We start from the raw sequence: 144,179 nt of genomic DNA, 5'->3' as shown, positions 1-144,179 counted from the left end.
TGGGAACATACATGATGTCATGAAAATCTAATCTCCCGAACCTGCTTTCCTCCATTTTATTTTATTTTTGCTGGAGTATAGTTGCTTTACAATGTTGTGTTAGTTTCTGCTGTACAGCAAAGTGAATCAGATACATGAATACATAGAACCCTTCTTCCTTGGATTTCCTTCCCATAGGTCATAACAGAGCACTGAATAGAGTCTCTTCCTTTTAAATTCTGTTACTCAAAGTTCTCATTTGAAAACAACAGAAAACAATTATGACTAGTATAAGCAGAAATTTTTATTAAAGGATTTTAGCTAGCTCACAGCATCATCAGAAAGACTTGAGAAACTTTTAGCCAGAAACACATCCCAAGAGAGGAATAACAGCAAATTCTTCCTAGAGCACTTGTCCACATATGTTCGACTGGGAAACAAAAAGAAAGATGATAAATCATCTTTTAAATAGCAAAATACCAAATCTCCCTCACTAGCAGTTACCTAGAATCTTATTAAATATCACCAATGACAGGTATCACTCTCTGTAGAATCTACAGTATGTAGGTAAGATAATGGATTCTGGAACCGGATTGTCCTGGTTCAAATCCCAGCTATTCTACTCAAACAACCATCTGACTTTGACCAAATTACTTAACATCCTGTGCCTCAGTCCTTTATTTGTAAAATGGAGGTAATACAGCCAATGGACAGCCATGTGGGCTTCCCATGTAGTCCTAGTGGAAAAAATAATCTGCCTACCAAAGCAGGAGACATAAGAGACCTGGGTTCGATCCCTGGGTTGGGAAGATCCCATGGAGGAGGAAATGGCAACCAACTGCAGTGTTCTTGCCTGGAGAATTCCATGGACAGAGGAGCCTGGTGGGCTACAGTCCATAGGATTGCAAAGAGTCGGACTCAACTGAAGCGACTTACCATGCACGCACACAAGGAGAACTGTGTCCACATTTCCAAGTAGCTTCTACGGTTTAAGGCTGGTCACAGATTTGCTGTCCACAGACAAAGGTGTTTTGTTTACCCAGTTGACTTACTCTCCTCACTCATGTCATGTGATTCCAAGGAGGAGCCTCCCCAAGCCTCTTACACAAATCTGTTAGTCACAATACAGTTGCAACTGAAAGACAATTTAGTACCAATGCACTTTTATTGTCAGTTTCCATATTTGACTTAGCAATTTTTACTTTTTACTAAACTGTTCTCATCATGCTAAATATTGAACCTGTGGCAGCAAAGCTGATTACATTCATAGGTACTATGAGACGTACATTGTTCTCCCCTACCATAAAATCATTGTCAAGCACCTTCAGTGGGGAATGGTCCTAGGCAGTTGCTATGCATCAGTGAACAAACAGAAAAACAGTCCTGCTCTCCTAGGGCATATATTCCAACAAGGAAGTAAGAATGATATGAAAAGATTTCAGAAAGTTCTTTAAAATATCATGAATCGATGCTGTGAACTGAGATAGCAGAATCCAACATAACTAGGACATGGAATCCAATATATTCAATAATTCACGTCTGACTCATTCTGAGTTACTGCCAGTACTAAGGAGCTACTGAGATTGCTCACAAATAAATAAGAGTCAATCTTTCCAGTTCATCTAATAACCATTCATTGTTCACTGAAATTCTGCAAAGAAAAAAATCACTCTGGATGCCTATTAATTAACTAATTAATAAAACTCTCCCTCCCTCACAAATTCTGATTAATGTGAAGCCCACATCAAACTCATATTAGTAAGTTCTGCTTATGTTACTCATCTTGATTTTGATTGCTTGTCTAAGGCTAAGCAGTTAAAGTAATAGCAGTTCCTGAATGATAGAAGTTATCATTAAACAAATTGGTTAAAATAGGTCCACATTTTTAGGCGTGTATTAAGTTATATACAACTGCGATCAGAAGCATCACTCAAAAGCAAAGAAAGTTTCTTTTCATATGAAAAGAAATACTTTGTTTAATGTGTGTAGGGATAAAATAGTCTTCTAAAAAGATGGTTAAACTGGTTAACTAAAAGATTCTTGATTCCTGAATACCTTGATTAGATGAGTTTGGCTATCCATATTTGATTAGCAGTGGCTGGAGAGAGATAAATTGTTCTGTATAATAAACAAAGACCAATGTTTATTTGTAGGGGTCTGAAAGATAGGACATGAGAATCAAAGAAGAGAGGTAGAAGAGGGGCAACTAAGATGAACAAATCTCTGGTAATGGGACAGATAGCTTGTGGGGACTTGATTATTTTTTTAAGCCTCTTCTTTTTGTTGTGTCTTTAATACACACAACATATATGAAATATAAATGTAAAATTCAATGAATTATCACAAAATAAATTCCCATATAGCCACCACCTGAACCAAGAAGTAAAATATTATGAAACTAAGAGTTGATTTTTTGAAAAGATCGACAAAATTGACAAACTTGTAGATAGACTAAAAAAAAAAAGACTCAAATAACAAAAATCAGAAAGAAAAAAAGAGTAATTACAAAAATAAAAAGGATTATAGGTATCTACTATGAACAATTATGTGCCAACAAATTGGATAACTTAAAATAAATGGATAATTTATTAGAATCAGAAAGAAATTTTAAAAAAATTTGAACTGACCTATAACCAGTAAGATTTAACCAGTAATCAAAATTCTCCAAAAAACAAAGATCCAGGACCAAAAGGCCTCAACTATAGAATTCTACCAAACATTTAAAGAAGAATTAATACTAATCTTTCTTAAGCTCTTCCAAAGAATTTAAAATGAGGGCACACTTACAAACTTCTATGAGGCCAGCATTACCCTGATACCAAAGCCAAAGATATTACAAGATAAGAAAATTATAAACCAATATCCCTGATGCACATAGATGCAAAAATTCTCAACAAAAAAATACTCAGTAAATCAAATTCACCTTAAAAGGCTTATACACCACAATTAAGTGGGTGTTATTCTTAGGATGCAAATATGGCTCAACCTACAAACAATAATCAATGTACTACATTATATTAACAGAAAAAAGGATAAATCCCATGATCATCTCAACTGACGCAAAAATAGCATTTGACAAAATTAACATGGTTTCATGATAAAAAAAAATTCAACAACTGAGAGTAAAAGATTACCTTAAATAATGATAGTCATATATGATAAGCCCACAACTAACATCATATTCAGTGGTGAAAAACTGAGAGCTTTTGCTCTAAGATCAGGAACTAGGCAAGATGCCTACTATCACCACTTCTACTCAACACAGTGTTGGAAGCCAAAGTAGTTAGGCAATAAAAAGGTATTAAAGGCAAATAAATTAGCCAGGAAAAAGTAAAAGTACTTCCATTCAGAGATGACACAATCTTGTTTGTAGAAAAGCCCAAAGACGCTACACACACACAAAGCTGTTAAACTAATAAACAAATTCAACAAAGCTTTAGGATAAAACATCAACACAAAAATTACTTGCATTTATATACAATCTGAAAAGTAAATTAATAAGACAATCTTGTTTTTAATAGCATTAAAAAAAGCTATTTAAGAATAAATTTAACAAGGTGAAAGTCATGTATACTGAAAACTACAATATATTGCCAAAAGAAATTAAAGAAGCCCACAAATCAATGGAAAGACATTCTATGTTCATGGATCAGAAGACCTAATATTGTTAAAAATGTTTATAGTATTCAAACTGATTTAGACTCAATACAATCCCTACCAAAATGCTAATGATGTTTTTTGCAGAAATATGATGAAAAATCTAAAATTCATATGGAATCTCAAAGAACCCTAAATAAATAAAGTAATCCCCAAAAGGGAGAAGGCAATGGCACCCCACTCCAGTACTGTTGCTCGGAAAATCCCATGGATAGAGGAGCCTGGTAGGCTACAGTCCATGGGGTCACTAAAAGTTGGACACGACTGAGCAACTTCACTTTCACTTTCCACTTTCATGCATTGGAGAAGGAAATGGCAACCCACTCCAGTGTTCTTGCCTGGAGAATCCCATGGACAGAGAAGCCTGGTAGGCTGCAGTCCATGGGGTTGCACAGAGTCGGACACGACTGAAGCGACACAGCAACAACAATAATCCCCCAAAGGAACAAAGTTAGAGCCTTGCATTGTTTGACTTCAAACGTATTACAAAGTTTCAATAATCAAAACTGTGTGGTACTGGCACAAAAACAGACACATAGACCAATGGAACAGAATAGAGAGCTTAGGTATGGTATATTTAAAAGTTGTTAATCCTAAGAGGTCTCATCACGAGGGAAAAGATACATTTTTTCCTTCTTTTAATCTGTTTAAGATGCTGGATGTTAACTAAGTTTATTCTGGTTAATCACTCCATAATATATGTAAGTCAAGTAATTATACTGTACATCTTTAACTTATACACTGTTATGTGTCAATTATATCTCAATAAAACTGGAATAAAAAGTAATAGAGAGCTCAGAAATAAATTTCACATATATACTCAAATGACATTTAACAAGGGTGCCAAAACTACAATGTGAGGGAAGGATAGTCTCTTCAATAAATGTGTTGGCAAACTGGATATCCACATGCAAAAGAATGAAACTGGATCTTTACTGTATATTGTGTACAAAAATCCATTCAAAATGGAATAAAAACTTGAAACTATAGAAACCCTAGGAGAAAACACAGGAGAAAAACCTGATGGTGTTGGTCTTTGCAATGATTTCTTAGCTATGACATGAAAACACAGCCAACAAAAGTAACAGAGACAAATGGAACTACATCAAACTAAAAAGCTTCTGCATGGAAAAGGAAAGTATCAACACAGTGAAAAGGCAACCTACAGAATGGGAAAAAATATTTGAAAACCATTTATCTGATAAGGGATATGGCAACCCACTCCAGTACTCTTGCCTGGCAAATCCCATGGACGGAGGAGCCTGGTGGGCTGCAGTCGATGGGGTCGCTAGGAGTTGGACACGACTGAGCAACTTCACTTTTACTTTTCACTTTCATGCATTGGAGAAGGAAATGGCAACCCACTCCAGTGTTTTTGCCTGGAGAATCCCAGGGATGGGGGAGCCTGGTGGGCTGCTGTCTCTGGAGTCACACAGAGTCGGACACGACTGAAGCGACTTGGCAGCAACAGCAACAAAACCACATAACCTGATTTTGAAATGTGCAAAGGACTTGAATAGACATTTCTCTGAAGAAGATATATAGGTGGGCCAACAAGCATATGAAAAGATGCTCAACATCACTAATCAGCTGCTGCAGCCGCCAAGTTGCCTCAGTCGTGTCCAACTCTGTGCAACCCCATAGACGGCAGCCCACCAGGCTCCGCCATCCCTGGGATTCTCCAGGCAAGAATACTGGAGTGGGTTGCCATTTCCTTCTCCAATGCATGAAGGTGAAAAATGAAAGTGAAATCGCTCAGTCGTGTCTGACTCTTCACGACCCCATGGACTGCAGCCTACCAGGCTCCTCCGTCCATGGGATTTTCCAGGCAAGAGTACTGGAGTGGGATGCCATTGCCTTCTCCCACTAATCAGCAGGGAAATGCAAATGAAAACCACAATGATATCAGCTCATATCCATTAGGATGGCCACTATCAAGAAAATCAGAAAACAACAAGTACTAATTAAGTTGAGGAAAATAATAGAACCCACATGCACTGTTTTGAGAAAAAAATTATGTGGTCACTATAGTCTTGAGTTGGAGAAGGCAATGGCACCCCACTCTAGTACTCTTGCCTGGAAAATCCCATGGATGGAGGAGCCTGGTAGGCTGCGGTCCATGGGGTCGCTAAGAGTCGGACATGACTGAGTGACTTCACTTTCACTTTTCCTTTCATGCATTGGAGAAGGGAATGGCAACCCACTCCAGTGTTTTTGCCTGGAGAATCCCAGGGGCGGGGGAGCCTGGTGGGCTGACGTCTATGGGGTCGCACAGAGTCGGACACGACTGAAGTGACTTAGCTTAGCTATAGTCTTAAGTATACTTATCTTCCATTGTGGCAGATGATGCCAAACTGTTGTCCAAAGTGACCATACCAGTTTACAGTCCCATCTGTTTGGGGACTCTGTAATCATCCTATTGGTCTATTGTCAACTCTTGCACCAAAAAAAAAAAAAAAAAAAAATTTCAATTTTGTCACTTAACAGTAAATCTTTCTATCCAATAAAGCAAATCCTTTCACCTCATTTTTGTTCAATAGTATATACTCTGTGTCTTAGCATTTCCATTTGCATCTTAGATTCACCTTTTACCAAATAAGCTCTGGGAAACAATAATATGACCAATAACAGCAATCCCAACTATGTTTAATTTCATGAATATATAATGATACTCACTGGTTATCTATGGAGGGTATTAGGGCTTCAACAGATAATTTTGAAAGTTATTAAATAAAGGGAAAAAAATCAAGCATTTAACAACCCTTTTCTAAGTGAACTGTATCTCAAAGTAACCCAAGAGTTCATGAAAGTTTTTTATAGAAGCATTGCAGCTAATAAAGGAAGAAGTGTCAAAGAATTACAATATCACCATTTTGTAACCCCTAAAAAATAAATGATGTTCAATGACATTTAATATCACAAAAAGGACACATCTGGGTGTGGTGGATCTTTGAATACCACCACCTATGAAGCGTTCTCATGAAAGGAAACCTGAATCTGATCAAGACTATGTCAGTTTCTGGGAAACACTGGAGAACTGTTAAAAGGCACCACAGAGATTCAACTAACAAATTCCAGGTTGGTACATTCTAGTGGACCAGTTTCTTCAACAAAAAAGTTGTGGGGCTGAAAGGGCTGGAGCAAAATAGATAGGAGAATTTATATATTAAAAGATACTTGAGACTTTGTTTTGGGGAAAAGTTCTCCACAGGTGTTTCTGAAAGTCTTGTGAGCAGAGATATTAACTGTTTTTTGTTGTTGTTGTTGTTGTTCTATACTATATTTCAAGGATGTTTTTATAGTGTACAGATTTGGAAGACTGAAATAGTGTCTTCTTTCAGAGCAGAGAGCAGGTATGATTTGTGTCCACTACAATAATGACAATGTCTCCCTCCATGTTTGTGGCTGGCAGGTTAGCTTACAGCTTATTACAAAATTTTCACATTTCCTAAACTTGAAGTTCTTCATCTGTACACTATGTGCAGTGTGTACACTGTCTATATATGATGTCTGTCTGGCCACTCCAGAGAGGTAAAGAGAAACGGAGGGAGAGAGAGAAGTATCTAATATACAAATCTGTTTGTTTGGAATAGTATGCAATTCCTTTCTCCTCTGGTAGTCTACTATAGCCATTGAATGATGTGGTTTTGTGTAGGGAGGAAAGAAATATAAATTGGCAAAAGGATTAAATATCACATCTGGATCGTTATGGTGCAGAGTGTTTATTAAAAGATATTTACAACCTAAAAGCTGAGAGTTATGTTTTAGTCAGCAGACATATTGAGGACTCAAGCCCAAGAGTCAGCATTGCAAATAACCCTGGGAAAACTGCTCTGAGGAGGTGAGGGGGGAACTAGTATAGGAGTTTTGCAACAAAGAGCAGGAGGTAGAAACAAAAGATTACTGTTAATAAAAGAAAACTAGATGTCTCAAGTGAAGGAATTTAGCGGCTTTTCTATGTGTGGGAAGATGCAAGAGTCTGGGCTGAGTGAAATCATTCCTTTGATATGCACCTCAGCTTTCTGGGCCAATATCCTGTGTTTTCTCATCCTGAGTTTCCTCTGGGCTCACCATGGGGAGTGGCTGCAGTCTGATGATTGCTGGATGGCAGGTATTCTTTGTTTCCTTCCTGAGTGCCCTCAGGGCTTACCAGCTCACTGTTGGCAGTCATTGCAATTGCTGATGACTGTGACATCCTTTGTTTACTGATATGGCAGGCAATATTTTATTTCTCAAGAGTATGAGAACAGGAGCCCAGGAAATGGAAGAGTTCCTGAGAATTCACAGAAATGTTGGCTAGAGCTTTGGATATCCTCACTACATGAACCTCTGGATGGCATTTGGGTTCAAATATAAAGAACCATGCAAGTGACATGCTATTCAGTTCCTCGCCTGTTCTTTACCCATGCATTAAAAAACTTCTTTTGTTTGTGGTAATTTTAAACTGTGCTGCAAACACAATTATAAGAGCAAGTCAAATTTAGAGATAACAGAGGAAACTGAGAGGCTTCTGCTTAGACAGATAAAAAGGTAAGGAGGATGCTTCTAAGTCTGGTTTCTGTTTCTGTCTGTTTTTCTTTAGATTTATTTATTTTTAACTAGACTGAACTGAACTGAACTGAATCGCTTTACAATGTTGTGTCCATTTTGATAAGCCAACTTATTTAGCATTCAATAACAGTTTATCCTTTATAGTTTGGAAAACACTTTAAAAAACACTTTACTAAAGCACTTTAGAAAACACTTTACTAAAATTTCTGTGTGGAAAAACAACTTTATTCTTGCTATTCTTATGTATTCTAGTCCCAAGTCCCTTTTTCTTATTGAAATCTCTGCATTTTTAATTTTTTAAAAATATCTTCAGTCTTCCTAGAAACTTAACTCATATTACAGAACAGACTACAAACTACAGCAGTGCAGACTGTATTGGAGGTAGACAACTAACAGACTGCTTTAGAAATTGTCTGGATCTGGACAGAAGACATCCATAATAGACTTAAAAATGTTTCAACACTTTTACCAGAATAGTTAGGCTATCAGAAATAATATGTGGTCTGACCAGAGAAATAAAAATTTGGCAGACACTTACTTGGAAAAAAAAAGCCTTCATGTAACTGAATAAGCCACACATTAGAACAAAATTTAGAAGATGCCAATACAAATATATTCTTCCTTCTCTAAAGACAAAATAATTCTTTATTAAATGTATCTGTATAACGAAATTGTTCTGCCAACATGATCTCTATCACTGGAGATTTAACTTCATGTTTACCCACTGTGTTCCAGGAAATGCATGCTTTTTAAGATGTTGATAGGATTCTCATAAAAGTATTTTCTATGCTGATCAATTTGGGTAACTGTACATCCACCTCCTAGAAATTCACAATGTACATATTAAAGTCTCTAGGAATCCCTACAGTAAAGAAATGGGCTTAACTCAGCATTTAGCAAAGTTATTTTGGCCACTGAATTATGGAACACTTCTAATATCTTACTGAATTGCTCAGCAGAATGTTTGGAGAGAAACTGTAATCCAATATCCGGAAGCAATTCATTTCCAAGCCCATTTTGGGTGAAGAAGATAAAAGACCCAGAATTATTTTTCTAGGAGTTTTGGATCTGATTAGTTGAGAATGTGCTCACTAGCCCCTCTCTGATGGCATTCTGTCTTCCATGGCTTTTTTTTTTTTTTAATCAGTATTTTTAATTGAAATATAATGGATTTACAATGTTGTGTTAATTTCTGCCATACAGCAAAGTGAATCAGTTAAATATATATTCTTTTTAAAATACTTTTCCCATTATGGTTTATCATAGTATACTGATATTGTGCTATACAGTACAGCCTTGTCCGTTAGCCATTCTATATATAAAAGCTTACAGATTCTGTTTCTGTTTCATAGTCATTTGTCAAATGTTAGATTCTACACGTAAGTGATATCGTGGTATTTGTCTTTTCTGTCTGACTTATTTCACTTAGTATGATAATCTGTATTTGCATCCACATTGCTGCAAATGGAATGATTTCATTCTTTTTTATGGTTGAGTATCTCATTGCATTGTTGTGTTCAGTAAATCAAATGGGGAACAGATCCTGGCATATGGATATCAGAAGTCACAGATGCTGATTCTGCCACCAGTAATTGTGAATCCTTGAGGAATTTAAAACCTCTGAACTTCTGTTACTTTATCAATAGAACAGAATTAATCCCTGTTTTTTTACTCAGTATCAACAAATATTAAAAGCCAGTTCTCAGGAAATTTACATTTTAGAAAGGAGGAGGGGCCAGAGGAGGGAGAAAGAGAGAGAGAGAGGATAAATAGATTTTGTAAATATAAAAATAAGAAAATATCAGCTAGTGATAAGTTCTGTAAGAAGAGTTAATATGGGATGATGTGATAATACCTGGATGACTACTTTTGATTGAACGTTAGGGAAAGACCCTCGGAGGAGATGACATTTAAACTGAAATTTGAATGACAGGCAGGCAGATATTTGAGATGAGACTCTCAGGAGAAAGAGCAGTGAATGGTCTTGGAGAAGGAGGCAGAAACCAGATCAGGGATGGCTTTGCAAGTCATGCTATTTGGATTTTATTTCAAGTACAACAAAAAGCCACTGGAATGTTCCGAAGACAGAAGTGACAGGATGCATCCAACTTATATCATAGCATGTTTATAAAGATTAGATGAAGTATTGTATATGAATCAGTCAGGGTTCCAGGAGGACATATTGAGACCAGGTAAGCTGAGGAAAATTTTTAAAAGAGACCATTTGCCATGAGTAAGTTTTAGGAAACAACCCAGAAATATTTCTAGTTCAGGACCTGTGTGCTATTAACAAGGGAGCCCAAAGTCTAGGAGGACTGGCTAACCAAACCCCAAAGAAGGTAGTTACATGGAGAATGTCAACTGAAAAGAACTTCAAGAAATGGATGCAGACAACTGCAAGATCAAAAAGGAAAGAAGCCACCATCTCATGCTACTCTGCGTCTTACTGGCTCAACCCATTCAGGAGTCAGAAGTAAAGAAGTCCATTGATGAAGATCCACACAGAGAACAATGTGTGAAAATGGAGAAGCAGCAGGAAGTACCTAGCACTCTCCACTCCTCTTGCCTCTCAGCATTCACTCCTGGCCTTTGCCCAGGTGAAAAACTTGTGTCCCCAGTCCGTTACCATCCCTTCGAGGTCAATTCAGTCCTGTCACCACTTGCAACCAAACATGGTAACCACAAACAGTGTTCTTCATAAACTGAGTGGGAGGAAACATGCAGAAAAGAAACAATTATTATATGGCAAAGATGTTACAATCTCTGCTTCTGTAACTGGTCACTAGATCTAAATTGTTAACACAGTGACTTTCTTCCAATCCTTAGTCCATGTTTTCCCTGTCTTCTTAAAGCACATTGGTTGGATGGATTCTTAACCTAATAACTTGAGTCAAATCTGTAGTCCTACAGGACCTGGGTCCTTTAGAAATCCTGTCTTTATCATACTGCCAGTTTTCTATTGCCAAGGGCCATGGTGTAATAGGGTCCTAAGTAGCTAAGAGTCCACTTGGGTTCCAGAAATAGTTCTCATCATCCTGAACTGAATAGCAATTACTCAATCTCCCCTTGATAATCAGGATCATCACCCCAGAGAGTACAATAACCTCTTCTCTATCTATTGCTTTAGTAGTCTAAAATGGCCAGAGGGAAGACTCATTTTAATTCAATGGAATTATTACTGAATTCCTTCATGGATGCATCCCTCCCTCTCCAGTACTATAAATCCACTCAGACCAAGGGTGAACAGACAGGAAGAAAAAATTCCCCAAATTATACATTTGGTATAATAGTTAGAAAGTCCGTTCTCAACTCCAACTCCCAGATACATGGAAGATAGTACCTTATATTGGACCTGGATTAAGGTGTTTACTGAATCTTGTACACAGAATCCTTACTTCTTAGGACTTTACTCCTGATGGTGCCAAAAATGAGCCTTCAGATGCCATCCCACAATTCCAGGAGACTAACATGAACACCATGCACGGTACCATATTGAGAGCAAGCCAATGGCCTTTGGTACAGGTGAACTGGACACACAGTGATGCTGTTGACAAATCAGTCTTGATTTGAGTACACCCCTGTTGGTGAGCCTGCACATAGTCTCCATTCCTGTCATCATATCTACTTAATATATCTCCATTGACCAATCATATAAAAGTTAGAGGAAATAGGCTGACTGACATCCTGAGGAGTTATCATCTTATTCTCTTAATTTTCAAAAGCACTCATTACCAGTATGATACCCTCTAGTGGACCTTTACAGGGAACACAAATATCCCCCCACCTCTGCTATGCTGAAAGGCCTATCCACATATCTCTCCCCAGACCTTGTCACCAACATTCCTATGTTCTACTTCCCAAAACCTTAACTGCTGGCCTATCTAGTTTATATAAATTCATACTGCAGGCTAGCTCTCCTTCCATATTAACTGGACAATCAGATGACTGCTTAAAGTTCTGCCCATTGAAAATACTGTCTTTCATTGCTGTCTTTCAGTGCCACTCCTCAGTGAGGCTATACATGGTGACTATCCATTTCTGTGTGATGCCCACATACTATGCATTCACAAACCTTCCTCTTTTATCCACTTTCAGCTGGCCATAGAGAGTTCCCCATGAGACTGTAGGTGTCATCTGAGGGAATGGCAGGAAAGCAGTAGGAGCAGTGACCATGGGAGTCTAAGCTACTCATTCATGCCATTTATTTATGCTTTCTGACTCTCCTTGGCCCTGTCTCACACACACCATTTTCATTTTATATTGGAACGGTATGTACATGTCTACATTATGGTGCAATGGATTAGGTGCAATGTTCTCTAAACACGCATTTCACAAAGAGCAGTTTGGGTCACATTTTCACTTACATTCAAAGATCAGGTATTCAGTCTTTACCATGCCCAGTAGCAAGTTTAAAGATATTTTTCAAGTGGAGAATAGCTGTCAGAAGAGGTCAAGTTTTCCAACCACATAAGGGTCTGCACTGTGAGCCTGAAGGAAGCCCTGTACACCTCTACCTGAAACAAATGCTTAACACCATCAGGTCTAACAGGTCACAAGTGTGACCAACACAGTCTTGCCAAATAGCCTTTTTTGTTTTTCTTACTTCAAGCTCTGCTCAAAACTGGCAGCATTACACATTTTCCAATAAATGGTAAGACTAGCATCTCCACCAGAGTAGGCAATGGCACCCCACTCCAGAACTCTTGCTTGGAAAATCCCATGGATGGAGGAGCCTGGTAGGCTGCAGTCCATGGGGTCACTAAGAGTCAGACATGACTGATTGACTTCACTTTCACTTTTCATTTTCCTGCATTGGAGAAGGAAATGGCAACCAATTCCAGTGTTCTTGCCTGGAGAATCCCAGGGACAGGGGAGCCTGGTCGGCTGCTGTCTATGGGGTCGCACAGAGTTGGACATGACTAAAGCAACTTAGCAGCAGCAGCAGCAGCAAAAGCATGAAAAGGTCATTTCCTCAAATAAAAATAATACCTGGCCTCTTTTTCATGAATGCTGGGATCTCTTGCCCAGGTAGGTGTTAATATGCTGTGAGTTCAGGCCTACAGTAGTAAGAAAGTAAATTGCCCTATTAGTGGTTGGTGGAGATCTTGGACTTTGAGGTCAAAGGGAGGTCTGATCTTACTCCAGGAGACAGTTGGTTTCCTTGAGTTTAAAAGGATGGTTAAGTGGTGGTTTCCATAAGAAGTAGAATTCTGTATTTTATCCAGGGTAGCACCCTTGGGAATTGCCAGACCTCTGAATGGAGTGGCAGCATGGATCTGGAATTAAGCCACTCGGCACCCGCACATCATGCAGTGAGGATGTGGACAGCCAAGCCAGTGGAATTTCCCATCTGGGAATGAGGGTAAAAGCTCAGGCACAGAGCACATCCATGGTGACTAGAACGGACTCAAACCAGAGGCCAGGTCTTGTGTAATCCCAAGAGACAAGGAAAAAAGGTCCATAAAAAATTCTTAGATTTGGATATCACATTACTCTGGCAACCTGCAGCTGAGACAGACTGCACATATTCAGTAGGATTCTTACAGGTATTTTGTCTGAGTGTATAAAGCATGTTGACACCTTGATATAAAAATACACAGAAAGCAGACTCCTAACCATACTCTGACAATGTGTCTAAACCCATGGATGATAACGCAGAAGTAATGACAATGGGACGACCCTTTGTTTTCCTTCTCTTTGTCTGTCACTCTTGCTTTCATGCTGCTTCTTCTCAAGTCTTTTCATAATAGTCATAACAGTCATGTCAACACACCAATTTTAAATATAGTTGAAAGAAGCACTACTATTGGAACACTGTATTCAAAGGAGAGGTTGATCCCCTGCTGCTCACATCCCTTGGATCAAAAAATCTTATTTTAAAAAGAACTAAAACTAAAATATTTTGTATAATATTTTCACAAGGAATATTTTTTAAATCACCCTTGCTAGAAAAACAATGTAGCTCACTCCATCAGGACAGAGTTAATTAAAGGCAGACCTCTCTACACACTTTGAGAAGTAATTTGCCCAAGGTCTGTGGCTTTCTGCATTATTCTAGCTCCAGCACAAAGAAAGCATTCTCTGCTTGCCTCTTGCCAGTTGCATAATGGCTAAAAAACTAGCAAGAGAATTTTCAGCCCAAAGTTGGAAGCTATGTTTTATTGGATTTTAAAAACACCCTTAAAAACACCCAAGAATTACATATTTTTTACAAAGTCAATGGTTCCTCTCTAGTTGGCAAAACTAATGGCATCTTATTTAACTCAACAGATGTTATACTTGCAATCTAGCTGTCTGTTCACATTCTCCTCTTAGGGTTTGAAATGATGCAAATCCCTAGAGACTTTTTTTTTGTTCTAGATCAATGAATACTTAAGCATATAAAAAACTGCAGAATCATCCTCAAAATAACTCTATAAAAAATATTTTTTAAATCCTACTGCAAGATACTCATGGAAACCAAGAACATTTAAATCATGGCCATTATCGATTCAAGAGTCATGACATTCCACAAAGGAAAAAAGAAGAAAAATTGGCATCTAGGTCATTATATGGTACAAGCTGGGATGCTCAGGGGGTTAAAGAGAAAAGACTCAAAATGCCCCCCAGAAGCTTCTGTATACATATTTTTATAATTTATTCCCATTCGTTCTCACTTTTCTACTTGTGGCCCAATAATGATATAATAGGATCTGGAAACATCATTCATTGAAATAACAGGTAAAGGTTTTTTCCATCAACATGAACTCATACATGGTACATGGTATGGCAGGAGGTCACTGCTTTTTGGGTCTATGAGCATCAAAATGTTGTTTTAATTTAACTAAAATATTATACTCTGGTGTCTCTCTAGATCATGAATGTTCAAAACACTTGGAAATAGTCTTCTCTAGGATGTTGTGCAGAGAAGTTGGAGGTCCAGTTCTGGAAACCTCTAAGAGGTGTTTGTTTCTAATATGCACCTTTACAGCTTTTGCAAAGAGTAGTGCGTGTTTGCCTCCTGGGACACCACAGCCTTAGAGCTGTAATAAGCAAGTATAAGAGTGATTTCTCTCAGGATTCACAGTCAATGTTTTAAAGCTTCCTTTCCTTCCTTCAGCCAAAATTTGAGAGAATTTATATGCCCTTAAAAGTTGCAAACGAAAGAGCACCACTAAAAACAGCACAGTGGGAGGCACTGGTAGAGGAGCTTTCAAATCTACTATCAGTAAGGGAACTGAGTAAATAGAGATAAAATATGACCCGTGAGAGCCCTTCTATGATTGCTTTAATTAAGTAGTGGCCTAATGAACCTAAAATTAGTGAAATGTATTAGAATCAGCACCAGATGCCTCACTCTTAGCTTGCTGACCAAGAAATGAGATCCTCAAAGTTCACACTGGTGCTAACAATATAAAATGTATCTTCAATAGATGGACAAAGGATACTTCCTTCTTTTCAGAATTTATCTTCTCTGTAGTACTTTTGTTGGCAAGAACAGTGTGTTGCAGGTTTGGGACAGTTCCTTTGCAGAGAAAGAAGACTTCAGTGGTAATAGTCATTGTTGATTAGTTTTTAGCAGGGGGTGGGGGGGGGGGCGGTTCTGCTTTCTCCCCATGAATAGCAATGTGAATTCAAGCTTGATGTAAGACCTACAGTAACCCCATGTTAGCAAATATTTTATGATTAAAATGAAAACACAGAGATTTTACTTCTGAATTGATGATGGAATCCTCTGAGATTAAAAAACAATACGGAGCAAAGTTTCCATTTCTAGTTTCAGGGTGACCATATCTTCCTTTGTCACTGACAATTGCCTGCAATTCATCATCTCCCCAAAAAGGACTGCATAGGCCCACAGTTACTGCACCAAGAAATGCTAACTTGTTTGCTCCCATTCTCCATCTCCAGCCACACTACTCTCATAATTTCTGATTCCTGCTGCTGCTGAGTCACTTCAGTCGTGTCCAACTCTGTGCGACCCCATAGATAGCAGCCCACCAGGATGCCCCGTCCCTGAGATTCTCCAGGCAAGAACACTGGAGTGGGTTGCCATTTCCTTCTCCAATGCATGAAAGTGAAAAGTGAAAGTGAAGCCGCTCAGTCGTGTCCAACCCTCAGCAACCCCATGGACTGCAGCCTTCCAGGCTCCTCCATCCATGGGACCCTCCTGTTGTTACATAAATTAAAAATGTAATCAAACTCATGGGTCTGTGTGGTAGGGGAAGGGACAGTAAATGAGTTAGGAGTCCTTCTTCCTACCCATCTGTCATCAACCTTAAAAGACTTGATTGATTAGTTGGATTGTTTGTTTTACTAGAAAAGACTTACTAAAAGGAAGTCAAGTAATGTTATGGGTTAGGTAAGGCTGGTCAAGGCAATGTACTTGACCAGAACAGCATTCCTTTAAGAAAGAGCTCGCTACTTTCTTCAGGATCATGTCTATGTTCTTCTAAGAACAGACATGTATGATCCATCCTAGTTGCACACTGGCAAGGCAAGTCTGAATTAAAGCAAAAGATGTTCACTTGTAGGTACCTCCCATCTAATATAACCAATTTAATCAAGTCGAGCAGAAGGATGTACAAGTGAAACCAAACCCGGTACTTGAACAACTTCACAGAACAGTATCAGAAGATCTAGTAAAATATATCAGATTAAAGACATCTTCTCTTCCCAAACTCACTACAATGACCATAAAAATACCAAAACTTGTAAATTCAGAGAGAGAAAATAGAAGATGAAATAAGGCTGGACCAAAGATGCTGACCCATTAGAAGACGGGAAATAGAAGGAGTGGTAATAACTGAAATGGCTGATACAGGAGCGGCATCCGAAGGAGGAAGTGTGACAGTCCTGCCAGGATAAGAAAGGCCCAGGGCACTGGTTACTGACCATGGGATAAGGTTTGAGGCTGATGGCAGGAGACTAGTTGAAAGCCAGATAATTTCCTCCACTTGCTTGATCAGGGCAACTATTCCTCCTTATCCCCACTACCTACACTGCAACATGTAGACCAAAGGTAAATTTCCTGGAGACATTCAATCAGAAAGGCTTCAGATTGGAAACACTGGCTTCAATGAGGATGCAGAGACTTGGGGCTGAAAGTGAGATTAAGTGAAGTCTGCTTAGGTTTTCACTGCCTTCTCCCATTGAAACTTCTCTCTAGTTTCAAATGCTGGGAGCCAGAAATGTATCTACCATGAAGGTGACTGAAGGACTCCTCTCTGGAGAAATTAACTAGCCACAAAGAAAAGAGCTAGAGTTGTAGACATTAAGGAGTATTCCAATTTTTAAAAAGCACTTCAACTCCCCCATCAAGCTCTAATATGTTAGACAACAAGTCCTGCCCAAAGACAAGAATGTCCAATCAGAAAGGGAGTAGAACACTGGTGAAGGGCTCAGATTCAAGTATCCCATTTCCCTAATGGCCTTGGGCTAATATTTAAACTCCCTGTGCCTCTGTTTCTTCATGTGTGAAATGAGGATAATAATGATTTCTTTGTCGTGATTACTGTTGTTGACATAGCTGTTAGCCACCCACACACTTGGTGATGTACACAACAGAAATGCATTGTCTCATGGATCTGGAGAATAGAAGTCCAAGGTCAAGTTTTTGGCAGAGTTATTGCCTCTGAGGCCTCTCTTCTTAAGTTGTAGTCGACCACCTTCTCTCTGAGTCCTCACGTGGTCTTGCTTCTATCTGTGTCCATGTCCTAATCAGCTCTGTTTATAAAGACTCCAGTCGTATCAGATTAGGGCCTATTCAAACGCCCTCGCTGAACTTAGCTACCTCTTTTAAAAACCTTGTCTTCAAATACAGTCACTTTCTATCATCCATATCACCATATTACTCATACTTTGGTATTGTTTTTTTTTAATTAATTTATTTTTTATTGAAGGATAATTGCTTTACAGAATTTTGTTGTGTTCTGTCAAACGTCAACATGAATCAGCCATAGATATACAAATATCTCCTCCCTTTTGAACCTCCCTCCCATCTCCCTCCCCATCCCACCCCTCTAGGTTGATACAGAGCCCCCTGAGCCATACAGCAAATTCCCTTTGGCTATCTATTTTACATATGGTAATGTAAGTTTCCATGTTACTCTTTCCATACATCTCACCCTCTCCTCTCCCCATGTACGTAAGTCTATTCTCTATGTCTGTTTCTCCATTGTTGCCCTGTAAATAAATTCTTCAATATCATTTTTCTAAATTCCATATATATGCTTAAGAATACAACATTTATTTTTCTCTTTCTGACTTACTTCACTCTGTATAATAAGTTCTAGGTTTATGCACCTCATTAGAACTGACTCAAATGTGTTCCTTTTTATGGCTGAGTAGTATTTCATTGTGTGTATGTACCACAACTTTTTATCCACTCATTTGTCAGTGGACATCTAGGTTGCTTCCATCTTCTAGTTATTGTAAATTGTGCTGCAATGAACAATAGGATACATGTGTCTTTTTCAATTTTGGTTTCCTCAGGGTATGTGCCTAGGAGTGGAATTGCTGGGTCATATGGTGGTTTTATTCCTAGTTTTTTAAGGAATCTCCATACCATCTTCCATAGTGGATGTATCAATTTATATTCCCACCAACAGTGCAAGAGTGTTCCCTTTTCTCCACACCCTCTCCAGCATTATTGTTTCTAGACTTTTTGATGATGGTCATTCTGACTGGTGTGAGGTGATATCTCATTGTAGTTTTGATTTGCATTTCTCTAATAATGAGTGATGTTGAGCATCTTTTCATGTGTTTGTTAGTCACCTGTACATCTTCTTTGGAGAAATGTCTCTTTAGGTCTTTTTCCCACTTTTTGATTGGGTTGTTTGCCTTTCTGATATTGAGTTGTATAAGCTGCTTGTATATTTTGGAAATTAATGCTTTGTCAGTTGTTTCATTTGCTATTATTTTCTCCCCTTCTGAGGGTTGTCTTTTCACCTTGCTTATAGTTTCCTTTGCCGTGCAAAAGATTTTAAGTTTAATCAGGTCCCACTTGTTTACTTTTGTTTTTATTTCTGTTACTCTAGGAGGTGGGTCATAGAAAATCTAGCTTTGATTTATGTCATCAAGTGTTCTGCCTATGTTTTCCTCTAAGAGTTTTATAGTTTCTGGTCTTCCATGTAGGTCTTTAATCCATTTTGAGTTTATCTTTGTGTATGGTGTTAGGAAGTGTCCTAATTTCATTCTTTTATTTGTAGCTGTCCAGTTTTCCCAGCACCATTTATTGAAGAGGCTGTTTTTGCCCCAGTGTATATTTTTGCCTCCTTTGTTAAAAATAAGGTCTCATAGGTGCATGGGTTTAATTCTGGGCTTTCTATCTTGTTCCATTGGCCTACATTTCTGTTTTTATGCCAGTACCATACTGTCTTGATGACTGTAGCTTTGTAGTATAATCTTAAGTCCGGAAGGTTGATTCCTCCAGCTCCACTCTTCTTTCTCAAGACTGCTTTGACTATTCTGGGTCTTTTGTGTTTCCATATGAATTGTTAAAGTTTTTATTCTCAGTTCAGTTCAGTCACTCAGTTGTGTCCGACTCTTTGCGACCCCATGAATTGCAGCACGCCAGGCCTCCCTGTCCATCACCAACTCCCGGAGTTCACTCAAACTCACGTCCATCGAGTCGGTGATGCCATCCAGCCATCTCATCCTCTGTCATCCCCTTTTCCTCCTGCCCCCAATCCCTCCCAGCATCAGAGTCTTTTCCAATGAGTCAACTCTTTGCATGAGGTGGCCAAAGTACTGGAATTTCAGCTTCAGCATCATTCCTTCCAAAGAATTCCAAAGATTTCCAAAGAAATCCCAGGGCTGATCTCCTTCAGAATGGACTGGATGGATCTCCTTGCAGTCCAAGGGACTCTGAAGAATCTTCTCCAACACCCCAGTTCAAAAGCATCAATTCTTCGGTGCTCAGCCTTCTTCACAGTTCAACTCTCACATCCATACATGACCATAGGAAAAACCATAGCCTTGACTAGACGGACCTTTGTTGGCAAAGTAATGTCTCTGCTTTTGAATATGCTATCTAGGTTGGTCATAACTTTCCTTCCAAGGAGTAGCGTCTTTTAATTTCATGGCTGCAATCACCATCTGCAGTGATTTTGGAGCCCCCCAAAATAAAGTCTGACACTGTTTCCACTGTTTCCCTATCTATTTCCCATGAAGTGATGGGACCGGATGCCATATCTTCGTTTTCTGAATGTTGAGCTTTAAGCCAACATTTTCACTCTCCTCTTTCACTTTCATCAAGACGCTTTTTAGTTCCTCTTTACTTTCTACCATAAGGGTGGTGTCATCTGCATATCTGAGGTTATTGAGATTTCTCCTGGCAATCTTGATTCCACCTTGTGCTTCTTCCAGCTCAGCGTTTCTCATGATGTACTCTGCATATAAGTTAAATAAGCAGGGTGACAATATACAGCCTTGACGTACTCCTTTTCCTATTTGGAACCAGTCTGTTGTTCCATGTCCAGTTCTAACTGTTGCTTCCTGACCTGCATACAAATTTCTCAAGAGGCAGGTCAAGTGGTCTGGTATTCCCATCTCTTTCAGAGTTTTCCACAGTTTATTGTGATCCACACAGTCAAAGGCTTTGGCATAGTCAATAAAGCAGAAATAGATGTTTTTCTGGAACTCTCTTGCTTTTTCCATGATCCAGCAGATGTTGGCAATTTGATCTCTGGTTCCTCTGCCTTTTCTAAAACCAGCTTGAATATCTGGAAGTTCACAGTTCATGTATTGCTGAAGCCTGGCTTGGAGAATTTTCAGCATTACTTTACTAGCATGTGAGATAAGTGCAATTGTTTTTGTTCTAGTTCTGTGAAAAATGTCATTGGTAATTTGATAGGGATCACGTTGAATGTGTAGATTGCATTTGGTACTATAGCCATTTTCACAGTATTGACTCTTCCTACCCAGGAACATGGAATATCTTTCCATCTGTTTAAATCTTCTTTGATTGTTTTCATTAGTGTCTTATACTTTTCTGTGTACCATTCTTTTGTCTCCTTAGGTAAGTTTATTCCTAGATATTTAATTTTCTGTTGTTGTAGCAATGGTAAAGGGGATTGATTTCTTAAATTATCTTTCTGATTATTCATTGTTAGTATATATAAATGCAAGTGATTTCTCTGTATTGATTTTGTATCCTGCAACTTTGCTAAATTCATTGATTAGCTCTAGTAATTTTCTGACACTATCTTTAGGGTTGTCTATGTACAGTATCATGCCATCTGCAAACAATGAGAGCTTTACTTCTTCTTTTCCTATCTGGATTCCTTTTATTTCTTTTTCTTCTCTGACTGCTGTAGCTAGGACTTCCAGAACTATGTTGAATAATAGTGGTGAAAGTGGACACCTTTGTCTTGATCCTGATCTTAGGGGGAATGCTTTCAGTTTTTCACCATTGAGAATGTTTGCCATAGGTTTATCATATGTGGCCTTTACCATGTTGAGGTATGTTCCTTATATGAGTTTTAATCATAAATGGGTGCTGAATTTTGTCAAAGACTTTTTCTGCCATCTATTGAGATGATCATATGGTTTTTACCTTTCAGTTTGTTAATATGGTGTATCACATTGATTGATTTGTGTATATTGAAGAATCATTACATCCCTGGGATAAACCCAACTTGATCATGGTGTATGAGCTTTTTGATGTGCTGCAAAATTCTGTTTGCTAAAATTTTGTTGAGGATTTTTGCATCTATGCTCATCAGTGATATTGGCCTGCAGTTTGTGTGTGTGTTATCTTTGTCTGGTTTTGGTAGCAGGGTGATGGTGGCCTCATAGAATGAGTTTGGAAGTGTTCCTTCCTCTGCTCTTTTTTGAAAGAGTTTTAGGATAGGCATTAGTTCTTCTCTAAATGTTTGATAGAATTCTCCTGTGAAGTCATCTGGTCTTGGGCTTTTGTTTTTTGGGAGATCTTTTATCACAGCTTCAATTTTAATGCTTGTGATTGGGTTGTTCATAACTTGTATTTCTTCCTGGTTCAGTCTTGGGAGATTGAACTTTTCTAAGAATCTGTCCATTTCTTCCATGTTATCCATTTTATTGCTGTACAGTTGTTCAAAATAGTCTCTTATAATCCTTAGTATTTCTGTATTGTCTGTTGTAACCTCTCCTTTTTCATTTCTAATTTTGTTGATTTGATTCTTCTCTCTCTTTTTCTTGATGAGTCTGGCTAAAGGCTTGTCAATTTTGTTTATCTTCTCAAAGAACCAGCTTTTAGTTTTATTAATCTTTACTATTGTTTCTTTCATTTCTTTTTCATTTATTTCTGCTCAGATCTTTATGATTTCCTTCCTTCTACTAATTTTGGGGATTTTTTTGTTCTTTTTCCAGTTGTTTTAGGTGTAAAGTTAGGTTGTCCATTCGATGTTTTTCTTGTTTCTTGAGGTAGGATTGTATTGCTATAAACTTCCCTCTTAGAACTGCTTTTGCTGCATCCCATAGGTTTTGAGTTGTCATATTTTCATTGCCATTTGTTTCTAGAAATTGTTTGATTTCCCTTTTGATTTCTTCAGTAACCTGTTGGTTAAGAAACTTGTTGTTTAATCTCCATGTGTGTTTCTTACACTTTTTTTCTTGTACTTGATATCTAGTCTCAAAGCATTGTGGTTGGAGAAGATGCTTGATATGATTTCAATTTTCTTAAATTTACTGAGGTTTGATTTGTGATCCAAGATGTGGTCTATCCTGGAAAATGTCCCATGTGTGCTTGAGAAGAAGGTGTATTCTTCTGCATTTGGATGGAATGTCCTGAAGAAATCAATGAGATCCAGCTCATCTAATGTATCATTTAAGACTTGTGTTTCCATGTCAATTTTCTCTTTTGATGATCTGTCCATTGGTGTGAGTGTTAAAGTCTCCTACTATTATTGTGTTACTGTCAATTTCTCCTTTTATAACTGTTAGTGTTTGTCTTATCTATTGTGGTGCTCCTATGTTGGGTGCATCAGTTCAGTTGAGTTCAGTTCAGTCGCTCAGACCCCATGAATTGTAGCACACCAAGCTTCCCTGTCCATCACCAACTCCTGGAGTTCCCTCAAACTCACGTCCATCGAGTCAGTGATGCCATCCAGCCATCTCATCCTCTGTCGTCCCCTTCTCCTCCTGCCCCCAATCCCCCCCAGCATCAGAGTCTTTTCCAATCAGTCAACTCTTTGCATGAGGTGGCCAAAGTACTGGAGTTTCAGCTTTAGCATCATTCCTTCCAAAGAACACCCAGGACTAATCTCCTTTAGGATGGACTGGTTGGATCTCCTTGCAGTCCAAGGGACTCTCAAGAATCTTCTCCAACATCACAATTCAAAAGCATCAATTCTTTGGTGCTCAGCCTTCTTCACAGTCCAACTCTCACATCCATACATGAACACTGGAAAAACCATAACCTTGACTAGACAGACCTTTTTGGCAAAGTAATGTCTCTGCTTTTCAATATGCTATCTAGGTTGGTTATAACTTTCCTTCCAAGGAGTAGCGTCTTTTAATTTCATGGCTGCAATCACCATCTGCAGTGATTTTTGAGCCCCCCAAAATAAAGTCTGACACTGTTTCCACTGTTTCCCCATCTATTTCCCATGAAGTGATGGGACCGGATGCCACGATCTTCGTTTTCTGAATGTTGAGCTTTAAGCCAACTTTTTCACTCTCCTCTTTCACTTTCCTCAAGAGGCTTTTTAGTTCCTCTTCACTTTCTGCCATAGATATTTACAATTGTTATGTTTTCCTCTTGGATTGATCCCTTGATCATTATGTAGTGTCCTTCCTTATCCCTTGAAATCTTCTTTATTTTAAGGTTTATTTTGTCTGATATAAAGATTGCTACTCCAGCTTTCCTTTGCTTCCCATTTGCATGGAATATAGTTTTCCATCCTCTCACTTTCAGTCTATATGTGTCTTGAGGTCTGAAGGGGGTTTTTTGTAGACAGCATATATGGGTCTTGCTTCTGTATCCATTCAGCCAGTCTGTGTCTTTTGGTTGGAGCATTTAATCCATTTACCTTTAAAATAATTATTGAGATATATGTTCCTATTGCCATTTTCTTAAATAGGGTTCATTTTGTAGATCTTTTTTCTTCTTTTGTATTTCTTGACTATATAAGTCCCTTTAACATTTGTTGTAAAGCTGGTTTGGTACTACTGAATTCTCTTAACTTTTGCTTGTCTGAAAAGCTTTTTATTTCTCCATCAATTTTGAAGGAGATCCTTGCTGGGTACAGTGATCTTGGTTGTAGAGTTTTCCCTTTCAATACTTTAAATATATCCTGCCATATCCTTCTGGCCTACAGAGTTTCTGCTGAAAGATCAGCTGTTAAGCATACGGTGTTTCCTTTGTATGTTACTTGTTGCTTCTCCCTTGCTGCTTTTCTTTCTGTTTAGTCTTTGTTAGTTTGATTAGTATGTGTCTTGGCATGTTTTTCCTTGGGTTTATCCTGTACGGGACTTTTTGTGCCTCTTGGACTTGATCTACTATTTCCTTTTCATATTGGGGAAATTTTCAACTATAATCTCTTCAAAATTTTTCTCATACCCTTTCTTTTTTCTCTTCTTCTTCTGGGACCGCTATAATTCGAATGTTGGTGTGTTTGCTTTTGTCCCAGAGGACTCTGAGGTGATCCTCAGTTCTTTTCATTCTTTTCCCTTTATTCTGCTCTTCAGAAGTTATTTCCACTGTTTTCTCTTCCAGCTCACTGATTTGTTCTTCTGCTTCAGATATTCTGCTCTTGATTCCTCCCAGAGTATTATTAATTTCAGTAATTGTATTGTTTGTCTCTGTATGTTTATTCTTTAACTCTTCTATGCCTTTGTTAATTGCTTCTTGCATTTTCTCCATTTTGTTTTCAAGGTTTTTGATCATCTTTACTATCCTTATGCTGAATTCTTTCTCAGGTTGTTTGCCTATTTCCTCTTCATTTATTTGGACTCCTGTGTTCCTAGTTTGTTCCTTCATTTGTGTAGTATTTCTGTGCCTTTTCATTATTATTTTTTTGACTTATTGTCTTTGAGGTCTTGTTTTCCCAGGCTTCAAGGAAAGTTAAATTCTTTCCTTAAAGAAGTTTGAAATTTTTCTTCCTTTTGGTTTCTGCCCTCCTAAGGTTGGTCTAGTGGTTTGTATAAGCTTTATATAGAGTGAGATTTGTGCTGAGTTTTTGTTTGTTTTTCTTCTGATGGGCAAGGCTGAGTGAGGTGGTAATACTGTCTGCTGATGACTGGGTTTGTATTTTTGTTTTGTTTGTTGTTTAGACAAGGTGTCCTGCCCAGGGTGCTACTGGTGGTTAGGTGATACTGGTCTTGTATTCAAGTGGTTTTGTTTTTGTGAGTTCTCACTACTTGATACTCCCTAGGGTTAATTCTCTGGTAGTTTAGGGTCTTGGAGTCAGTGCTCCCACTTCAAAGTCTCAGGGCTTGATCTCCCAGACAGGGACGTAGATCCTCTGGAAGGTGCAGTGGCTGTGAGCTGGAGTTTAGGGATTGTGGAACAATCACAGGGCGAGGGCTGCTGTTGACTGTGGAGAGACGGATCAAGGGGATGCAAGGGAGGAGATTGTGGTGGGAAATGCCTGTGGAAGAAAGCTGGGCAACCATGAAAGCAAGGCGATCTGTATTGTTTTTCAGTTAGGTTTTCTCCTAGAAGAGGATGATTATTTATATGAAGAGTTTGAAGCCTGTATGCTAATTATTGCTGAATATTTTTTAAATTTTCAAAAATTAATAAATGTTACACTAAAGGAGAATTTAAAATGCAAGTCTGAGCACGTCACCACTCTGCTCAACATCCTTCTTTGGCTTTCCACACAGCTTATCATGTACATTTAGAGGTGGAATCAATCTACACATCCTCATTCCTACAGCTTCACTCTGCAGGGGTATGTTGGAAATGTTCAGAAGAATTCTGCCACGTGTATTAGCAAACATATATAAAAGCAGTTGTTAGCAAACATCTATAAAAACACACTCACTGATTAATGTTTTGAGAAATAAATGAATCATACTTCCTTGTTCTGTTGAAATTTTCTCATGGGGAATTCTGTTAAAGAATCATGCCAATGAAAAGATAGTTGAACTAACATTTCTAGTCCAGTCTACTCTTATCTTTAGGATAATACATAAAAGAAGAACTACTTGCAGGAAAACATTTTGTTCAGAAAGTACCCTCTCCTCTTATCCACACTGTCTGAGGTACAAAGAGCATCATGGGGATTTTAACATATTACCCAGGTCTACTAGTTCTTTAAAAATGTCCGTGTAAGCAATGAATCACTGTTGCACTGGCTATCTAGAATTTCTGAGACAAACCATAACTTGAATGGAACATCCCAGCCCTGTAGAGTGGGAATGTTGTTAAGACAGTGTTATTTTGTAAAAGAAACATTGGAATGAATCCTTGTTCGTGTATTACTTTCAGTTTCTGGGTAATGACAGCAGTATCATGGGTAACATTTATGTGAAAGGACAATCAGAGGTAATATTTATATGGGCACCAAGTTGTGGGATGACACATAGAAGATACGTCATCTCATTAGCAGAGCTCTCCTTCATCCTCCTCCAAGCAGAATTCATTGGATACTCATTTGTTTACATTGTATCATTATTTTATCTCTCAACACACTGCGTGGTAATCAGTTCAGACCCTTGCCATGCCACTTACCCTTTGTGCAACCCTGGGTTGGGAAGATCCCCTACTGAAGGAAATGGCAATCCATTCCAGTATTCTTGCCTGGGAAATCCCACAGAGAAGCCTATCGGGCTACAGTCCATGGGACTGCAAGAGTCTTAATGACTAAACATGGGGCTGTTAGTAGGATTTAAGCACTCAATAATAATTAGCTATTGATTATGTTTATGCCTCTCTTCCCTATCATGATGACTTAGGAAAAAAGGAATTCAGAAGAACCAAATATTAATAATATTCATCAAGAATTTAACTTAGATACCTATAACACAATGATTTTTTATTATAGGTGGATTAGGTCCCAAAGTTCCAGTTCTGGGGACATTTTAACTGGGCCCTAATGACACATACACAGAAATGCATGAAAGGCAATATCAGCACAATCAAAGGTTTTGTTCTCAAACCCCTCTTCAACCTGTGTTTGTTTCCTTTGGACACTAGCCACCGTGTTTCATTCTCTTGTCTCTTTTTTTTTTAAACTTCTATTTTTTTAAAAATCCTGAAATGCATGTATTAGCAACTGACAAGATATTCCCTTTTCTCTGAGTTAATTTTTATGAATTCTTTTTGTAACTTAAGTGAATAAATTCAAGAGAAGATATATGAGTTGGAAGAAGGAAAAACTAAGCATCTCAGCCAACTCCATCCCATCCATTGGGTCTTGAGGGAACTCTGGGACAAGGAGAATAATCATATGTGTTCCTCACATGTACAAAGACTGATGGAGTACTGCCATAGAAATTATTTATATTGGAGGAGAAATTATACTTTTGAAACTTTCACCTGAGCTAAAAAAATATGAAATCTGAAAATAAGACATCATTTTGTTTCAAACATACAGAGAGATTTTTTAATGGAAAACAAAGTTGTTCTGCTTTAGCAAAGGAACTGAAATTTGGGGATTGGAAACTGGCAATAGAACATAAAAGAAAGGACTTGGGAAATAGTAGACTTAATTGTGTCCTCCTCCCTCCAAATTCTTATGTTGAAGGCTTAACCCCTCAGAATGTGACTGCATTCTTATGCTGAAGGCTTAAACCCTCAGAATGTGACTGCATTTGAAGACAGATCTTTACAAAGATGATTCCATTCAAATGAAGCTGTTAGGGTAGGCTACATTCTGACCAGTGTCCACAAAAGAAGATGGGATTAAGACACAGGAGAGTCCCCAGGGACGCATGCACAGAGGAAAGGCCCTGCCAGGACACAGGGAGAAGATGGTCATCTGCAAGCCAAGGAGAGAGACCTCAGGAGAAATAAAATCTGCCAGTACCTTGATCTTGACTTCCAGAGCTCAGAGACAATAAACTTCTGTTCTTAAGCTACCTGATCTGTGATATTTTATTCTGGCAGCCTAAGCAAACTAATATGAGAGACAACAGGGAAAGGTCAGGAGATGGAGGGTGAGGCCTTGACCAGAAGTGAAGGCAGCAAGCCTAAGGAGACAAAGCCAGTAAAAAATGGTGGATGGATGACAAATAGAGGCCATGATAGGACCATGATGACCCCTGTTAAATTTTAATTTTTGGCTTATAGTCAATAATGTATCTCCACTGTAAAACTTTGAAACTTCAGCATGGTCTGCTAAATATAAATGCCTTGTGTTACTGTTATTTTAGTCAATAAAGGAATGGAGCAGAGTTCAGAACGGAGAAAAGTGACTCAGAGAAAGGACTGCAGTTGCAAGAATCAAGAGAGAAGTTAAAAACTAAAAATTCAGCAGATCCAAGTATCAAAGCAAGAGGAGACAACGGAGATTTGATGACATCCAAACAGCCGCTCCTGGAGTCGCTGGTATAACCTGACCGTACTAAACGAATACCCTGTGGGAAGATACATTTCTACTCTAAAGAGCCCAGAGGGATTTTAGAGTTCCTGGAAAGTGAATCTTAGGTAGATATGAAAAAAAAAAAAAGGTTAATACGTAGTTACCACTTGGCATATTACCTTACACTGAATTTCACATTAATGCAAGACCCACTGATGAGCTCAGATTCCTTCTGAAAAGCTCCAGTGAAGTAGATAGTCAGCATTGTGCTACCATAGCAATAGCAGGAAATAGGCACTTCGGTAATATGTGTTGCATCTCTACTTAGGCTTCCCTGATGGCTCAGCAGGTAAAGAAACCACCTGTAATGCAGGAGACACAGGAGATACAGGTTCAATCCCTGGGTTAGGAAGATCCCCTGGAGGAGGAAATGACAACCCACTCCAGTATTCTTACCTGAAAAATCCCATGGACAGAGTAGCCTGAGGGACTATGGTCCAAAGGTTCCCAAAGAGTTAGACACAACAGAGAGACTAAACACAACCTTGATTAGACTAATGTCTCAGCACTCATCTTTGTCTTGATAGATTGCCACATAGTCACTAATAAATAAATATCCTAGTACATAACCAAGAATAAAATCCTAGTACACTGATATAAAAGATAGTGAAAAGAATGAAAATGGACTGAAATGATTCTCACATTCTAAATACTTCAGTACCTCTAAAGCACAATTAGATAATTGTCTTGTCTAACATATAAAATAAAGTACTATTTAACAGACTACTTAATTTTACATTTTACATTATTTTCCCAGTCAGCTAAAGAAGTGTTTCTATATAAAACAAATAGAATTTTCCATCTAGTGACCACTTTTTGAAGAAGAAAATTTTTTTATTATTGAATTTTGCCTCTAGTAATTACTATTATAAACAATGACTTTGGGGTGCTCAAGAACTGATCTTGTTATAATTATAATCTTTGTCAGTTTAGGTTTTCCAGTATAATTCCTAACTTCTAAAATGGGAATGTGGATAGTACAAGTTTTGTCAATTCAGCAAAATGTACATATATGCTGTGGTGAGGGTTTCATCTTCTTAATGCTATGCTTATGGGCAGGAAAAAAACAAAGTTTGCCAACAAATAAACTGTCATTATCGCTTGGTCAATAGTAGACTTTCCTAGACTTCTGTTCAACTACTTAAACAGGAAGTTAAAGAGACAAGAGCTTTCTTCACAAACCTAACTTTATATATTTGAAAAAAATGTTTAAACTAGAAACCAAAAATAACTGCTTATTTAGCTCCAAGTTACTTTCCAAATTTCTATACCTTATAAGGTATTTGACTGCATTTTACAAAGGAGTATGCTTTCCATTATTTTCTAAAAAGACAAAAATTAAGTTTTATAACAACCAAATTTGAATATAAGTACATTGATAATTAACAGTATGAACACAATCCACTACTTTAATACATTTATCATTATACAATGTTATATTGCATATTTATTTGTTAACTTTATTGCAGTTAGCTTTGTCACTAAAATTCAGACTCTGAAGGCAGAGACTTTGTATGGTTCACTGCAGTTTTGTTAACGGAACGAATGAATTTCTGATAGTTATTAGTACGCGCTTGTATATCACATTCCTTTCGTTCTAAAAATAATTAAATTAATTGCACCATAAAATTAAGCTACAAAATTAAATATTTCTGTCACTTCATGACTACAAACCTTAACAAAATTAATCAAAAGATATTTTGTGACCACTTTGGGTACATTGCTCATATATTACTTTTCTATGTTCAAATACATAGGCAGAAAGTAGATGACATAGTAATAAAGATCCTTCTTAAGACCATATATCTCTCAAAATGATGAGATAACAAACAGATGCTTTTTGTAAAAACGTGATTATCTTGCCTTGAACTTTCAGTATATTTTTAAATGGAAATGCATCCAAAAAATTCCATACACATTATGAACAAAACTAAACTTTTTAAGTATAAATTTTAATTGACAATTATCCTTTACTGTTTCAAGCTTTCCAGTAATTAACAAATCATTTCTGCATTATTTTCATTATACAAAGCATGCTAAATAATATGGATAAAACTACTGTGTCTAGTCAAGCACTATAATCCAGAAAAAAATTATGGGGAACACGTGTATATCTGTGGCGGATTCATGTTGATATATGGCAAAACCAATACAATATTGTAAAGTTAAAAAATAAAATAAAATGAAAAGCTAAAAAAAAAAACAAAACATTTGACCAATGAAATTAGATGTGGTAGAGTCAGGCTCTCTTCTTGTATTTTTGGGGAGGTCAGGGGATATGCTGTAGCCAATGGTTTGGCTGGGTGATCAGGGACTTGGAAGAAACATGATTGGGAAACTGGGGGCAAAGAAACTGGGGGAAGAGATATATGGATCAATTACCAGAATAGCGAAAGACTGTGAAGGTATTTGTGTCCTATGTGAATGCTCACCAGCAGAGGCATATGTAATAACCAGTAGCAGAGGATGATGTGTTCTGTCAACACCAGTCAGCCACTTCTCTAGTCATCGCTGTAATCACCCAGTGGCCTCATTAACATGCCTGGAGGTTATGCATGGGCTCAGCAGCACGGATTCCCATTCACCAAGGCCCACCTGCTATGCCCACTGCTGAGCGCCTGATCTGCAGCAGCAGAGACCGATGCTGAGTCCCCGTATGTTGCCACTCCCCAGGGCAATCAGCCAGCTCCCAGGTAGCCAGTTTATTACACTGGAACATTTCCATTATGGAAGTGAAAAGTTGTTGCTGAGCCATGAAAGACGCCAGGATTCTTGGCAACCAGAGGGGAAGAATTCAATTCAGGGCCACTGACGAGGCTTGATCACTCAGAGCTTTTCTGTAATAAAGTTTTATTAAAGTATAAAAGAGAAATCTTCTGACATAGACATCAGAAGGGGGCAGAAAGAATGCCGCCTGCTAGTCTTTAGCCAGATGTTATACAGCTACTAGCAGTCTGCTAACTGGAGAAAGGAAATGTCTCAAAACTCAGAGACTGGCACCAAGCCCCTCAACCACAACATGCATTTTGAGATAACATTGGCACAAGGTGAGTTGTCCCGGGCCATAAAATGACTGACATGAATCTTGAAGAAAGGCAGGTTTCCAAGCAAATGGAGCCTTCCCTAAGGTTCCCTTCTGCTGTGAATGTTTACTGAGTTCCAATCAGATTGGCCTGCAATCAGCTCCTCATACACACCCACGGCCCTTTCTTTCCTTGGGGACTTTGTGCATGCTGTTCTCTCTCTCAAACATTCTTTCCTCTGCTTTTACAGCCAGTTCCTGCCCATTCTTTATATATCCACTCCTCAAAGAGGCCCTTCCTGAACATCCTATCCAAATAACTTATTTGTAATTACCAAATCTGTTTGTTTAGATTCACTCGCTGTATTATTTTTTTTCCCTTTTCTCCCACCCTCATCCAACTGAGAGGGAGAAGAGATGTGAGTTACCATAAAAGGGGGCATTTTTAAGTTCTACAATAACTTAGAGAGAAATATCACTACTTTGAGGATGGCCTAGAAAAACTGCGTAGGAGAGATGCTGCTCCTTGCACACAGTGGGTGAGATGGCATTCCTCCTTGACCAGGTGGCTCATGCAGTGTGTGAACATTCAGGACAAAGGGAAGAGTTGTCCCATGTGAGTCTAACTTCCTGTCTTCTGTTAGCTTTGTAATGCTGCTGCCTAGTTGTCAATCTCACTACTTTCACTATGTTCCTTTTTCTTTGCTCTGTTCATAAACTAGTTATTAAAAAGTTGTGATTCATCACATTTACCTTAGCTGTTCTGAGGCTTCATCCTTCTGAATGTTTGCAAAATGGCACAGTCACATGGGACGCAGGAGTCCAGGAGCAGTGGTGCAGTCACAAATCCACAGAATATGTAAATAAAGCCAGAAGAAAGAGTGAGATGGCTGAGAGAGTAGTATTGAAACAAATACATTAACATATGTAAAGAAGACAGCCAATGGGAACTTGCTGTATGATGCAGGGAACCCAAAGCTGGTGCTCTGTGAAGACCTAGAGGGGTGGGATGGGGAGGGAGGTGGGAGCACAGTTTAGGAGGTAGGGGACCTACGGCTGAATCATGTTGATGTATGGTAGAAACCATCATAATATTGTAGAGTAATTATCCTCCAATTAAAAATAAATTTTAAAAAATGGTACAGAGTGTCATGGGAGGTGGGAGTCCAGGAGCAGTGGGTATGGTAACAGTTCCACAGACTGTGTAAATAAAACCAGGGGAAAGACAGTGAGATGGGTTTTTTGAGCCCCCCCAACTCATCCCCCTCAGGCCCAGGCACATAATGACTGCTCACCCTCATCGCTTTTACTCACAACCATGTACTCTCATTTCTTGTTCTGTAAATTTTGCTCTACACTCATCTTTAATCAATGTTCTCTGCTACCACTGCACATGTGAGAAAGTGAGGGCATTAAACTACTCAAAAAGCCACAGGTATTTCCCAATTCTAAGGAGGAGGTATTGGTGTCAAAATACAGCCTGTGTTCTACCTAAAGTGCCGGAGGTATATCAGTGGGTTCACTGTAAAGAACTGCTCAACACTGAATGAGCTCAAAATCACTTCCCAGATTTTCCTAGATTCATGGGACTATCCCTCTGGCTTGGAAATTTGTTCCAGTCAGATGAGTTGTGAGAGATGGAAACACCAGCTTATTTGAGCCACCAAGTATTAACTTTGTTCTAGCAGGGGAAATTATGACTGTAAGGTCCCTGACAGTATGTACACGGTTATTTACACTTTCCTAAACTTGAGTGTATTTACAAATAGTGCCGTTTAGCTATTTTTAATTAAGTCTTTCATTTCCACAGTTCTCAAACAGGAAATCCTGTATGGACCTGATCCACCATTGAAGTCATTCTAGCAGAACTTGGTCAAAACCTGAAAATTTGTGTTTCAATGATGATAGTGATAGACTGCATGTCCACTCAAAATACAGCTGGCAGCCTTTATTGCTGGGTTGATATTTGTTAATATGAAGACTGAGACTACCACCCATCAGAAGGAAGGAAGGTGGGGGTAGAAAGAGGGAAAGAGAGAGAGGGAAATTTCTATCAATTGTTTTCTATCTAAACAGTCTTTAAAATTTTCATTTTCACTTCTTATGGAAAAGGTGATGTTGCTCAGTTAAGACATGTGCTTATTTTCCTAAATAGCTCAAAATTTTCCATCAGTTAAAAAAAAAAATGTCATTTGACTTAAGTAGGCTAAAAATTCTCAAGAAACAGAGGGAACCTAAGATGAGTATTAATCACAGTCTCAGACCTAATATATGTCCAGCTAAATGTGGTGACTTTATTTTGCTGCAGATTACCCAATCCCAGTTATTCTGCTTTCTTTGCTACTGTAACAGAGAGTCACTTTTTTCTTCAAGATGTACGTGCAGAACGTGCCTGTAGAAAGGATTTTCATTTTTTAGTGTTTTAAATGTTTTTCGGCTACTATCTATTTGTCAAATCTCCCAGCTGTCGATACAGTGTTTTTTTTCTTCTCCTCCTTGGGCTTATAAGCTAGAAATTATAAACCAACATAATTTTTACATCTAATATCATATATAAATGTATGCATTTATCTAAAATATATTTTCTATGCTTTGAACTTAACACAGCTCTAAAATCACAGGTATCACTTCTGAGCTATAATAATGTTTAGCTTTTATTGTTTACTGAATTACAGGTGATGGTCTAAGCTGTATATGTAGGCACACATTTAATCCTCACAACAGAGTTCTGAAGGAGGTGTTATTTCTGCCCCTACTTAACAAAGGAGGCCCAGAGAAGTTAACTTGCTCAAGATGCCTCAGTTTGGAAGTAATCAAAGCAGCGTAACAGCAAAGCTCTGTGGAAAATGGTACACTGGATGGCATGCGGTCCCACCACTTCGTGGGAAATAGATGGGGAAACAGTGGAAACAGTGTCAGACTTTATTTTTCTCGGCTCCAAAATCACTACAGATGGTGACTGCAGCCATGAAATTAAAAGACGCTTACTCCTTGGAAGGAAAGTTATGACCAACTTAGATAGCATATTCAAAAGCAGAGACATTACTTTGCCAACAAAGGTTCATCTAGTCAAGGCTATGGTTTTTCCTGTGGTCATGTATGGATGTGAGAGTTGGACTGTGAAGAAGGCTGAGCGCGGAAGAATTGATGCTTTTGAACTGTGGTGTTGGAAAAGACTCCTGAGAGTCCCTTGAACTGCAAGGAGATCCAACCAGTCCATTCTGAAAGAGATCAGCCCTGGGATTTCTTTGGAAGGAATGATACTAAAGCTGAAGCTCCAGTACTTTGGCCACCTCATGCGAAGAGTTGACTCATTGGAAAAGACTCTGATGCTGGGAGGGATTGGGGGCAGGAGGAGAAGGGGACGACAGAGGATGAGATGGCTGGATGGCATCACTGACTCGATGGACTGGAGTCTCAGTGAACTCCAGGAGTTGGTGATGGACAGGGAGGCCTGGCGTGCTGCGATTCATGGGGTCGCAAAGAGTTGGACACGACTGAGCGACTGATCTGATCTGATCTGATAGCAATAACGCCTTGGGACATTTAAGAAAGGCGTTTATATTTGATGCCAGAAAGCAGTGAGTGGATCTGTGACTTACACAAATTCTAGTTCAGGGTTTGACCTTGCCTAACAGGTCAACTCGGAGAAGGCAATGGCATCCCACTCCAGTACTCTTGCCTGGAAAATCCCATGGATGGAGGAACCTGGTGGGCTGCAGTCCATGGGGTTGCTAAGAGTCAGACACGACTGAGCGACTTCACTTTCACCTTTCATTTTCATGCATTGGAGAAGGAAATGGCAACCCACTCCAGTATTCTTGCCTAGAGAATCCCAGGGATGACGGAGCCTGGCGGGCTGCTGTCTATGGGGTCGCACAGAGTCGGACACGACTGAAGCGACTTAGCAGCAGCACCAGCAGCAGCAACAGGTCAACTAACAAGGCCCTTAGCTCACAAGATGAAAGCTAAATTTCCTGGAGTAAGGCATTTTACACTTATACTAACCAAGGCTATGTGTGTACCACCCCTCCATCAGGTTTGTGCCATTGCTGCCCATTTGTCAAGGGCACTGCTTTCACTATGTAAGATTTTTCCTATCCTTTGAGGGCAAACAAAGAGTTCACTGAGAGGTTGTGATTATTAATATTTACAATGTCTATAACAAATATCATTTCCTATATTGTCTATGGCTTATTTCACTCAAATAACTGAAACATGTTCCTGAACCTACAGGTTATGAGCAACATTTTGAGAAAATAGATTTTTTAATCCCCCTTTAATCAAAGCTATTGCCCTTCTCTCCAAGAGGATAGCTTATTATCTGATTCCATGTCATCTTCCTATTTTTCCCCTTATCTCTGAACTCCTTTTCCCCTTCCATTTCATTCTTTGTTCTCTTCTCCCTTACATATTCAAGAATTATTGATCTAGAAATGATAGCATCTCCCCTCCACTAGAAAGAATAGAATTGTCTGTATTCCTTAAGAAAACAATAGAAGACTTTGTTTGAGGCCAAGTGCAGGTTCATGCTGTACTAGCCAAACATTCTTAGGAATCGTTTTCTCTGGAAGATCCTAATCCAGAGCACTCTTGAAACAGAGAAATCATTAGTGCTATAGGAACAGTTGTTCACTCATTTATTTGAAACTCCCTGAAGATGATGTCAAGGAGAAAAGAACATGGATCTTTGAGTTTCTGATATTCTCTTAAAAATTTCCATGTTCCCTGTATCGAGCTAGGTCTATCCAGAAAACTAGAAACCAGTACATAAAATAGAAAGACTTTAACACAGGGCTACCATGAAGGATCTGAGAGGCCAAACAGGCTCCATGAGGCAAACCCTCAGGGGCCACTGCCCTCCTGAAACCAGAGCAGAGAATGGGAATGGCAAGAGAGCCCAGGACCTGGGGCCACGAGGGGAAGGCTACGGCCAGGAGGAAGGCACGGGTTCTGTCAGAGCTGCTGCCCAATGCAGGGAACGAGGAGAAATCCCAGGCTGCTCCCTTCTTCCAGCCTGCCTATCTCCTGTCAACACCATCCTTTGACTTTTGAAACTAGCCAAAGGCAGGACGATGCAGGGGCTGGAGGGATGTGCTTGGGAATGCAGCCTATGGGGCCATTCTCTCTGATTCAGAGCTGAGCCCAGAGAACGAGAGGACTGGAGCTGACAGCAATCAGGTCCTGGACGGCACACACTCCCGTCCTATCGTCCACTTTTCTGTGGCTACACATAGTCATCTTTTCCCCACCAGAGAGCTATTAGTCAATCTAAAAAAAGTGGAACTTTAAAACTCATGTGGTAATTGGTCAGTCATCCAATCACATTACATCATCAAGATAAATTTCAAGGAATAATGTGTTTAAAACTGCAAAAAAGTCTCCTAAATCAACGTACAAAGGACCTTGACACAAAGCTCCATCTCTGGGACATTTATTGAAATTTAGTTGCAGACTATTTCCTTATTGAGTTTTGTTTTTCTATTTTCCTGGAAAATAGTTATAAAGTCAAATTTGGCAAACTTATACTGACAAATCATATTCTGCAAAATTACATTTCTTTTTTATACTTCCACAGAGAGATTTCAGTGATTATTTCAGAAGGGTAGGAAAGTTGATGAAGATGCAAAGAAAATAATGCAATGTTTGAACTCTAAATTTAAAGTTTTTTAAAATTTCTCAGTTTTCAGAAAAACATTCTAGTCTTAAGCATTCACTGCTGCTAAGTCCCTTTAGTTGTGTCCAACTCTGTGTGACCCCATAGACAGCAGCCCACCAGGCTCCCCCGTCCCTGGGATCCTCCAGGCAAGAACACTGGAGTGGGTTGCCATTTCCTTCTCCAATGCATGAAGTGGAAAGTGAAAGTGAAGTCGTTCAGTCATGTCCGACTCTTAGCAACCCCATGGACTGCAGCCTACCAGGCTCCTCCATCCATGGGACTTTCCAGGCAAGAGTACTGGAGTGGGGTGCCATTGCCTTCTCTGAAGTATTCACTATAGTTGTAAATTAAATTATAATTTAATTATAAATTAAAATTTATCATTTTAAAAACTTCGTTGTTCAGTTACTAAGTTGTGTCTGACTCTTTGCAATCCCATGGACTACAGCATGCCAGGCTTCCCTCTCCATCACTGTTTCCCAGAGTTTGCTCAAACCCATGTCCATTGGGTCAGTGATGCCATCCAACCACCTCACCCTCTGGTGTCCCCTTCTTCTCCTTCCCTCAATGTTTCCCAGCATCAGGGTCTTTTCCAGTAAATCGGCTCTTTGCATCAGGTGGCCAAAGTATTGGGGCTTCAGCTTTAGCATAAGTCCTTCCAATGAATATTCAGGGTTGATTTCCTTTAGGATTAACTGGTTTGATCTCCTTGCTAGTCAAGAGACTCTCAGGAGTCTTCTCTGGCTCCACAATTCGAAAGCACCAATTCTTTAGCACTCAGCTTTCTTTATGGTCCAAGTCTCACAACCATACATGACTACTGGAAAAACCTTAGCTTTGACTATATGGACCTTAGGCGGCAAAGTAATGTCTCTGCTTTTAAATGTGCTTTCTACAATTGTCATAGCTTTTCTTTCAAGGAGCAAGCGTCTTTTAATTTCATGGCTGCAGTCACCATCCACAGTGATGTTGGAGCCCAAGAAAATAAAATCTGTCACTGTTTCCACTTTTTCCCCGTCTATTTGCCATGAAGTTATGGGACTGGATGCCATGATATTAGTTTTTTGAATGTTGAGTGTTAAGCTAGCTTTTCCACTCTCTTCTTTCACCCTCATCAAGAGGCTCTTCAGTTCCTCTTCACTTTGTGCCATTAGAGTGGTATAATATGCATGTCTGAAGTTGTTGATATTTCTCGCAGCAATCTTGATTCCAGCTCATGAGTCATCCAGTCCACCATTTTGCATGATGTACTATGCATATAATTTAAATAAGCAGGGTGACAATATACAGCCTTGATGAACTCCTTTCCCAATTTTGAACCAGTCTGTTGCTCCCTGTCCAGTTCTAACTACTGCTTCTTGACCTGCATACAGGTTTCTCAGGAGGCAGGTAAGGTGGTCTGGTATTCCCATTTCTTTCAGAATTTTTCAGTTTGTTGTGATCCACACAGTCAAAGGCTTTAGCATAGTCAATGAAGCAGAAGTAGATGTTTTTTCTGGAATTCTCTAGCTTTTTCTATGATCTAATGAATACTGGCAATTTGATGTCTGGCTCCCCTGTCTTTTCTAAATCCAGCTTGCACATCTGAAGTTGTCAGTTCATGTACTGTTGAAGCCTAGCTTGAAGGATTCTGAGCATTACCTTGCTAGCATGTGAAATGAGCACCATTGTGTGGTAGTTTGAACATTCTTTGGCATTGCCCTTCTTTGGGACTGGAATGAAAACTGACCTTTTCCAGTCCTGTGGAATCTGCTGAGTTTTCCAATTTGGGTTAAAAAAAGGACAAAACACCCAAAACACTAAATTCAAATTTAACAAGGCTTCTTATATTTTCATTTGCTAAATCTGGCAACACTGTCCTAGGATTAAATATTCTGTTTTATCATGGTTTAAAAATGGCTTAATTATCAAACATACTGAATAGAGACTGCTACCTAAAGAGATTATCCAGGCATCAGAAAACAAACTAGCATCTATCATTCTTATAAATAATTTAAATAAGTTTTATGAATAAAACAATTCAGTTCAAAAGCAAATAATCCAATAAATAAATAGGAAACAAATCTGTGACATTTAGGAAAATTATGTTTGAGTCCTGATCCTATGATTAAGTGAACATATGCCATTGAAATACCATTTATCCTCTATAACTTTATAAAATTGTTCTAATTTCTTTTTCTTGGAAGAAAACAAAGACACAGATTAAACTATTAAATTTCCTTTATACTCATTCCTCTCTCACTCCCTTCCATAGAAGTAATCACTGCTATAGTATGAATACTTTTTGTCTTTTCAAAATTCTATATTGAAGCCTAATCCCTAGCATGTAGACTTTAGGAGGAAGGGTCTTTGGGAGGTTCTTAGGTCGTAAGGGTGGATTGCTTATGAATAGTACTAGAGACCCCAGAGAGCTCCCTAATCAATTCTGCCATATGAAGTCACAGCAAAAAGGTGACCATCTATGAACAAGGAAGTGGGCTCTCAGCAGACATCCAATCTGCCAGTGTCTTGTCTGGGACTTTTCAGCCTCCAGAACTGTGAGAAATAAATCTTTGTGTTTATATGCCACCCAGTATTGTTATAGCACCTTGAACAAAGACAAATCATTGATCTGTACCATTCCCAGCATTTTGTGTGCATTTATGGACATACATGTATTTATGTGCATGTCATTTTTTATTAAAAAAAACAAAAATATTTCACACATTATTCTGAGACTTCATTTTCATTTGTCTTAAATGCCTAAAATTATTTATTTCATTTCAGTAAATAGATAATACACACAGGTGTGACAAGCAGACTCTAAAATGACCTCTCTAGGATCCCCAACTCCTGGTATTCATGCCCTCAAGTAATTCCCTACCCTTGAGTGTGGGATGTTCTAATGACTTGTTTTAGCACAAACAGGCAAAGTCCCACAGAAGTATACGATGTAAAATTTTGACTTCTGTGTTGCTATCAGATTCCTTCTATTGCCTTCTCAGCGTGCATGCTTTGATGAAGAAAGCTGTCATGTTGGACAGGAACAGAGGCCTCCAGCCAACAAACAACTATGAACTGAGGCTCTCAATCCAAAAGTTCTCAAGGAGCTGAATACTGCCAATAATCATGTAAGCCTGGAAGCAGATCCTTTCACAATCAAGTCTTCCAATGAGACTCCAGCCTCAGCCAACACTTCACTTACAGCTTGTGAGGGCCCTGATACAAGGGACCCTGCTAAGCCATGCCTGGCTTCCTGACCTCCAGAAACTCTGAGGTAATAAACGTGTGTTATTTTAACCTCCAAATTTGTGGTTATATTGCTATTCAGTAATAGGTAACTAATACACATACAATACAAAATTTAAAAGCTATACAAGTAAGGTCTGTGAAAATTTAAGTCTCCTTTGCATCCTTGTCTCTAGCCAATCAGATCCCTTTCCCACAAACACCATTGCAAGATCAGTTCACATCATCAATGTGAAAGCACTTTAAATGTTTACAAGACAATAAATAAAGGTATTAAAATTATTCATACTAAAATTCCCAGATTTACAAGAGATACTAAGATTTTGAGTTGCTGGAGAGTAGGAACAACAGGTGTCATTATACAATTATCTCACAAGGGATCATATGGACAAGGCAGAAAAAGTGACAGGTGAGCACAAGGAAGAAGGGCTATTTACACACAACAGAAATTCCAAGGACGTTTACCAGATTGTATCCAGCGAACAACTGCTCATTATCAGAAAGAGTTCCAAGGATCATTAAACGCTTGTCTTTAATACAGTTGGTTCAGTGTCCTGTGCTCACTGTAAAGCACAGCATTATGAGGATGAGGGAAAACAAAATAGAAAGCATTGTACTGCATGATTCAAAGCCAGGTCCCTATATCGGACACCACACATGGAATACTGTTCACAACTCAAAATTGGCTTGAAGTAGCTAGAAATGACAGGGCTGGAACTAGGGTGAGAGACTGACTCACATACTTGAGTTAAAGAACAGATTTTAAAAAGAAAGATCTTTCCTCTGGAACAGGAGTGAGCCCTTAAAGGGACAGATGGTATTAAATATTTTAAGCTTTGCAGGCCAGATGGTCTCTATTCCAACTACTCAACACTACCTTCGTAGCTCTAAAGCAGCCATGAAAAGTGAAAGTGAAGTCTCTCAGTCGTGTCCGACTCCTTGCGACCCTATGGACTGTAGCCTGCCAGGCTCCTCTGTCCATAGAATTCTCTAGGCAAGAACACTGGAATGGGTGGCCATTTCCTTCTCCAAAAGCAGCCATAGACACTACATAAATAAATGGGCATGACCATGTTCCAATAAGACTTTATTTACAAAAATAAGTAGTGGATTTGGCCCAAGAGCTTGCTGAGAGATATCTGGAAAGGTATCAGATCAGATCAGATCAGTCGCTCAGACGTGTCCGACTCTTTGCAACCCCATGAATTGCAGCATGCCAGGCCTCCCTGTCTATCACCAACTCCCAGAGTTCACTGAGACTCACGTCCATCGAGTGAGTGATGCCATCCAGCCATCTCATCCTCTGTCGTCCCCTTCTCCTCCTGCCCCCAATCCCTCCCAGCATCAGTCTTTTCCAATGAGTCAACTCTTAGCATGGGGTGGCCAAAGTACTGGAGTTTCAGCTTTAGCATCATTCCTTCCAAAGAAATCCCAGGGCTGATCTCCTTCAGAATGGTTGGATCTCCTTGCAGTCCAAGGGACTCTCAAGAGTCTTCTCCAACACCACAGTTCAAAACCGTCAATTCTTTGGTGCTCAGCCTTCTTCACAGTCCAACTCTCACATCCATACATGACCACAGGAAAAACCATAGCCTTGACTAGATGAACCTTTGTTGGCAAAGTAATGTCTCTGCTTTTCAATATGCTATCTAGGTTGGTCATAACTTTCCTTCCAAGGAGTAAGTGTCTTTTAATTTCATGGCTGCAGTCACCATCTGCAGTGATTTTGGAGCCCAGAAAAATAAAATCTGACACTGTTTCCACTGTTTCCCCATCTATTTCCCATGAAGTGGTGGGACCAGATGCCATGATCTTCGTTTTCTGAATGTTGAGCTTTAAGCCAACTTTTTCACTCTCCACACAAAAGGTAAATACAGTTGAAGTCTTTCAGTTTGGCACCTGGTTAAAATCAGATACCAAAAAGTCCCCCAGCTCATGCCAATTCCCATGATGCTTTCTGAATACACTGATTTGACTATATTTGAAGATACCTTTCTTTGTTTTATTTTTTATTGAAGTATAGTTGATTTACAATGTTGTGCTAGTTTCTGGTACACAGCAAAGTGACTTAGTTATGTGTATATATTCCTTTTCATATTTTTCCTTTATAGATTATTATAAGATATTGAATATAGTTCCCTGTGCTGCTCAGTAGGTCCTTGTTATCTATTTTGTATATGGTAGTGTGTATCTGTTAATCTGTTAATCTGTTAATCCCAAATTCCTCCCTTTTCCCTTTGGTAACCATAAATTTTTTCTGTGAGTCTGTTTCTGTTTTGTAAATAAGTTCATTTGTATCATTTTTTTAGATTCTACATATAAGTGATACTAAATGATATTTGTCTTTGATTTACTTCACTTAGTCTATGATAATCTCTAGGTTCATCCTTACTGCTGCAAATGGCATTCTTCCACTCTTCTTCATGGCTGAGTAGTAGTCTACTGTGTGTGTGTGTGTGTGTGTGTGTGTGTGTGTGTGTGTGTGTACCACAGGAGATACATTTTTATTTGAACTGAGACTGGTGCTCTGATCTCCATTTTAGTGATTTTCTGCCCATCTAGAATCTAAGCAGTCTTAGAACTAGAAGAGAGCCACAAGTTAAGAACTACCCCTCCTTTTCTCAATGCCCTGCCCTGTTACCATTCCTCTTCCAGGTTCTTGGGAGATTCTAGGACTATAACAATAGTGTTAGATTGGGAAATGCTATCTTTAACAGAGGGCTCCTCTTTATCTTTTGGAATTCCTACTACCTATTTTTTTTTTCAAATAAAATTTTTTATTAGCTGAACAGTATATACAATCCACATTTTAAAATTCTACTGACTAAATTAGTGTTTATAACCATTTAGTCCTAAATTATGTTGCTTCAAGGCAACTAAAATTAATATTTATAAGCCCACATATATAATGACATTTTCTCATTTTCTATTTTTCTGCTAAATTTACTCCAACATTTTAAGTTTTATTAATTTCATAGCATTTTCCCCAGATCTCTCAAATATTTATTATATATTTTTATGTTTCATGGATTTTTGTTTAAAAAAGGAAAAAGACTCCAACCCTTCCTATGAAAGAAGCACACACAGACAGCTTTATGTTCACACATACCTGGTACAGTGGAATAAAATTTAACTGAATTTATTTCCCAATCCTAGTTCTCTTGCTCATGTGGTTAACACTCAGGAGAGAAGATAGGACCACCAGAAATAAATCAGTTGCCCAATGTAATGAAAATACTATGAAAGTAAAATGTATTTTAGGAAAATAGACTTCCTGTGTGTACGATTCTTATCTTTTTCCTTAAAAAGAAGTTAAATGCTTTCATTAATTTACATCCCCAAGCATTCAAAGATTATGAGGTTTAAATGAAAGTGTGTCTCTTTCATCTTTCTAAATTCAGAATACTATCACCTCTAAAATACAAACTAGATCCTTAAGTGACCAAGCTTGATGAAGCAAGATGTAAGTCTGAAATCTTACTAGAGGTTAAGACACCACAATTTTACTTGTGTCTGAACCAACTCCACATAAACAAAAATAAAGTGAAACCCCAGCCTGAGACATTCTGGTACTGTCTAAAAGCGGGAAAGGGCTGCTCTCCTGACCCCAGCCTCCACTTCCTCCCAACCTAGACGAGTGGGTGTACCAGCTCTGCTGAGATGCCATATGCCACCTCTTTCACTGCCTCACTAAGAACTCTGGCTCACCTCCTGGCTAAGCTATGATCCACAGACCAAAAGACCACTACGGTTTGGGGAATATCAGTGAAATATACAGGAAAGTGTCAAAACTCCAGCTCCCAACCATAGACAGTTTCTAACTTAATCTACCGTTTCCTCTAATTATGGTCATCTCTATAGTGGGAACCATGGTAAAATGTTTTAAAACTCTTCAAGTTTCCTCGAATTTACCACTTACACAATATTTAATCTGGTAAAAGGCAACTGAAACTAAAATTAATCTATAAATACATTCCTAGCAGGGAAAAGAAGTCATCCAAAACCTTCAGAGGATATGACTTCAAGTCCTCAAATATAACTAGGTAAATTGATTTTACTTTCATCCCTACTTGCCCACCCACCCCTTGATGAACACAAGGCCCAAAAGCAAAAGGTACCCAAACAACACTAATTAGTCATCTAATTAAGAAGTAAAAGCAAATGATACTGTGCGAATAGTCAGAAGTTCCAATATCAATTTATTATTTATTGGGAGATAACTGTAGCCTCTCTCTTTTCACAGGCAAACTAACTGAATATTTAATAGAGCTTGTGGTATAGTCAACAAAGATCTCAGGTTCCCTGGTTTCCAACATCGGACTCTATTCACTAAAACCTGTACCAAGGTTAATCCTCTTCTGTTAAAAGTGGGAAAAACAAAAATAGACAATCAAGAGAAACCTGTTAATCTAACCACTTAAAATATCTACTGATACTACACATCATCTCCTTTTAGAATTGATGCACTTAATGTATAAAGTAATTAACTCCAATTTTAATAGATGAGAATTTCACAAGGACTAATTCGGTGTTTTAGAAATGGGGAATCAAAAATGAATAGAAATTTAAATAAATAGAAATTATAAAATAGAAATCATATATATATATATATATGTGTGTGTGTGTGTGTGTGTATAATATATACATGTGAATCATGGTACCACAATTTAAATCCAGACTCATGTGTCTAATGATCTGCCACACAGATGCTAACATTCAAAAACTATGGACTGAGAATTATGATGTGTACAGAGTTGCATTAATCTGTTACACCTATTATTGTAACAGATAACAGGGATATATGGTAACAGAAACATGTTTTTCCTTCATAGAGTATCCAATACCAGGGTCTCTAGTCAACAGACAGTTCAAGCTATCTCCTCCTTGGATTTCTGCCCTCCAAAAATGCTTCAGAGTTCTTTCCATTCAGCCAAATGGTGAAGAAGACTATGAAGGAGACATACTTAGTTTTGAGGCACTTCAGCTTGAATGTGAAACATACAACTTTGTTTCACATTTCACTGGCAACAGCTAGTCACTCAGCCACACCCAGCTGCAAGGAAGGCTGGGAAGTATAGTATCAGCTGGGCAGCTGCTTCCCAGCAACTACTTGAAAATTATGAATCTTCAGTGTACAGCCAGCAGTTACTTACCACAACTATTATGGTAGGTATATAAGTGCTTAGTCATTCAGTCATGTTGGACTCTGCAACAGCATAGCCTTTCAGGTTCCTCTGTCCATGAGGATTTTCCAGGCAAGAATAGTGGAGTGGGTTGTCGTGCTCTCCTCAGGTATCAGTTCAATTCGGTCACTCAGTTGTATCTGGCTCTTTGACACCCCATGGACCACAGCACACCAGGCTTCCCTGTCCATCACCAACTCCCAGAGCTTGCTCAAACTTATGTCCATTCAGTCAGTGATGCCGTCCAACCATCTCATCCTCTGTCGTCCCTTTTCTCCTCCTGCCTTCAATCTTTCCCAGCATTAGGGTCTTTTAGAATTAGTCCAGTTCTTTGCATCAGGTGGCCAATTTATTGCAGTTTCAGCTCCAGCATCAGTCCTTCCAATGAATATTCAGGACTGATTTCCTTTAGGATTGACTGGTTTGATCTCCTTGCTGTCCAGGGGACTCTCAAGAGTCTTCTCCAACACCACAGTTCTAGAACATCAATTCCTCGGCACTCAGCTTTCTCTATGGTCCAACTCTCACATCTAACATGACTATTAGAAAAACCATCACTTTGACAATATGGACTTTGTCAGTAATGTCTCTGCTTTTTAATATGCTGTCTAGATTTGTCATAGCCTTTCTTCCGAGAAGCAAGCGTCTTTTAATTTCATGGCTGCAGTCACCATCTGCAGATTTTGGAGCCCAAGAAAATAAAGTCTCTTACTGTTTCCAATGTTTCCCCATCTGTTTGCCATGAAGTGATGGGACTGGATGCCATGATCTTAGTTTTTTGAATGTTGAGTATAAAAGTACTAAATGTAGTAAGACATAAGGCTAACTATGAAATATGCCTTTGTCTAGATTTTTGGTCCCTGTCAAAATATGATGAGTGATTCACTCAAAATTTAGCTAATCAAAACAACTAATATTTAAGGTCATCATATGTATTAAGTATGGGATTCCCAGGTGGCACTGGTGGTAAAGAACCCGCCTGTCAACACAGGAGACGTAAGAGACGTGGGTTTAATCCCTGGGTCAGAAAGATCCCCTGGAGAAGTGGGTTGCATGGCAACCCACTCCATTATTCTTGCCTGGAGAATCCCATGGACAGAGTACAGTCCATAGGGTCAAAAGAGTCAGACACAACTGAAGCAACTTAGCACACACACATGCAATGATATTAACCCACAATCAGTAATCATTGAATTGCTGATTCACAACAGTATGATTAGGAGAGACGTACTAACCTTCTATCACACTGTGTGGCTCATGACTATACCATGACATTAGCTGCATAGCATATGTGGAAAAATAAAGCTTTACATTTTTATTAGATTTGAACCTATTAATGAAAATGTTATTCACCCTCTAAAGGATTTCTCATCAATATCATTGTAACTTACAGCTTTTGCTGTATGCTTGTTTTTTGTTTTTGTCAAGAAAGATTGGTCAAAGTTGAATGCTTCTAATTTTGATTCACAACTTAGAAGTTAGTCTCTCAAAACTACAATTCAAAAAGATACATATATACCTATGTTCACAGCAACACTATTCACAATAGCCAAAGCATGGAAACAGCCTAAATGTCCATCTGTAGATGAGTGGATAAAGATGTAGTACATATATACAACGGAATACTACCCAGCCATAAAAAATGAATAATGCCATTTGAAGCAACATGAATGGACTTAGAGATTAGCACACTAAGTAAATTAGAAAGAGAAAGACGAATACCATATGATATCACTTAAATGTAGAATATAAAATATGACACAAACGAACCTACCTATGAAACAGAAACAGACTCACAGAGAACAGGCTTGTTGTTGCCAAGGGGGAGGGAGGAAGGGGCGATTGGGAGTTTGGGGTTAGCAGATAAAAACCATTATATAGAGAATGGATAAACAAGGTCATACTGTACAGCACAGGGAATAATGTTCAATATTCTGTGAAGAGCCACAATGAAAAAGAATTTTTAAAAAAGAATGCATAAATATATGTATAACTGAATCCCTTTGCAGTACAACAGAAATTAATACAACATTGTAAATCAACCATGGTTTTTTTTAAATAAAAAGATTCCTGATGAACTATGGACAGAGGTTCGTGATACTGTACAGGACACAGGGATCAAGACCATCCCCATGGAAAAGAAATGCAAAAAAAGCAAAATGGCTGTCTGGGGAGGCCTTACAAATAGCTGTGAAAAGAAGAGAAACAAAAAGCAAAGGAGAAAAGAAAGATGTAAGCATCTGAATTCAGAGTTCCAAAGAATAGCAAGGAGAGATAACAAAGCCTTCCTCAGAGATCAATGCAAAGAAACAGAGGAAATCAATAGAATGGGAAAGACTAGAGATCTCTTCAAGAAAATTAGAGATACCAAGGGAACATTTCATGCAAAGATGTGCTCCATAAAGGACAGAAATGGTATGGACCAACAGAAGCAGAAGATATTAAGAGGCAAGAATACACAGAAGAACTGTACAACAAAGATCTTCATGACCCATACAATCATGATGGTGTAATCACTCACTTAGAGCCAGACATCCTGGAATGTGAAGTCAAGTGGGCCTTAGAAAGCATCACTACGAACAAAGCTAGTGGAGGTGATGGAATTCCAGTGGAGCTCTTTCAAATCCTGAAAGATAATGCTGTAAAAGTACTGCACTCAATATGCCAGCAAATTTGGAAAACTCAGCAGTGGCCACAGGACTGGAAAAGGTCAGTTTTCATTCCAATCCCAAAGAAAGGCAATGCCAAAGAGTGCTCAAACTACCGCACAATTGCACTCATCTCACACACTAGTAAAGTAATGCTTAAAATTCTCCAAGCCAGGCTTCAGCAATACTTGAACCGTGAATTTCCAGATGTTCGAGCTGGTTTTAGAAAAGGCAGAGGAACCAGAGATCAAATTGCCAACATCTGCTGGATCATGGAAAAAGCAAGAGAGTTCCAGAAAAACATCTATTTCTGCTTTATTGACTATGCCAAAGCCTTTGTCTGTGTGGATCACAATAAACTATGGAAAATTCTGAAAGAGATGGGAATACCAGACCACCTGACCTGCCTCTTGAGAAACCTATATGCAGGTCAAGAAGCAACAATTAGAACTGGACATGGAACAACAGACTGGTTCCAAATAGGAAAAGGAGTTCATCAAGGCTGTATATTGTCACCCTGCTTATTTAACTTATATGCAGAGTACATCATGAGAAATGCTGGGCTGGATGAAGCACAAGCTGGAATCAAGATTGCTGGGAGAAATCTCAATAACCTCAGATATGCAGATGACACCACCCTTATGGCAGAAAGTGAAGAGGAACTAAAAAGCCTCTTGATGAAAGTGAAAGAGGAGAGTGAAAATGTTTGCTTAAAGCTCAATGTTCAGAAAACGAAGATCATGGCATCTGGTCCCACCACTTCATGGGAAATAGATGGGGAAACAGGGGAAACAGTGTCAGACTTTATTTTGGGGGCTCCAAAATCACTGCAGATGGTGACTGCAGCCATGAAATTAAAAGATGCTTACTCCTTGGAAGGAAAGTTATGACCAACCTAGATAGCATATTCAAAAGCAGAGACATTACTTTACCAACAAAGGTCCGTCTAGTCAAGGCTATGGTTTTTCCAGTGGTCATGTATGGATGTGCGAGTTGGACTGTGAAGAAAGCTGAGCACTGAAGAATTGATGCTTTTGAACTGTGGTGTTGGAGAAAACTCTTGAGAGTCCCTTGGACTGCAAGGAGATCCAACCAGTCCATTCTAAAGGGGATCAGTCCTGGGTGTTCATTGGAAGGACTGATGCTGAAGCTGAAACTCCAATACTTTGGACACCTCATGCAAAGAGTTGACTCATTGGAAAAGACCCTGATGCTGGGAGGGATTGGGGGCAAGAGGAGAAGGGGATGACAGAGGATGAGATGGCTGGATGGCATCACTGACTCGATGGACATGAATTTAGGCAGACTCTGAGAGTTGGTGATAGACAGGGAGGCCTGGCATGCTGCGATTCATGAGGTCGCAAAGTCGGACATGACTGAGTGACTGAACTGACTGAACTGAAACGTCAATTCCTCCTCCGTATTATATTCCAGAGTCCCCTAGGAAGCCTTCCTACCCAGAATGGTAGAACTAACCACTCCCTCCTCTGCGCCTTTACTTACTCTAAACATATTACATTCAAAGTTTTTGTAAAGAGTGAATATAATCATGTATATAGAACTGACCACACAGCAGATGTCTTCTATTATAATTAACTGAAAAATTAAGGTCATAATACTGAATTCATAGATTGTTAAGCATATTAGACATAATATATACTTTCAAATCTAGTACATTATAGGTGTTCCATGAAAACCTATATAATTCCAATTCTTATTATTTTGAATAGGTCTCCTTTTAATGAACAAAGGCAGAAACTCTGGAATTACTCTTTGTTAGTATAGAGAAGATAAATTACAGGGAAGTATTTCTCACAGAAAAAAAACAAGCAGAAATTTGCTAAGCATGAAATGGGTGAAAAGAGGAGAGGAATAGGTCACAAACTTTGATTCTCGAATAATTTCATCATGTACAAAGTGAAATTAGTAGGTTTCTAAACCATTCTTATCCACAGATGCTTTAAAATTAAGAGGATATGAGTGTGGGAAAGGAAAATCTAAAAACATCACTAGATTATGCAGAAGCCTGATGTTCCTGATCTGTTTGGCAATGAAATTGCCTCCTAAAACCACAGAGGGCATCTTCCAGGAAAGAAACAAGACAACCTTTTCAGTTACTTTGTCCTTGATCTCCTATTCTTGGTGTAAAAGAATCTGAAAGAAATTCACATAACCCATATTGAGAAAAATGTCTCTAGAAAACTCATTTGGGGAGAAGTAAGAATATAAAATTCTCAGACCATCAAAGATTGACTTATTAGAGTCATATGTTAGGAGGTATTTCTCTACTCTTTAAAAAAAAGAAAGGTTTTACTTGTATTATTATAAAATTATATATAAATTTTTATCCATGATTTAAAAGATACGAAAAACACATGATAGTTTACTAAAAAACACCCTGAAGACTCTTCAACTTTTCACATTAGGGATTCTTTGTGTTTAAATCTTCCCCTTTTACTGATGGACCTATTTGCAGGGCAGGAATAGAGATGCAGACATAGAGAACACATCTGTGGACATAGCAGAGGAAGGAGAGAGTGGGATGAGTTGAGAGAGTAGCCTTGATATGTACACCCTGCAGTGGGTAAAACAAATAGCTAGTGAGAGGTTTGCTGTGTAACACAGGGAGCTCAGCCCAGTGCTCTGTGACGACCTAGAGGGGTGGGATGAGGGGCAGGGTAGGAGCAAGGCTCAAGAGGGAAGCAATATATATATACTTATGGCTGATTCACACTTTTATATGGCAGAAACCAACACAGCATTGTAAAGCAATTATACTCCAATTAAAAATAAATTCTAAAAAAATCTTCTTTTTCTGGTTTTTAACCTGAACTTCTCTTACAAGCTTGACATCATCTCTGTTTTTAAAACCTGTTTGTTTTTTCTATTGTTTTGGCAATATTTTATTACTTATGGGCCTATAAAAAAACAAAATTGCAAACTTTTAGAGCTTTAAAAAATCATCTCAATTAACTTTATCAAGAAACCTGAGACCCAGACAAGTTAAAGAGCTTGGCCAGAATCTCTTAGAGAATGAAAAAGAAGGCTGGCTCTTCAAAGTCTGCAATAGCATTTTAAAATGTATATATAAGCTGTTCTGAGGACCCAGCAGTTGTGCAGCTCTCTGGAGCTAATAGTAAAATTAAGTGTTAGTTGCAGCCGCCATAGGTGTAAGCACTATTAAAGTAGTGTTCCTTCATTCACTGTTGCCCATTTACTGAGTACTGAGAGACTTCACTTTCACTTTTCTCTTTCACTCATTGGAAAATGGCAACCCACTCCAGCGTTCTTGCCTGGAGAATCCCAGGGACGGGGGAGCCTAGTGGACTGCCATCTCTGGGGTCGCACAGAGTCGCACACGACTGAAGCAACGCAGCAGCAGCAACAGCAGCAGGAAAATACAGATGGAAACATGAATAAGACCCATATGGACTCAAGCATAGCACCCACGCATTGTATTGATAAACAAGAACTATATGCTCAGAATTAGTTGCTGTGGATGGACAGTTGAGTGCTTACTCATTAACAGTTTATTGAATATTTATTTACTCTATAACAATTCTATGGGTCTAAAATGAAACTTTTTTAAGTGACATTAATGTTTACCAGTAGACTATTTTTTAAGGAGCTGAATTTTGTTGCCTAATTTATTGAGCAATAGGATACAAAGTTTGGGCGATTTTTTTTTTGTATTTCTGAAATATTCTAATTTCATGTCTGAACTTTTAAGAAAGCTTCAAACGAGTTCCTTTTTATGGCTGAGTAATATTCCATTGTATGTATGTACCACAACTTCTTTATCCATTCATCTGTTGATGGACATCTAGGTTGCTTCCATGTCTTGGCTGTTGTATACAGTGCTGCAACGAACTTTGGAGGACATGTGTCTTTTTCAATTATAGTTTTCTCAGGGTATATGTCCAGTAATGGGATTGCTGGGTCATAAGGTAGCTTTATTCCTAGTTTTTAAAGTATTATCCATACTGCTCCCCACAGTGGCTGTATCAATTTACATTCCCACCAACAATGCCAGAGAGTTCCCTTTTGAGTCAGGTATAGTGAGGTGGATGAACCTATTGCCTGTTATACAGAGCAAAGTAAATCAGAAAGAGAAAACCAAATATCATATATTAACGTATACATATGGAATCTAGAAAAATAGTACTGATGAACCTATTTGCAGGAGAGGAAAGATCCAGACATAGATAATAGACTTGTGGACACAGTGGTGGAAGAAGAGAGTGGGACAAATTGAGAGGGCAGCATTGAAACACACACATGGCCATATGTAAAGCAGGTAGTTAATGGGAAGTCACTGTATAACACAGGGAGTTCTACTCGGTGCTCTGTGACAACCTGGAGGGGTAGGATGGGGGAGGGGGGAAGGCTCAAGAGGGAGGGGATATATGTATACTCATGGCTCATTCATGTTGTATGGCAGAAGCCAACAAAATATCGTAAAGCAATTATCCTTCAATTAAAAATAAATTGAAAAAAAACCCTTATCATCAACCCTTGCTTCCCTCCAATAAATAATTCCCTTCTTCCCTAGACTACATATGAGTAAATAATTGAATAGTAGGCTTCCAATGAAATATAATTCCCAACTTCTCAATGACAGATAGCAATGGCACAAGATCAGCTTTTTATCTGAACCTTTACTCAAGGGAAAAAATATTTACAGAGCTGAAAAAGTCAAAATTGTTGATTATACTTAGTAAAATATAATTACAAATATCCAAATAAACTAGAAGTCAATATAATAAAGTCCACCAAAACTGGATACAACTGGACACAAATTTTCTTATTATATGAAAATTTTCATGTAATTTGTGGGAAGAAAACATAATGTTCTTTATGCCTCCATACATCCTCTTACAGTGTTTATATTTTATGATCACAACTCACTCTCCATTTCAGTTTAACACTAAATTTATTCCCTTTCTGGATACAAATTTTACAAGGAATTTGATCATGTTGACCTTTTGGTTATATCAACCAAGGATTAAACTAATTCAAGAATGGAAATAGTGTGGAAATGCTACAGATCAAGCCTCTCTGATTCAAGTCATTCAACATGCTAATTCTGACAGCTGGAAAACCTTACTCAGAAAAAAAATAAGTGTCAGCAGCATGTTTGACTATGAAAAGCTGGAAGCAGGAGTCTCTTCAAAAATCAGAATGGGGATTCCTCAGTGTCTTAGCGTCAAGAACCCGCCTGCCAATCTAAGAGACCCGCAGGTGCAACTAATCCTGTGAGCCACAACTATTGAGCCTGTGCTCTAGAGCGGGGGGAACTGCAAATACCGAAGCCTGAGAACTCTAGAGCCCGAGCTCCGCAACAAGAGACACCACTGCAATCTGAAGCGCAGGCATTACAACTAGAGAAAAGCCCAGCAGCAACAAAGACCCACCTCGGCCAAAAATAAGTAAAATTATTCAAAATAATTAGAATGACGCACTATACATCTCATACTTTACAGAACCGTCTCTACCACAAACCATTTTATCCTCTCATCTCTGAACATGCCAGACGTGTTCTTTAACCATGAATTCACAAGCCTTTACTCTGAGTGAGCCTTGCGATCAGTAACCTCTTGAGCGAGTGTGTTAAACAGGGAAGGAGTCCATAGCTTACACCTGGGGTCGCCGAAGACAACACAGCAGAAAAGAATGTTTTTCTTCTCGTGGCCTCTGTGTCCCCTGTTAATGTGTAGCGGGTCATTGTTGGGAAATACATCCTCACCTGACATTCCAAGAAATGGAGGGCCTCACGGTTGTTTTATGGCTCAGTCACAAAATGCATGAACGTTCCATCCTGTCGGAAATCACTGACGCAGCCAGGCTGTGAAGTCCTTCTCAGAAACGCTGCCACCGTGTGGTAATTTGGAGGTATGACCGGAAGAGCCGTATGGGTCATATGGTTCATCTCAAGATGGCTGGGCTCCAGCAGAATCTATTCCTATAACTTTCTAACTTCCTATTAAATCATTCCCGTGGGCACAGAGTAAACCATAGTGAATCCTGTGGAAATCTTGGGGGGTTTTTTTAGGATGTGTGCGCTTCCCTCCACTACATTGACAATGTGACAGTTATGCGGGTAATGTGTTTAAAGGGAAACAACAGTTTTTAAGAGCAGAAATAAGAAATCTGTTTTTGCAACTTTATAACCTATGTGTTTTATATTTTATAGAGATAGCTGCCAATTGAGTTGTTAAAATGTGTGTTTAGAACCCACAAATCAAAAACATCAATTTATTTGAAATGCATCCAATTTAAAAGAGACATATTCCACCTGCTCCCCACCCTCAGCCCACCACCAAATACCTACAAACCTATGGATTTAATCAATTAAATTTTGATTTTTTTAAAAATTATTTTTGATTAAATAATCAAAACATTATTTAATTAATATGTATATTAAAAGCAAAATTGGGGGAACTTCTCTGGTGCCCCGGGGTCTAAGACTCCACACTCCCAATGCAGGGGGCCCGGGTTTGATCCCTGATCAGAGAACTAGATCCCACATGCCACAACTAAGAGATCCCACATGCACCTAGCACCTGGTGCTGCCAAAGAAGTTTTCTAAAAAGCAATTTTGGTAAATAGGAGCTGACATCCTACATAGGGCCATTTATAATAAATAGGCTATTATAATAAATAGGGCCATTTATCTTTACTCTCACCTTTTGCATGATTCTTACAATGGAAGCTTGAGATAAATGAATAGTGCAATCTCCATTTCACAACTGAGAAAGGTAGATGAAGAGGTTAAGTAATCTTGAAACAATATTAAATGTTTAAAATGAACTCAGAGCTCTGCTACCCCTAACTTCTGTTCCAATATTCAACCTTCATCCATAATTTTCTTTCAAACACCTTTTAAATGCCCAGTAAAGTTTTTTTTTTAATATAGAATTTTTATTTTCTTATTCAGTAACCAATTTTATATATCCTGAGAGAAAAATTAGAAAATGACAATTAAGAAATCTAAGCCAGTCCTTCAGAGACATGCAAATTATCCTGTTGACATACAGTATAAAAATCTTATATCCGATCTCATTACAATAAACCATTCCATTTAGAGTTAATACAAATCATGACTACCTTTTTCTCCTAAAAATCTTAATAATTGTTAACATACAATTAAATATGGTTAAAATATGCAGGGTATTTGCAAATATGTGGGAGGTATTTTTAGTTTTACACATTCTAATTCACTTAAATCTCTCAAAAACCCCACGAACTCTGCATTTGACAGATGAAGAAACAAGTATAGATAGGCTAAATGATTTGCCCAAGGTCACACACCTAATTTGTGCAGAGTAGAATTCAAAGCCACGTGCTGGCTCCTGAAACAGCACTTTCAAGCAGTAACCCTGCTCGGTCATAAACTGCTTTACTTCTGCCACACTGAGAATAAATTACCATTCGTTTATTTTATATAGCAGTTATCAGATCCATCAGCTCCAAATAATTCAAACCATGCAACAAAAATCCATGTCCTTGAAAGTCATTGTGAATCCAATTTAATGAACGTGACTGGGGATTTTAATGTTTCTAATACCATTTGTCTACATGACAAGCTGCTGCACACTTGAAACTCAAAATGAAGCTTAAGTAAAAATGGAGGAAGGGTATCTGAACTCTTTGTATGTATCTGAACAATAGCCTGGTGCCTCTTAAATAAGTATAATTCCGTTGCATATATCACATTACTCTGTTATTTAAACCAAAAGAAACAAGACTATTCTATTTAATTTTATCTAGGACTAATTTAGATAATATTTTCTTCTAACTCAGAAATAAACCCTTTTCCCTCCCTCTACGTTTTCATGGGCCCTCTAGATGCCCTTCCAGGATGCTGGAAGTCAGTGCTATGAACGAAAAAAGATAGTTAATGATATTGTACATAAGTAATGTTTTAACTTTAACTAGCAGGGTAGTGGGTGTTTGTGTGCGTGTGCGCGTGTGTGTGTGCCTGTGTTTGTTCTGTGACCACAAAACCAGAGGGGGAAGTGTGGGAGCAAGTGGGCTGGGTAGTGGCAAAATGCCCCATGACACATCTCTCCGCCCCCTGTGTAGGTGGAGAGCATCTGGAGCAGCCTTTAAATTCTGGGAGATCCTGGTTGTCAGCAGCAGGGAGAGCAGGCCAGGAGGGCAGCACTGAGCACTGCATCAGCATCACAGGGGACTGGACTCTTCTCGCCGCCGCAGACCAAGGTAAGCCTGCAGTTTGCTACAGACTCCTGTCCTCTCTGTGCGCTGCCTCATTTCATTGGGAAGGTCAATTTGTAAGGAAAAGAGTATAATGGTAAACACTGTTAATCAGACTTGAGTTGTTCTTGTCTTTTGAATATGCATGCCAGATCCAGGGCTGATGTCCTGCAGGAAAGGTGGCCGGTTATTTTGAAAGACAGTCGAATATAAAACTTGAAAATATTTCCAGGGAGTCCTCAAAAGAATTGAGACTACTTTTTTCAGTCAGAAAATAAAAGAAAAATTCTATGCCCTTTTGGGATGATTGTATATACATCATTTTAAATGAATAGATGACCGTGGGATATTTAAAAGGAAAATGCTTTTTAGTATTCATATAACCTGACGTTAATGCTAATTTTTAGTGATTTGATTTATCCCTTTTTCAAGGAAAAAAAAAAACAACCCTTTCTGAATATTTTCACCTCTGTATTTAGCTATTAAAATTTCACCCAAATATCTATATGATACTGTTTAGACTTACAAATAGAAAAGCTGTTGACTTCAGTGTTTTCTTTTTCATTTCAAACTTTTAGAATACCTTGACTTACTAACCTTAGAGACAGCTACATTACACCTAACTAATACCTTTTAAATAATTTAAAATCACATTTGAAATGCATGTTGGAAAATGGAGACAGCAAGTTTCTCTTTCTTATTTTTATCTTCTCTCTTCATGTTTTTCTTCTCTGAAAAGTAAATATTCTCATTCTTGCTTTATTATTTTAATTCAATTACTGCTGATCTGTTTTTAGGTTTAGATAGCTGGAGATATCAGGTAGTAATGGTGTAATCTCTGAAACTCTAAATGTTAAAGTCGAATAAATATAGATTTGTAAAATTCCTCTCTCCCTTGCCTAATAGTGAGAGATGGAAAATAGAGGTGGCAGTACAAATATTAACTCAAAAGATCATAATATTAAAAAGAAATTAGTGGAGTGTTTCCACACAAAATACATATTTATTTGTGATGATTTTGTAATGTGGTAGCCTAAAAAAAGTATCACTGTTTTGACCTTAGAAAAGATAAAATATTTCTTACAAAATATTTTGCAGGAAAAATCATTACCATGAGAATTGCAGTGATTTGCTTCTGCCTCTTGGGCATTGCCTCCGCCCTTCCAGTGAGTACAACTGAATCTTTTTTTTTTTTTTTAATGTCCTTAAAATAAATGAATTGTGTGTTTCAATGTTGTTAGGAACACATTCACACTGTAATCTTTCTTCACCTTTCTATTTCAAAGGTTAAACCGACCAGTTCTGGCAGCTCTGAGGAAAAGCAGGTAAGCATCTTTTTGGTTTATTATATAGTTATTTATGCAACTTTTGCAAGATGTACTACAAACATATGACAATTTTACTTATTTGCACAAATAAAATAACTGATAAGTATTTATTGCGTGCCTGCTATGCTTCTAGTGCAGTACCAAGCATAGAATTGCTTTTAATTAATACAGTCTCTTAAAACTAAACTAGATTTCTTAATACAATAAAATGATGCTTTAGGTCAATCATTTCTGTAAAATGAGTTCTGTGAAGTTGTGTGACTTTTATTTCCATGAGTCAACTTAGTTCTAGAAGTAAAAAAATCCATCTTTCACTTTACTTAATGGCAAGCTAAGTTTAAAATTCACTTCACGTATTGGAGAGTTGGCATAACCATAATATTCACAGTTATCTCTGAAGATATTTGCTAAGAAACCCATTGTCTTTTAAAAAAAAAAAACCAGCATATTTATGCTGTTTGTATCTATTGTGCTTATCAGATGACTTTAGATTTTTCTAACCAAACATAAGACCAAATCAAACTCTTCATAATTATTCCACCCAGCACCATAGATGTACCTGTCCCTCCACAATAGGTGAAACCATGCCAGCCAAACAACAAACGGGTATTGTCCCAAGGAGCTTGAACAAAAAGGCACACAGGGTTCAATTCCAGATAAACAGAATAAAGGCCAATATAGAGCTGTCTGAGGTCACTGCAGTTAGATTGCTCAATGAAGATGTTAGGAGAAGTACTGCTGTGGGTGTTTGGATATGCAAATAGGCATGTGTAAGTGTGTCTGTTTTCCAACTGATCTAAGAACACAAGTATTGAATCACAATAATAAGCCAGAAAATTAACATTTCCAGAGAAAATAGAGGTCACACTCTTTAAGGCAAGAATTAGTGCCTTTTTAATAGAATAAAATATGGCACATGAAGCTATGGCAGTGTAAGTGGTTAAATGTTAATTAAGAGATAAGTGGAGAGCAGAACCTTCTAGAATCCTAGAAATGTAGAGCTAGTAGGAAGTATGGAAAGTCTATAAAGAGACACCCCTGAAGATGAAAACACTGGTTATCTATGAATGATATGATTACTGAGCAATTTTAGTTTGTTTTTCTTATCTGTATGTTCTTCATATTACTTTTTAAAAATTATAAATTTATCTTATAAATACAGATAAAGAATGATTACATCTATCAGAAAATATATTAATTATATATCAATTATAACATTTCTGTAAATATTATATATATATTTATATAAATATATATTTTAAAGAAAAAAATAGGAACCTTTGAACTCATCTACAGCAATAGTTTTCACATTTTTTAGTTGAAGAAAACCCTTCTTTCAGCAAAAACCTTCATAGAAGTCCAATATGAAACTGCTCTGGTTAGAGCCAGACATGGGAAACCCAACGTGCTACTAACTAGTTTCCTTCCTTTCTTCCCCTCCTTGCCTGTGAAAGAATTCTTGGAACCCCTAGGGTAACTCTTCTCAGTGACAGAGATGTGAAGTGATTGCCTTGGGCCATGCAGCCCACCAGATGACACTTATTCAGAGCAATTTCCACTCGTCTGCACTAGCATCTTATTGCCATTTCCCAGATAAACAATTTGGCTGAGTGAAAGACCATTCCATTCATGTCTTTGGCAGCTTACAACAAGAGAACTTTTATGCAATGGTGTTGATACTATATTTCTGCACTGTCCACAGGTAGCCAGAAACACATGTGACTGTTGGACACTCACAATGTAGCTAGTGCCAGAGAAGATAGTTTTCTTTATTAACTTAAATAGCCATGTGTTTCATGGCTAGAGGATACCATTCACGACAGCACAGCCTGAGAGTTTCTTCTTCCATAGAGGAAGGAAAAAAGGAAGACCAGTGCTAATTAAGGGCACCTCTGCTTTAGTTGTGTTTCATCTGAGGAATTTCAGCTATCAGACATAGAACAGGAAGGCAGTGTATCATCAGTGTGAGGAGCCATTGGATTTAAACCCTGGCTCTGCTACTTACTATCACTTAACTTTATTGTGGGCTTCCCCTCTGGTGGCTCAGATGCTAAAGAATCTGCCTGCAGTGCAGGAGACCCGGGCTTGATCCCTGGATCAGTCAGGAAGATCCCGTGGAGAAAGGAATGGCTATCTACTCCAGTATTCTTACCTGGAGAATTCTGTGGACAGACGCTGAAGGAATAATAATGATGATGATGATACTCATCTCAGGATTAAATGAATTAGTATTTATAAGTCACTTTGAAAGTGTGCCTGACTTACAGTAAGTGCTGTTAAATGAATCTATCAGAAAGAATAAATTATGAAAGGTATCACTAAGGTTCTAATTGACTAAATAATGCATATTATGCTTATTTGTCAAGATTGGGGAAGAACAGTTGTTATTTCAGCTTATCACTTAGAGACCCCTGTTTCTTTAAAAAATAAGAATGACAAATATGCAACTCTCTTTTGTAGCTTAACAACAAATACCCAGATGCTGTAGCCACATGGCTAAAGCCTGACCCATCTCAGAAGCAGACTTTCCTAGCACCACAGGTATTTTTCATTTTAATTAACTCTAAATATTAAAATTCTCACAATTAAAGAACAACCACTCCAAAAAATAGCCACCAAGCAGGCCATTTGGGCTGGTTAAATGGATCTTCCCTGCCTGTTGGGCTTCCCTGGTAGCTCAGTTGGTAAAGCATCTGCCTGCAACTTGGAAGACCCGGGTTCAGTCCCTGGGTCGGGAAGATTCCCTGGAGAAGGAAATGGCAACCCCCTCTAGTACTCTTGCCTGGAAAATTTCCATGGACTGAGGACCCTGGTAGGCTAAGAGTCAGACAGAACTGAGCAACTTCACTTTCCTGCCTGTTTGTAAAAGGGAGCTTAGGACACCAATTGATCTGTCAGGTTGTCTTCCGGCTTAATCCTTCCACAATGAGGCTAGAAAAATAAGACCTGCTTTGGATGGAAACAGCTAACTTTTGAATAAAAAAAGTTACGTTGTATGATGTGCACTGATTTGTGTCTTTTCTTCTTCAGAATTCTGTGTCCTCTGAGGAAACTGATGACAACAAACAAAATGTGAGTCTTTGCTTTGATTCTGATGTCTGTTGTGCCTTAGACTCAGGAAGGCACTCTTTCTCCTAATGACATTGCCCAGGTTCAAATTCCGGCAAAATTCCACTAGCAAACCCTTCAGGAAATACTTTTTATTGGGACTATTAATAGGGATAAGTTAAATTTGCTTTCCTTAAGATTCTATTTGAAGATGCTGAGAATCTATAAGAGAAGTTAGATAAATGACCCAGGATATTTGCAAATCAGAAGTGTAATAGACATTAACTGAGCTATAGTTTCTACACATGGATAAGAGAGTCACCTTTTGATTATCCAGGCTAATAGGGAGGTGATTTTAGTTTTGGGGGTGTGCATTAATACATGGATTCTCTGATCCCCTGAGAATTTTCATTTCAAATAGAAAAGGTAGTCTCACAATTATGTATCTGTATTTATTGGATCATTGAAATTTGGTAAATTAGTGTTTATTATGAACAAGGAAAAACAGTGTCATTGATACAAATATTATAACTCATACGTTTGCCTTGAAAATATCTATGAAAATCGTTTTTATGAGAAACCAAGAAAAATGCCTTAGAATAGGATTCCATTTACCCTTGTGTTAAAGGGGAAATTGGAATAAGCTCATTTTAGCATTTAAAAGCCATTAAGTGCTTTGTTGTGAATACAAAGATTCTAAAACTAAATAAAGATAGTAAAATACTAATGCACTGTAAAGCCTAAGGGACAGTAAAAACCCTGACACCCATTTTTCTGGCCATCTTGATTTCTAGACCCTCCCAAGTAAGTCCAATGAAAGCCCTGAGCAAACAGACGATCTAGATGACGATGATGATAACAGCCAGGACGTCAACTCTAATGACTCCGACGACGCTGAAACCACTGATGACCCTGACCATTCCGACGAGTCTCACCATTCTGATGAATCTGATGAAGTTGATTTTCCCACTGATATTCCAACAATCGCAGTTTTCACTCCATTTATCCCTACGGAAAGCGCAAATGATGGCCGAGGTGATAGTGTGGCTTACGGACTGAAGTCAAGATCTAAGAAGTTCCGCCGATCTAACGTTCAGGTAAATCTTGAATAGACACATCAGATGGTTATGATTAGAGCCCAATTCTAGGAAACTAGAGTCTGCGTGCTCACGTACGTGTTCATTCAGCAACTATTATTACTTTAAGATCACTGAATACAAAACCTTTCCCACTTGGTTTTTGCGCTCAAGTCCATATAATTTCTCCTTAATTTTGTTTCTCAATCACAATGCAATTTTTCCAAATCCTGCTTATAAAGCACTTATTGTATTCACTTTTTTTAATTAAAAAAGACTTTGGAAAAGAGTAATTATTTTCACAATATAGTGGTCATATCTTGAAGTTAAACACATAAGAACTGGAGAGTTGCAAATCACACTGACTTTATAGTCAAAGGATCTGGATATGGCACATAGCCTTGCCATTTACTATTGACTTTACTTTTAACTTTCGATCCATTTTATCTTTATGTAAAACAGATAATGAGACCTACCTCATATATTTCCTCATATACATAATTCATGTACTTATTAAACTAAAGGAGATGACATAATGAAAGAACTTGGTTTTTTAAAAGGTAGCATGCTAGTATTTTCTTTTCTTTTCTATTTTTGCTTCAGCCAAATTTAGACATTTTTATAGAATACTTTGGTGTGGAAGTTAGAAGGCATTAGAGAATTACAGTGCTTCCCTTCCTAGCTGTTCATTGAATTCTTCTCCTGTTTGTGCTGTGATTCAGAGTCCAGATGCCACAGAGGAGGACTTCACATCACACATAGAGAGTGAGGAGATGCATGACGCACCTAAGAAGACGAGTCAGCTGACTGACCACAGCAAGGAAACCAACAGTAGCGAGCTTTCCAAAGAACTCACGCCAAAGGCCAAGGATAAGAACAAGCATTCCAATCTGATTGAGAGTCAGGAAAATTCCAAACTCAGCCAAGAATTCCATAGCCTTGAAGACAAGCTAGACCTAGATCATAAGAGTGAAGAAGACAAACACCTGAAAATTCGTATTTCTCATGAATTAGATAGTGCCTCTTCTGAGGTCAATTGAAAGGAGAAAATACAATTTCTTACTTTGCTTTTAGTAAAAAGAAAAGGATACATTAAAGCAGGGTGGGAGACAATATGAAATGCATATTTCTCAGCTTAGTTGGTGAATGTATATGTGTGTAGATCTGGAAACAGATCATGTTTTTGATCATTAGTTTAATGTGTGGCTTCATGGTAACACCCTTCTAAACTAAAAGCTTCAGAGTTTAGTCTATGTTCTTTCCACATACAAAATGCAAACCATCACAGCATTTTAATGTTTGCTACCCTTTTAGGAATAGAAATTCATGTAGAAGCAAACAAAATACTGTTACACACTTTTAAGAAAGAATATAAAATTTCATGTCACTATGATCTTTTGTTTTTTAAATTAGTATATATTTTGTTGTGATTATTTTTTCTGTTGTGAATAAATCTTTTATCTTGAATGTAATGAGTCCGGTGCTATCAGTTGTGTTTCTTATTTGGTTTCCTACAGTTGCCTAGCAATTATAATCATTTTAATTACATTAATATGCTGGGCATAATAGAGAGCAATCTAAGACCTTCTGGGTCAGTTATACAGACTCTGACTGAGCTAAAGTTCCCGTCGAGGAAAGAAGAGTCAAGCAGGGGTTGATATTCAATCAGGAATGCTCCAACCATGCAGGGCTCCGTGGGTCACTTCCACTCTATGAAAGCAACCTTTTTCTAATTTTCACAACGCTAATAAAAAGTTAATAAGGGCTTCCCTGGTGGCTTAATGGTTAAGAATCCTCCTGCCAATGCAGGGGACATGGGTTCAATTCCTGATCCAGGAAGATCCCACATGCAGCCCGAGCACCACAACTACTGAGCCCGCATGCCTAGAGCCTGTGCTCCACAAGAGAAGCCGCCACAAGAAGCAGCTCCTGCGCTGCAACCAAGAATAGCCCCCACTCCCCACAACTAGAGGTGGCCCGCGTGCAACAACCAAGACCCAGCGGCCAAAAAAAATAAATAAATCTTTTTTAAAAAAAGAAAAGCTAATGAGTGCCTAGATGCAACGACAAATCAATTTCACTGTTTCTTATCATTCTCCATCAATTCTCTCAATATTGGTTTCTTGCCCTTGGATGACAACTTGATAGTTTCCACAGCTATTCTGATCATCTGTAGATATTGAACAAATAGTCCTTTTTTTATTGGAAAAAACCTAATGCAGTTTCAGCTAATACTCAAAATTTTCAACTTCATTCAAAACTAAAAGTTCTGGAAACCTGAAGTGGAGCACGTGCCTTTATTTCATGCTTTGCTCCTCTGCTCTTCCTAAAACTAGAAACCCCATTGGAAAATTTTTAATTCTTTATTAAACAACTCTTGGGATAAAGTGGAAAATTTTAAATTGCAGAATTTCTTTAAAAGTGTTGTAATGAAATGTAAAGTCAATAGAGTACACTTAAACTGGTGATCAAAGAAAATCCATAGCCTTAAATTCTTGCAGCAACAACAAAATAAAAGAATGAAAATAAATATATAAATACATTGAGTTCCCGTCTTAAAAATTAGAAAAAAACAACAAAGGAAAATAAAGCATAAGGAAGGAAATAATAAAGTTAAAAGTAAAAGTAATGAGGTAGAGAACAGAAAAGCAATAGAAACTAATCAATCAAAATGCTGATTCTTTGTTAAAAAAAACAAATCAGCACAACAGATAAACCCCTAGCTGACCCAATAAAGGAAGAAAGGGAGAAAACACAAATAAGAAATAAAAACAAGGAGATAACCAAGGACACGACAAAATTTTAAAAAAATCAAAAGTGACTCACTTTGTACAAGTCAAACAGAAAATCTAGGTGAATTGGATTATTTCCTAGGAAAATACAATTTACCAAAATTGACTTTGCTAATCATAGAAAACACAAATGGAAATTTTCTATAGTGGAAAAAGAAAAAGTTATCAAAGAACTATCTGTAAAAACTAGGCCCAAATGATTTTACAGTGGAATTTTATCACAACTTCAAAAACTAGATAATCTCAATACCATTTAAATTGAGGCAGAAAAGGAAAACTCTCAAATGACCGTTATAAAACAAGTATTACTTTGACACAAACCTGGTAATGATTGCAAACACACACACACACACACACAACTATAAATCAGTCTCACTTGTGACTGGCAATGGGAAAATCCTAAATAAAATGCCAGCAAACAGAATCTGAAATAAGTTTAAAGAATGCATCATAATCAGGGGGATTTATTTCCAGACAATGATGCTTCAGTATTAGTAAATTCATTCCTATAATGGACCATATCATTAAATCTAGACAGAAAGCTGTCATATGATTAGATCTCCATCCGAATACTAGCATCATTATTAATGGAGAAGCATTACAGGTATTTCCATTGAGAACAAGGACCAAGTAAGCTTCTCCTTTCTCTCTGCTATTATATAACATAGCTTTGGAGATAAAGCTAGCAATTATAAGCATTTAGAGGCATAAGAAGTGAGAAGTAATTTATGTTTTTATGTAAACTAATACTACACTTAGAAAACAGGGAATAAGTACTAAAAATAACAACTAACAAGTTCTGTAAGGAAGCATGATATAAAATTTAGCTGAAAGCATATTTACTAAAACACTAAGTGATCATTTAAAATATATAATGTTATTAATATAGAAACAAATAAAGATAAAACACTTAACAGAAAATGTGCTAGAACTATTTTGGAAAACTGTGAAACACTCCTGTAAACCAAAAAAAAAAAAAAAAAGGCCTGAAACAAATGGAAAGGCTCTGTTTATTCTTACACAGGAAAATCCATCATTAACATATCAATACTCCCTTCATAATATATAAATGCAATGTGATTCTAAATAAAATAAAAGTCATTTTTCCCTGAAGCTATGCAAGCTAATTCTAAAATCCATATGGAAAAGTAAACATACAACAATATGAAGGAAAATCCTGAAAAATAAAAGCAATAAGAGAGAACTAGCCCCATAAAGCCTCCCTAATAAATACACTGTGGTATCAGCAAATAAATACATGTGTTGTTGTTCAGTTGCTCAGTTGTGTCCAACTCTTTCTCACCCCATGGACTGCAGCATGCCAGGCTTCCCTGTCCATCACCATCTCCTGGAGCTTGCTCAAACTCATGTCCATTGAGTCAGTGATGCCATCCAACCATCTCATCCTCTGTCACCCCCTTCTCCTCCTATCTTCAATCTTTCCCAGGATCAGGGTCTTTTCTAGTGAGTCAGCTCTTTGTCTCAGGTGGCCAAAGTATTGGAGCTTCAGCTCCTTCCAGTGAATATTCAGGATTGATTTCCTTCAGGATTAACTGGTCTGATATCCTTGCCATCCAAGGGACTCTTAAGAGTCTTCTCCAACACCACAATTCAAAAGCATCAATTCTTCGGCACTCAGCCTTCTTAATGGTCCAACTCTTACATCCATACATGACTACTAGGAAAACCACAGCTTTGACTAGATGGACCTTTGTTGGCAAAGTAATGTCTCTGCTTTTTAACATGCTGTCTAGGTTAGTCATAGCTTTTCTTCCAAGGAGCAGCATCTTTTAATTTCATGGCTGTCGTCACCATCTGCAGTTATGTTGGAGCATAAGAAGATAAAGTCTGTCACTGTTTCCATTGTTACCCCATCTATTTGCCATGAAGTGATGGGACCGGATGCGATGATCTTCATTTTTTGAATGTTGAGTTTTTAGCCAGTTTTTTTCATTCTGCTTTTTCACCTTCATCGAGAGCCTCTTTAGTTCCTCTTTGCTTTCTGCCATAAGGGTGGTGTCATATGCATATCTGAGGTTATTTATATTTCTCCTGGCAATCTTGATTCCATCTTGTGCTTCACATAACGTATTCTGCATAGAAGTTAAATAAGCAGCGTGACAATACACAGCCTTGACATACTCTTCTCCCAATTTGGAACCATTCTGTTGTTCCATGTCTGATTCTAACTGTTGCTTCTTGACTGAAATAAATAGGTAGAAGGAACCAAAAAGCAAGCTACACCATATCTACTGATGCTTTGATCCTGCACTTTCCAGCCTCCATAACTGTTAGTATTTGTAAGGCACCAGTCCATAGTAGCCCAAACAGACCAAGACACCACCATCCTTGTTGTCATCATTAGTCAAGTATATTGGACTCCCAATATACTTGCTTTAATATTCAGTTCATCACAATAAACTGTAGGTAATATCTTTATTAATTGTTATGGTGTACCAAAGAAGACAAGAACCCATTTCCCATTGGTAAGTGGTTTAGCACTATACTCAAATCCAAGGGCATGACCAAGTTAATCCTGAAACTGCAGTTTTGAATGGTGGTACCATTAAAGACCATCCTCTGCATTGTATCGGTTAAGATTCAGCGAGAAGACAAGGAACACATCGGTTATTTAAAAAGGGAAAATTTAATATAAAGACTTATTAACAAGAAGCTGAGGAAGAACCAGAGGACATTAAAAAAAAAAAAATCACCTTAACAATACCATAGGATTACCTGCTTGCTCAGTCATATCTGACTCTTTGCAACTCCATAGACTGTAGCCTGGTAGGCTCCTTAGTAGATGGAATTTTCCAGGAAGAATATACTGGTGCTATAAAAAGGAACACATTTGAGTCAGTTCTAGTGAAGTGTATGAACTGTTATATTATACAGAGTGAAGTAAGTCAGAAAGAGAAAGACAAATATCATATATTAATGCATATATATGGAATCTAGAAAGATAGTACTGACAATCCTACTTGCAGGGCAGCAAAGGAGACACAGACATTTGGGGCACCGTAGGGGAAGGAGAAGGTGGCATGATTTGGGAAAATAGCACTGAAACATATACATTATCGTATACAAAATAAACAGCCAGTGGAACAATGTATGATGCAGTGAACAAAAAGCCAGTGCTCTGTGACAACATAGAGAGGTAGGATGGGGAGGGAGGTGGAAGGGGAGTTCAAGAAGGAGGGTATATATGTATACCTAATGTTGATTCATGTTTATGTATGGCAAAAAAATATTACAATATTGTAAAGTAATTACCTTCTAATTAAAAAATTTTTTAATTAAAATTAAAAAAAAAAGAATACTGGAGTGGGTTGCCATTTCCTCCTTCAGGGGATCTTCCCGACCCAGGGATTGAACTCATGTCTCCTGTGTCTCCTGCATTGGCAAGCAGACTTGTTTACCACTGCACCACCTGGGAAGTCCACCCTAGGACTGAGAGTATTCAGGAACAATTTGGAAAGAGGGGCCCTCTCCCCAAGGCTGAGATTCAGACTTCATTAAAGAGAGTGTAGCTGTAGCCCAGGGGATGACGGAGCAGTTTGTGGTGTTACCCTGGGCCAGACCTGGTCCATAGCTGCTGGGCTGAAGTTGTCAAACAGGGCACTTCCCACTGGACTGCCTAGGTCTGCTCAGGAAACTATGGGCCATGACTGAGCAGGAGACTGAGTAAGAACTGCCTGCCAGCATGACAGGAAAACCAGCTGGAGAGTGAGCTGCACTGAATGCTCTGCAAGCACATTACGGCAACCGTTCTTTAGAAGCAAAAAGAGAGGACCTACACAAGCGCGAGCAGCCCGTTCCTGCGGTGTCCTTCCAGTGCCCTCTGCTGACGAAGCCTGCCATCGTGCCAGCTGGCAAAGGAAACGTGCTCACAAGGTCCAACTCCATTATTACAAAGCACAGCAGAGGCAATGGCCTCTGAGAAGGACAGCAGTCAACTGAGTGCTGTCACAGGCCTTGGGAGGAGGAAAGGTTTATTCCCGTTCTTAAGCAAAATGAGTTAAAAAATAGGCCTGGAAAATCGCTTTGATGATAAAAGCAAGGAATCATTCAAAGACAAAATGAAATCATACACAAGGGAGAAAAAAGCAGACTTCAAGGAGACTTCTATTGGCCAAAACTGGAGTAATTTGAGAATAAAAAGAATAATGGAAGTAATAGATTATAACAAATTGAGTTTCTTAATTCCATTAGTATACAGTGAGACTGTAAGGGAGCATAAAAGAAAGGTCTTCTTTGGAGATGAATGCCAGTTAATAAGAATAAATGTAGAGGAAAGAGAAAATTACAAACTCATTTTGCAACCCACAGTGTAATACTGATTCAGGAAATGATCACTAATGAATGTTAAAAATCATTGCAGAGAAGGTTATTGGGAACAGGAAATTCGACTGGTCTCAGAACATTACTCCACTAATTACTAATTCCAAAGGAAGAAGATGCATTTAACTAGAAAGATTTACTACTCACTCTCTTCATCCAGTAATCAGACAGCTTCACTAATGGAACTGCTAAATATGTGCCTTCTGCTGCTGCTGCTAAGTCACTTCAGTCGTGTCCGACTCTGTGCAACCCCATAGACGGCAGCCCACCAGGCTCCCCCGTTCCCAGGGGAGTGGGTTGCCATTTCCTTCTCCAATGTGTGAAAATGAAAAGTGAAAGTGAAGTCGCTCAGTCATGTCCGACTCTTAGCGACCCCATGGACTGCAGCCCACCAGGCCTTCTAATGTGATCCAATAAGAAAATATACCATCACCTATGAAAAAAAATTTTCAAAAACTGTTTAACTGATTCAAATCAGAAGAAAACAGAACAAATCTAGAAACGGAACTGCTCAGTTATACAACAGGCCTCAACTTTCCAAAAAGTAGAGTTGCCAGATAAAATACAGGACACTCACTTATATTTGAATTTCAGACAAACAACAAATCATGTTTTCGTACAAGCATAGGGCATATGATAATAAAAGATGATTCATTGCTCTTCTGACTTTCAAATTAACTGAGCATCCTGAGCATATTTTTATTTTCTAAAATTGTTCAATCCTATCCCACCCCCCAAAAAAGTCAATGTGTGAGAGAAAAAGGAGGGAGAAGATGAGAGAGGATGCTAGATTAAAAGTTCAAACAGGCATAGCCAAGGGCAAAACAGGAATTTTGATTGACTCTTGGATTAAAAAAGAAATAAAGCTACAAAGCACATTTGAGGAACAATTATGGCAATTTGAATATACATAGTATGTTAGGTGATTTGTGGAATTATTAATAATTTTCTTAGGTGTGATCATTGCATTACGTTTTTGAAAGTGGTTCAGGCTTTATTCTTTAATCAAATATTTAGGGGTAGATTTAGGAAAACCTCTAAAGCAATCTTGAGAAAGAAAAGCAAAGCTGAAGGCATCATTTCCTGATTTCAAACTATTTTATGGTACTGGCATAAAAAGACACACAGACCAATGGAACAGAATTAGGAGCTGAGAAATAAATATATGGTCAACTAATCTTTGACAAGGGCACCAAGAATACTCAATAGGAAAAGGATAATCTCTTCAGAAAACGATGCTAAGAAAGCTGGATGTCCACATGCAAAAGAATGAAATCAGATCCTTATACCAAACACAAAAATTAACTCAAAATACATCAAACAGTGTATTATAGTGCTAGTGGAAATGTAAATTGGCACAGACCTTAAGAAAAAAAAAAACGGAGGTTCCTAAAAAGTTCAAAATAGAATGAACTAACAATAAGCTGTATGAACTAACAATCCCACTTCTGGATACATATCGAAAGGAAATTGGATCAGGATCTCGAAGAGATACCTGCATTTCCATGTTCACAACAGAACTATTCACAATTGCCAAGGTATGGAAACAACATGTCTATTGACAGATGAATGGATAAAGAAAAAAGGGTATGTACATATACAGTGGAACATTATTCAGTCATTAAAAAAAAAAAAAAAACAAGGCAATCCTGCTGTTTGCAATAACATAGATGAACCTAGCTGGAGGAGGGCATGGCAACCCACTCCAGTATTCTTGCCTGGAGAATCCCATGGACAGCGAGCCTGGCAGGCTATAGTCCATATGGTTGCAAAGAGTCAGACATGACTGAAGCGACTTAACACACATGCATGCATGCAGATGAACCTAGAAGATATCATGCTAAGTGAAATAAGACAAGACACAGAAAGACACATACTATATTATCTCACCTATACACGGAATCTAAAAAATCCAGACTCAGAACCAGCCATTGCCAGGGCTGGGGTCTGACAGAAATGAGGAGATGGTCAATGGTACAAACTTTCAGTCACAGGGTGAATAAGTTCTGGAAATTTGATGCACAGCAAGGTGGTTATAATTAATAATACTGTATTTAGTTGAAATTTGCTAAGAGAATAGATCTTTAGTATTTTCACCATGACACACACATCCACCCACAAAATAACTATGTGAGCTAATGGGTTTGCTAATTAACTTGATTATAATAATAATTTCACAATAAATAGGTATATTAAATCACCATATTGTACAACTTTAAAAAATCACATCATACAACCTAATTATATACAACTTTTAATTAAATCAAATCACAATAATGCTGAAAAAAAAGTTAATAGATGAAGCCCCTATGTTCAAAGACAGATCAATATAATGAGAAAAAAGTAATAATCATAAAAAATGCTACATCATTCTCTTTGTTTTATGTGTTTTCCTTATAAACAGATTCATTTTTTAAAATTGATTGCAATATTACTGTCAAATGAGTAGAATTAAAAAGCAAATAGCATGCAATGCAGCTCTAAGTTTATTCTGTATTATTAAAGGTCCAATAAAAATAAAACTATTATGACCCATTACACACCAAATAACAGGAAGACAAAATGTTACATAATAAAAACTATTACAATCACAGTAAATAATTGATGAAAACATAATAATAGGAAAACCTAGATGACCTTGTGGATGATTATGACTTTTTATATAAGATACCAAAGGTGTGATCCATGAAAGAAAGGATTTCTAAGTCGGACTTTATTAAAACTTAGAAGTTCTGCTCTGCAAATGATAAAGTTAAAAGAATAAGAAGACAAGCTACAGACCAGGAGAAAATATTTTTAAAAGACACATTTGACAGAAGACTGTTATCCAAAATATAAAAAGAACTCTTGAAACTCAACAATAAGAAAACAAACAACACGATTAAAATATGGTCCAAAGACCCTAACAGATATCTTACCAAATAAGCATATAAAAAACCTCCATATCATATGTCATGAATTCAGTTCAGTTACTCAGTCATGTCCGACTTTTTGTGACCCCATGGACTACAGCATGCCAGGCTTCCCTGCCCATCACCAACTCCTGGAGCTTGCTCAAACTCATGTCCATTGAGTTGGTGATTTTATCCATTACCTCATCCTCTGTCTTTCCCTTCTCCTCCTGCCTTCAATCTTTCCCAGAATCAGGGTCTTTCCCAAGGAGTCAATTCTTCGCATCAGGGGGCCAAAGTGCTGGAGCTTCAGCTTCAGCATCAGTCCTTCCAATGAATATTCAGGACTGCTTTCCTTTAGGATTGACTGGTTTGATCTCCTTACTATCCAAGAGACTCTCAAGAGTCTTCTCCAACACCATCAGGGAAATGCAAGTTAAAACAATGAGATACCACCACATACCTATTAGAATGGCCAAAATCCAGAACACAGATGACATCAAATGCTGGCAAGGATCACTGTTGATAGGAATGCAAAAAGGTACATCTACCTTGGAAGACAGTTTGGTACTCTCTTACAAAACTAAACATACTCTTACCACCTGCGTTTGTGCTCAGTCATGTCCAACTCTTTGCCACCTCATGGACTGCAGCCCACCAGGATCCTCTGTCCATTGGGATTTTTCAGGGAAGAATATTGGAATGGGTTGCCATTTCATACTTCCGGGTATCTTCCCAACCCAGGGATCAAATCCACATCTCCTGCATCTCCTGCATTGGCAGACGGATTCTTTTACCACTGCGCCACCTGGGAAGCCCCAGTACTTACCCCAGGATACAGCAATAGCACTCTTCGGTATTTACCCAAATGAATTGAAAACATAACCACAAAAACCTGCACATGGATGTTTATAGCAAATTTATTCATAATTGCCAAAACTTGGAAACAACCAAAATATCATTCAGTGTGAATGGCTAAATAAACTGTACTTTTTCAGCACTGAAAAGGAATAAGCTATTAAAGCCATTAAAAGACACAGAGAAAAATTTAATGCATAGTAGTACTAAGTGGGGAGAAGGCAATGGCACCCCACTCCAGTATTCTTGCCTGGAAAATCCCATTGATGGAGGAGCCTGGTGGGCTGCAGTCCATGGGGTCGCTAAGAGTCAGACACGATTGAGTGACTTCACTTTCACTTTTCACTTTCATGCATTGGAAAAGGAAATGGCAACCCACTGTAGTGTTCTTGCCTGGAGAATCCCAGGGATGGGGGAGCCTGGTGGGCTGCCGTCTATGGGGTCGCACAGAGTCGGACACGACTGAAGCAACTTAGCAGCAGCAGCAGCAGCAGCAGTACTAAGTGGAAGAAGCCAATCTGAAAAGTGTATGACTCTTAACTAGATGACATTCTGAAAAAGACCAAACTATGGACACAGTAAAAAGATCATCCCTCATGGAGGGATGAACAGGCACCACTCCAAAGATTTTTACAGCGGAGAAACTATTCCATATATGCTAAAATAAGGGATATAATACATGTCATTATGTGTTGTGCTATGTTGTGCTTAGTCACTAAATCATGTCTGACTCTTTGCAACCCCATGGACTGTAGCCCACCAGGCTCCTCTGTCCATGGGGATTCTCCAGGCAAGAACACTGGAGTGGGTTGCCATGCCCTCTCCAGGGGATCTTCCCAACCCGGGAATTGAACCCAGGTCTCCTTTATTGCAGGCGGATTCTTTACTGTCTGAGCCACCAGGAAGCCCAAGAATACTGGAGTGGGTAGCCTATCCCTTCTCCAGGGGATCTTCCTGACCCAGGAATTGAACCAGGGTCTCCTGAATTGCAGGTGGATTCTTTACCAGCTGAGCTACCAGGGAAGTCCATATGTCATTATACACTTGCCCAAAACCATATAATGTACAATACCAAAAGTGAACCCTAATATAAACTCTAGATTTTGAGTGATAATATTGTGCCAATATAGGTTCATTAATTGAAATTCATGCATCATTCTGATCAGTATGTTTATAATTGGGAAAGCTAGGCAAATGTGAAGGCAAGGGTTAGATGGGAACTCTGTATTTTCTTCTCAACTTTGTGTGAAACTACACTGACTTAAAAAATACAAAGTTGTTCAATACAGGGAAAGAACAAAACAGTAGTAAAAAAAATTTTAATGTATCACTTAGATTCACTTAGAAAACATGACATACTCAACAGACTATTTTGACTAGATGTTCTAGGCTAATGAGTTTGTAGGTTAATGAGTTTGGGCAGGTTCTGGGAGATGGTAAAAGACAGGAAAGACTGGCATGCTGCAGTCCATGGGGCCGCAAAGAGTCGGACAGGACTGAGCGACTGAACGACGATGAGCCCAGCCCCATTACCGAGGCACGACCCTTCTGAGGTTTCTACTCAGTACCCATGTATTACAAAGTTTCTCTACTCTGGACGTTTGAAGAATTTAAAAAATTCCCCATTCCATGAAAGCACTGAGAATTTTTCTACCTGCTGGTAGTTTAGTCGCTAAGTCACGTCCAACTCTTGCGACCCTATGGATAGAGGAGCCTGGCAGGCTACACTCCATGGGATTCTCCAGGCAAGAATATTGGAGCGGGTTGCCATGTCCTTTTCCAGGGGGTCTTCCCAACCCAGGAATTGAACCCAGTTTCCTGCATCATAGGCAGATTCTCTACCAACTGAGCTACAAGGGAAGCCCCAAATGTTTATTCATTTTTTAATTTATGTTTTTGGCCACGTGGCATGTGGGATGTTAGTTCCCTGACCAGGGATCAAACCTGCATCCCCTGCATTGAAAGCATGGAGTCTTGACCACTGGACCACCAGGGAAGTCCTGGTAATTCTTCCTTTGCCTAGGCAGATTTTTCAAATGCTTTGAAGACTTCAAAGGAAACACCTTGGACATCTCTGGAGCTCTTTGTGCAGCTCTCTCCTCTCTGGTACGCTGTGACTTCCATAAACCTTGGCTTCCCCAAATTCTCAACTTACTCTGCCTTTTCAACAAAGGAAGACTGTACTGTAGCCTGGAATCATGCTTAGAGAATTACTGGGGAAACCGTAGGAAATCATGTTGTTTGGTTTTCTTCTTTCAAGGATTACTATTCATCACCATCTATTGTCCAGCGTTTGAAACCATTTTTCATAAGTTTTAATTGGTTATTTATTTATTTAAGGGAAGTGGGTAAATATGCTTCTGTTGCTCCAGAAGGTCCAGGAACATAAATCCTTTAAAAATAATATTAACTTAAAAAATAAAAAAGGAATGAAAAAGATCAAATAAAATATATGGCCAGGCAGAAATGAAAAGTGAGTTGGCATAATTCATGAAGAGACTTAAAGATTTAAAATGAATAGCTAAGTAACATTTAAAACTACAAAAATATGAAAGGTGGAGTAAAATGAGGGACAGGATATGTAAAAATCCTATTGAAAACAAAACCAGAAAATGACAAAAGGAGAAACCATTGGAAAGAGGATAATACGTAAATTAAATAATAGCTTCAACATATGCATAATTGGTATTCCTGGATTAATGGAACAAAACAAATGAAACAGAATATTTCAAAAGTATAAAAGTAGAAAGCCTTTCTAAAATACATGAAAATCTTGATTTACTGATTAAATTGTACAGTATTTTCCAGAAAAACAATTATGCAGAATGATCAACCCATATATATATTCTTGGAGCAGAATTATTTTAAAAACTCACTAAGCAGGTAACTTCTGGACAGAAAAATCAACTCATATGAAAGTTGAGTTGAGAGAAAAATGTGGGTTTAATCGGACCTCCTACTTCTCCATAGCAACATTTAATGACAGAGGAAGGTGGAAGAATGTTTCCAGAATCCTGAAAACAAGAGAAAAAAAAAAAAAAGATTGAGCCAAAAATACTGTGCCCAGCCCATTTGTTTTATGTTTATGGCAACAGAAAAGCAGTCTCAATTTTGTACAGATTCTGGGAACAAAGAAGCATTAATGAGCCCTTCTTTTAAAAACAAAAAGAAAGAAAGAAAAGAAACTACTTAATAAAAAAATCTATCCCTAAAGGACTAAATCAAGAGAAGTAACCCAAAAGGGGGCAACTCATATTTTTAAAGTACTGGCAATGAGTACTGAGCATATCTAAATATAAAAAATAGATATTATATTTATTATTTAAGGAAAAAGTGAAAGTATATAGACTGGCTACATAAAAGTTACTATCCATTTTAAAAAGTGTTTGTGAGAGTATACATTTGTTAATACACTTATCTTTCAGAAAAAGAGTCAAAGATTACTGAAAGATTGATGAATTAAAAAATAGTTGCTTGCTTCATTAAAAAAAAAGGTGATTGACATTAAGAGTTTGTAAATAATTTCAAAATATCATTTAGACAGAAACCCAACATAGATCACTAATGCTCTGAGATAAACTGATGAGCAGCAGCCCTTTATGGATTAGACCAACGTAGGGCCTGAGAGTGTCATTCAGTAAAATTAAAATATTAAAATTTACAACTTCAAAAGATCTTATATAGCCAGTGAAGGAGAACGTGAGGGTAGCTATCATAACCAAACCAGGAGGGAATTAGTAAAGGTTAAACACCTGAGTCAAAGGAACAGGACAGATCACCTAGAAATAAACTCATGCATATGTAGCCCATTTTCAGTAATGGTGCAAAGGTGATTTAATAGAGAAAGGATAGTCTTTTTGCTAACAGTGCTGGAACAATTGCATATCCATATGCAAAAAACAGAAACAAACCCACCCTCCATACCTCACATCATATACAAAAATTACCTCAAAATGGATCATATGCCAAAATGTAAACCGTGAAATTATAAAACTTCTAGAAGAAATATAGGAGAAAATGTTCATGGCCTTAAGTGAAGCAAAGATTTTTAAAATATAATATCAAAGTTTCACAATCCACAGAAAAAAGTTATAAATTGGACTCTAACAAAATTATGAAGTGATGCTACTAAAAATACTATAAGAATTAAAGATATTTTTAAAAGGCCCTTTGGAAATTACAGCAAAGATTTCAAAGATATTAAAAAAGAAAAGTAGGGTTCAGCATCCTTTCAAATCTCTAACCTCTTAACCCTTGCAGAGTGGCCTAGCCTACTAGCCATCCTGTATGCCCTACTTACCGATTTAGCTCAGACTATCAATTGTTCATATAGCATCTTACCCATATCATTACCACAACCCTTACCAGTCTGTATGATCTACTTCTATTCAAATCTATTAACTAGAACCATTTCAAGTGCAAGGGACAGAAACTCTAACCAAAAAATAATCAAAAAAGAAAGTACTGGTTATTAAAGCCCAGGAATAGATCTAATTTCAGTGAGGCTTTCACGGGCTCAAAAGATGTCATGAGAACCTGGTAATTCTCCACCTCCTAGGACCCACCCAACACACAATCAATCAGAATCCCTAGGAGCTAGACTCCAGACCCTTAAATAGCAACCAGAATAAAAACATCAACAACAACAGCAAAAGCCTTTTACATAGCACTCATTGAATAATTGCTTTACCTGTGTATAGCTTGTCCTTGCAAGCTAATTACAAGTGTTGTAGGCAAGGACAATTTCTTTTGCACTCTAATGACATATAAAATTATACTAGATGGATATAAAGCATATATTCTGGCAAGTCTGATAAATCTGGGAAAGCTGTAAACATCATCCGTGTTGGCATCGAAAGGCTCTGGAAAAAAATCTGACATCCTTTTGGAAACCGAACTAGTGAAAACAGAGCTATATTCAAAATTTTTGAACAACTACACCCAAATTGTAATAGTGAAGAAGTTTAAAATGGTAAAGAGAAAAGCTTCACATGATATTCCAAAGAGCTCTATTATTGATCCTATATTATTGAAAATTCTTTTGACTGTGGATAAAGACATATATATATATATATATATGCATCTGACAAAACTGAAATATAGTAAATTATAAAAATGTATTTTACAAAGTTCTTGAATAGCATGGCTACCCAAACATTATCACCAGTTCAATTTTTGTAATCTTCCAGTCTTTACATTATATATTTTTATGTATATATATTGTTGGCTTCTGTTTTTCCCCTGGCATAAACATTTTGGCTGCCAACTTGTCTAGACTTACATCCTTACAACTCCAAATCTAGTGGGAAGAAAAGCTTTTCTTTTCCAAGAGCTCGAAAAAAAATTATGATGTCCTGATTTCCATTGGACAGAACCATCTCCCATGCCTGTTCTTAAATATCATTCACAGGTGTCAAGCGGACGATATACTCTGGTTGGCCAAGCCTGAGACCCACATCCACCACTTAGGAGCTTAGTGATGGTGTCAGCCACATCTGAGGAGCTCATGGACTCAGAATGGGAGAGAGGGTGCCTCCCCAGGAAAATCTGATTACTGCTATAATAAGAAAGGGAACTGGCTGCTAGACTGCTAAACTACAAATGAGCCAGGGTCTCTGCTCCCCAGGGATTACATTCCTAATTGGAAAAACTACTGTGTTAACAGATAGTTTGAATATAAGGTGGTAAATGTTGTAATAAAGGTTTGCAAGATAGAGACACAAGTAAATTCAAACAGCAAGGCCAAGATTGTGGCTAAAGAAGTTTCCAAAAGGAGATGATGCCTGACTAGATTCTTAAGTCTTTACCAGGTTAGAAGAGGGCTTGGGAGTGATGTAAAGATGTTTGTTTTTAGGGGAGGGAGGTGGGAGGGAGGTTCAAGAGGGAGGGGACTTACGTATGCCTATGGCTGATTCATGATGATGTATGGCAGAAACCATTACAATTTTGTAATTATCCTCCAATTAAAAATAAAATAAAAAAATTTTAAATGTTTGTTTTGTCTTTTTATTGAGGTATTATTGGTTTACAATATTATATTATTGTCAGGTATAAGTGGCATCCTTGACTGAGAAGACTTGATCCCCTTGAAGGCAGGAATCATACCTTATCTTTGCCTCCCCAGAATTCCACATGGAGCCTGATGACTAATCTGTGTTTGATGCATTTATTAACATTCCCTCATTACGTCTTCAACAAAAACTCTGCAGTAATCTGTAAGGTTGATATTTAATCTCATTATTCAAAGTCAGAAACAGGGAGAGATTAGATCATCAAAATCACAGTGCCAACCAACAGTGGTGCCATGGTAACCCCCCCCAGAGGCAGGGACACATCCAAACCAAACTACAGACATGAAGAAGAGTACCACAAATCCAAGCCTTGCGTTAACAGAGCAGTAAAGTGAGAAATTAAATAAAGCAAACATTTTAGTATGCTTGGCAGTTCTTATAAAGCCCCAAACACCAAATTTTCTCCTAATGATTTCAGATGTCAAGTGATAAAAACTTATTTTAAAATGTTCTTGAATAAATAAGGACTGAAGAAAAAAATTGAGAGGGAAATATGTTTGTTTGGGTGAGTTGCTAAGCAACCCCACACATGCCAGAGACTCCTTTTGGATTTCCTTCTGAAGGTGGAATCTGTGGGACCAACCGTACTTTGGCTTGGGTCTGTTTCATTGGTTCACACTGGAAAATTAAAACAAAACAGGAAACAAACAAGCAATTCTAATAGTTCTGAAGTCAGAGGTGTGGAGAATACTAAGTATTAATTAAGCTGGACTATTTTGAAAGTTGCCTTTCAGATGGCTTCTGAGTGTCCTCGGTGGCACTAACACTAATAGGTGAGGTTTTATAAGTGTGTCCCCAGAAGAATCAACCACACAGATGAAATAAAACCAAGTTGCATTCAGGCTACATTATCTATTCCACACAGCGTTTTAGGTCCTATAGATGCCTGAAATTTGTAATATGGCAATAGAACGTAGCAACCAGAAGAAGAAAAATATGAGTTGTGCATCTCATTTAATTTAATAAGGGATAACTTCTTAGAAAAACAGAGTTTTACAATGGGTACTAAAGGAAGAAATTCTGTGAGAAAAGAAATTTACAACCTCAAGGCCTGCTTGAGCAAAAGCTAGGGAGCTCTGAAGGGGCAAAACATGGCAAGGTAAAAGCAGAAAGAAAATACTGGTAAGCCGGAAAGAATAAATAAATATTTGAGCAGGAAATGTATTTGACAGCTGGGGAAAGGTTTATAAAGACTAAGATAGAAATTAGTACTGAAATTCCTGGAATGTAAGATTTAAAGATGCTATGGATCAAATACTATCCAAGTTACACTACACAAATATTGCTGTACATTTTAAATAATCACATTTTTTTCAATGATTTGTGTTTCAAATTTCAAGTAAACACACACCTAAGTTTGAATTACGTATGTGTGGACACATTTTCAATCAATCTGCATTCTTTAGAGGACGGGGATATCATCTTAGAATATTTCAGATTATGTTTTAAATAACTGACACTGTAAAAGGGGGTGTATGTTATTATTATTAATTACAGAATAAAGTCTGTACTCCTTATCATGCGTCTAAGGCTTCCCGTGATTCAGCTTGCCTACCTGCCCCTCCCACGCCAGCCTGAGTGTTTCTCCTCTCATTTCTCCCATGTTGAAAATCTTCACTACTGACCTGATACTAAATTATATCCTCTTGTCTATTGTTATTTAGACTCAGTGTGTGTATCTCTCCAATGAGATTATAGCTCCGTGAAGGATCTGCCCAGATGGTATTTTGTTTTGTATATTCTAACGAAAATAATAATGTTATTTACTATGTATAGTTAACGCACAGAATTTGAACCCACAAATATTCTCCTCCTTATGTCTCTGGACTCTAGGCCTGCTAGCTGAAAATATTAATAGGAAGAGCAAACAAAAAATGAATAGGCAGAAACTTACTGTCTTCTAAACCTTGAATTCTGGAAAACCAAAATATCCTTGGGGGTCAAATATCACAAAACTGAAACCAGCATTTTGAGCTGGGAATATGATAGCTTCATGTGGGCATAAGCTATTCCAAGGGCCCTTGGAGCCCAGAGGAGAAATGGTGTTCTGCAAAATTTAAAAAGAGATCTACATGAGGAATTAGGGAGTCAGCAGTCTAGCTATGTGGCTAAAATGATTGTATTTGACTAGATTCATTCATTCCTCCAACCAATCTGCAGGGAATACAAGCTCTGTAAGGGTGGGACTTTTCACTGGTGTCATCGCTTGACTCTCTCCTGGTGTTGTGCCTGGCACCTATCAGATGCTCACTTAGTATTTGTTATGGAACCCTCTGTCCTGGTCATGGAGTGGCCATCGTCAAGAAGTTCACTGACTGGTTAGGACAAAGATTTCCCAACATGCAATTATCACAGATGAAAACATTTATCATGAACAAGCTATAAGAGTGCATAATGCTTACGCTTGAGCATTTACCCTGTGCCAGGCGGTGTTCCACATGCCCTTACATGTATAAATTCACCTAATCTTCGCAACAACCCTATGAGGTGAATACTATTATTATTTCCATATTCACAGACACAATAAGGTTAAGCCACATGCCCAAGGTCACAGCTAGGATGCAGCAGAGCAGGAACTGAAGCAGGGTTCATAATTAGCACACTGTAGGCACAAAGAATTAGTCAGACTTAAGGACCACTGATGTTTCTTCTAGACCTGGATTGCAGATGATGGTACCACTGGTGATAACAAACCACTAGAAATACCAGGGAAATGTTTCATGAAACCCTATCCATTTGGAACATATTGGGACTTCTCAAATGTAGGGTGCTACAGAATTCTTCAAGAAGATACAGAATTTTAGGCCTGAAATTCTGGAGCTTCTGAATCAATAAGGTTACAGTGGGGACGTAGAATCTGTATTTTTAACAAAGCATCACACCAATGTTAATAATCATATTTTAAAAAATACTATACTAGACCTATTTGGACATGATTTAGCAGTTCAACAACAAGACCTATTCTACAGTAGAACCCTTTGGTTGAGATTCTGCCCTCTTTTTTCAGGCCTGGCTCTCCTCTGGCGAGATGTCTGTTGGGATTTCTTTGACTACTTGACCTGATAATGCTCCGCTGGGGGCACTGACATCTTTAGAAGCTCCTCAGATGACAGGCATCACAACCCTTACCCAAGACAATTATTTCTGGTTTATTTATCTATCCTCTCTTGATGTAGCTCAGATGGTAAAGAATCTGCCTGCAATGCAGGAGACCTGGGTTCAATGCCTAGGTCAGGAAAGATCCCCTGGAAAAGGTAATGGCTACCCACTCCAGTATTCTTGCCTGAATAATTCCATGGACAGAGGATCCTGGTGGGCTACAGTCCATGGGGGTCACAAAGAATCAGACATAATTAAGTGACTAACACACTTTTCTTGAGGGCAGGGGCTGTGTTATACTCTGCTCTACATGCTAGCTCCTAATTCAGCAAGAAATGTTTTCTAAAGGAATTGATGGGTGGCATGAGCCAGGCCAGTGATTCACATCCACCAGCCCTACCCTTGAGAACATCATAGTTAAGTGAAGGATATAGATACCTGCAGATAAACTGCAGGAATAGATGATGAAATGGCTGTGATTACCTAAATACAAGTAGCATTTGATGAGGGCACAGGGAACCAGCAAAATGTGCTGCATAGGTGGCTGTATGGGGTGGGAAACCATGCTAGACGAGTAGACTGGGAGCTTTAACGGGCTGAATTGTGTCCCCCTCAGAAATTCCTATGTTGAAGTCAAACACCCTCCCCTCCCCTACCAGAGCACCTCAGAATGTGACTGTATTGGAAATTGGGTCTTTTTGAAAGGTAATTAAGTAAAAAATGAGAGCATTAGAATGGGCCCTCATCCAGGAATTTGACTGGTGTCCTCATCAGTTCAGTTCAGTTCAGTTGCTCAGTCTATCCGACTTTTTGCGACCCCATGAATCGCAGCATGCCAGGCCTCCCTGTCCATCATCAACTCCCGGAGTTCACTCAGACTCATGTCCATCAAGTCAGTGATGTCATCCAACCATCTCATCCTCTGTCATCCTCTTCTCCTCCTGCCCCCAATCCCTCCCAGCATCAGAGTCTTTTCCAATGAGTCAGCTCTTCGCATGAGGTGGCCAAAGTACTGGAGTTTCAGCTTCAGCATCATTCCCTCCAAAGAAATCCCAGGGCTGATCTCCTTCAGAATGGACTGGTTGGATCTCCTTGCAGTCCAGGTAAGAAGAGGAAATTAGGACACAGATGCACACAGAGGTAAGGGCATGTGAAGACGCAGGGAGAAGATAGCCACCTACAAGCCAAGGAGAGAGGCCTCAGAAGAAACCAACCTTGTCAACACCCTGATCTGAGACTTCCAGCCTCTAGAACTGTGAGAAAATAAATGCTGTTTGAGACACCCAGTCTGTGGTACTTTGTTATGACAACCCTAGCAAAAAATATAGGAGCAGATTGTGAAAATTTACTAAGTCAAACTACAGAAATTAAATGCTATCCTTTAAGCTGTCAGAAGCCTCCATAGAGGTCTAAGCATCAATGTGACAGGAATAGGTTTGGTTCCAGAACATAATTTGGAAACAGTGGATATCAGGAAGTGGAGAAGGAAGGTGGAGTTGGCAGATCCATTGTTCCAATGAAGACTAAAACAAGCTCTAAGGGCCCTGGACAAAAATCATTGACAGTAGGAATGAGTATCAGAGGTCCTATCCGAGAGATATTTGTGGGGCAGAAGTAAGACAGTTTGGGGAAAATGAAGTGTAGGACAAGAGTAGGTAGATGAGGATAACATGAAGTGTAGTTTGGGGAGTTGAGGGATGCCTCAGATCTCAACCGGGGATACAGAAGGTGAAGCAGGCTTAGAGAAGAGGTGAAAAGATAATAAATAATAAATGTCGTTTGGGATGAATGAAGTTTGAGACAACTGCAGAGTGTCGAGCTGGATGTGTAGGATTCCACTAGTCACGGGTGGTGGGGTGGTGGGAAGGGATCTGCGGACCTCACGCGGAGCACCAGCCATTCAGAAGCCCCAGGACCATATCCTTGGGGTCCCCACAAAGTGTGGAGAGAGAAGCCAACCAAAGAGACCATCCAAAAAGCAGCATAATCGGGGCGAGGAGGGCCGCCCTCCAAAGGCCAAGGAAGTCAGCGCTAGGAGTTTGTCAGTATTGATAGTTTTCAGATGAAGGAAAGATTTTGCCCCTGGTGCAGACATCAGTTCAGGCTGGATCTCGTTTTTTCTCACTATCCCATAAAGTGGTTTACCTCTCTCCCCGCACTTTGGTCAATCGAGGTAGAAGTGACTGGCCGGTAACGGGGACCCAAGCATTATCTCAAGTCACGCAGGCAGTGACAGCTCCTGAAACCCTTTCCCTGCGGGCAGGCAAGGGGGCGGGTCAGCGACTCGCACCCCGCCCGCGCCCTTCCACCGGAATGGAATGTGGGCGCCCGCGCCCGGGCTCTGGCTGCACTTGGAACTCCGGCCCGGACGCCGCTCCCAGAGCGCGCCGCCTGCGGGGGCGGCTTCCTCGCGCCTCCCCCTGCAGCGCGCCGCGGCCGCTGGGCGAGGCGAGGCTAGCGGGAGGCGGGCCGAGGGGGCGGGAGAGGGACGCGGGACAGCGGGGAGGTCGGGGGCGGGGAGCAGGAGGCGGCGGGCCCAAGGAAGAAAGGAACATGGCTCCTGCGGCAGGCGGCGCCGAGGACGGCGCGCGGCGAGGGCGCCCCGGGCACCAGTGACCGTGATGGTGAACTCGAGCCGCGTGCAGCCGCAGCAGCCCGGGGACGCAAGGCGTTCGCCGGCCCCTCGAGCGCCGGGCCCCGGGCGGCTGATGGCGGGCGGCGCGATTGCCGGCGCCGGCCTCGCTGCCCCGGGCGGCCTCCGCGAGCAGAGGGGCCTGGAGATCGAGATGGAGCGCATCCGGCAGGCGGCCGCGCGGGATCCCCCGGCCGGAGCCTCGGCCTCCCCATCTCCTCCGCTCTCGTCGTGCTCGCGGCAGGCGTGGAGCCGCGACAACCCGGGCTTCGAGGCCGAGGAGGAAGAGGAGGAAGAGGAGGTCGAGGGAGAAGAAGGGGGAATGGTGGTGGAGATGGACGTAGAGTGGCGCCCCGGCAGCAGGAGGTCGGCCTCCTCCTCGGCCGTGAGCTCCGCGGGCGCCCGGGGCCGGGGGCTGGGGGGCTACCACGGTGCGGGCCATCCGAGCGGGAGGCGGCGTCAGCGAGAGGACCAGGGCCCGCCGAGTCCCAGCCCCGCCGGCGGCGGGGACCCGCTGCATCGCCACCTCCCCCTGGACGGGCAGCATCCCCGAGTGGCCTGGGCCGAGAGACTCGTTCGCGGGCTGCGAGGTAAGAGCGCGACCCTCAGCAGCTGATGCACAAACCAGAACTGCGGGTGCTGTCGGAGCCATTCCCGCTGAGGGCAGCTCTCCCGGGCTCCAGCTCGCATCCCCTTTGCGTCCCCGCCTCCCTTGGAAGCGTCTTCCCCACCTCTGCTAATTCTGCTCTATTTCCGGTACCTAGCGCGGAATTCCACGGCGCCCTTGTTGGTGCACATTTATTGGATACCTCCTTCTAAAAGAAGATCTGTCATCTTATGTTTGCCTTTGGAAATAAATGAAAGTCGTATTAGAGTAAAGAGGGTACATCTGAAGATTTTTTATCTTGTAGGGGGAAAAAATATTCTAAGACAGCTAATGGTGGTTGCAACTGCATATTTGCTAATTTCACTAAATAAAAACGAAAATTCTGTGCTAGCACCCATGGCCTTCCACTGGCCTGGATGCCCTGTTGCCCCTTATCCCGTTCTGGAAAGGGTAAGCAACAGTGTCCCGGTTGTGGGAGGAGTGTCATTGGGTAGTCACTGATGTTGTTTTGGTGATATCTGTGGTTGTTTAGGGGAGAGGGAGCTGTTGAGAACACTACGAATAGAATACAATGCTTAGGAAAACAGTTATTTGGCCATTTCTAATTCTAGGCATTTTTTCCCCCTAAACAGTTGCAAAGTAAATGTTAACATTGTTTGAAAAACTTGAAAGTATGTTTTTAAATAACTAAATTAATGTTCTTTGACATTCCAATGAAACAGTGAAGTCATCAGATACCAGCTGTGTGGAAATACGTCAGTTTGGTGCACCCAGCTCTCCAAAAGGCAGGAAAGGAATTTTCAAAACTTGCCAGTGCCTTTTAAGAGGACACAAATTTTCCAGGAGCAGATGGGATCCTGTTTTTGCAAAGTTTTGTCAGAGGCATCCTTGGAAAAGAGTTGCATTTGCTCTTACGATCCGAATGATTTTAATCTCTAGTTTTAAGAGTTTTTCCAGTCTCAGTCTTTTGAAATTCTCCCTTCCCTTCCGTTCCTGTCAGTTTTGAAAATCTTGCACAAAAAACTATCCAGGTATTTTCATAGCAACATGATTAATACCAAGTCAGGCTTGTACCTGAATCCCAGTTCTACCACACATTGACTGAATGACCTCTAGCAAACTGCTTAACCGCTCTGATCTCCAGTTTTTTAATTTTGTTTTAAAAAAGACATAATCATAATACTTAGCTCTTGACATGGGAAAATTAAATGAGATGAGACATAAAATATGTAGCAGGTCTGCCATGTTGTGAGTGCTTCGTAAGTAGAGATTAAGTCATGGATTCTAAAAGTACATTTTGGTGCTCTTACATAGTGATTATGCTAGTTTATTTGATTCAGGGCGTGGTGGGATCCAAAGATCCTTTTTAGTCACCTGTGTGAGAAGATTAGTGAAAAAACTCATTAATACTTTTTTAAGGTTCCAAATTGTATTCAAACAAAATTTATATTATTTTACTTTGTATTAATTGTGGTTTTTAAAATATTCACTGAAATGAGGGGTTTCTTATAAGTTAATAAGTAATGTAAAGTCATGATCCTTTTAACTCAGCTTAAGTATTTAATAACACATTTCATATTGTCTGAAAAAGCTCAATAATGGAATATAACTACGTGAAATATGTGAATGCATATGTAAGTTTATTTCTTTTAAAGAAAAGTTTCAGAAAATTTACAGTGAATAAAGTAATAGTAAAACTTCTGGTCCAACTTTATCAATGGTTGATAAGATCTCTTAATCTTATCAATTAGGAGAGTAGAATCATGAGAATCTTTTTTTATAGAAAATTTTAGAAATAAATTTTATTACTTTGTGAAGAAATATAATTGATATCCTTGTCACTTATTAAATAACCTTTGTTAGATAATTAGTAGTGCCTACTGTGAAAATAGACTGTGCTAGTTGCCACCAAAAAAAAAAAGAACTAAAATAATATATCACCATTTACCTATGGACGGAAACCCAGAAATGTGAAATGAGTAACCATGAATAAATTGTGATATTTTTTTCCCTCATAGGATATTGTTATTGTTGTTTAGTCGCTAAGTCATGTCTGACTCTTGTGATCCCATGGACTAGCCTGCCAGGCTCCTCTGTCCATGGATTTTCCCAGGCAAGAATACTGGAGTGGGTTGTCATTTCCTTCTCCAGGGGATCTTCCCAACCCAGGGATCACACCTGAGTCTCCTGCATTGGCAGGCAGATTCTTTACCACTGAGCTATCAGTGATCGAACCCCCGTCTTGGGATACAATGACAGAAATCTTTAGTGCATTATATAAGTAGTGCCCAGGGTCAGAAGTGGAGAAGGAAATGGCAACCCACTCCAGTGTTCTTGCCTGGAGAATCCCAGGGATGGGGGAGCCTGGTGGGCTGCCGTCTATGGGGTCGCACAGAGTTGGACACGACTGAAGCGACTTAGCAGCGGCAGCAGGGTCAGAAGAGAGAGAGTGACTTGGAATTTCTAAAGATAGGAGCCAAACTTAAGTTTGGCTTTTTCAGGCGCTTCCCTGGAGGTCTCACATCAGACTTCCTAGCCTTTGTTTGTCATTTATAAAATGGAAGAGTTGAACCTAATCTTCAAGTTCCCTTCTAGCTTCAGCATGTTGTTTAATGACACGAATCTGAGTGGGAAAACAAATGATCATTTCTCCTTGGACACTGAATAGATCTATTCTCTTAGCAGGAGTAAGATGGCAAAGAAGAAGTTTGAGGCCTGATTATGGAAAGCATTGTGTCTAACCAAGGAATTAAGAAATTACCTCTAAATACTAAGAAGCAGTTGAAAGTTTTTGAGCAGGAGCAGAACACGCCGAAAGGGAATATGAGTCAGGCCTCGTGCTGTGCAGGAGCGCTTACAGAGGGAGATAGGGAGGCAGGAGGACGAGGTAGGGGGCAGCCAGTGAAGGGGAGGTGATGATCTGGACCAGAGGCAAAAAAAGAAGGCTAAAAGATCGAAAGACTGCTCCAAGCTTAAAAGCATCTCCAACTCAATGATCTTGTTTACTTTTTTCTTAGCAAACACTTTTTAACACAGAGATAAAATTTGAGACTCTATATGAGTTATCAGATTTTCTGAATTTCCAAAGTTGAATGTGTTTTATGGATGTATCAATTTATTAAAGTCACTTTCTGTTTACTGTTTCAGACATACGTCATCACTGTCCATGTCCAGAACTTTTTCATCATCCCAAACAAGTCTGCCCATTAAATACTAACTCCCAGCTCCCCTTTTCTTCCCTGCCCTACAGCCTCTCTGTCTCGATGAATGTTCCTGTTCTGCTGCTGCTGCTGCTAAATCGCTTCAGTCGTGTCCAACTCTGTGCGACCCCATAGACGGCAGCCCACCAGGCTCCCCCGTCCCTGGGATTCTCTAGGCAAGAATTCTGGAGTGGGTTGCCATTTCCTCCTCCAATTTCCTGTTCTAGGTACCTCATATTAGTGGAATCATACAGTTATTGTCCTTTCACATCTGGCTTATTTCGCTTAGTATAATGTTTTTTAACATTTATCAATGTTGTAGCATGTATCTGAACTTCATTTGTTTTGATGACTGAATAGTATCCTCTTGTATGTATACAACACATTTTGTTTATCCATTCATCAGTTGGGAGAAGGCAACAGCACCCCACTCCAGTACTCTTGCCTGGAAAATCCCATGGACGGAGGAGCCTGCAGTCCTGTAGGCTGCAGTCCATGGGGTCACTAAGAGTTGGACACGACTGAGCGACTTCACTTTCACTTTTCACTTTCCTGCATTGGAGAAGGAAATGGCAACCCACTCCAGTGTCTTGCCTGGAGAATCCCAGGGACGGGGGAGCCTGGTGGGCTGCCGTCTATGGGGTCGCACAGAGTCGGACACAACTGAAGCGACTTAGCGGCAGCAGCAGCAACATTCGTCAGTTGATGAACATTTGGGTTGTTTCTACCTTTTGGCTATTATGACTTTCCCGGTATTTTTAATCCAACCCTCACTCCATAATTTCTTCCTTTTCCCCTTTTTATTTGCACTATAATTGTGAACAAATGAGACTTTGTATTTTCATTGTGAGGGGATTTTGTTTGAGGGAGGGCTGTTACTCTGTGAGGTATGATAAGACTCTGCTAGTAACAGAATTTGTGCAGTCAACAAACATTTATGGAGCATCTCCTCTGTGGTAGGTACTAGGGATACAGAGATGAATAATATAAGGTCCCAGTTCCCAAGGAGTTCATAGTAGGGGGACCACAGGTGTAAGTAAATAATTGCAGTGCCAGGTCCCAGATATGGCAGGTACCCAAAGAAGAGAGGACCAGTTAGTTCTATCTGGGGAGGTTAGAAGTAAAACTAGAGTAACATTTTGAAGAATTCAGTGAGGGGAGTTGGGAAGGGAAGAATAGCAGAAGTAAGACCAAGATGGCTGGTACCTCATTGGTATTAATACTTTTTCCTATAGACAGAGACAGTGAGGGCTTCAAGCAGGGGACTGATACAGTCACATGCCAATCTGAAGATGATTCTAGCAAAGATGTAGGGAATGGGGTGAGATGGAGAACAGGTTAGGAAAAGGTGACAAAGGCTGCAGCCAAGGATTGTGAGCTGGGATGGAAGAAAGCTAGATTAAAGAGAGGCAGAACCCATCAGAATTGTGGTCCAGCCCCATGTGAAGGTTATGAAAAGGGCCTATTCTAAAATGAAACCCGTGTTTCTGACTTGGTACCATTAACCCACCTATTTAGCCACAGGGAAAACAGTTTTCTAGATAAAGGAAAAAAGACAGAAATCTCAGTTTGGGGCATGTGAGTGTGAGTTGTCTGTGGAATATGCGTGTAATCTGTGACACATTCCTGTCTTCACCTCAGGAGGAGGCTGCCTAAGAATTGGAGGCTCAAAAGTCAGTATCATTTAAAGTAGCAACTGACTGTTCTATAGAAAATGGACCAATAATAAAAAGTCACTTCCCTTTCTGAAGGTGTCCAAGCAATTCAAATAACTATTAGAAAGGATTGTATTCATCTTTCTACGCAAGATCCACGTGTGTCCAAGCACAAAAAACGGGATTCTTTTATGACATGAATCCAATGAGAATTCAGTCGGGCTATTCACAGTAACTTCAAAGTCTGCATGGATTTGAGTCTTCACACCAACTTAGCATCAGAAGTAGGATGTCTCCCAGATTTGAACCTATTTCTGAAACCATAAATGGGCCTCTTCCAACCACTCTAAATGCTGTACACATATAAAATTTCTTATTCCCAGAGCAACCCCACGGAGAAGTACTCTTATCCCGTTTCCAAATGAGGAAGTGAAGGCTCATGGTTTGAAGTAAGGTCTCATAGCTCCTAAGGGCTGATGCTTCATTTAAACACAGCTCAGACTCCAGACGGAGAAGGCACGGGCAACCCACTCCAGTACTCTTGCCTGGAAAATCCCAGGGACCGAGGAGCCTGATGGGCTGCTGTCTATGGGGTCGCACAGAGTTGGACACGATTGAAGCAACTTAGCAGCAGCAGCAGACTCCAGACCCCCCACCACACCTTGTCATGATCAAGGAGTCCTGAGGAGGTTAATGCATTTCAGATGAGACAGAGTTAATGTGAGGCAAAAGATCCACACTGAATCTTTTTACCATAGAACTGAGAGATATATTAACAAGATGAGATGATACGATCACTGCAATTAGTTTCAAAATAATTGAGGAGGACTTCCTTGGCAGTCCAGTGGTTAAGGCTCAGTGCTTCCAATGAAAGGGGCTTCATCCCTAGTCAGGGAACTAAGAGCCCACATACCCTGTGGCATAACCAAAAAAAAAATACAAAGAAACAACAAAAAAAATTGAGTTGGTGAGGATTTTGAAGAATCAAGGTTGGTGTGGAGTTGATGGTAATTGTTAAAGCTGGGTGAGGGATACTTGAGGGTTCATTATGTCATTCTCGCTGTGATATTTTTTATAAATTGCAAAATAAAAAGGGCTTATAAGCATTTGGGCTTCCCTGATAGCTCAGTTGATAAAGAATATGCCTGCAATGCAGGAGACCCCGGTTCAATTCCTGGGTTAGGAAGATCCTCTGGCGAAGGGACAGGCTACCCTCTCCAGTATTCTTGGGCTTCCCTTATGGCTCAACTCGTAAAGAATCCACGTGTAATGCAGGAGACCTGGGTTTGACTCCTGGGTTGGGAAGATCCCCTGGAAAAGGGAAAGGCTACCCACTCCAGTATTCTGACCTGGAGAATTCCTTGGACTGTACAGTCCATGGGGTCTCAAATAGTCGGATACGACTGAGAGACTTTCACTTAGAAGCATTTGGATAAAAGAGTTGCAAAATGGAATTTTTAAAAAAAATTTTTTGGCTGCACCACACAGCCTTTGGGATCTTAGTTCTCCAACCAGGGATTGAACCCATGACCCTTGCATTGGAAGCCTGCAGGTTTTGTTTTTTTTTTTTTTAAGATTTTTTTTGTAGACCTTTTTTTTTTTTTTTTACATCTTTTATTGAATTTGTTACGATACTGCTTCCGTTTTATGTTTTTTGACTGCAAGGCAGGTGGGATCATAGCTCCCCGACCAGAGATCAAACCCACATCCCCTGCATTAGAAGGCAAAGTCCCAACCACTGGACCACCAGGGAAGCCCCATCAAAGTCAGTTATGTTGGAGACATTTTTGCTGTTTTGGATTATCCATCTCAGGACTCCCCCATATGCATATTAATAAGGAACACTATTTAGGTAATGTGCTCTGACTTTGGGCTCTGGCATTGACTAAGCACCTTCTTACACAGGAAGGAAATTGCATATTGTCCCCTGTCCTCTCAGATCACATCCTCCTAACAGATGGAGACACTTTATCTACAGAACGTGAGTACCTTTAGGTCCTCCCTCCACAGCTGGGACAATGGTGGGAAAAGACAAAAGTTACTTTTGAAGAATGCTGCCATTTTGGACTTGAACTCTACCCTTAACCATTCCTATTGTATCATTCTTGCTAAACATGGGAAACATGTTGGCTATAGGACAGCTATTTTTCCCATTTGTAGTTGCAGCCATTTCTTACCCATTAAGATGTGAGGGGGTCCCTATATCTGAAGACTGACCCTACATATATACACCCAATAGGGAAACTGTATGAAATTTTTATAGCAATACATATTTGAGGAGGTAGGTAGAATAATTTAGAAAAAGTAAATGCATAGAAATACATTTTTATAAAATATAAATAAAAGGGCTTCTTTTTGTTTGAAATGTTTCCTTCAAGGGCTAGAATTAAATTACTATCGACTATTGCAAATTTAGCTTAAAGAAAATTTGATAGGAGTTTGGTTTTTCTATTTATAGGTCAAGCAAAACCATTTGTAAATATTAAGAACTATGACTTTTCCTTAGTGCATAATTGTTTATAAACCATGGGAAAGAGTGAAATCACTGACCAAGTGAAGCAAGGCAGCCGTCTCTCCTGATGGTCAAGGGACTAGCAATTTCCACTTATGTGTATATTTTAGGCCTGGCCTCCAAAAGAAATACACCCAAAGAAATGGTGTGGTCGTGTCCAGGGCTACTGAGCCTAATATTTGGCTGCCTCTGTGTTATTCTGAGTTGTAATTTTCCATGTCATCTAAATTTGTAATAATTCTTTAATATGATAGAGTTTCAGCGAACAAACATTCTCTTGCTGCATTTCTTCTGAGTGAGTAATTCCCTGACAACTACCAGATCTTGGCAGAGCAAACCTGGTCATAAGTTATGCTCCACTTTTGGGGTGGTGAAACCCAGGACGCGTAACACAGTGTCTTTGAAGGCAGATGCTGATTTTTCCAAAAGAAATTTGGGAGAGAAAAAGAAAAGGAAATGAAATACCCCAATTTAGGATTGGAACTAATGTATGATTATAAGACTTAAAAAGTACATAAACACTAGAGATGAAGTCATTTCTTCCGAGTGCAAGACCATATACCATTCCCCCCCATTCTCTGTGGCTTGATTCTGGCGTCAGTGGCCGTGTGAGTTTCCATGAGGAAGGGGTTAAAGTCTGTGGACTCGAGTGTGAGGCAATTTGCCATTAACAGCCGAGTTAATCTAACAAAAAGGATTGAGAGGTTTGTCTTTTTTGGAAAATGCTAAGGCTCTTCCAAGTAACCAGTAATGTGACTTGACCACACTGTTCACTAGCGGGGGTTTGGACGGCCACCATGTCTGTCTGCTGGCTGCGTCCAAAACTGCGGGATCTCTCTCCAGCCAGCTCACCAAGGCTTATGTCATCTTTGCTCAGCTGGCCCAACACTTTTTCCATCTGCTAAAATATGGAGCACGGTTGCTGATTTTACTCTTTCTCCAAAGAGAGAGAGAGAAGGCGGATGAGTTGTTGCTTTTAATTTAAAAATCATATGCTAATTGAAATTTTAAAAATCTGTTTGGCTAAGCATATTTAGTGTAATCACTCAGCGTTGAATTTCTTAAAAGGCAAAAATGGGTACAGAGCAGAGATTTTATACCAGTGTGTTAGAATATTGATAGATGTTTCCACGATGAAGTGATGCTCCAACCAGGACTTCTTTTTATCAGAGGTGACCTAAAAGGTATCATTTACAATGTAGTTACTTAAGAGGATAATTAATTTAGTAGTATGATAATTCCTCCTGCATATAGGCAGAGCTGATATGTATGCACAATTATTTAACCTCCTCTCGTAGGCTGCCCAAATTTCCTCTTCTCTTTCTAATTTTTCACTAAGATATTTTCTAATGAGGTTGGGAGCTTAGACAGTGATCAGATTGTTGCCTTGTGTTTTGCACATCTTGTGGAGGTGAGACAGTGGAGACTGATGTATTCCCAAATTAAAGGTACTTCTACTAAAACCATTTCTCAGTTGTTTTTAGAGCATGCTAAAAAAAAAAGAAAAACAGGAGAGCCTCCCTTAAAGTATACTATTTTTATGTGTTTTTTTCTTTCACCATTCATGAGATTTTTGAAAAATAAAATGACATCTTTTATTATTATTTTAAAGGTCTCTGGGGAACAAGACTCATGGAGGAAAGCAGCACTGACCGAGAGAAATACCTTAAAAGTGTTTTACGGGAACTGGCCACATACCTCCTTTTTCTCATAGTCTTGTGCATCTGTAAGTAGAACATTTCCTTCCAATAGAGGAAAAGTTGAAAAGTTGCATATTTGCCCTGTCAAAATCATGACTAAAAGGACCTATGGATGCACCTAAATAGTTACTTCAGAAATTCTCTTCTCTGTTATTAATTCTAGTTTAGAATTTGGTAAAGTTCTCATCTCTCCTCAGATAAATGTTGATCAAAATTTGGCATTATCTGATCGGCCACTTTATTATCAGCTGTGACCATTTTCACTGTGACATGCACGGAGCAGACACCAAGACGCCCAGACATCAAGGAACCAAGTAAAGGGACTTTTGTGTTAGATGTTTTAGCAATAATTATAATGTCAGTATCACTACATCAGTTAGTGTAAAGTCTGTATAGGAATTAAGTAGAGTATGTAGTTTAACTTTCAGAAAATACATATAGTGTCACTTAATATTGCTTTTATGGCTCTATATATTTAAAAGTCCCCTTTTTCTGGATTTGGATGTGTTGTGTGAATGCCTTCATTCTCATTATTTCTTCAAATCTTCAGTAACTGTGGATTTTCACTCTGTAGGAAACTTACTGCAGACTCATCTCCTTCTTCTTTCAATACATACCCACATCCTCTGAGAACTGGGGAGGGATGCCTTAGCTAAAAAGCATGTCTTTGAAACCATGTGCCTCAAAATCCAGAAAGTCACGGGCAATGGATTACCTCTGAATCAAAGGATGATGATAGAGTGCTGTCCTGTCCCATCTGAAGCCCTTTATGAGAACAGAGAGGAAACAGGTTTATGACCAAAGGCCCTCCTAGTATATTCCTCAGGGAAAGGAGTTTGTTCTTACAGTGTGCACTAAGAAATGCTTAAAAACTGACACCACCCTTGGAAAGTATCCCCTTCTTTGTAAGTGGAGAGAGTTAGGATTTAATCAATGCTTTAATAATGCCATTCTTATTATATTAAAATTGACCACCTTGAATTTAACTGAGTGCTAAAAGCTTCCCTAAAAAATGTTTTTTTTAACTAGATTTATAAAAAGATGTGTAAGTTGAACATAAAAGATTAAGGAAACATTTAAGTTTTGATATTTGTAATTTTAAGAAATTAAATATTGATTTATTTAACATTCCCACACAGGTTTTTATTAATACTAGTAAGCTTTTAATGAGCTTTAACAGAGCATGACTTCTTACACTTTCTGAGACTTTGCCTATCCGCATGGGAACTTAAGGGGGAAAAAAAAGTTAGTTAAGCTAAAAATTGTATATGTATGAGGGGCTTCCCTGGTGGTTCAGTGTTAAAGAATCCCCCTGAAATGCAGGAGACACAGGTTAGATCCCTGGGTCAAGAAGATCCCCTAGAGAAGGAAATGGCTACCCACTCCAGTATTCTCACCTGGGACATCCCATGGACAGAGGAGTCTGGTGGGCTATAGTCCATGGGGTCACAAGAAAGGTGGACACGACTTAGCAACTAAACAACAACATATATGTCTGAACAACATCCATTTTCTTGCTTTTTTCTACCTAATTATCTGAACATTTCTGTTATTTGTTAAGGAAAAAATCTTTCATTACTTCTGAAAACATATGTTGTCTAGGCAGTGCTGAAAATCTACGAATGATCTATTCAGTTCTTTAAAGGTTATAAAGCAAGAGATGGGATATTTTGAACTTTTATGTTCTACGCAGTTAGATCTTAGAATAAATACTAAAGGCAAGTTTGCTTCCACTGTAGAAATGGTGCTTAAATATTAAACTATGTTGTTTTTGTCCAGCCACTCAGTCATGTCCAACTCTTTGCAACCCCATGGATTGCAGCATGCCAGGCTTGTCTGTCCTTCACCATCTCCCAGAGCTTGCTCAAACTCATGTCCATTGAGTCGGTGATGCCATCCAACCATCTTGTCCTCTATTGTCCCTTTCCCCTCCTGCCTTCAATCTTTCCCAGCATCAGGATCTTTTCTAATGTTTTGGTTCTTTGCATAAGGTGGCCAAAGTATTGGAGCTTCAGCTTGAACATCAGTCCTTCCAATGAATATTCAGGACTGATTTCCTTTAGGATTGACTGGTTTGATCTTGCAGTCCAAGGGACTCTCAAGAGTCTTCTCTAATAACACAGTTCAAAAGCATCAATTCTTTGGTACTCCGCTTTCTGTATGGTCCAACTCTCACATCCGTACATCACTACTGGAAAAACCATAGCTTTGGCTAAACAGACCTTTGTGAGCAAAGTAACATCTCTGCTTTTTAATATGCTGTCTAGGTTTGTTATAACTTTTCTTCCAAGGAACAAGTGTCTTTTAATTTCATGGCTGCAGTCACCATCATCAGTAATTTTGGAGCCCAAGAAAATAAAGTCTCTCACTGTTTTCATTGTTTCCCCATTTATTTGCCATGAAGTGATGGGACCAGAAGCCATGATCTTCATTTTTTGAATGTTGAGTTTTAAGCCAGGCTTTTCACTCCTCTTTCACCTTCAAGAGGCTCTTTAGTTCTTCTTCACTTTCTGCCATAAGGGTGGTATCATCTGCATATCTGAGGTTATTGATATTTCTACCAGCAATCTTGATTCCAGTTTGTGCTTCAACCAGCCCAGCATTTCACATGAGGTACTCTGCATATAAGTTAAATAAGCATGGTGACAGTATACAGCCTTGAGGTACTCCTTTCCCAATTTGGAACCAGTCTGTTGTTTCATGTCTGGTCTAACTATTGCTTCTTGACCAGCATACAGGTTTCTCATGAGGCCGGTAAGGTGCTCCGGTATTCCCATCTCTTTCAGAATTTTCCACAGTTTATTGTGATCCACACAGTCAAAGGCTTTGGCATAGTCAATAAAGCAGAATTAGATGTTTTTCTGGAATTCTCTTGTTTTTTCTATGATCCAACAGATATTGGCAGTTTGATCTCTGGTTCCTCTGCCTTTTCAAAATCCAGCTTGAATATCTGGGAATTCTCAGTTCATGTACGTTTGAAGCCTAGCTTGGATAATTTTGAGCATTATTTTACTAGCATGTGAAATGAGTGCAACTGTGAGGTAGTTTGAACATTCTTTGGCATTGCCCTTTTTCGGGATTGAAATGAAAACAGACCTTTTCCAGTCCTGTGGCCACTGCTGAGTTTTCCAAATTTGTTGGCATATTGAGTGCAGCACTTTAGCAGTGTCATCTTTTAGAATTTGAAACAGCTCAGCTGGAATTGCTTCATCTCCACTAGCTTTCGTCATGATGCTTCCTAAGGCCCACTTGACTTTACCTTCCAAGATATCTGGCTCTAGGTAAATGATCACAGTTCATTGTTATCTGGGTAATTAAGATCTTTTTTTGGTATAGCTCTTTTATTTATTCTTGCCACCTCTTCTTAATATCATCTGCTTCTGTTAGGTCCATACTGTTTCTGTCCTTTATTGTGCCCATCTTTGCATGAAATGTTTCCTTGGTATCTCTAATTTTCTTGAAGAGATCTCTAGTCTTTCCCATTCTGTTGTTTTCCTCTGTTTCTTTGCATTGTTCACTGAGGAAGGCTTTTTTATCTCTCCTTGCTGTTCTTTGGAACTCTGCATTCAAATGGATATATCTTTCCTTTTCTCCTTTGCCTTTTGCTTTTCTTCTTTTCTCAGCTGTTTGTAAGGCCTCCTCAGGCAACCATTTCGCTTTTTTGCATTTCTTTTTCTTGGGGATGGTTTTGATCACCGCCTCCTGTACAATGTCATGAACCTCCGTCCATAGTTCTTCAGGCACTCTATCAGATCTAATCCCTTGAATCTATGTGTCACTTCCACTGTATAATTGTAACGGATTTGCGTTATGTCATACCTGAATGGCCTGATGGTTTTCCCTACTCTCTCCAATTTAAGTATGAATTTAAGTAATTTAAGTAGTTCATGTCTGAGCTACAGTCTGCTCCCAGTCTTGTTTTTGCTGACTGTATAGAGCTTCTCCATCTTTGACTGCAAAGAATATAATCAATCTGATTTTGATATTGACAGTTCGGTGATCTCCATGTGTAGAGTCGTCTTTTGTGTTTTTGGAAGAGGATGTTTGCTATGACCAGTATGTTCTCCTGGCAAAACTCTGTTAGCCTTTGCCCTGCTTCATTTTGTACTCCAAGGCCAAACTTGCCTATTACTTTAGGTATCTCTTGACTTCCTACTGTGCATTTCAAATACTAAACTATAGTGGCCTTAAATTTCAACAGGTAGATTAGAATCATTATTATTACTGTTTTTTTCAACATGACACATATTCATACACATCTATTATGCAAAATACAAAAATTTGTATAAGTAAGTCTAAAATTTCAGCGTTCCCCCAAATTGCCTGAACATCAGAATCACTGAGAGAATCTTTTTTATAATTATAGCATGCCTAGATCTGCTAGGTCAAAGCCTTCCAGCTGTGGCTCAGAGAAGTGAGTTTTCAGATACACTGACAAGGTTTGGGAACTAGGCCAGATAAATAAACTAAATAGCTAGCTAGAGTTTTAGGGAACAACCTTGTCGTGTAACTAACTTGTCATTTCTTGTTTATTTTAGAATTTTTATGCTTTTTGTTCTTTTTCATACTCATCACATTTTTTTTGTTTTATCAGCTACCTTTTTTTTACATCAAAGTTTTATTTTCAGAATATTCTAGAATCTCTGGTAAGAGGGAATTTTGGCAGTCATGGATCAAGCCTCCTCTGAATGGTAAAATTCCCTCCTCTGCCTGGCAGCATCTTTCCCAAAAGGTCAGTCATCCTGCCTCTGACTGAGCAAGAGTTCCAGATTAAGGAATTGACTCCTTTGAAATAGTTCATTTCATTTTTCTATGGCTGTGTTGGAAAGTTCTTCCTTATGCGAAGCCAAAGTCCATCCTCATCTAACCTCCACTCTTAGTTCTTCTCTCCAAGCCCAGCTAACACCAAAGACTTTTTCCTTGTCTCTCCTCCAGCCCATCAGAAGTTTGGAGACAGACATTCGATCTCCTCCAAGTCTGCTCTAAGTTAAACCTTTCCAGTTCTGTTAACTATTGATCATGTGATTAGAGACATACTTTTAAACAACCCACGTGATAGAAATTTCCTGCAGTTTATCGTAGTCTTTGAACGTACAGCACGAGCCTCACCATGAAAGAGTGGAGACATGGGGCCATGGGCATTCTCATGCAAATACTACATTGCAGTCTGTGCATCCTGCCATTGCCTGACTCTTCGGATACATCATTCCTTAGTCTCTTCACCACAAACTATAAAGCACTGTGTCCCCTAGCTAGTATTTGAGTATTTTTCCTGGAATGTAGTGAAGGCCTTCCCTTTCAGCCCTGTTCAGTTTCAGCTCATTAGGATCTGTTCATTCCAATCTGTTGAAATTATCTTGGATCTAGATTCATCCATCTCGTGTATCAGTTAGCCCTCTCAGCTTTACAGCATCAACAGAGTTGATATTATCCAAGTCCTTATCCTAGTAAATTAATAAATCAAAAAGATTCGGTCTAAGAACATCAGTCCATTAGTCAAAGCTCTTTGGGTGGAGTTCACTGAATTATATTATCTTCTAGCTCAGACGGCTCATGAAATAAGATAAGAAAGATTTTTTCAAATGCTTACCTGAGTAACTCCACTGTTCTTCTGATCTGTCAGCTAGTCTATCAGCTGTTGACCAAATTAAAAAGCAAGTGAGGATAAGTAGGCATGATTTACTCCAGGCGGAGCCTTACTGGCTCCTAGTGATTGAGTTCTTTCCCTTTTGTTCAAAATCATCTTTTTAATTACCAGTTTTAAAATCTTACCAGCGATATCAATATCAAAAGACTACTAATAATATCCATCTCATTACTCTGTGGGTAAATAAGATAAGTACTTATCCTTGTGCCTTGCATATTAGAAGCCCTTTATATGAGGTAGATAGGATTCAAGAAGGCAGCCTAAATAGTAGGAAATGTGATTCTTTGGCATCACAGAGATCTAGGTTCAAATCCCACCACTTACACGCTAGGTGAACCTGAGCAAGTTATTTAACCTTTCTGAGCCTTCGTTTGCTCATCCGTAGAGTACTTATTTTGAAAGATTCTTATTTTAAAAGTGGCCATTAGGAGTAATACACAAAAAGTTCTAGGATGCTGTCATTTATTATATTAATAATAGTAAATAAGAGCAAAATTTGTCCCAAAGATTGTTGACAATGGCTGACTTCTCTCATCAGTAGGTTCTATAGAACTGTAGTTTCTAATTGATTGAACATTCATTTGGAGCAGTTAAGTGCCCATAAAGAGCTTATTTTCCACCTTGGCAGTGTTGGTTCTAGCCCTTATGGCTTTAAAATCAGTCTGATTAACCAAGAGGATAGGAATACCATGGAAATACCAAGTATTCCCACTTTCCCTGTCATTTAGATTTTATTCTTTCTTGAAACCTAAGACTCCTATGAATTGATCACCAAAGTACTTATATATATGCTGTTGTTCAGTCCCTAAGTTGTGTCTGACTCTTTGTGACCCAATGGATTGCATCCTGCCAGGCTTCCCTGTCTTTCATTATTTCCCAGAGTTTACTCAAGCTTATGTCCACTGAGTCAATAATACAATCTAATCACCTCATCCTCTGCCTCCCCCTTCTCCTTTTGCCTTCAATCTTTCCCAGCATTAGGGTCTTTTCCAATGAGTTGGCTCTTTGCATAAGGTGGCCAAGAATTGGAGCTTCACTTTAGCATCAGTCCTTCCAGTTGTTCAAATCTCCTGTGTTTAAACATAATAATAGAAATCACACGAGAAGTTGAGTCAACATCATAGAAATTAATAATTTCTATACATCAAAGGAACAGACAGAATTAAAAGGCAGAAAACAGTTGTAAAGAATACTTACAATAAATACGACAAAGGATTAACATTTTAACATGTTTACTATCCATCAGTCATTGAGAAAAACACTAAGATTACACTAAATATTTTACAGAATAGAAAATAAAACCTATTTTACAGAGTAGGAAGTATAAACAATTAATGTGGGAAAGTCTTTCATCTTAACTCTCTAGTAGCTAAAGAAGTAATGAAAATGGAGAGAGAAACAACATCATCATCATCCAGTTTGATATGTCCTAGGGCTTCCCAGGTGGTGCTAGTGGCGAAGAAGCTGCCTGCCAATGTAGGAAACATAATAGCCAAGGGTTTGATCCCTTGGTTGGGAAGATCCCCTGGAGGAGGACATGGCAATCCACTCCGGTATTCTTGAAAATTCCCCATGGACAGAGGAGCCTGGCAGGCTATAGTTCATAGCGTCGCAAAGAGTCGGACATAACAAGCCACAGCATGCACACATGCATGTCCTAGGACAGGAAAGGCCCTTTTAAGAAGAAACCTAGGAACCTCCATTCCTTTATCTTTGAAAGAAGGAGACTTTGCCTTATATTCTAAAAAAAGAAATAGTATCAAATCCACACATTGTACACCTTAAACTTACACTATTAGTATTTGTTAATTATATGTCAATTAAAAAGGGAATGAATGTTTTATTTACTTGTAAAAATCTTGTAAGCATGATAGTATACAGATCAGATCAGATCAGTCGCTCAGTTGTGTCCAACTCTTTGCGACCCCATGAATCACAGCACGCCAGGCCTCCCTATCCATTACCAACTCCCGGAGTTCACTCAGACTCACGTCCATTGAGTCAGTGATGCCATCCAGCCATCTCATCCTCTGTCGTCCCCTTCTCCTCCTGCCCCTAATCCCTCCCAGCATCAGAGTCTTTTCCAATGAGTCAACTCTTCGCATGAGGTGGTCAAAGTACTGGAATTTCAGCTTTAGCATCATTCCTTCCAAAGAAATCCCCGGGCTGATCTCCTTCAGAATGGACTGGTTAGATCTCCTTGCAGTTCAAGGGCCTCTCAAGAGTCTTCTCCAACACCACAGTTCAAAAGCATCAATTCTTTGGCGCTCAGCCTTCTTCACAGTCCAACTCTCACATCCATACATGACCACAGGAAAAACCATAGCCTTGACTACCTGGACCTTTGTTGGCAAAGTAATATCTCTGCTTTTCAATATGCTATCTAGGTTGGTCATAACTTTCCTTCCGAGGAGTAAGCGTCTTTTAATTTCATGGCTGCAGTCACCATCTGTAGTAATTTTGGAGCCCAGAAAAATAAAGTCTGACACTGTCTCCACTGTTTCCCCATCTATTTCCCATGAAGTGGTAGGACCGGATGCCATGATCTTCATTTTCTGAATGTTGAGCTTTAAGCCAACTTTTTCACTCTCCATTTTCACTTTCATCAAGAGGCTTTTTAGTTCCTCTTCACTGTCTGCCATAAAGGTGGTGTCATCTGCATATCTGAGGTTATTGAGATTTCTCCCGGCAATCTTGATTCCAGCTTGTGTTTCTTCCAGTCCAGCGTTTCTCATGATGTACTCTGCATATAAGTTAAATAAGCAGGGTGACAATATACAGCCTTGAGGTACTCCTTTTCCTATTTTGAACCAGTTTGTTGTTCCATGTCCAATTCTAACTGTTGCTTCCTGACCTGCATACAAATTTCTCAAGAGGCAGATCTGGTGGTCTGGTAGTCCCATCTCTTTCAGAATTTTCCACAGTTTATTGTGATCCACACAGTCAAAGGCTTTGGCATAGTCAATAAAGCAGAAATAGATGTTTTTCTGGAACTCTCTTGCTTTTTCCATGATCCAGCGGATGTTGGCAATTTGATCTCTGGTTCCTCTGCCTTTTCTAAAACCAGCTTGAACATCAGGAGAGAACCCATGCAGATTAATTGTTGACAACCAGGTCAGTGAAGTGGAAGTCAGTGGGTTAATCATCACACTGGCAGGAGCTAATTCCATTTCTGGTGAGAAGCATTCAGCTCCCCATGGAGGTCCCCATAGCAAACGTGCAGTTTTAAGTTCGCAGGCTCCCGTCTGTGGGAAGTAACTACTGAAGACCCACTGTGGCTGGAAAGCTGTTTGTCCTTTTTGGTAAACTAGACAAAAGCTACAACAGCAAGAAATGTATATCCATATATAAATATTACTTTAAGCATGGCCTTTACATGCATAGCTTTCTGTTTATTTCTTCGTGGTAACTTCTTTGTAAATATTACATATCCTTCTCTCTTGTTTATTTTTTAAAAAGCTATACTACTTAATACATGCATTCATTAAAGCACTTGCATTGATGACCTCTGTCCCTCAGAGATTTCCATCACAACTTGTTACTTACAAGTTCCTTTGAATATTAACCAAAACTGGATTAAAATAGTTGGGAGTTTTACTAACTTTAATTCACTCTTTTTAGTGACTAAATTTCACTAACTTTTTCTACAGCTTCACTCTACCTCCTGAAAGACCCTCACCCAGGTCACCAGGGAGCTCTTAATTGCCAAATTTTATGGGCTGCTTTTAGCCTTTCTCTCACATCTGGTCCCGTGGCATTTGGTACTCTAGAAACTTCCCGCTTTGGCTTCTGTGACTCCGTCTCTTTCTGTATTCCTCCTTGCTCTATTCATTTTCTTAATTTTTTCCTTCCCAGAATGTGTCTAGACAGAGGATTTTCTGTGACTGAGTCTTTGGCTTTCTCTTAAAGGGATCTTTCCACAGCTTCAAGTGGTCCTGTGTGCTGCCGCTCCCAAGTGCCTCTCAACCTTTCGTGTGAACTACAAACCTCATGCCGACTTTCACTGGACCCTCCCCTGCTGTATCTCACAGGCATCTCATCCTTAACATTCCTCAACCTGGACTCATTATCCTGCCCTTCCAAACATGCTTTGCTCACATTCTCTAACTAGATTAAAGTTAATTAGGTTACTTAATATTAATCTAATTGGATTAATAATGCCCAAACATGGGCATCATCCTAGATTCTTTCCCTCACTCTTCTCGTGAGATTGTTCCACATATTTCTTCCTCTATGGTGCTTTTCAAATCTGTCTTCTTTCATACATTGCTGTTATCCTTTTTAACCTTAATCATCTCTTTCCTCACTTATTCATTTATTGATTCAATGGACTGTTCAGTAATTTAATTAAAAACATATTAGCACTAGCTTTAGAGGTGGTAGTAAGTGATAAGAAAGACAATTGGGAAGAGGGTTTCCCTGCAGGGAAGGCCTCTCAGACCTGAAGCAAGAATGGGAGCCAGTCAGTTGAAGAAGGGACAGCAAGAGTGAATAGTATGAGGCAGCATAGGGTTCAGAACATTCTGGAAGCTGAGTGCAATGACTGGAGAGAGTGCCATCAGATGAGGATGGAAAGGTGGTCAAAGGTCAGGCCCTGCAGGTCCAGTGGGCTTTGGTAAGGGGAAACCAGGGTTTTGAGTAGCGGGCTGACAAGATATATTTAAATTTTAAGAAGATGGCCTTGAACATCATTGGACCACAGGCTGGACAGCACCCGATGTCTGGACTTTGAACTCCCAGGTACTGCCTCCAGACTTCCATCTCTGACCCAGATTAAACCAGACCATTCTTCCATCGAACATGCTATAACCACCTCACCTTCCAGATAAAGTCTGAATCTTTATGTAATAGATTTCACTGTATGGTCTTTGCTTACTTTTTCTAACCTTCTATTCCTTTTGAATATCTGGTACTTTCTGCTCAGTTCAGTTCAGTCACTCAGTCGTGTCTAACTCTTTGCGACCCCATGGACTGCAGCACCCATGGCCTCCCTGTTGTCCATCACCAATTCCCAGAGTTCACTCAAACTCATGTCCACTGAGTCAGTGATGACATCCAACCATCTCATCCTCTGTCGTCCCCTTCTCCTCCCGCCCTCAATCTTTCCCAGCATCAGGGAGTCTTTTCCAAAGAGTCAGCTCTTCACATCAGGTGGCCAAAGTATTGGAGTTGCAGCTTCAACATCACTCCTTCCAATGAACACCCAGGACTGATCTCCTTTAGGATGGACTGGTTGGATCTCCTTGCAGTCCAAGGGACTCTCAAGAGTCTTCTCCAGGACCACAGTTCAAAAGCATCAATTCTTCGGTGCTCAGCCTTCTTCACAGTCCAACTCTCACATCCATATATGAATACTGGAAAAACCATGGCCTTGACTAGACGGACTTTTGTTGTCAAGATAATGTCTCTGCTTTTTAATATGCTGTCTAGGTTGATCATAAGTTTTCTTCCAAGGAGTAAGCATCTTTTAATTTCATGGCTGCAATCACCATCTGCAGTGACTTTTGAGCCCAGAAAAATAAAGTCTGTCACTATTTCCACTGTTTCTCCATCTATTTGCCATGAAGTGTTGGGATTGGATGCCATGATCTTTGTTTTCTGAATGTTGAGCTTTAAGCCAACTTTTTCACTCTCCATTTTCACTTTCATCAAGAGGCTCTTTAGTTCCTCTTCACTTTCTGCCATAAGGGTGGTGTCATTGGCATTTCTGAGGTTATTGATATTTTTCCCAGCCATCTTGATTCCAGCTTGTGCTTCATCCAGCCCAGTGTTTCTCATGATGTACTCTGCATATAAGTTAAATAAGCAGGGTGACAATATACAGCCTTGATGTACTCCTTTTCCTATTTTGAACCAGTTTGTTGTTCCATGTCCAGTTCTAACTGTTGCTTCCTGACCTGCTTACAGATATTTGAAGAGGCAGGTCAGGTGGTCTGGTATCCCATCTCTTTCAGAATTTTCCACAGTTTATTGTGATCCACACAGTCAAAGGTTTGGCATAATCAATAAAGCAGAAATAGATGTTTTTCTGGAACTCTCTTGCCTTTTTCATGATCCAGTGGATGTTGACAACTTGATATCTGCTTCATCTGCCTTTTCTAAATCCAGCTTGAATATATGGAAGTTCACAGTTCATGTATTGCTAAAACCTGGCTTGGAGAATTTTCAGCATTACTTTACTAGTGTGTGAGATGAGTGCAACTGTGTGGTAGTTTGAGCATTCTTTGGCATTGCCTTTGTTAGAGATTGGAATGAAAACTGACCTTTTCCAGTCCTGTGGCCACTGCTGAGTTTTCCAAATTTGTTGGCCTATTGAGTGCAGCACTTTTACAGCATCATCTTCCAGGATTTGAAATAGCTCAACTAGAATTCCATCACCTCCACTAGCTTTGTTCTTAGTGATGCTCTATGTGCAGCAATCACGGGTGGAGGTTCATGACATTGTACAGGAGACAGGGATCAAGACCATCCCCATGGAAAAGAAATGCCAAAAAGCAAAATGGCTGTCTGAGAAGGCGTTACAAATAGCTATGAAAAGAAGAGAAGTGAAAAGCAAAGGAGAAAAGGAAAGATATAAGCATCTGAAATGCAGAGCGCCAAAGAATAGCAAGGAGAGATAAGAAAGACTTCCTCAGCGATCAATGCAAAGAAATAGAGGAAAACAACAGAATGGGAGAGACTAGAGATCTCTTCAAGAAAATTAGAGATACCAAGGGAACATTTCATGCAAAGATGTGCTCCATAAAGGACAGAAATGGTATGGACCTAACAGAAGCAGAAGATATTAAGAAGAGTTGGTAAGAATACACAGAATAACTGTACAAAAAAGATCTTTACGACCCAGATAATTATGATGGTGTGATCACTCACCTAGAGCCAGACATCCTGGAATGTGAAGTCAAGTGGGCCTTAGAAAGCATCACTACGAACAAAGCTAGTGGAGGTGATGGAATTCCAGTTGAGCTATTCCAAATCCTGAAAGATGATGCTGTGAAAGTGCCAGCAAATTTGGAAAACTCAGCAGTGGCCATGGAACTGGAAAAGGTCAGTTTTCACTCCAATCCCAAAGAAAGGCAATGCCAAAGAGTGCTCAAACTACCGCACAATTGCACTCATCTCACACACTAGTAAAGTAACGCTCAAAATTCTCCAAGCCAGGCTTCAGCAATACGTGAACCGTGAACTTCCATATGTTCAAGTTGGTCTTAGAAAAGGCAGAAGAACCAGAGATCAAATTGCCAACATCCGCTGGATTATCGAAAAATAAGAGAGTTCCAGAAAATTCCGGGAGTTGGTGATGGACACGAAGGCCTGGCGTGCTGCGATTCATGGGGTCGCAGAGAGTCGGACACGACTGGGCAACTGAACTGAAACTATGGTGGAGGTAATGAAGATAATGATGAACTCCCTCAAAAGACCCCAGGTATGTACTGTTACAATCTGTGCCCCCAACCCTGCAGCAGGCCACCACTGACCCACGCCTTTGCCGGAGACTCCAGGACAGCCACAGGCAAGTCTCCTGTGGGGTCACTATTCCCTTCTCCTGGGTCCTTGGTACACAAGGTTCTGTTGTGCCTTCCAAGAGTCTATTTCCCAGTCCTGTGTAAGTTCTGGCAGCTCTATACTGGGGTTGATGGCGGCCTCCTCCAAGAGGATTTATGCCATACCAACACCCAGAGCCCCTGTCCCTGTGGCAGACCACTGCCGACCTGTACCTCCACAGGAGACACTCAAACCTAGTTCTGTCTCAGTCTCTGTGGGGCCCGTGGGTCCTGGTGCACACAATGTTTGTTTGAGCCCTTTGAGCGGCTCTGGCGGGAACAGGGTTTGATTCTAAACGTGAATTCGCCCCTCCTACCGTCTTGTTGGGGCTTCTCCTTTGCCCTTGGATATGGGGTATCTCCTCACAGCCACTCCAGTGCCTATGGTCTTACTGGGGTTTTTCTGACCTTGGACATGGGGTATCTCCTCATGGCTGAACCAGCAAAGTGCAGCGCCTGCTCCTGACCTTGGATGTGGGGGCGGGGGGTGGGGGGGCTTCTCTGGTACTTTAACCACATCAAACTACTTTACAAGTCTCAAAAGGGTTTGGACTGTGCTGTCCCCTTCCTGTTGGTCCATTTAGTTCCTCTTTATCCTTCAGGATCAGCTTGAGAGCCAGATCTCTGGAGAAGCCTTTATCAACCCTCCCCGAAGCGTGTGCCCCTCAGGGTGGATCTCAGACTAGTTCACACACCTCTCCCTCAGTGCCAGGAAGCAGCAAGGCAGCGGGAAGGTGCATCTCAGAAATGGCCCATCAGTGTTCCCACTCAATGTGCATGACTTTGCCCATTTTCATTTTCTCTCATGTTCATTAGTACTTCTTTTCCTTCACTGCCTGCTAAGTCGCTTCAGTCGTGTCTGACACTTTGCAACCCCAATGGACTGTAGCCCACTAGGCTCCTTTGTCCATGGGATTCTTCAGGCAAGAATACTGGAGCAAGTTACCATGTCCTACTCTAGGGGATCTTCCCAATGCGGAGATCAAACCCACATTTCTTATGTCAGGCAGATTCTTTACCACTGGTGCCACCTGCAAAAGCCCCTTTCCTTCAGTAATACAGAGCTTTTCTTAATATGACAACTGAAACTGTGCAAGCCTAAACTTTCTTTGATTTCTGTGTAGTACTCTGCATATGTAAGCACTTTTTAGTTTGTAGAGACCCTTCAAATATCTGTTGCTATTTAATTTCCTCCACATCCCTGTGAGGATACGGTACAATCAGAGCCAGCAGAGAAGTCACATTTCCTGTTAATCATGATGGCGTTACTCCCTCTGTGGTAGATGATCTGGAATACTGAGAGTAAGGCACATATACATTACATCTGGTATATTTATATTTGTGTGACCGTTTTTTATTTCCTCTTAGGCTGGCCCAAGAATTATTAAGAGAAAACATTTTAATTTCTACATGGTTGGCTTTTATCTCTATCTTTGTTCATCCTTTAAGAACATATTTCCACATTTATGGTTAAAAACTATTGTTTGGTTGGTTTGGGGAGGTCTCTTTGATGGGGGTTGTTTAGAGGTTTTTGTTTGCTTTGGGTTTTTTGGCTTTAAACAACAAAAATACTCTGGAGGATAGAAGCCTGAAATCAAGGTGCCTGCAGAACCAGGCTCCCTGTGAAACCTTCAGGGAGTTTTCCTTGCCCTTTCCTCACTTATGATGGTTTGCCTGCAGACTCTGGTATTCTTGGTGTGTATCTGTATTATGCTAATTCTCCGTCTTCACAGGCCTTCTCCCTGGGTCCTTCTTTGTTCACATGTCCATCTCCTTATAAGGACACCTGCCTGGTTGATCTTTAATTTCAAGGATTTGCAGGTGTTTTCTTTGTGGCCTAGAATATTCTTAAATGTTCCATGGAGATTCAAAAAAGAACGTGAGTGATCTCCTTTGACGCAGTATTAAGTGTGATATATATATATATACGTTAGGAATTCTTCAGGCAAGAATACTGGAGTGGGTAGTCATTCCCTTTTCCAGGGGATCTGCCCAACCCAGGGATCAAACCCAGGTCTCCAACATTGCAGGCGGATTCTTTACTGTCTGAGCTCCAGGGAAGCCCATACATTAGGTTATCTATTCTATTAAAACCCCTACTATCCCTTGATCACTTTTATCTTTTTTTCTCTGTCAAAGTTTGAGAGAGATAAATTTAAGTTTCCAACTACTATTGTGGTTTTGGTAATTCCCTTCTATGTATCTTGATATTGTATCTTATGTATATTGATATTGTTATTCAGTGCATAAAAGTTCACTATAGTTAAATTATTGTCGAAAGTATCAATTATCAACATAAAATAATCTTTCACTTTAACTCAATACTCACCTTATAATCTCCGTATCAGATTATTGTACCATTTCACACCTTTTGTATATTTAATATATATTTTCTCACTCCTTAACTTTTTAATTCATTTTGAATGGGTCTGATAAAAATTCTAAAATATATTTAAAATTTTTAATTCATATTTAAGACTTTGTCATCTAGTAAATTTAACCTCTTCACATTTCATGCTTTTGTCCAATATTTCTCCCATCTTGTTTTTTTCTCTCTTTTTATGCTTTCCTGTTACTTTTCATTTTCTTTTCTTGTTGCTGTTGTTACACTGGAAATTTTCTCTTTGCTTTTTATTCCACTGATTTGGAGTTTATACAGTGCAATCCCCTTTATATAGTTTTTAGTATTTGAGCCAATATTGTTTCAACCATATTAAGAATAAAATGGTATTTATAACCTATTTTGAAATGCAGCCATGTTTTAAGAGAGCTTCAGTTAGTTTAAATGCTGATTATTTGGTGATACTGTGACAGTATTTTTTATTCTGGCTTATTTCTTAGAAAATTGAGAGTTAAGGACTAAATGGCAGAAAAGATGCATGCACACGGGGTATATATGTCTTCTTTACCTTGTATTTTTAAATATTTTCTTTCTTTTCTGAGCTTCATTTATGGTTGTTTCATGCTATAACTTTTTTTCTTTACAATTCAGTTCACTTAAAGAGCATATGTTACCTTCCAAGTGGGCTTTCCCTATCAGAGACTGAAAGGAGAAATGATGTAACAGTCTTACATTTCTGTTATATTTAACAGTATGCAAAATGTGTGTTAACATGCATTATTCCAGGTAGACTACACAAAAAGCCCTAGGTGTTACTATTCCTAATTTCTAGATAATAAAACTCAAGCTCAGTAAAGTTTAATACTTGTCCAAGATCCCAAGATACTGAAACCCACAATTAAGAACATAGAGGCTGACTTAAGGGTGAAGCAAATCTGAAAGTCAAACCCAAATCATTCTAACTCCAAATCCTAAATGTCCTTTAGCCACAGCGTAGGTAGACTAGTGGTCATGTATGGATGTGAGAGTTGGACTATAAAGAAAGCTGAGCGCCGAAAAATTGATGCTTTTGAACTGTGGTGTTGGAGAAGACTCTTGAGAGTCCCTTGGACTGCGAGGAGATCCAACCAGTCCATCCTAAAGGAGATTAGTCCTGGGTGTTCATTGGAAGGACTGATGCTAAAGCTGAAACTCCCAATACTTTGGCCACCTCATGGGAAGAGTTGACTCGTTGGAAAAGACCCTGATGCTGGGAGGGATTGGGGGCAGGAGGAGAAGGGGACGACAGCGGATGAGATGGCTGGATGGCATCACCGACTCCATGGATGTGAGTTTGAGTAAACTCTGGGAGTTGGTGATGGACAGGAAGGCCTGGCGTGCTGCGATTCATGGGGTCGCAAAGAGTCGGACACGACTGAGCGACTGAACTGAACTGAATTGAGGTAGACTTGTGAAGCTGACCCCTGGAGTGTGTGGAGTTGTCACTTGAAGATATCCCTTGGACCAGCCCACTGCCTGGCACAAGGGAGGGGCTGAGTTCCTATTTGCCGATTGAATATGTTAGAATCATCATCCCCTTCAATGCTAGGTGGCCTTGTGCCTCTGGATGTCCAGCAGGTGGCGCTGTGTAGCCAAGCGGCTGTATCACTTCCCTTTAGTGAAGCTATTAGAGTCCATACAGGTCCTGAGAATTTCAAAAGCAGTCTATTAAAAATAGAGGCCAGTAAAGGAGATACATTAAAAAATCAATGGCTAAATATATACATATCCATATACGTGTGTATATATATACACATCATATATATATATATGATATTTATAAATAAAAGCATTTAAATAGTTTGTTATAATTCTTTTTCAACAACCAGAAACCCACAGGTAAAAAATTTAAGCATGATCCACATTAACCAACCAATCCAAAGCAAATTGTGATTTCAAGTTAACTGAAAAAAAGTCAGTTTAATAATTGTTTAGTTGACTTTGGGGAGTCTCCACACCTCCTCTCGAGTGTGGTATCTGCTTTGGATCTGAAGGCCTTTGTAGAGTACGTTGTACTTTGTTCACCCCTGTGTGGGGACTGGTAGGCGGCGCGCCCCTTGGGGACACCATGAGCTGCTCTTCTTGAGGACAGAGATCACATGTTGCTCCTTTTCATGTACAACATCTTGTCCCATCAATGGGAGTGGATTAAAAGTCCAAACCTGTAACTGGTCCAATGTGGTTTTAAGAGGTGGCAAGCCATGTAACACTGAAAGAGGAGTATTCTTGTCCTAATTAGTGGGTCATAGGATGACATGGAGGGAGACTAAGGGGAGGGACTGGAAGATGTCCCTACCCTTCTTGATATAGCACACGAGCAATGTGGTTGCCTGTATTCATTGCTCCACTGACTGCTCGAGTTGGACTTGCAGACTCGTTCGTGTTCGGGTCACTATTGTCCACTCCTCTTTTAATTCTCTAGTATACTTGGGTGGGAAAGGGGACTAGGTGAGGGAAAGATTTTACTAAATACCATTTAAACCCCAAATCACTTACTATGAGGTTTTAAAATGCATTTTATGCTGTCCTGAAGATTATTACAGAATCAACTAAGTATTCACCACTTCCTGAGTGTTGAGAACTGTGGTCAAAAGATATATAAAACCTCTGTGATCAAAAGAAAGATAAGAAGTATTTCCTTCTTGAAGTATATAGGCATGCTTAGGTATTATACCTGTAGTCATTAGAGTTCAGCACAAGACACCACTCATTAAAGTGTTGAGATTTTTAATAGATTTGTTGTAGCGGTTTGGTTAGGGAGGAAGAGTCACCATTACTAGACTCTTAAGTGTCAACCATTATACTGGATAAATTTTAGTAATTTTTTTTTTAAGTACCAAAAACTCCCATGAGATAACTCATTATCTCCATCTTATAGAAGAGGAAACTGAGGCTTAGAAAATTTAAGCCTCTTGTACAGGTTACAAGCAACTTGTACAGGTCACAGACCTGATTTGTATAGGTCAGATTCAAATCCTAATCTCCTGTGACCTACTCAGACTATGATCTCCTCTCCTTTCTCCAAGACCACTCAGAATGGGCTGGTAAGATTGACAAGTCTCCACGGCAGAGCTGTAGCTTGAGTTTAGAGTGTGCCATACAAGATCTTGGAGAAGGAAATAGCAACCCACTCCAGTGTTCTTGCCTGGAGAATCCCAGGGACGGAGGAGCCTGGTAGGCTGCAGTCCATGGGGTCGCACGGAGTTGGACACAACTGAAGCGACTTGGCATACAAGATCTGGTGGGTGGGTGGGAGGTAGATGTGTCTGTGTTAGTCAGCATCCCAGAAGGAATGAGTTGGGAGATGCAAGTGGTAATTAAAGTTTAACAGAGGGGCTGTTTACAGAGGTGTGGCAAGGTTACAAGAATCAGCAAGGGGACATGAGGTGCTGGGAAGGATTCCCACCTCCAGGCCTGAAGGGACAGGAGAGGGAATGGTATGGCATGAGGCCAGTCTGACTGGAAAAGAGATGCCCCCAGCAGCTGTGGCCACAGTTAGAGGGTCCTGCCAAACTGCATCCAGGTAGTGAGGGAGAGGGCAGAGGGGGAAACCCAACTCCTGGGCCCCCAGATCTCCTGTCCTGCCTCCTATTGACTGAATGCAGGGGAGCCCAGTGGTGCAGTCTGTAAGGGTCAGCTGTGAGGTGCAGAGAATGAGAATTGATCTGAGAATAAAGTGAGATTGGCCTGCCCATCCTATTGTGGAGAGAGTGAGCAGCAGCCCACAGCAGGTGGATGAGAAGCCCCAGGTGGCCTCTGCTGGGGGCATCAGACTCACTGGTGTGGATAGTGTTGCGGGAGGTGGTGGGAAGTGAAGTTGAAGGGCACATTGGAAGTCCCAAGCATCAAGATCAGAGACGCCTGATCTTAATCTGATATTCAGTAGTAAGCCAATTCTGTTTCACATAAGCCAATGTTAATTTGTTTATTTTATAAGCCAGAGAACTGGGGAGGAGCCCTGGAAGAATGATAGAGGGAAGGAAGGCAGGATGGCTGTCTGCGTGTCTACTGAGATGGTGTGAGCGAGTGTGCCGGGTCCTTTGCACACTTCATTTGGCTTGTTCTGTCTTCCAGTGACCTATGGGATGATGAGCTCCAGTGTGTACTACTACACCCGGATCATGTCACAACTCTTCCTGGACACCCCAGTGTCCAAAATGGAGAAAACTAACTTTAAAACTCTTTCTTCAATGGAAGACTTCTGGAAGGTATTTGCAAATGACCTCTTTATCATTGAAAATTGTTCATTTGGCTTCATAAATTCAATTCAATAGTGTCTACAGATCTTGCTGTGCACTTAACACTGGGTGAGATGCTGTAAGTTATGGTGAGTTGTTAGCACTCCTGTTGAGAACCTTGCATGTACCTTATCTCATACCTTACCTTATTTAACCCCCATTGTAACTGAATAAGGTAAGTACAAAAATCATGTCCCAGATTGTAAATGAAGAAACTGACATGCAGAGTGCTTACATGTGGCTAAGAAGTAAGAAGAATGGACTTCTCTCTGGTGTGACAGAGACTTCCTCATCCTAGGTTGTCATTCATTCAGTCATTCATGATGCAGTAAATATCTGTTGAGTATCTCCTAGGATATAAGGCCCATGAGGGCAGAATTTGATTGTTTTGTCTGTTTTACTTCTGTTTTTGTCTCTTTTGTTGATGGTGGCTTGTACCCCAGAATAGGGATTCATGTGCTTAGTACAAGGCAGGCGTATTCTTTCAAAGATCTCTAATGTAAAATTCAACCCAGCCCCTCCCCAAATTGTCACAAATTCCAACATTAACATTAGAGGATAAGCAATAAGCGATATCATAGGAAAAATATTAAACTGATATCAAAGTTATATCCAGAATCTAAGAATATGGGAAGGGAATTTGGAGAGAAAATGCTTGTTTCCTCCTGGGGAAATACTTTCTAACATTCTTCTTATACTCTGGCGTCACAGCTGTTGATTTAAAGATAGAGGAAGTGGATCACAAGAACCAGAGTACACTAAATAATGCCTAAAAATTCTTGGAATCAAAAACCACATATATAAATCTTCCCCATTTCAATAAAGCAAAGCATTTCATCTCAGTTGACCCTCTGATAAAGATAAGACACTGGGAAATAACTCAGTGTGACAAAAGTGAGTTTGTCATCCCTAGAGGCAAACTAAGATGTCTCACATATACACAGTTCTGTGATGATGCGTGCAAACTCTAAAAACAGAGAGGAGGAAGAAGGGGTGGGGGCTAGAGGGTTCACAATATGACGGAAAACTCCAGACAACGTAAAGATCCACCAGATAGCAGACTGGTAATCAAAGCAATAGTCTTTTATCTCTGCAATGATAATGAACCATGATTACTATGTGGGATGCTATTTTAATAAGGGAAAGTGAAATTGATCATGGTTATAGATTTATGCAAATGACACCACCCCCCCCCACCCCCAGCCTTTAGAACTAGGGTAAAAAAAATCCAAGTTACTATTTATGAAGTGCCCACTTTGTGCCAGGTATAGCAACCACACAAAAGACAGATATTACAGGGACTTCCCTGGTAGTCCAGTGGTTGGGACTCCACTGCAGGGTGTGCAAGTCCGATCCCTGGTTGAGGAACTAAGATCCCACATGCCACGTGATGTGGCCAAAAAATAAAATTAAAAAAAAGATAGATATTACAGACGCTCAAGTCCTCGCAGCTATATATTAAATGGTGGACCATGAGTGGAGCAAGGTCCAGTTCCTCTGACAGCAAAGCCCACCCTTGTCACTCTGCCCTGTTCACAGAGGTGTCAAACTGTGGGTCACACAAGCATTCCAGGAAGAAACAAGGCCGCCTCTGAGCTTGGAGCTTTTCAAAAATGTTGCCTTTGCTTTCAGTTCACAGAAGGCGCCTTGTTGGATGGGCTCTACTGGAAGACGCAGCCCAGCAACAGAACGGAAGCCGACAACCGAAGCTTCATCTACTATGAGAACCTCCTGTTAGGGGTACCACGTATACGGCAACTCAGAGTCAGAAATGGATCCTGTTCCATCCCCCTGGACTTGAGAGATGAGATTAAAGAGTGCTATGATGTGTACTCCGTCAGCAGTGAAGACCGGGCTCCGTTCGGTCCTAGAAATGGAACGGCGTAAGTGTCTGTGGCTTGTGGACCTGGGCCCTGGCTTCTCATGGACATTCATTCCGTCATTTTCTGACCCCTTCACCAAGGAGAATTTGCCTTTAATGCTTATATTTAAGGCTGCGGCCAAACTTTGGCTTCTCAAGTTTTCTCTACTTTTAACATGCTTCAACTTCCACATATATATTTTTCAAAAGGCTTAATTATTGACCCCATCCCCACAGGCACAAAGCTACCTGGGCCTTCAGAGGTTTCTTTTAAGATGCCTGGATCCTGTGTTTATAGATCCAGTGCCATGGTTCACTAGGTTGTTTCTAGGAAGGGAAAAGATCTCTTCCCCAGGAAGCTAAAAATAGGAATTAGCAAAGAAAGCACCTCTCTGATACAACAAAAGACCCCTGCTGGGGGCAGGGAAGAGTGTGAACTTGGAATCTTCCTCCATTGAGTCTGAGATCTCTCTCCTTATTCAGTGTTTTTCAGATGACTTTAAAATAAAATCTTATTTTGGCAAAGGCAAAAAAAAAAAATTTCTTTTGATACAGAAATTCTTTTTTATTAGCTGTTAGAAATAAATTTGTGTTCCAAGTACAATTATTTTAAGTGTATGATAAGTTTTTGAGGCAGTTTTTCTGTCTGGTTTAAAACCTGTCCTCAAATGTGTGTTTATGATTTTGAGTACATATCTACATTGTGTTTATTTGCAGGGATTTTTTAGTGTTCTTTGATAACCATACTTAAAACATCTTGTGTATCAAGGGAGGGCAGTCATTATTTCTAGAATTATTATAAAAAGTGAGAAGAGCTCTCAGGCTGTCCCAAGGTGGATCTCTTGGGTCATGGGCCCTGGGTAAGTCACTATGGGTAGAATTTTCTTCTAAGCTTTATTAAACTCTTTTTGGGTTTCTCTAGATCCCTTTGTTGGGAACTAAGATCCCAGAATCCATATTAGTTGACACACTTGAGGGCAAACACCTTTTCTGTAACCAGGTTCCTTGTCATTCATCCAGTGCACACCCTCTTTAATGCCTCGGCCTGTAGGAAACAAACTTACTACACATCAGATTTGGAGTAAAGGGACTGAATCCTCAAAACACAATTTTTCCAGGTTGTGAAAAATGATTTTGTTCTCTAATGCTCCGTTTTCTAGTTCTTGCAAAGTATAAGCATGTGTTTAAACTGTGGCTCCTTATCTCATATTTTTATTTATTTATTTTTTCTTATCTCATATTTTATTTCATGTCTTGATAAGAGAGATGTATGCAGCCTCTACTCCGTGCCAGGTGTTATTTAAAAAGTGAATTCATGCATTATCTCCTCTACTTTTCACAGAACAACTTTGAAATAGGTGTCAGTTCCACTTTATAGACGAAAAGATGGAGGCTCACTTATCCAAAGCATTTCCGCTAGTAAATGGAACCATGCTAGGATTTAACCAGCTTGACTCCAAAGCGTTTCTTCTGTGATACCACATTGCTTCTTCCATATTAATTATGTTACTCTGGTGGTTGCTGTTACCCTGAGCTTCCTGTCAGAATTCAAGCTTCTTGATGGCAGGAACTCTGTTTTGTTCAACCAGTATATTTCCAAAGCTTTGAACAGTACCAAGAACATCCAAAATGTTCAGTAAATACATGTTGGATACACAATGAATTAGTGATTTTCCATGCAGGGTTGGCTATGAAGGGGTCCTTCCTGTGTGTATTTCTAAACCATCCCTGATCCTGCCAGAATCTGAGTTATTCCCATTTCGCCTTCCCTTCATCACCATACTTCTTGAAAGAAGAGTCTTCACTGCTTCTTCCTTTTCGTTACCATTGATTCACACCTTAACGCTTAAGCCTTTGCTTTTGCCATCTCTCTCGGAAGCTACTACTGGGCTTGTTCTATTTGCCGATCCACTGATCCATTGCCAGCCTAATCCTCATCAACCCCTCTGCAGGATACGGTCTTGTTGGTTGCTTGTTCTTTTGACTTTGGTGAGTGATAGTGAAATAGAGTTCCTCTTAATTCTACAACTCCCTTCCTCTCTCTTATTTCCAGGTTCTATATTCAGATCTCTATCTTTTCTTTCTTTATACTCTCTCCTTTGGTATTCAGATGGCTCCCATTCTCTTCTCTGTTTGATGATTCACTGTTTCTTCAACAAATATACTGAGTGTTAACATGTGCCAGGCATGTTCCCAGTGAATTCTCCCTTTTCTAGAAATGCCCTTGGTGCTGGCTGGAGTGAAGAAGCAATGTTCTGTCACTGCTAACATTCGAGTGATAGAGGATGAGTCTGCATGCTACCTGTAGCTCCCGTCATTCAAAATGCCCCAAACTGAACTCATCACTTTCTTGTTGGATCTGAACTCCCTCCTGTACACGGCACCACCATCTTTGAATTGCCCAAAAAGAGACTCAAGGCATTTTTCAGAGGTCTCCTCTCACTTGCCCCAACTTCCAAATCAGTGCCAGGTTCTGTTGACAGTCACTGCCATGGCCGTGTCAGTTCTCCCTTTTCCTTCCCATCTCACTGCTCTAGTTCCTCAAGTTGCTCAAGGCCTCGTCGCCTCTTGATTCTTGTAGGGACAGCTGACTCAGCTGTGTTGGGGTCCGCGGGACCACCCCCAGGTTCAACAAGTTGCTCGAAGAGCTCCCTAGATTCAGCATATACTCACAGCTACGGTTTATTGCAATGAAAGGGTATATGCAAAAGCAGAGAAAGGGACAGGCACGTGGGGCAGAGTCTGGAGGAAACCAGGTGCAGTTTGCAAAGGTCCTCTCCCAGCGGAGTTGCAGGGACATGCTTCCTTCCTCCAGTAACACACTGACAACTCATAGGAAATGTTGTCTGTTCAAGATGCTCATCAGACACTTGGTGCCTGCCCTGTTTTACTGGGTGCTGGTCACATACGCAGGCTCTGCCTGGCATATCCTCAAATCCCAGACTCCCAGAAGCAAAGCAGACATGCAGTATAAGCCACCTTGTTTGTATAGAAGCCTAGGTACCTCAAGCCACTGTTTCTGGCCAGAGAAAGTGTTTTATCAGTGTAGGGAGCTATTTACCACCTAAATTCCATATAGCAACTGAGGACCAACCTTGCAAGCAGGGCTTTTTAAGAAACGGTGGTCTAAGACCCGCTATGTTGACTCTTTTCTGCCTGTGAATTCTCTGTTCCTCACCACGTCAGGCTTGTCCACAGCCACCAAAGTAACCCTGTTCTATGCCTCCCAGAAACCTTCACTTCGGTGACCCTGTGAGGCCTGCCCCTCACTGCCTGACCACAGTCTATCTTTCAGCCTTCTCTTCTTCATCATATGGGAGCCAAACCAAACTACTGGCAGATACCTTGTACTTCCTTGGCTCTGCAAGGCTCGGGCTTAAAAATACCATCCCCATCTCCCTGTGTAAGTCTGAATCCTGCTTACCTTCCACAGCCTATGTTCAACATGTTTTCTTCCCAAATCCTTCTCTGATTCACATTTCTCTTCATCACTGAAGCTTCAAAGACTAGCTTCCCTCAGATTGGTCCAAGCAATCTCTCTGTGCTTCTTCTTTGGTTCTTATTATCTGCTACCTTGTATATTCATGGTTTAATTACAGCTTATAAATTTCGGAGAGAAAGGATCTTGGTTCATCGTTCTATCCTCATTAATGCCAAAGGATCATCTGCTTCCCAAGAGCCTCTATAAATGTCTGTGGATTAAATTCCCGATGCTCTGTGGAGTCTCCCTTAGTTCAGTTGCTGCCAGTGGCACTTGATGAATTTGTACCTGTTTTGGCTGGAATTTTTGGGAGGCCTCAAGTCATCTAGTCCCAAAGTTACCCTGGGAAGGCAACCATATCAGCTGAGGACTAATAGAATAGACCTCTGAATACAGACACTTCTGGGGTAGGTTTCTGACTTTACTGTAAAAAGATTTGAGACAGAGCTGACCTCACTAAGCCTCAGGGCCCTTATTCCTAGAAGGGGGATAATAGCTGTTTGAGAATTATGTAAGAAAATGCAAAGCACTGTGGAAAGCACATTACCCAGCTTGATGAGACTTGCATTTATTTTTTATCAGTACCTATTCTATCTTATCAGGAACCAGTTGTCTCTGTAATTGCTCCAAGTGTTCCATTGATTTTACCTGTTTGTTTTGTTTTTTAATTAGTTGGGTCTACACAAGTGAAAAAGACTTGAATGGGAGTAGCCACTGGGGAATGATTGCAACTTATAGTGGAGCTGGTTATTACCTGGATTTGTCAAGAACGAGAGAGGAAACAGCCGCTCAGGTTGCTAACCTCAAGAAAAATGTCTGGCTGGACCGAGGAACCAGGGCAATTTTTATTGACTTTTCAGTGTACAACGCCAACATTAACCTGTTCTGCGTGATCAGGTGTGTATGAAGAGCACTCATTCCTTCCGGTTCTGTGTATTTGTAAAAACATCCTAGTCTGGATTTTAAGCCAGAAAACAATTGCCTGCAGTTGTCTGCATGAGGATGAAAACCAAAAGCTTATTGGGATGGGGACATTTAGGGGAAAGGAGTTAGGTTCCCTGAATATTGCAAGTTAGGAAGAACCTTAAGTCTGGTCCAAGTTTATCCCAAAGCTGGAACTTTCTCAGATAAAGCACTGTGTTTTGCTAGCATTTATCCTTTCCCATTATGAAAATGCTCTGTTACCAAGGAGCCCTGGCATCAAAGCTTGTCTCACTTTCCTGAGTTTCTCAGTCTCATACGATGCCCTGCTACCAGAACACAAGCACAGTAGTCAGGGGCTGTGCCTGGGTTGAGCAGGATACCTAGGTATCTGCTCACACTTAAAAAGATTTACCAAAGACACATAAAGTTCCTTCTACCGATTCTGTAACGTCGCCATCGTGACCACTCTGCTAATAGTGAGGAAACTAACAGAAGATCTCACTGGCTTGTTTGGGCCTCTCATTCATCCATTCATTCAACAAACCTTTATTAGACACTTAGTATACGCCAGGCACTGTTCAAATCTTTTGGCATGCATCAGTGAACAGAATAAATTTCCCTGTCCTTGTAGAGCTCACATTCAATCAGGAGGAGATAATAAATGATAAACAATAAACCAAAGAAACAAATAGCACGTTAGAGGGCAGTGTGCTATAAAAAAGCAGAACTCTGGAGATTCAGCATCCACCCACTTTAATCCTCCTTGTGAACATGGTGCAACATCCAAACACTGCCAGCGTGAATTACTTGCACATATGTTTGTGCTGTCCGTGTTGTGTGCTCGATCGCTCAGTCGTGTCCGACTCTTGTGACCGCACCAGGCTCCTCTGTCCTTGGAATTTTCCAGGCAAGAATACTGGAGCAGGTTGCCATTTCCTACTTCAGGGGATCTTCCCAACCCAGGGATTGACCCACATCTCTTGAGTCTCCTGCCTTGGGAGGCAGATTCTTTACCACTGCGCCATCTGGGAAGCCCTGCACATATGTTTACCCACCAAATAATAAGGATAAATTGTTGTAGTAGCTTTATTTTTGAGACTAAACTCAAACTCTACATTATATAGCCAAGTGGATTTTCCCAGTCTTTGTATCTAACAACTTTTATCACATTAAATCACATTGTGATTTACATTAAATCAAGTAATAGATATTACTAGAAATGAACTAAAATTTGCTACAGTTATTATTGAACATCTAATGATTCTAGTGAGAACAGAAAGAGGATAAACACAAGCAAGCAACTCTGATTGACATTTAAGGAAGTAACATATATATGGAAGGTTTAAATGAATATGTCTCACTTCCTTCCCACACTTCAAGAGTGAATCTTGTCAAGGCAGTTGCTTCATTTTTCTGCCTCATTGTTGCCTCAGTATCTGGAGGGGTTGACCATGCACAACCAGAACGGGCAGAGAGATGACTCAGCACACAGAGGCCACTTCCTGCCCTTGCGAGTTTACACTGAGGCTGTCACAAGGCTCTTCATTTCAGTATTGCTCTCTGGTTTGTGGTTCTCACTCCTACTCTCTAGCACATCAAATAGGAAGGAAATAGGATACTGATACTATGAAGGAAGGAAAATGTTTCACACTGCTTTGACCAATTCTAATTTGCTGTAGTCCCTGCGTGTACTTGAGTGTTGCTCATGCTTGAGCCTTAGATACTCAGGTTCTAGAGGTCCTGTCCTGTCCATTCTGTAGTGGGAGAGAGAGTTATGCCTAATAGCTGACTTTAGGTCTTTTAAAAGGTCTTTTTTTTTTTTTGATATCTTGGTTATTATAGAACATGCTGAAAGGAACAAAGGAACATGGGTGTGCGGATACCTCAAGTTAAGGATCTAGAGAGTCTATTTCTAGTGTAAAGGGAAATTATACCATTAAGTGAATCATTTAACCTTCTCACTGTGACACCTGCAAAGGTGAATTTGGCAAGAAGCATCTTCATTTCAATTATGATAAAGCACTAAAGACCAGTGCTTTCAGTGTGAATGTAAAAACATATGTTACTCTTTCGGACAATCAGACATTTACTAAGCACCAATTCACTATAAGGTTCTGGGAAGTTCCAATAGCAGAAAGGTTTTCCTAAGCAAATATTCAATGCTGATTCACCAAATGCATGAATGAGAAACTCGGTCCCTTTCTTTATCTGTATACAAAACAGACATCCTACTTCTCAGCAGGGCCATAGATGTTTTGAATGATGACACAAACTTCTTATGTTCTTCATGGCCCATTTGAATGACTTACATTTAATAGAAGTCTGAGAAAGGCTTGTTTGATTAATTTCTGCATTTAAAAAACAATTATACAGCATTCTGAGTAGTATGACTACCAGAAAAGTAAATGGGAGACTGAGGAGAAATAATCTCTTTGGGAGGATTTGGGAAGACAAGATTTGTTCTTCTTGTGACATGGAATTCTACAAGGAGGGGGTTAGTGGCTGTGATAAGAACATTTTGTCACTTGTTTGGAGTGACTTGTGGTGGTCATCCCAAACTAGGATGGCTAGGGCTTCCCAGGTGATGCTAGTGATAAAGATCCCACCTGCCTATGCAGGAGATGTAAGAGTTGCAGGTTTGATCCCTGGGTTGGGAAGATCCCTTGGAGTAGGAAATGGCAACCCACACCAGTATTCTTGCCTGGAAAATCCCATGGACAAAGGAGCCTGGCGGGCTACAGTCCATGGGGTTGCAAAGAGACACGATTGAGCGCACACACACAATTGGGGTGACTTGTGGTTGCAGTTTTATTACCTTCTAGTGTAGGAACAGAGTAGATGACTGCATCATACATTCTTCCCTGACTGCATCCATGTGTTGTTTTTGATGTTATTGTTTTAATTGTTCTTATTACAATGCAGGTTACTGATCGAATTCCCAGCAACAGGAGGTGTGATCCCATCTTGGCAATTTCAGCCTGTAAAGCTGATCCGCTATGTTACAACTTTTGATTTCTTCCTGGCAGCCTGTGAGATTATCTTTTGTATCTTTATCCTTTACTATGTGGTGGAAGAGATATTGGAAATTCGCATTCACAAGCTACACTATTTCAGGAGTTTCTGGAATTGTCTGGATGTTGTGATCATTGTGGTAGGTTGGAGAACAACACCAAATCTCCTCTCTGTTATAGAAGCGTGTTAGAGTCTCTGCTGTCCTGACTTTTGTGGGTCTTTATCTTCCTGAAGGAGAATCTAAAATACTCCTCTGTGATAACAGCTTCAATGTTCCTAATTGTCTCATTTAGCATGAGTAACCCTTCTGCCTATGACGTGAAGAGGCATTTACAATAGGCTGTCCTTTGGCCACACTAATAATAAGAATAGCTTATTGATTCATATTTGGCTTTGGCATGCCGTATGAGATGTGGGAGAGATTATAATGTTTTGCTTATTCTGTTTTGGTAGTGGTGTAATAGGTACATTTGCAAAATCCTACACATCATAGAATTTTAAATATTTGGATAAAAATAAATACAAACAGAGTTCTAACACTTTCTTGTCACTTGCGTTGACATCATGGAATTTGAGGCTAGTTTTTTGGCTCAGCAGCCACAGAATTTTGCAAATATTTTCTTGGAAACTGGCTTCCCTATGCTATTGTTGTTATTTTTTTTAACTCAGTACTGACAAGACAACAATTCAGACAGTGTGCTTTTATAAGTACAGGAAACAGTTACTGGAACCCTACTTCTCCTTTGAAACCTTTTCTGACCCTGTAGAAATAGGGCATGCTTTCTGTGAAGCTTATATCAAAAAAAGAAAATTCTTCTGTAGATAGAGATGAGAATCTCAAAACTCAGAGTCACATAATGACCCAAACTCTCATAAATTCTCTTTCTTCTCTTTTCTCTCTCATTCTCTATTTTGAAGGAAGAGTCTCAAGGAAATTCAGTGTCTTTCTATGATATGATGTTGATGGCCTTCCCTGGTGATTCAGCTAATAAAGAATCCGCCTGCATTGCAGGAGACCTGGGTTCAATCCCTGGGTTGGGAAGATCCCCTGGAGAAGGGAACGGCTACCCACTCCAGTATTCTGGCCTGGAGAATTCCATGGACTGTATAGTCCATGGGGTCGCAAAGAGTCGGACATGACTAAGAGACTTTCACTTCACTTTACTTCTGTCTTTTTATAAACATTTGCCCTGGGCAGAGCTAAAACAAAGGGTACCTAGTTAGAGTTGGTAAAACTTATTTTTAGATTCAGTCAGTCAGTCTATGCAGAATACACTTATCAGTGTATTCCAAAAAGCTCAAAGGAAATATTCCTACCACCAGTGCAAAAAATACTAGGTGCAAAAAATACTAGGTTAAGACTGGGACTCCTTTACAGAGAAGAAAAGGAAGGTGGTGAGGTGGTCTTTTTCATCTGTGGTTGGCAGCCAGTCAGGTCTTGACTCTGATAATCACCAAGACAGCCATCCCAGCAAGGGCTGATGAAGTGGTCTGTGACCATGAGAAGAGAGAGAGAATGAACAGCAAAGGTCACAGCACTTGCCGCAGCCCAACTGCCATGGATTCAGGATCTACGTGAGGGCCAAACATTTATGGTTGGCCCTTAGCACTTTCCACACATACACGTCCATCCAGAGGTGATGAATGCAAGTAGGGCCCAGTATTCCCCTCAAACCTGGTTTATAGCCCAGAACCAAAGCGGATATGAAGAGTTGTATGGTCGTGAGTTAAAGGGCAGAAACAGGCAAGGGGGCCCTCTGGGCTACATCCTCCCACTGCAAGCCTTCTCAAGCCCTCTGTGCCCATCAGTCCCACCATCTAAGACCAAGCTCCTTCTTTCTTCTCACGAGCACTCCTTTTAATATGTCTCGATTTACCCTTCACCTGTGTTGTGTGATGTCAGCTTCTTCGAAGGTTTTTGTACTATTTGTCTTTGTGTGTTTATTTGCTCTTGAACCAGAGTATAATTTTCTTGAGGACAAAGTTGGTACTTCTTACTTCCATTTGTTCCTCTTGATCCCTACCACAGTGCTGTAGGTGCAGATATCCATGTATTTGTTGAATAAAGGAAAGGATAGATGGCTAGAGAGTGAGGAAATAGCCCCACAAATGAAAACAGAGAGTGAGATGAGGCCTGAGAAAGCAGAAGAGTAAGTGATTTAAAGGAAGGTGGCAGAAAAAAACAGAAGGCGTTCCTGTGTGATTTGTTTTGTAATAAAGTGACATCTCGGGTGTGTGCACATACACGTGTTCTCACTGAAATTCTGTTTCTAACTAAGGAAGCGCAAGTAGTGTATTGTTTCACTTTTTATGGCAGTGCTTACCGCTTTCTCTCTGGGTGTGTGAGTGACTTTTATGAATGCCATTGGGTGAATAGAGTGGTGAGCCCTAGAACTAATACACTGGTGAAGGAAAATAAACTAGTGATTTTAAGGTGAGCTATAGATTTCTAGAACACTGTAATAAAATCTTTATTTAATCTTTTGTTTTCCAGCTATCAGTGGTCGCTATAGGAATTAACATATACAGAACATCAAATGTGGAAGCTCTGCTACAGTTTCTAGAAGATCAAAATACTTTCCCCAACTTCGAGAATCTGGCATACTGGCAAACACAGTTCAACAACATAGCTGCTGTCATAGTGTTTTTTGTCTGGATTAAGGTAATTTATAAATTTCATGTTCAGATTTTTAATATTTTTTCTTCTTTTTGTTAGTGTGAGTCACAGAAAGTGTTGAAGGACCTGAATTTGCTTCTGTGGCCAAATTGAAGTAGCCAAAGCTGCTCCATGTATTATGACTGAAACAAACGAGCAGGACTCTCATGATCCTTTATCTTCACTGTTGAATGAGGCTCCTGGTTTCTTGCACTCTTGCAAGAACTGTATTTGTAGGTTTTGTTTAATAAATGTATTAAGAGCCCTTTTCAGTGTGTCTGCTGGCCTAGGGCACCTGGCTATACAGAGACAGAGACAGGTTCGAATTTTACCTGATGTGGGGTGACCAGGTGAAGGAAAAGGAACTAAGAAAGGGGAAGGATGGGGAAATGGAGGGGAGAGAGACTGCATTGGAAATGTTCTCTGGAAACAATGCCTCCTTTCCAGGTGGAGGTCTTAGGGAAGCTTTACCTAGAATTGAGGTTGGACAGACACCTCCTCCAAGTAGTGCCTTCAGGACTCATTTCCTTCTTCTCCTAAAGCATCACATGCATTTCCTTGTATGTGAAAGCGTGAGTCATGTCATATACAATAAGCCTCAATTCTGGAGATGCAGGAAATTTTAGTTCTTAGACAGCTGCCAGACTGTCACCAGTTAAGTTTTGTGATTGTGCCATCCAGATAGTAACTGCTATTAGTCACAAGTGACTAGATTTTAATTTAAAATTTAAAGTTGTATTGAAGAGCACCTTTATAGAGGGGACTTTGCAACAGTTACTTATTTTTTGGAATGGTATTCATAGCTAGAAGGCCTGAGATTTATCAGGGGGTTTAGACCTTGTTCTGAGTCTCTCATGCCATTTTTTCATTTACATATTTGTTCAAGAGAAACTATCACTAACATACCAAGCCATTATCACAAACTGTAATAATAATCACAATCTCATAGAAATACTGCTGGGAGCTGTATTAAGTAATGTTACAACAACCATCAAAAATGTCTTGTTATGGCCAGAAACAGTTTATAAGAGGTCTTTAAGTAAAATGCTAGATATTTTCTTTCAGTATGTGCCTCAGGCTAAGTGTTTAATTTAGTGCTTCACCTGTGAATATTTCGCTCCCAAGACCATGGGAACCATTAAGTTCTTTAAGGCAGGGATCAGAACTCTCCTTCTGATGGATGTCTCCATGTCCTTCCACCAGGGCTCCTAGCTAGAACTGTGTGGGATTCGTGCCCTCTGGGCTGGAGCTGCCCACTTTGGGCCGCGTCCTCAATGCCTCGTCTACACAAATGCACAACGTGGCTGTGCAGTCAGAGCCTGGTGCAGATGCTTACTCTGTACCCTGGCCAATGCCTGGCACACAGCTGATGCCCATTAAATAACAGTTACTAATATTCAATAAGTATTTTCTGGAGTTTTTTTAACTAGTGTTTTTTTTTAGGTTAACTCTTTTTGTTTTTGTTGGACTATGGTTAATTTACAGTGTGTTAGTTTCAAATGTGTTGCAAAGTGATTCAGTTATATATATATTCAGATTCTTTTCCACTATTCCTAGAGAAGGGAACACTGCCCACTCCAGTACTCTGGCCTGGAGAATTCCATGGACAGAGGAGCCTTGCAGGCTGCAGGCCATGAGGTTACAAAGAGTTAGACACGACTGAGCAACTTCCACTTTTCCTTCATAGGTCATTGCAAAATATTGAGTGTCACTCCCTGTGCCTTACCTAGCTAGTTTTCATTTGTGCGTTTTTTCCCTTTTATTTTAGTCTTTCTAGGGGAAAAATATCAATGATCATTTTAATTATAATTAAACTTGTTTTCTCTGTGTTTTAACCAACGTGTGAAATATAAGTGACATGAGGGCAGGGGCTTTCTTCTGTTCACTGGTATATTCCCAGCTCCAAGAACAATGCCTGGTATATGGTAGTCCCTCAACAAATGGTTGCTGGATTTGAAAAAAAAACCAAAACACATCTTTTTTGTCTCTCTCTTTTTTTGTTGTAAAATATACGTAAAAAGTCTACCATTTTAACTACTTTTAAGTGTATAATTCAGTGGTATTAAGTATCTTCACAGTGTTGTGAACCATCACCACCCTGCATTTCCAGAACTTTCTCATCATGCACGCTGCAACCTTTTTATCCGTTCAACACTAACTCCCCATTTCCCTCTATCCACTCAACACTAATTGTTTCTCGTTTTCTGCAGCTCCTGGGAACCTCTGTTCTCCTTTCTGTCTCTATGAATTTCCCTACTCTAGGTACCTCATATAAGTAGAATCATGTAATATTTGTCTTTTTGTGTGTGGCTTATTTCACTTAGCACAGTGTTTTCAAAGTTCATTCATGTTGTAGCATGCATCAAAATTTCATTCCTTTTTAGGGCCGAATAATGATCCGTTGCATGTATATACCACATTCATCTGTGGTATATTTTGTGGTAATGGGTAATGTGGTATATTACCCATTCATCTGTGTATATTTCCCCTCTCTTTTGCAGCTCTTCAAATTTATCAACTTTAACAGGACCATGAGTCAGCTCTCTACAACCATGTCTCGGTGTGCCAAAGACCTCTTTGGCTTTGCAATTATGTTCTTCATTATTTTCTTAGCATATGCTCAGTTGGCATACCTTGTCTTTGGCACTCAAGTTGATGACTTCAGTACTTTCCAAGAGTGTATGTAAGTATATATGAAATTAAGAAGACAAATTTAATCAGAGAAAACACTGCCTTCTCAAGGTTAAAGAAACCTTCACGGTGGCTGTGTAACTACCAAATATTTAAAAGTAGTGGTTTAAAATGAGAATTAATTCTCTTTTCAAAAACATTAACCCACCAATGCAATTATGATAATAATTTCTGAAATGCTAATGTTTAAAATAGAGCCTAAAAATACCATAGTAAGATATAGAATAACAGTTATCATAAACCAGCTCTGTCCCAAAGAATGAGGTCTTCTCAACACTAAATGCAAATGGTAGCATTTAAGACACAATTTGGCTCTATTTTTATACCTGTCAAATATTGTTGCCATACATTTAAACTTCAGCTTATTTTCTAAGAAAAAAAAAGCTATTTCTAATATTCAAGGAGAAGCACAAACCAATACAGGAATTTTCAGGTTTTGTCCCCAAATTCATAAACATAATATTAGAAATAGGTAAAGTAGCCAGTATCAGACTTCCATGGCCTGTACAAAGAAGTTAGTTAGGAAAGATGATGGTCATGATAATAGAAGTTAATAGGGCTTTGTGTACAAGAATGCCTAAATAATGGTACTGTTTCATGAAAGTTGGGAATGGAAACAATTTTACTGATTAAGACCCAGCATCTGGCAACACACAGCTGTTCTTGACCCTACTTTAAGTGCATTGAGAATATTGGATCTTCAAACACGTACAATTTTGGCTGTCCTTCAAAAATCTTTTTTTCTTAAGAGATTTTAAATTCATATGCAGGGTGACCATTGTGAAGATTTAGAGTTATCATCTTTTACCTAGATTATATATTAAATTCTTATAGTCAATTGCTTTATAAGTCATCTAATAATAATTATTACGTTTTCTTTTTAACCAAATGAAAATAACATATTTTGCATGAAAGCATATTATTTTTATTCTAGAAGGCTTTTAATTGCTCATATAAGTAGCAAGAGTTTTCCCAAGGGGTTGACAATTTTCTGTTATTTGGCAGCTTTCCACATTGATTTTTAAAAAAGGTTCAAAAGTATGAAATTATCTTTTGAGCAATGTTATGTCAAAAGAATGCTGGACACTCTTTGTTTTTGTATTGTGGTGTTGTGTTTTGTTTTGTTTTTATAGCTTCACTCAATTCCGTATCATTTTGGGTGATATCAACTTCGCAGAGATTGAGGAAGCTAATCGAGTTTTGGGACCAATTTATTTCACTACATTTGTGTTCTTTATGTTCTTCATTCTTTTGGTATGTACACTTTTGTTTATAGTGAGGTGATTTAAACTTCATAAATCACCATCATAAATCATCATCTCTTCTTTTCTTTCACACTTTATTCTCTATCAGTTTTTTAAAGACCTGGGAAGTAGAAAAAAGTAAATATTAGAAAACATGTTTTGTTTTATTTCTCATTCATTCACAGTTTTAAGTCTTTACCAAATATCTTTTCCATGATCTTTCATCTATATATATGTACTCAATTAAAAAAAAAGTAAATCAAGTGCAGATTTATAGTTACCTAAAATAGTGCTTTGCCTAAGAAGTAGAATATGCTTACACACTTCTTTTTTTTAACACAAATGTCAGCACTTTCATGATCACTTGCTTGCATGACTTTTCATTTCTCTCCTTCTTCTTTTCTTTTTTAAAAATAGAAAATGACAGAGCAAGCCAGATGCAGGGTACCAGGAGTGACCTTTGAGTGAATTGTTGCTTGTCGAGGTCAAGATAGGTTGTTTTAACTTATTCATGTTTCATATACCTAGAGACTGCATGCAAAGAATATTTCAAATTTTAATTTAAAACTAAATCTCACAATGAATGGGAGTTGTTTTAAATTTTATTTTCAAAAATATTCCTCTTATTCTCTTGGTTTGGTACAAATTCAGGTTTTTAGCATTTTGGCCTTTAATTAAGTGTTTTTGAACGGCATTTTGTTCTTCACCTTAGCATTTAAACATTTATTTGTCCACTCCACTAAGTATTAAGTTAGCTTAACCTGGGCTGTGGGTATTTTTCATTTTAAACACGATCACTTAAGATTTTCCTTATATTAACTATATCTTAAGAAAAAACAATGTTTCCATTTTTTGATTTTGTAAAGATCCTTTGTATAAAGTTCATTAATTCAGTTGAGGAGCTCCAGAGTTGGTCCAGTTATTTACTGGTCAAGTATATGGTGTTTACTGATTGAAAATTAGATGTACTTTAATTGGACTGAAGGAATCAGGAATAGCACTTACATCTTGCTCTCTGTACGTATCATGATTAGTTTTAAACTTAAGCCCCTTAAAAGTTTGTTTCCTGTAATATATCAAAGAAAAAAATAGAAAAGTAAGCCTTTGTCACTCTCTTACATTAGTAATATTTTGAATTCTGAAGCATCTGAATCCCAGAGTCTCTACTAAGAGAACAGAAGTCAGGAATTAAGAGTTCTGCGGCAGACCCTTTAGTTGACTTCAGGCCACTAAGTTTTCTCTGTACATCAGTCTGCCAGAGAGAGACATGATCATGGCAATTGGAAATGCTCAAATGCGGACATATTTGAATGTTGGCTTCTAACAGGCAGTGCCTCCTAAATTGTTCAGTCATTTTATCAGATCAATGCCTGGAACATGAAAAGCTCTTAGTTTTTGTCTTTATACTGAGATATTTATTTGTACTACTTCACAAAAAGGAATTGTTCTCCCTGTACCCTCCAGAGAGAGGGGAGGCTACTGTCAATACCAGTCTTTTTTTTTAATTCCCTGTAAATGGCAAGCCAAGGGCAGGGCTGATCACCATTCTGAGATGACTGCCAAGTGTTAATCTATTGCCCTCACTTAAGAAACCACAGTGGTGTGAGCTGGAGCAAAAGCCCCTCCATCAACAAGGAAAGACCTCCTATTCAAAGTCCGCCCCTCAATCAAGTGACACAGAATGGAAAGGCCATGAACTTCCTCTCCCACACCTTCAAGAACCATTCTAGCCACTTTCCATTTTTTAAAATCTCTTCAGAAGACGCACACTATAATCCATTTCAACTGACATTTGCAGGCATTAGTTATTGATCATTTGGAAAAGAGACATAAAACATTAGATGCCTGTGTGGGAAGAATGAAGGTGGGTTACAGTCCACTGACTGCAGCTGTCTGCCCTTATTATTGAGCATTAAGCCACAAACTTCTGTGTATTTCATATTCTGTTCTCATTTCTGATACAGAATCCTAAATGATATTCCTCCTTATTTCATAGAGATTTAGTAGCTCATTAAAATAATGGAGCTCTGATTTGTTTCTTCATCAGTCATCAATAAATATTTTTGGAGCCACCACATTTCAGGCAATATACTGGGTACTGGGAATGCAAGTAGTAAGGAAAATAGATACCAACCCCTCTCTTCCGACGATTCTGTGGACTTGTATGGAAAACAGACATAATACACCACTGTATAGTCACAAACCATAGTTACATGCTAAAAAGGAAAACCAAAGGAAGAACACGTTAAAGAAGGACCTTATCAGTTAGGTGTGATGCTTTGAGAAAATCCACTGGAAACAGGCATTGGAAATGCAAGTCATTATAGTGGGGGAGAGAAAAGTCAGGAAAATGGACTAACCACTACTGAATGATAATAATAGCTGTAAATAATGGAGCACCTGCCATCTGTTAATTCTGTCCTAAGTCCTTTACATAGATGAGCTTATTAATCCTTACCACAGGTCTGTAGTGGAGATACTACTATTTCTCCCATTCTATAAATGCAAAGACAAATCAATTTTAGAATGAAGAATGGAAAAATGAATATAGTCTTGGCAGCGTCAAGGTAGAAACCCAGGTTTGCTTGCCTTCAAAGTCTGTGTCTTTTCCACTGAGCTTTTCTTGACTTATCTTTTCTGCTAGGCCTACCATCTTTCTATTTGTGGAGGTCTTTTTAACTGCTTAAAATATGTTCTGCAAACCTCAACTATTATAACAGTATTTGAAATAAGCATAGACTCCACTTGTCTGGCTTGACTACTGAAGTTTGAGAACCTATTTAGAGTTCTACACCTCTAATAATTTATGTCAAGTGAAAAATGTACAGAACATAGATAAGCAAAAGTAATAAAATACCCCACCATTCCTAGGTAAATACATTAATATTTTATTGTATTTCATTCTTGTCTCTTTTTGAAAAATATTGCATTTGTAAGTAAGAATATATATTGCATTTTTATTTGCCATAACAAAGGAAAAACCAATTTTCCCAAAGAATTTGGTAGCAAAACTATTAATTGATGACTTCTTGAAACAGATTGTTTTTAAAAAAAGGTCAAATGTGTCAAATTTTAGATTGATGTTTACAAAATATATATAGGTTTCTTCTTTAATCTCTAAATTTCTTTGATTTACAAACAGAATATGTTTTTGGCCATCATCAATGATACTTACTCTGAAGTTAAATCTGATTTGGCCCAGCAGAAAGCTGAGATGGAACTCTCGGATCTTATCAGAAAGGTATGACAAGCCCTAATTCTCAGAATCATTTTATTTTCTACATGAAATAAACGTTGTTTCAGCCAGATTGCCAGATCAACATGATCCACTGACACCATTTAAAATAAAGAGTAGGTGGTTTGTTCCAGGAATAAGTTACATGTTCTCTATGTTGGAAATAGGGATAGATACACTGCTATCTTAGATTTAAATTCTGGGAATCCTTTAATGCCCTAGAATTGAATTCTCAATAATCTCTTGCCTCTTAACAGCTTAGCTGCTGGGTTCATCCTCTTTATTTATTTTGACACCTTCTCTAGTCAGCTCTCACTTTTAGATCCAGAGTTCAGAATAAACGGGAAGAGAAGATTATATAAAGACATTTCCCCTTCTTCTATCTTAATTTTGATTTTTTAAAAAAGAAAAGTTTTAGAGGCAAATATTTTGTTGTTCACACTTTACCCTTGACCTTCCAGGGAAGTTTTTAAATAGTCAAAGGAAGAAGTCCTTGGATCAAGTACACAGCCTAAGGTCCTGAGAACTTTCACCTATGTACCTTCTCAGGAAGTGTTTAATTGTTAAATGGAAGGGCAGGACAGGAAAGCTGGGCAACTTTGTTCTTCTCCATGTGACTTCTTTACTTGATTTGAAGTATAAAACTTTAGCAACAACAAATAACTACATCTGAAGTACACAGCTTGTTGCCAGTCATCATCCTGCTGGATACAGTGGTTCCTTGACCATAATATTTTTCTGTTTGGTTCAAACCACAGGACAATGTTGTCTGTGAATCATGTTGAAACAGAGAACTTCCGCTTTGTAAAACAAAGACCCCTGGACAAGACCTAACATTTGTGTTATCCTGAATTTTACATAACAGTTGATTATATTCCAGCAAATCCCCAGGGTAATTACAAGCAGTCTTTACTTTGCTCTTTGGGTATGATGTGCACAATTTCAGTGATTTCAGTTAAATAACACCAGCCTTTCAGCACAGTTCAAATTTCAGTTATTGCAATATACTGACTGAGAAGTCGCATACAGTACAGACTTCACTTTCAGTTATCACAGTATATTTCAGTTATCATAGCATGTTAACTGTGAATAATAGCAGGAAGGACAAACTTCACTACCAGCTCTGTAAGTCATTACATAAATAACAAATGTGCCTCATCATCAGTGACTCATAATGTCACTTCTTTCAGAGTCAAAGGTTGGTCCCTGAGCATCTGCTAATCAGTTTATGCACAAAGTTTATAGTCATATTGCCTCCTTATCTCCCAGTGATAAACCCATGTGACATTTTATAAATATGCATAATTAAAGGAGAGAATAGGCCAACAAAGAAGAAAGTACAGCAAAGAAACAAAGAATGATAACACTGGAAGTGAAATTAAAAACATTGGATTTTTAGAAGAAATACATAGCTGGCCATTGCTACGTTGACATTTGTTGACAATTGTTGACATTGCTACCTCTCAAGAGCTTGAGAGCAGCCAGAAGGACTAGTGAAGGCATGTTTATCAACATAAATGAAGAAAGAGATTGTGACAAATAGGATGAAGATGTCTTGATGCTGGCAACTAATTTCACATTAAAGGGACTCTCAGAGATATTTCACGACTTCGGAAGTGCAAGGGATAAGATATTGGAAGCTGATCCAGGTTAAGAAAGGGTTATAACTCATCAAGACGTAGAAAAGATGCTCACTTAATAGTGTATGCTGTATAGTAACAAGAAGAAGGCAATGATTGTTTGGAATACTCTGAATAAGTTTTTTACAAAGAAATAAAACTTCAATGTTTCTATTGTTTAAAATGTCAGTGTACTAACATAATCATTTTACTCTTTTTTAAATTTCCTCATAGATTTGTAGCCTACACCGAGGGAGTTTTTAATGTTTTAACAAAAATTTCAAAGGTCACAAAACAGTTATAATTTTTCCTGTTGATTAGTTAACATTGCTTCACACAGTTGTACTGTCTCGTACAGCCCCGCGCTGTTGTGTATAGCAAGGACTGCGGTGTATAGTGAAAAATCCTCATCTCCTTGTCATTGAAGTGTTTGTACACCCATGAAAGGAAATTATCAACTGTAAGATAATATAGAAAATAATTAATCTATGACTCAGGTTTCTTAGTTTTCTTAAGAAATATTGCACATTCCTACATACTCTGAGGCAGACAGCTGAGGAATGTACTGACTTTCGTCCTGTACACTGAACTTGAATACAAACCAAAAGATCCCTAGTTCTTCTTCATTTACTGAAAGACCTGACTCCTCCCACACGAGCGTCATGGAAAACTCGGGATGCATTTGTCAGTCATCCCACCCGCACCTGTTTTGTGGTCCATTTGTGTGAGATACTGTTCTGGTCACTGAGTTTACAGTAGTTACCACTGTAATTGAAAGGCAGAACAAATGAAAAAGGAGGATAAACTAAAACAGTCTTTCTTTCCGGCAGGGTTACCATAAAGCCTTGATCAAACTAAAACTGAAGAAAAATACTGTGGATGACATTTCAGAGAGTCTGCGGCAAGGGGGAGGCAAGTTAAACTTTGATGAACTTCGGCAAGATCTCAAAGGGTAAGAATCTCAATTTGCCCGTGCTGGGAAAGTCCTTATGTAAAGATAAATCCTTAGTGCTAAGTCTCCTTCTAGCTCGAGTGCTCATAGAGACACGTTTGTTTCAGAGGTGAGTGTCTTTCTGGAATGTATTCTAAGAGGAGGACGGCCCTGACTCAGCAGTTTCTCCTTTCCTCCCACATGTCAGAGTGTCTGTGTTTGGGATGGATCGTGTGCATGGATGAGTTCATCTGTAACCTCTCCCTAATTTCAGGAAAGGCCATACTGATGCAGAGATTGAGGCAATATTCACAAAATATGACCAGGATGGAGACCAGGAACTGACTGAACATGAGCACCAGCAGATGCGAGACGACTTGGAAAAAGAGAGGGTGGGTCTGGTTTAGGAGAACATGATTGGTTCAACACCTGCAATATTTCAAACAGCTTATTAAGTAGTGGGTTATTGGGAGCATATGTGTCTCTCTCTCTTTCCCTCTGTCTTTCCATTGATGTAGTAGTACCCTGCCTACTCCAAAAAGGATATATAACACCATAATATATTGAAATGTATTGTTTGCATAAATGTAGAAAAATAGAGTGAAGCAGAACAAAACTGAGATATAAAGGCAAACCTGAATGAAACTAAAAAACGCACTTCACAAAAAAATATACTTTTTTTATTTTTATTTTTTAATTTATTTTTAATTGGATGATAATTGCTTTATAATGTTGGTTTCTGCTGTACAGAAACATGAATCAGCCATAAGCATGCATATACCCTCTCCTTCCTGAACCTCGCTCCTGCTACCCACATCCCACCCGTCTAGGCTGTCACAGAGCACCAGGTTGAGCTCCCTGTCATGCCTAATAAGATTGAGCAGCAGATTTAGCCCTAAGCTTTCTAGTAACCCATTTGAGGAAGACTTTGAGTAGTTATATACTTCACAGTGTCCATGAGAATGGGGAAAAAAGATTTCTCAGAAGAGATAAATTTAGTTGTTCTTAATTTATCATGTATAATGAAATAAAACTAACTACTGCCTTCCATTTGAATATTTACTATGAAACTGTTAAAAATAAGCTTACATGAGCTTTTATAATCAGAAAAAATAATTTAAAGTTTTAACATTAACTTTAAAAATAGTTAAACAAACCCCAGAAAATCCATGCTAATTGAAATACAGAGAATGCAAATGAATGTTACACAAAAGTTAGTTCCTATGAGGAGACAGTATAGAACAGTGGTTTTGAAATGCTGCTCCACAAGACAATGCCCATAAGTGGAAAAACTTCACCAGTCATAGTGAAATATGAGCAAGAAGACAATGAATAATATTTTCACATGGCTGTATTTAGTCAAAATTCTTACTCTGAGATGGTATCCTTCCTTACTTCGTAGCTATTACACATGTTCACTTTTATGAAAAGGTGAAAACATATTTCTTCATTTACTTTTTTCTCTGCTTTTCTGTATTTTTACTGTTCTTTCTTGTCCAGACAAGGAGTTAGCAACTTCTTGCTGGTCATTAAAATCTATTTCGAACATTTGCCAGTACGTGAAACTGAAAAGTGTGAGGATCACAGTCTGGTGTTAACCTCACAGGAATCCTAGGTGAATGGCACACAACCCTTTCCCATTTGTCCCGGTCCTCCATGAAGCTTCTGTGGGGCCCCGGGGTTCCCACCCGTCACTCAGTGATCCCGTGTTCTTCAGGAGGACCTGGACTTGGATCACAGCTCTTTACCACGACCCATGAGCAGCCGAAGTTTCCCTCGAAGCCTGGATGACTCTGAAGAGGAAGATGACGACGACAGTGGGCATAGCTCCAGAAGGAGGGGCAGCATCTCCAGTGGGGTTTCTTATGAAGAGTTTCAAGTGTAAGTATTGAGGAAATGATAATTCGAGTTGACAAGGGGCTTCCCATGTGGCTTAGCTGGTAAAGAATCTACCTGCAATGTGGGATACCTGGGTTTGATCCCTGGGTTAGGAAGATCCTCTGGAGGAGGGCATGGCTACACACTCCAGTATTCTGGCCTGGAGAATTCCATGGACTATATAGTCTGTGGGGTCACAAAGAGTCAGACACAACTGAGCGACTTTCACTCACTCATTCACTTGAGTTGACAAGAGTCAAAATGACACTAACTAGCTTTTCCCACCTCTCTCATTTTGGTCTTTTCCATAACTAATTGTCAGTTCTTTTTAATAAATATTATTGGTGTTCTTTTCTCCTTATGAAAGTAATTTGTTTATTATAGGAATTTTTTATTTCATTTCTTATTCTTTCCAACTCCAGAATTTCTATTTAGTTCCTTTTAACAATTTCTCTTCTTCCTTGATTGATATTTTCTATTTGATGAGGTGGTGTCATCACACTGCCCTTTATTTTTTATTTTTCTACATGACTTAGTTTAGCTCTTTGGATATATTTATAAGAGCTATGTGGACTGTTTTGTCTACTGAGTCTATCTGGGCCCTCTCAAAGGCAGTTTCTGTTGCCTGCTTTTCTCCCTCCTGTGTTTGGGTCACATTTTCATGTTTCTTTGTGTGTCTCATAATTTTTTTTTGAAAACCGGAGATGTTAAACAATATTAAAAATACTTATAAATTCCCCTTCCCCTCAGAGCTTGTTTTTGTTGTCATTTGTGTATTTGTTTTTTAGTGACGTCTGTTTCCCCATTGTGAACCTCCAGTGTCACTTCTCAGAGGTCACAGCCCGGACCACGCACACAGTTATCCTGGGGAGACAGGACTTGCAGGTCTTCCCCTGGGCTCTCTGTTAAGCCTTCTGCCTCTGTTGATACTGCATCTGCCTCTTCAGTTCTCATAATTGTTGGCTGATTGGTCTGTGATTTTCATCAGTGCCTTGGGATACAAATTGCTCCACACTCTGATCCAGTGAAATTCAGGTGCCTTCTCAGGGGGAGTTTTTGAAGCCAGTCTCTGGCTGACTTCTCTCTCCTGGTTCTCTCTGGTAAACTAGCTGGTAAATGGTTTAACTTGATGATCTCATGAAGTGACCAGCCTCCTCTTAACTGCTTATCACCACAATCTCCATTGTTTTCAAGAACACTCTTAGGCTTGAATTTCTGCAAAGTTTGTTCCAAATAAAGCCAGTTCACTTAGGGAAGCTTTGGAGCTCTGTTCTGTGGCCTGACTGTCCTTCCAGGCAAAACCTTGGTGTCACTGTTCCAGAGCTAGTGGGCCATTTCTCTCACAGTGACACCCCTGTTTCATGAGCCTTCGGTGTTCTCAGCTTGCCTTTCCAGGCATGGAAAAATCTACCCTCCAGCTGGAAGTTGAGTGGAAGAAAAAAATCCCGTCTCTTCAGCCATTCTTGTCTGAATTAGAGTCTCTGCAGTGTAGATTTGGAGGTGGAGGTACAAGGATGAGAAATACTGACAGCCTGACCCTTTCTGGGAAATAAGTATAGCCCTCCAGTAGGAGCTGACAGGAGAGGGCTAAGTGTTCTTTGCTGACCCACCCCTGGAGGTGGTAAAGAATCCCCTTGCTGATTCAGGAGATGCAGAAGACACAAGTTCAATCCCTGAGTCAGGAAAATCCCCTGGAGGAGGGCATGGCAACCCACTCCAGTATTCTTGCCTGGAAAATTCCATGGACAGAGGAGCTTGGTGGAGTACAGTCCATGGGGTCATAAAGAGTTGGACACAACTGAGTGAGCACACATATGCCCCTAGAAGATCTCTGTCACACAGAGCTAGGGAGCAGGAGAGAGAGAGCAGATTGTAGTTCAGATATTACTAAAAAAAAAAAAAAAAAAAAAGCTTCTTATTGTATGCCCTTGAGAAAATTTCCAGAAATTTTTTAAAAATTAATAATTTTCAACAGTTATGGTTGTTTCAATGGGGAGAGGTCCTCCAGGGCCCTCATGTTACCATTCCAAAAGTTTTGTCTCCTTTTTTAAAAGTATTTATATAACATTGTGTTTATTCAAAAAAATGGGATCATAAGTGAGCATAATGTTTTCTAACTGCTTTATTTACATTATAAATAATGTCATTCTATTTCATGATTAGAATGTAAACATCATTCTATTGCATGAAACATTCTGTCACAGTATAATTTCTGGTGTCTTCGAATTTTATTGTGTAAAGAAACAAGAATATATTTAAGCAATTTTCTATTAATTTTTAACAATTTTAATGACCTACTATTACTAAGCAGAACCCCAGAGAATATCCTTGTAGTCAAAAATTACACATATACTTATTTCCTTTAAAACTTCTCAAAGGACAGCCTGGATGGGAAGAGAGTTTCAGGGAGAATAGATACATGTATATGTATGGCTGAATCCCTTTGCTGTTCACCTGAAACTATCACAACATTGTTAATTGCCTATTGTTGTTTAGTCGCTAAGTCGTATTGGACTTTTTTTGTGATCCCATGGACTATAACCCACCAGGCTCCTCCGTCCATGGGATTTCCCAGGCAAGAATACTGAAGTGGGTTGCCATTTCCTTCTCTAGGGGATCTTCCAGACCCAGGGATCGAACCCTTTTCTCCAACATTGGCAGTTCCCCCAATATAAAATAAAAAATTAAAAAAAAAATGGTATGTCTGAAAGATAGATAGGCATACCTTTTATGGTAGACATACTTCTGATAAAATCTTGACTCGCAAAAGAACTGTGCCAGTTGGCATTCCTACCAGCAATGTATGAAAAATCTCTAAAGTTCTAGACTATTTAGAAAGTTTTAGATTATAATATTGTTTAAGGAAAAAATCTTAGCATTTCCATTTGATAAGACAACTGGGCTGAAAAGTCAACAACACAAGATGTTTTTGTCCCTCTCAACTGTGGTTTCCTACAGCCTAGTGAGACGAGTGGACCGAATGGAGCACTCCATCGGCAGCATTGTGTCCAAGATTGATGCTGTGATAGTGAAGCTTGAGATTATGGAGCGGGCCAAACTGAAGAGAAGGGAGGTGCTGGGAAGGCTGCTGGATGGAGTGGCTGAGGTTAGTGGTCATCTGAAACAGAAACACCCTGATTTTATAAAATATCAAGGTCATAGTTTAAGTAACCCTTAATCTAAGAGGATGTTTTTCCCCATACGTGCAAATCAGTGCAGATAAAATGGTAATCCAGAGCTGTTGCTTTCTTAATACTCTTCACACTGATGATACTGCCCTCAAAAAAAAAAAAAATTGCTCCAGTGATTCTGAGAATTGTTGTTAAGACTGGTATTGTTCTAGCCTTACCTAAGTGGAATTATTGGATCCCCAGATTTCCGAAGGCAATTCCTAAATTCATGAATATACATCAGTCCACCTCAACACCTTGTTTTCTTTTTCCTTCATTAGGATGAAAGGCTGGGTCGTGACAATGAAATCCACAGGGAACAGATGGAACGGCTTGTGCGAGAAGAGTTGGAACGCTGGGAGTCTGATGATGCAGCTTCCCAAATAAGTCATGGTTTAGGCACACCCTTAGGACTAAATGGTCAGCCACGCCCCAGGAGCTCTCGCCCTTCTTCCTCCCAATCTACAGAAGGAATGGAAGGTGGAGGTGGAAACGGGAGTGCCAATATTCATGTGTAGGATGTGTTCTTAATAGGTGAGAAGGTGCCTGTTCTGAGTTGCCATAACAAGTACACTATTTATGTGCCCTGACCACCATATGATGCTGGTCTTTGTGACCAATCATTAATTCTTCTGCACTTTAATTTATTTTAAATAAACTTTGCCCATGATCAAAGAAGATGTTTCTTTTTCTCATATAAGAAATTCAGATGTAAATATTGAGTACAGAAAAAAATTCTTTGTAAAGTATATTGAGTGGTGTGCCCACTTGTTACCATGACTGAGTCTCCTCAGTTGACAATGAAGTAGCCTTTTAAAGCTAGAACTGTCAAAAGGCTTCTGAGTTTTATTTCCAATCACAAAAATCAGTATTGTCATTTTTGCTAAGTGTGTGAAGGAAAATAGGGGCATTCCTTTCCACTCAGGCTTAGCTCATAGGCTTAATGCATAGCTTTCTTTTAAGAAAGGAGGCTTCTATTTTAACTACCTTCCTGGGGTACACTTTTCTAAAAGATGAATTGGAAAAGAATCCCAAACCATAGAATGGGTATGTAGTCATTATGCTAGAATTTGTATGAATGGTTATGATAAATGTTGAACACTATGTTTTTTTGTTATTTTATATCTAATGCCTGTGGGACTAACCATTTCACTTACTTTTTACTTTATTTTCACTCTCATTTGAAATGAGCTGCATGAAACCATCAAAGATCAATTGTGAGTTAAATGTCATTTCTCCCAATAACATAGGAGAATTGGAAAGAGCCAAATCACTAAATTTGATGTTTTCCTTAAAATTAGTTTAGTATAAAGATTTATCTGTATAGTCTTTTGCTCATGTGGCTGAACTTATTTGCAACTAATCTAGGAAGATAAACTTACTAAAATTTTTAGGATGTATCAAAAGTTTTGATTCAGCAAATATGTTCATTTTAAACGAAATATTAAGAAATTTGGAAATTCGTATAAAATATTATAAAACTAAGACTTGAGTTTTAGACTGTTTTAAGAATACAGAACTCAAATACTCTTGATCCTGCATTTCAAAATTAGAATTTATAACCTAAGTGGGATTCATTTTAATGAAAAAGAGTTTTGGTTATTGAAAGTTCAACCATCATCAGAAGGTATCAGCCAAAGTTTGAGTTTGCAGGGGTTTTAATCACCTCTTTTTTTCATTAGGAGAGGGGCTCACCAAATTTATGGGGAAGAAATCTATTTCTTAACAAAAACTAAAAATCTTATTTTTCAAAACTGTTATGTATGCTGACCTTTTGAGAGCTAATGAGACAATCAAGAGAGAATGCACTGGTGAATAATTCTCACTTGGAGAATAGCAGAGAGACCTGTTTCTCATACTATAGCTTAAATTCACATAGTTGCTTATTTAACTGGTAGACTTTGTCAGTCAAGTTTTCAAAGAAAACATGAGCAAAAAAACCTTTTTAAGCTGTCTTCTACAGAAGCGATACAGATTGCATTTCTTTAACAGTTATTTCTTATTGCTCGTCTCCATCTTTGCTTTCCTTTGAATATTTTTTTTGAATAAAGTTCTTTATTATTAGGTACTAAAATTTGCATTCCAGGGATATTGGGTGTACGTATTTATGTATGTGTACCATGTTGTTACATGTAAACAAGCTTCAATTTGAAGTGCAGCTATTATGTGGTATCCATGTGTATTGACCATGTGCCATATACCAGTTATGGTCACTAGAAAGTCTTTTTATGATACTTACTATTATTTTGTGTTTTCATTTCACCTGTAAAAATTTGCAGAGTTCTTTCTTTTTACCCATATGTTACATTTTTTTCTTCTTTAGTCATGAAGAATTCCCACCTCGTCCCTCCCCTATCATCTTCCTCTTTATATTGGTACCATTAAGAAACTGTTACATATGTAAGTCTCAATAATTGGGAATTTCATTAATGTGTAATACTGAGCACTTTACTTCTTAATAAAGACTTGATATAATAGCAGATATAAGAGTTGGTCTGTTTCTTAGTAGAAGCAGTTGGGTGATTTGTTTTCTGTTATGAGACTAACAGTAAAAGCTCAAACCTTGAAAAAGGTATCTTTTTATGTTCAAAAACAACAATGGACACATTACTTTTTCTGTAGGATGTACCTCTAGTAAATTATTCTAATGATTACATAGTATTTCCTAGTGTACAGCCACCACATTGTACTTAACCATTCTGATTGGCTCCAATATTTCTGCTGTTTCAAAATCTTTGTTCATAATTCCCTTGCTGACTTTTCATTCTTTCCTCAGTGGGTACATGAAAAGAGTTGGACTGTTGAGTCCCTGGCACATATTTAATTTTACCCAGGACTGTCAGGTTGCTCTCCAGAATAAATGCAGCCGTCTACAATTTCACTGCTGCTGCTGCTGCTGCTAAGTCGCGTCAGTCGTGTCTGACTCTGTGCGACCCCATAGACGGCACCCAGCAGGCTCCTCCATCCCTGGGATTCTCCAGGCAAGAACACTGGAGTGGGTTGCCATTTCCTTCTCCATACAATTTCACTACATGCATCAAAGTACCAGCTCTACCCACACCCTTACCAGCATTGATACCGTCCAGCTTCCCAAAATCTTTGTAATGGAATGGTTTTGAAATAAGGTCTTATTCTATTTGGCATTTCTCTGATTCTTAGTAAGACTGAACACTGCCTTATATAGTTGTTCAACATTTGGATTTCCCTTTTTGTAAATTCCCTGTT

The 144,179-nt window shown here is 39.3% G+C and overlaps 2 protein-coding genes across 2 annotated transcripts; both read left to right on the top strand.

Moving 5' to 3' along the window:
- The first annotated feature begins 56,547 nt into the window (after positions 1 to 56,547).
- On the top strand, positions 56,548 to 63,577 carry SPP1 (secreted phosphoprotein 1). The gene is made up of 7 exons (XM_005897794.3): positions 56,548 to 56,642; positions 57,735 to 57,802; positions 57,923 to 57,961; positions 60,425 to 60,505; positions 60,995 to 61,036; positions 61,807 to 62,109; positions 62,811 to 63,577. Exons 2-7 carry the CDS (start codon positions 57,749 to 57,751, stop codon positions 63,126 to 63,128), a joined length of 837 nt encoding a protein of 278 aa, XP_005897856.1. The 5' UTR covers positions 56,548 to 56,642; positions 57,735 to 57,748; the 3' UTR covers positions 63,129 to 63,577.
- Positions 63,578 to 84,645: 21,068 nt separating this feature from the next.
- Positions 84,646 to 143,434, top strand: PKD2 (polycystin 2, transient receptor potential cation channel). The gene is made up of 15 exons (XM_005897800.3): positions 84,646 to 85,362; positions 94,359 to 94,472; positions 114,089 to 114,222; positions 115,885 to 116,135; positions 120,267 to 120,491; positions 123,441 to 123,669; positions 126,025 to 126,192; positions 128,688 to 128,869; positions 130,011 to 130,131; positions 133,264 to 133,362; positions 135,806 to 135,927; positions 136,181 to 136,298; positions 137,624 to 137,787; positions 140,743 to 140,890; positions 141,236 to 143,434. Exons 1-15 carry the CDS (start codon positions 84,762 to 84,764, stop codon positions 141,470 to 141,472), a joined length of 2,913 nt encoding a protein of 970 aa, XP_005897862.2. The 5' UTR covers positions 84,646 to 84,761; the 3' UTR covers positions 141,473 to 143,434.
- The last annotated feature ends 745 nt before the right edge of the window (positions 143,435 to 144,179 follow it).

The sequence above is a fragment of the Bos mutus genome, chromosome 6 (genome assembly GCF_027580195.1).
Source record: "Bos mutus isolate GX-2022 chromosome 6, NWIPB_WYAK_1.1, whole genome shotgun sequence".
Taxonomy (NCBI): Eukaryota; Metazoa; Chordata; class Mammalia; order Artiodactyla; family Bovidae; genus Bos; species Bos mutus.
The sequence above is the reverse complement of the archived record's forward strand: the minus strand, read 5'-3'. Positions and strand labels throughout refer to the sequence as shown.

Bases quoted from the DNA above. Each gene is read 5' to 3' on its own strand.
- SPP1 (XM_005897794.3), top strand. From the start codon at position 57,749: ATGAGAATTGCAGTGATTTGCTTCTGCCTCTTGGGCATTGCCTCCGCC. The intron at 57,803-57,922 runs GTGAGTACAACT...TCTATTTCAAAG, and splicing joins GCATTGCCTCCGCCCTTCCA to GTTAAACCGACCAGTTCTGG. The intron at 61,037-61,806 runs GTGAGTCTTTGC...CTTGATTTCTAG, and splicing joins CTGATGACAACAAACAAAAT to ACCCTCCCAAGTAAGTCCAA.
- PKD2 (XM_005897800.3), top strand. From the start codon at position 84,762: ATGGTGAACTCGAGCCGCGTGCAGCCGCAGCAGCCCGGGGACGCAAGG. The intron at 85,363-94,358 runs GTAAGAGCGCGA...ATTATTTTAAAG, and splicing joins ACTCGTTCGCGGGCTGCGAG to GTCTCTGGGGAACAAGACTC. The intron at 116,136-120,266 runs GTAAGTGTCTGT...TTTTTTAATTAG, and splicing joins GGTCCTAGAAATGGAACGGC to TTGGGTCTACACAAGTGAAA.